The 142010-nt window shown below is 43.3% G+C and overlaps 9 protein-coding genes across 12 annotated transcripts; 3 read left to right on the plus strand and 6 right to left on the minus strand.

The window, feature by feature from the left end:
- Positions 1 to 7448: 7448 nt before the first annotated feature.
- fam49al (family with sequence similarity 49 member A, like) lies at positions 7449 to 38270 on the minus strand. 3 transcript variants are annotated; one of them, XM_070984284.1, is made up of 12 exons: positions 37739 to 38270; positions 25050 to 25140; positions 20848 to 20927; positions 15728 to 15849; positions 14170 to 14275; positions 11513 to 11649; positions 11320 to 11397; positions 10963 to 11079; positions 9712 to 9791; positions 9175 to 9301; positions 7876 to 7946; positions 7449 to 7767 (listed from the first exon to the last, which is right to left on the minus strand). In XM_070984284.1, the coding sequence occupies exons 3-12, from the start codon at positions 20915 to 20917 to the stop codon at positions 7704 to 7706; spliced, it is 972 nt and encodes a 323-aa protein (XP_070840385.1). In that variant the 5' UTR covers positions 20918 to 20927; positions 25050 to 25140; positions 37739 to 38270; the 3' UTR covers positions 7449 to 7703. The 3 variants fall into 3 exon arrangements, with proteins under 3 accessions (XP_070840385.1, XP_070840384.1, XP_070840383.1); XM_070984283.1 differs by lacking the exons at positions 20848 to 20927; positions 25050 to 25140; positions 37739 to 38270 and adding exons at positions 19602 to 19681; positions 23490 to 23717; XM_070984282.1 differs by lacking the exons at positions 20848 to 20927; positions 25050 to 25140; positions 37739 to 38270 and adding an exon at positions 19602 to 19883.
- Positions 38271 to 50411: 12141 nt separating this feature from the next.
- txnl4a (thioredoxin-like 4A) lies at positions 50412 to 53506 on the minus strand. The gene is made up of 4 exons (XM_070984778.1): positions 53367 to 53506; positions 52936 to 53115; positions 51320 to 51423; positions 50412 to 51180 (listed from the first exon to the last, which is right to left on the minus strand). Exons 2-4 carry the CDS (start codon positions 53086 to 53088, stop codon positions 51009 to 51011), a joined length of 429 nt encoding a protein of 142 aa, XP_070840879.1. The 5' UTR covers positions 53089 to 53115; positions 53367 to 53506; the 3' UTR covers positions 50412 to 51008.
- A 375-nt stretch (positions 53507 to 53881) lies between these two features.
- LOC139345867 (E3 ubiquitin-protein ligase ZNRF2-like) lies at positions 53882 to 60250 on the minus strand. Its single transcript, XM_070984733.1, has 4 exons — positions 59440 to 60250; positions 57847 to 57942; positions 55505 to 55610; positions 53882 to 54747 (listed from the first exon to the last, which is right to left on the minus strand). Exons 1-4 carry the CDS (start codon positions 59765 to 59767, stop codon positions 54690 to 54692), a joined length of 588 nt encoding a protein of 195 aa, XP_070840834.1. The 5' UTR covers positions 59768 to 60250; the 3' UTR covers positions 53882 to 54689.
- Positions 60251 to 61303: 1053 nt separating this feature from the next.
- Positions 61304 to 68336, minus strand: mturn (maturin, neural progenitor differentiation regulator homolog (Xenopus)). The gene is made up of 3 exons (XM_070985327.1): positions 67901 to 68336; positions 63980 to 64102; positions 61304 to 62863 (listed from the first exon to the last, which is right to left on the minus strand). Exons 1-3 carry the CDS (start codon positions 68057 to 68059, stop codon positions 62759 to 62761), a joined length of 387 nt encoding a protein of 128 aa, XP_070841428.1. The 5' UTR covers positions 68060 to 68336; the 3' UTR covers positions 61304 to 62758.
- A 1599-nt stretch (positions 68337 to 69935) lies between these two features.
- LOC139346315 (SH3 domain-binding protein 5-like) lies at positions 69936 to 81580 on the plus strand. The gene is made up of 9 exons (XM_070985336.1): positions 69936 to 70314; positions 70915 to 70977; positions 72928 to 73056; positions 77241 to 77405; positions 77601 to 77731; positions 77997 to 78039; positions 78686 to 78902; positions 79091 to 79471; positions 80357 to 81580. The coding sequence occupies exons 1-9, from the start codon at positions 70231 to 70233 to the stop codon at positions 80554 to 80556; spliced, it is 1413 nt and encodes a 470-aa protein (XP_070841437.1). The 5' UTR covers positions 69936 to 70230; the 3' UTR covers positions 80557 to 81580.
- Positions 81581 to 84909: 3329 nt separating this feature from the next.
- On the plus strand, positions 84910 to 92286 carry LOC139345696 (digestive cysteine proteinase 1). The gene is made up of 11 exons (XM_070984474.1): positions 84910 to 85101; positions 85817 to 85876; positions 85968 to 86060; positions 86928 to 87100; positions 88372 to 88633; positions 88725 to 88920; positions 89055 to 89248; positions 89329 to 89420; positions 90678 to 90839; positions 91490 to 91679; positions 91764 to 92286. Exons 1-11 carry the CDS (start codon positions 85035 to 85037, stop codon positions 91949 to 91951), a joined length of 1677 nt encoding a protein of 558 aa, XP_070840575.1. The 5' UTR covers positions 84910 to 85034; the 3' UTR covers positions 91952 to 92286.
- LOC139345697 (solute carrier family 22 member 6-B) lies at positions 92121 to 99089 on the minus strand. Its single transcript, XM_070984475.1, has 10 exons — positions 97923 to 99089; positions 97057 to 97160; positions 96709 to 96863; positions 95262 to 95430; positions 94957 to 95071; positions 94603 to 94703; positions 94267 to 94478; positions 94027 to 94135; positions 93707 to 93919; positions 92121 to 93496 (listed from the first exon to the last, which is right to left on the minus strand). Exons 1-10 carry the CDS (start codon positions 98259 to 98261, stop codon positions 93394 to 93396), a joined length of 1620 nt encoding a protein of 539 aa, XP_070840576.1. The 5' UTR covers positions 98262 to 99089; the 3' UTR covers positions 92121 to 93393.
- Positions 99090 to 100815: 1726 nt separating this feature from the next.
- Positions 100816 to 116255, plus strand: LOC139345418 (trafficking kinesin-binding protein 1-like). 2 transcript variants are annotated; one of them, XM_070983978.1, is made up of 19 exons: positions 100816 to 101124; positions 102768 to 103039; positions 103755 to 103949; positions 107358 to 107434; positions 107743 to 107859; positions 108089 to 108189; positions 108379 to 108484; positions 108585 to 108663; positions 108806 to 108936; positions 109027 to 109101; positions 109212 to 109349; positions 109483 to 109559; positions 110240 to 110488; positions 110637 to 110917; positions 112224 to 112342; positions 112600 to 112807; positions 112885 to 112990; positions 113597 to 113722; positions 113880 to 116255. In XM_070983978.1, exons 4-19 carry the CDS (start codon positions 107384 to 107386, stop codon positions 114472 to 114474), a joined length of 2559 nt encoding a protein of 852 aa, XP_070840079.1. In that variant the 5' UTR covers positions 100816 to 101124; positions 102768 to 103039; positions 103755 to 103949; positions 107358 to 107383; the 3' UTR covers positions 114475 to 116255. The 2 variants fall into 2 exon arrangements, with proteins under 2 accessions (XP_070840079.1, XP_070840078.1); XM_070983977.1 differs by lacking the exons at positions 100816 to 101124; positions 102768 to 103039; positions 103755 to 103949 and adding an exon at positions 106291 to 106463.
- A 3847-nt stretch (positions 116256 to 120102) lies between these two features.
- Positions 120103 to 123795, minus strand: cckb (cholecystokinin b). The gene is made up of 4 exons (XM_070984614.1): positions 123679 to 123795; positions 122932 to 123052; positions 122680 to 122835; positions 120103 to 120542 (listed from the first exon to the last, which is right to left on the minus strand). The coding sequence occupies exons 2-4, from the start codon at positions 123050 to 123052 to the stop codon at positions 120406 to 120408; spliced, it is 414 nt and encodes a 137-aa protein (XP_070840715.1). The 5' UTR covers positions 123679 to 123795; the 3' UTR covers positions 120103 to 120405.
- Between the last annotated feature and the right edge of the window lie 18215 nt (positions 123796 to 142010).

Below are 142010 nucleotides of genomic sequence, written 5' to 3' on the forward strand. Positions count from 1 at the left end.
GGACCAACAATGCAGCCTCCCTGTGTGTGCGTGCGTGTGTGTGTGTGTGTGTGTGTGTTGATTTTATTGCATGTGTGCACAGGGAGCAGTGTACTCTCTGCAGTGTACTGTACTGGAGACAAAGAGTGTGTGTGTGTGTGTGTGTGTGTGTGTGTGTGTGTGTGTGTGTGTGTGTGTGTGTGTGTGTGTGTGTGTGTGTGTGTGTGTGCGTGCGTGTCTGGGTTTCTCCATTGTCAGTGGCTTAAGCGCTGGAGCCGGCTTTTTCCCGCCAGTGCGGTGTTTTGTAGGAGGGGTTTTGGCTCGGCTCAGCAGCAACAAAGAGCCACAGCTTCCCGCCCGATATGCAAATAGGCTGAGAGTGGGCGGGCCAGGGAGCCTCCCCTACGGCAGCGCTTAACGCTTTCACTGCCAAGGTGGAAGTCAGCGGAGTGCAGGCAGACTGTGTTTGCTCCTTCCTGTTCATCTGTCCAAAGAACACTAAGGAAAGTCTGAAGAAAAGGACAGTTGAAGGTTTAGACTTTGGTGTGGGATTGAAGTTTGATTTTGGATGAGGTTAAGATGAAAGAAGTGCTGTACATGTCAGATGCATCACAATCAAATACTACACCATCTTCTACCATAAAGCATACACTATGTACACATTTTGACAGTGTTTGGGCAGTTGTGCACAAATTGCTATGTATATGGCCAAATTTACAAGAGGGCTGTGGAGCAAACATAAGCAGCTCCTCCCTCTGTGTAATGTGTACAGTATTCAAAGGTTAGAATACTGTACACATTACACAGAGGGAGGAACTGCTTGTACAAATGCTGTACAAATTTATACATACACTAATTTAACACGTAAGCACATTATGGAAATAATGGTCTTAAACTACAGGGACCCTCTTCAAGACGAGTCCTAGTGGCTAGGAAATAAAGCGCATTAAAGCTGCCATAATCAATTTTACATTTATGGCTTAAATGACTGCATGTGCGTGTGTGAAAGGGGGTCACTCATAATAATGAATGCACAGAGAATTGTCATCTAACTCAGCATTTCTCCCCTTTTAGTGTATTTCAGCTGCTTGTTTTGGTTTTCTGGCCTTAAACTTTACTGTTCTGATTCACTCTCATCAGCAACATTTTCACAACAGTTCGCTCCTTTCAGCTCGAAAAAAGCTCTAAAAACCCTCTGTACAATACCTGCTCAGCACCAAACAGCAGCCAGACACAGTTAGCCACCAGCTGGTGAAAATAGCGCTGCATTTAGCAGCCAGATATTTCCCTCAGATGTTGGTAGCGACCAAAAACCGAGCTAAAAGTGAGTGAATATTAGATCAGGTGGACACAAACACAACTCAAAATGAATGCTAATGATACTCTGTGGCTCTACTGGAAGTCTAAACAGATAACTCTTTGATAAGAAGTTGGCCATAACCATGTCAGTATTTTATTTACACTTGTTTTGTTGCCCCCATGTGGCCAAAAAAATCAACGACTGCTGGTGAAATCAAATTTCTCCTTGCTTTGTTTCCATAGATTCTGAAGACTGTTTACAACGAACCCTGCCTGTGGTGGCTCACCTGCACTTCTTCTAAATTCAAACTACTTATGTTTCATTGTGTCACTGATACATCATTAAACACCACTGAGATCCACTCGCTTCTTCCAGGTACTGTTGAACAGATAAGTGCGTTATGCAACGCATTTTAACATTAGATGGCATGTAGTCCAATAGCAGCTGTTTTACACACGTGCTCACACATGCATCCTCTTCATCCCATGTCAAACAAAGGTCCCTATTGTATAAAGAAGCCATGTGCTTCAACATACTAAGCAGGAGGCAGGAAGTGGACTCAACATGGTCTCACACTCCTCATACACTGTCAAATACTTCAGATATTCACACTCCATTTGTGCATTTCGCTGTGTGTCTTATCTCCTGCAGTATCATGACAGTTTGGCCAGTTGGTGTGTGAGAAGCATGCAGTATCCAGTCTCAGCCTGACAGCAGACATGCTATTGATCCAAGGCACTGAAGTTATGTAATGTGCTCTGGTGGTTTTTCATTAAGCACACTCATGCAATTAGCTTTTTCTCCTCAAAGAAGTAGTTGTCTGTATGTGACTTGTGTATGAATTCAAAGAGCATGAATTTATGAATTTAGAGTCTAGATTCTGAACTTTATTGACCCTTAAAGTGTTTCATATGTGGTCATGATGCTGAGCTGCATGCATACTGTGAAGGGACTGACAATGTTCTACAAAGTGTTCCTGAGTCCATGTAGTAATATCCTTTATCCAATCATGTGTTCATAAAGTGGTGAACCTCGCTCCATCCTTGTTTGTGAGCGACTGAGTCTTTCCAGGATGCCCCTTTCATACCCAATCATGATACTCTCACCTGTTACCAGCAGTTAACCTGTTTCCCTGTGGAATGATCCAAACAGGTGTTTTTGGAGCATTCCACAGCTTTTCCAGTCTTTTGTTGCTGCATCACATTCAGAATGAGCAGATATTTATAAAAATCAATGAAGCTGATGAGGTCAAACATGAAATATATCGTCTTTGTGCTGTTTCCAGTTGAGAAAAGGATTAGCAAGTTATCACATTCTGTTTTGTTTATGTTTTGCACAGCATCCCAACTGTTGTGGATCACCCTGATACCACCCTGAACCGCAAAGCAGCACTCACTGGTCTCATTATAAAGCTGTTGTTTTACTACGAGTGTTGTTGGAGTTTTGTCCTCCCCTGCATAAATACATTACCAGTCCTGTGATTTTGAACTGAACTGAATGGAGACACTACATTTGCTGTCCTTCTCTAAAGCCACCAAACAGCCAACGTTCATAGAGAAACTGGCAAAATGTATCAAATCCCCACAGAATCCCTCATTTTAAATGATTAGAAAACACTTTCCCTCACATAGCTACACAGATATGCACACGGGCTCATACAGATGTGTGACATGCACACAGAAATGTTGCTCAGGACACTTGATTAGCACATTTGTAGAGCGCAGGTTGTGCGAAGCAGCAGTTGGTAACCGGCTCTAACGACAGCTGGGCTGATTTACATTGCGGCTGGCGAGTACGACGACTGTCTGCTGATATGAAGCACGTATGGGTGGTGTGTTCATCATCCAGGCGAGTCAGAGGGAGACAAAGAGGGGAAAAGACACTGTTTATTGGTGTGTGTGGCGGGAGAGGAAGTCAGCGGAGTGAAACCACTGTTGAATGTGTATCTCACACACACACACACACACACACACACACACACACACTTAGGCTGATAAGGTGTTCCTTCCTCGGGGCAGTTAACGGTTAATAGTTGATCCGTTTGGGCTGAGCCCTGCTGCAGCCGCGCCACTTTAGGAGGGAAAAGAGGGGAATTTGCAAAACGTTTCAGGGGAACTTTTGGATTATCTTCGACTGTTAGAAGAATCTAACTGAAAAGAAAATGTCCCCACTCATAACCCTGTTTGCTCTGCAGGTGTTTAACTCCAACTAAACAAAGAAATTCATACTTTTATAATCATTGTCTCATCATGTGCACACAGCTGCTGTAGTGGAGGTTCCACAAACATTCCAGTCCAAACCTTGCATTTGCATATTTTACTCCCTCATTTCATTATAAAATTCTTCTAAATGACTTCTTTATTGAAAGCCTAAGTGTGTCCCAGACTATTAAAAAGGTGCTAACCTTTAAATAATTCCTGCAGTCTGGGTTTTAATGAGTTTTAATGTCCCATGATGGCAAGTTAACCAACCTGACAAGAATAAAAGGTCCAGAGAAAACACTTGTAACATGTAGTTTTTGGCAGCACAGTGAAAATTTACAGTTAATTTCATTATAAAAAACTGCAACAACTTAAGTCACAACGAATCAACAGCTTATCTGGTTCAATATTGTGTTGTTTTGTGCTTCAGAGTGTCCGTTGAAATACAGAAAGTAACTGATGTTTGTCACATACTTTTGACTTTGAATGCATTCCTCAGGGGAAGTAAGGTTAGACACTGGTTCCTTATTTATTACATGGCAGTTAGGGCACAAAGCCAAAGCCAGACCTGACAATACTGGTCTGTACCAAAACACACACGCTATTCACTCCCCTTTCCAAACTACGAGATATCATATTTGCCTACTATCTTTTTTGTTTGCCATCCAAATCACTGTTGATTCAGGAATATCTGTGACTCTTTCCTTGCTGCTGCTTCTTCCTCTGTGTGTAAGCTGGTTGCATTTTGCCCTCTAAGATGGTACAGTATCTGCCTGCTGCTCTCCTTTCCATATATAACTTCTGACAGGTTCTCCTGCCCTACTTTATACCTTCCAGCACTCACACTGTACACTACAGCCACACAAAGACCTCACAGCTGACTTGACTCCGTGCCTGAAACTAATTCTTCTGTTAGAAACCTGCTTTGCAGCCATGATGACTGTTAGTGATACCCCATAACTGATGGCTGAGTATGAGATGTGAGTTATTGAATATTACTCTTCAACAACAGATCTGTTCCATCATCAACTGTTTGATATTTCATTGAGTGCCAAGAGTCAGAGGGCCGTGTCAGCTCGGGTGAAGTGGACCTGTCCTGTTTTGAGCCCGATAAAACAGGTTACTCATATGTATTTATCTTAATTGGGTGGGCTGTAGTCGTAAGTTGATCTTTTGCTGCCCCCTTGTGGTAATAGGGGGAACATGACTGAAGTACATCAGGATATAGAACAAACCACAGGAGGCATTTAATTTTAAGACTAACTGTTGAATATCATCACAGTCTTTGTGGTCCACTCTGATAAAGACAGGTGACACAACGTGTGACAGTGAAGCCTTGAGCCTAAACTTAAACCACAACAGATTATATGATGACACTTCATGATGTCAGTGTTTCAGGCATGATGGGAACTGCATGTCAATTAAAAAATTAAGTAGCGTTTCAAACAACTCTACAATGTATAATGTGTGATCATATATGATCACACATGCAATCTGTGCTTAATGCTTAATGATCCCACATGTTTCAGATGAGAATTACAGCTGGGAAGACTGGTAACCACATTTTTACACTCTACAACACACTAAGATGGAAAGTGTTGCCCTCATCTCTAAAACCCTCACAACCTAAATGTCATTTTTTTTTAGAATTGTAATAAATATATAAAGGATAGATTGCCAATTTTCTCAGTCTGTCTTCACCTAATAGTCAGGTCCTCATGAATATTGAAACAGGTGTAGCTTGGTGTAATCATTCCTGCTGTTCATACTGAATGAAAAAAGTACCTGGATGTTATCTTATCTCAGATAAGAAGTTAGTTCATGCAGAATTAAAGAAGAACAGTGAACAAGACGCAGGTACCATTGTCCTTTTGTGAGAAAATGTATTCCAAATTTTATTTTATTTTGTTAAATTGTATCTACAAAGACAGAAACTTTGGAAGTTTTAGCTCCATCTCTGACATTGGAAGTAAGAAAGAATCCCTCTATGAAGGAGGAATGATTACAATGAGTAAATGTCCATGTTAATGTGGGCAGCTGATTTTTTTTTTTTTTTTAAGAAATCCTTGATAAATTGTGAACCTCTGTATGCTTTGAAATTTGCATGCATTGTGTGTATATGTTGCAAGTTTAAGTTTTAGTTAACTTAATATTGTTGTATCATATTGCGACGATGCCCATCAGCAAGGCAGCTCAACCAAACTGCACCATTTGAGCGGCAGCACCCAGCAGCGCTGGTCATGTGACTGACCTAATGTCATGGAGCTCTACAGACACAGAACATCAGTGGTTGAATGTAATAAATGACAAGTTTATTGTTGCACAAAATGTACAAAATAACAAGCAAATGGACAGCCCCTATCCCCCCCTTAGCATCCCTCCCCTCCCTCTGGTTCATTCGCCATAATGAAGCTGAATTTCTGAAACCTATGACTACGGCAAGTCCGATGGTCCAAGCCAAACGCATGGTAATTCTGAGAGACAACACATACCCAATTTCAGCGTCACTGAACAATTAAAAATGAATAAAAACACCTTATTTACACATTTCTGTCAGAACTTTTACAACATGCCATCTATATATTTATACAGAATATGCTTGTGCACATACCCCTGTATAGAAAATATATTATAAGATCAAATTAAATTAGACTAAGGGCTATAGACATCCAAAGTACAGCACTTCTTTTTAATCTCCTTTTGAATCTTTTTATTTTCGTTTTTATTTCCCACTTATTCAATGACTTCGTTCTTTGACAACCTGGTACTAAAAGAAAGACCTCTAGCTGTATGCAGATATCAATGTGTTTTTCCTCGAGGAACCGAGCTGAGCATGTACTGTAGATGCCTGCTGAGAAAAAGCCTCACATATTTACACTGGAACACTCGGAGCTCTCCCTTAAAATGCACGAGTGTAAATTTGACCGACTTCTGTTGCGTCTCATCCTCGCATGTACTTGAAATGATGATCAGTGATGTTTTGCAAGACTACAAGAATCCATCCCCTCAAACCTCCCTCTCCTCCTCGAGCCTGCCTTGATGATCTAATAAAAGCAAAAACCAATCAGCTTTGGCACTGGGTGAAGAAGTAAGTGTGCTGTGGTTTCCTAGAATGCCTCTCTTGGATCTTACATGTCATTCATCCCTGTTTGTGCACTAATGTGAAATCACAGAATCACTGAAATCAGGTCTCAGAACTTGAGATTTAACATATTAGTGCAAAAAAAGCAATGAAGAAGCTCTTTTTTTAAATGATTTCTAACAAGCTAAAACTGTGATATCTAAACCACATTAGCACCATGGAGAAAGAGAGAGTGATGGACGTTGTTCAAGTAAAGCCAGACAACTCACAAACTGGTTTGTGCTGGGACATGTACAGCGTAAGGGCACATAACATGGATGGAACGTCTTTGTGCCAAGGAGAAAACACATATCCCATGGATGGATGAATGATGGATGGATGTACTGGTGGGAATAGGGGTGGAGAGCAATGAGGAAGAAATCAGGGCGAAAATGGAGGCGTCCTAAAAAGACTATTCACGTCCTTGCCTCCTTTCCTTCAGCTGCTACATGACAGGCAGAAGCAAATCTCCGGAGAGTATCCATCACATTGCTTCGTGAGTCACCTGCAGGTGGAGATCGGTGCAGCTGAAGGAGACGGCCGTGCCACTACATCTGCAAACCTCAAGAGTGTATAACCCCTCCGGTTTAAACGGAGCGTGTGAAGGGGGCGCGGGGAAAGTCTCTGGGATCAGTTTGGGATCAGATTTCAGGGGATAGGAGATGGTGTTTTCAAAGTGTGTGCAAAAATACTTGTCAGACTACTGCTGGAACATGAACCCTTTTTCGTTTGTACATTTTCAGTTTGCTTCGGTTCTGACCTTAAATTTTGCAATATAGCTTCCTCTTTAATCCTACTTATTTTTCATCTGCTGCTTGTGTTTCACTTGTTTTAATATATATCTATATTTTCTTTTCTGGCTTTTTTTTTTCTCTTTTCTTACTTTACAAAATGAGAGACAGAATGATGGACAGCTGACAATATATATAATTATTTTCCTCTTCTTATTATCAACAGGTTTTTTCTTAACCTGGAGATGATTTTTCTTTGTTCGTTGTAAACAAACAGGTTTATCAGCCACTGGTGCTTGTTTCCTCCTCCTCTTCTTTTTCCTCCTCCTTCAAGTGCACTCCTTCTTTCCTCCCCTCTCTCCTCCTCTTTCTCATTGCAGGAGGGCCCTGATTTGTTTGGAGGTGCTGTCATCATTTAGATGCCGTGTTGTATACCTGAAGAAGAAGACAGGTATGGTGAAATCCTGATGCATCGGGCCTCTGCTTCTCTCTTTCTCTGCTGCTGAAACACACACACACACACACGCACACGTTCATACACACCTCAGTGCGTTCAGAAGTCCCTCCACACTGTTGGACGGCTGCTCTTTCAGCACCTTGATGCAGCCCTTCATCTGCCCGACACAAAGACAACACAGGGCGTTAGAGAAAGGTCAGCAGCCTCAGATTTACCTCAGCTGCTGCTGCTGCTGCTGCTGCTGCTGCAGCCACACACTGACTCAAAAGCACATTATTAATGACAGTGAGTGACCGCATCTACCAGCGTAATGTAAAACATGTATAATACATGTGTCTCTAAGGTTAGACCTGTGGTTCCTAACCTTCCTGGCTTGTTACTGGACATGAATCAAAGAGTGATTTTTGTTGCTTGTAACAGTAAACAGATTCAGTATTTCACAAGAAAAAGCTCAAATTTAATTTTGTGTAACAGTAATGTTTTCTCTTTCTTTCTTAATTCATCTTGTGATGCCTCACATTTACGCCAGGACCCCTTTAACTCGAAGGCCTTTAGTGAGTGTGTTGATCTTAGATTTGTTACCAGTCTTTCATGCTGCTATTAATACTGAATGTTATCTTTGAGTTTATCTGAACAAAATATTGTGTGATAAAGATTTGAAGAATTCACCTTTTTCCCCATCAAATCTTAATCTCACCAAGGGTAGACAAGCGCACAATACTTTTGGTGGGTTAGCAGCCTCTAAAGGCAGAACTGGGCACATTTTACTGCTGGTTAAATTGACTGTAAAGAAGAAACACCGCACACCAGGCTGTGATGATGTATCATCAGTAAAAAATTAAATATTGATGAAAGCACATCATGCATACTTGTGTGCAAGCTAGTCTAAAAGTCAGCTTAGAACTCATTTAAGCTTTATTCTTAAAAAACAATGTATTGGTCTCTGATTTTGACAAGCTTCCTTTGCATTAGAGGTGGATGGCTTGCCAATATAAAACTTTTTAATGATCGAGAAATCTGAAATCTGTGGAAAGTATGACGGAGCAAAGCAGGAGCTCAGGTGATGTAATATAAAGGGCAAGAAAGTCTACACATGAAGGAGGTATGGTGGACGGGTCAAACAAACACTGGGCTTTCACCCAGGAGGCCACTTTTCACATCCTGTGTGAAGCCAAAACTCAACTACTCGGGTAGCATAACATATCTAACAGTATTATTTTTAATTTGGGACATGATCTTTTATTAAACCTGACCAACTAGATGGATGAAGGTCTGCTACGCCTGTCGCTGGTACTCTCCAATGATCATAAACAGGATGTCGTTTTAGGAGTCATTGGCAGTTCACTCGTTTAAGTACGAGGACGTATCGGGCTGTTTGTACTCACATCGATTTTGGAGGTCTTGGCAAAAGCCCCGACAGGGTGAACGTGGTCATAAAGAATGATGACTCCCACCATCACCCTCATGCAGAACAGCATGGTGTCTGTGTTGGTGAACCGACAGCGGTACTCCCTGCGACAGAGGCAGTTACGGAGGAAAGGAGTTAAACAAGGAGAAAAATTGTGAAATAATGACCAGAGGACAGGAAGGGACTCGGAGTCATGGCACATTGCTGCTGTTAGTTGAAGCGCTTTGTGATTGCCTTGACAAGTTACTGATGACTTTTCATTCACATAAAGACATCTAATAAAAATGATTAACCAGTTGAAATTCAGCATGAAGGACTCTATGAATGATTTACTCTTTGAATGAGTGTTATTCAGTCTATTGAATTAGAGGCTCGAACATGAGACGGCCTCTTTTCTATTCATTTTGAAAGGGCTTGTTAATTAAAATCTAAGCTCATGACCTTCGGAGAGAGGGACAAGGAGAGAAGATTGGGGAAGGGATGATAAGACGAAGGGAAAGTGGAAAGCACTCACGGAGTCTCCAGCATGACACGGCACACACAGGCCATGGTGCTCAGGCAGTCCGTGGTGTCCTCGATGGGCAAGGTCTTATTCTGGAGGACGGAAAAAAGAGAAATTAGCACACAGACTGACAACATGTGAGTGTTTGGAAAGTAGATAAACAATAAGAATGTTTGTCCTTTCCCTCACGACCAGATGCACCATTGAACTGATTGAACAAAATGCTCCACCACAGGGTGGAGACAGAGCTCCAACCGCAAAGTTGAAAGCATGAGGTCAGGAAAGCAACTTCACTGAGAGGCAATCATGACCAGCATGTCCTCTAAATTTTGCATGAGTCTCGAAAGTATTGAGGTGTAAAGCCGGGAAAAGACTGCTTCTTCGACACTAAAATACTGTTTTGACAGCAAAGGTAAGGAGAGGTTTTCACGCAATAGGGCCTCTGAGGTGAGGACTAAAGAGTCCAAGGACATCCGCTGACTGAACTCCACAGCTCACAAACAAACCTTATATCAGTACCACTGCTGAGGAAAACTGTTTTTATGTAATGTTATTTATAAAGACATACCTTTTTTATAGGGTAAAAACACTAATCTTGAATAGCCACATGGTGATTTGGTTGTAAATGATTTAGATTGCATTCCTTTTTCTCATGTTACAGTATTTTCACTGACTGGACTCTGGAGTCATAGTGTGTCTTAGCGTTGTTGCACTGATTTCAGAAGTGGTCTAAAGGAGGAACTCGTGTGCTTTTAAATTCTAAATTGACTCATGACTGAACAGATTGAACAGATTCCTTTCAATTACAACACATTGTTATAGATTAAACTACCCAACAGTGTAAAATAGTAGCTCCACCTTACCCAACTACAACAATATAATACATAACACATGAATGCATCAGTAATAATAATCCAAACATATAATTGTGGATATAATTCTGTCTGCACTGAGTACATTTTGCTGATAGTACTTCCATACTTTTACTGATGTAGCACTTTCACTGGAAGACTTTTACTACTAATGGACCATTGTACAGTAAATGATCTCAATACATTTTTGACCCCTGACTCTCCAGGCCACCATCAAAGAGGGACCGTTGACACTCCCTGGATTTATTTTCAGATGCCCTCTAAATCAGTTTCATGTGACCGTTCCTTGATGCTTGCTTTCCAGGACAATAATCAAAACTATGAGAGGTAAATCTGGACTCAGGAAGCAGACAAACATATGGATCTGACTTGGGAAGAATTGGAAATCTACCTCTGAAACAAACTTGGTGGTGGCATTACTCAGAGTCTTCAGCATTGGTGTTGCTTCAGCGTAGAACAGGGACATCCGATTGGCCATCTCATTGTTAACTTCGTTCTCCGCTTCCAGCTGTGGGCCAATGCAGAACGGATATCTTTAAAACGCATTAATCATCAGCTGCACCCAGTCCAACAATCATGTCATCCAGTAAAGATGAGGCCAATCCTGGCTCTAATTTGTGTAACTCTAATCTCCAGCTCAGTCGTTAATGATTAAAGAGAGAAAGTGAAGCCGCGCAGCTTAAGATGAACATTTGCTCATGTATGCAACACTAACAGCCTGAGCCAGATCGAGTCTCCAAGGTCTCACCTGCTGGTTGTTCAGCCTGTTCCTGCTGATGGTCCTTCTATAGTAGCTGAAGTCATTCTGAATGGCTGGATTTGTCATCTGCATGATGAGAGAAAAAAAAGGCAAAAGGCATTTAGAGGAAGATATTGATTTTTCAGGACAGCAAAGGTCAGTTTCTGAGGGCTGTAATTAGACCAAGAATGACTGCCTTCACCTTTAGCTCGTCAAAGCTGAGTGTAAAATGAAGGATCTCAGCAAACTGTTTGGCCAGGGCCTGCTCTCTCTCCAGGTGCTGCATGGGAGCGTACGGCGGGCTGGTCAGCGCCTCCAGCAGGCTGCGCAAGGCGTTCTCTGCAAACACACTTACATGTCAGAAATGTATCTGTACAAGCTGGAATCTGCACGTCATACTGCTGCTGCAGACTTGTATCTCCTCGTGTTCAGACCGCTGTACATCTCTGGAATCTGGCCCGGATCTGAAGTCTCCTTCATGTCACCAGATTTAAACAACAAACTGCAGCAGCGGCAGGATTCAAACTGGCTGAAATCACTTCACTCCAGTTCTTTTACCTCCTTGCTGGATATCAATGGTTACCTGTTGGGCTTTTAGAAATGAACCCAGCACTTTCAAAGTACAGTGGGATCTGGCCTCAGGCAGTCTAACAGACCTTTGGATCCCCTCTGAGAGCAGGGTTCAGGTCCTCAAACAGGGCCTTTCTAGCTAGATGTAACATTTAATGTGAGCAGAAATTTACAATTAAAGATCTCAGGCTTTAAAACAACATCTCTGTTCAAGTCTTTTTCTTCTTCACTCTGTTGAACTCATCATGGACAGTTTTTTAAAAAAGATCAAAATCAATGGGGCAGAGCCAGAGATGTATTTTTTATTCCATGCATTGGGTTTGTTGTACTCATCGCAGCTAACATAGCTCCAACTAATTAACAAGTGTTAATGCACTAAAGTGAGATGGTGAAAAGCATGCTAGACTTGTCCTTATAAGCATGTTAGCATGGTGACACTGGCAATTAAATGAAAGCAATGCTGTGCTCAAGTCATGGAGCTGCTAGCATGGCTGTAGACTTTCAGTCCTAAAATGTTCAACTTGTGAGAACATAAGTGGATGGTGCAGAATTCACTGACTGGCAAAGTGATAAACATGGTTTTATTGACCAGACTGAATGAACATATACAGTGCTGTCAGTGGTAGCCCATAGAGATCAGACTGTGGCCTGAACATCCTTGTGGACACTGTATCAGACATATCCACTGTGTCACATATGCTATTGAACCCAAGCCTTTGCATTACTTTGCTGCCGCGAACAAATCAGACACCAAAGCTGGACCTTAGAGGCTGTATGTGGTGCTAATGCCTCAGAAGCCAAATCTCCAGAGGCCCCATCCCTTCCTCTACATTAAATATGTATGAAGGCCTTCTATAAATACAGCACTGAAGTGTTTCATCTAAAGGGCCTGAGCAGAAACCCCACTCTCCCTCTTGCTGTTAGCACAGAGAGCATGGTGCCCCTCCTGAGCTCTGATTCCTGAGGGTATACTGATAGACTGGATGGAGAAACACTGCTGCACAGCTGTTTACTGTACATGCAACCTCTTGACCTCTTGTTGTCCAAATTGATCAAACACATAAATCAAAAAAGGTGGCGCTCGGTGCACAAACCAGACGGTACTTCTACTTTGTTTTCTCCTAATCATAAAGATTTGATCCCTGTCTCTCCATTAGGAGGATGGGAAGACGTTGTCTACAAGATATCATTTGTACTGTATCTCGTGGATACATTAGCGCTGATACATTATCATGAATTATTAGTTAGCCCTCTTTCTATGGTAAGCTGAGAACACAATGTCCATGAGATCGAAGTATTATTGGAAGGGAGAGCAGAGGCGGCAGCCAAACTCTATTCCTCTGCTCATACTTCTCTCTCTCTACTCTGCCCGTCTCTCCCTCCGTGTTGGACGACCATGTACCACTGTTTCCGTAGCAACGGCTGCCTGGCTGCTAGGTCAGGATGCTGCAGAGATGGCTGAGAGGACATCATAGTGTGTGTGCGAGTGTGGGTGTGTGTGTGCATTGAGGAATGCTGCCGGGCTGAAACTGCATGTGAAATCTCAATGGCTCTACATGGCAACATGGAGTGGAGCAAGCAACACTGACAGCACAAGATGAGCTTCTCCCCATGGCGAGTAAAGATAAGAGTCCCCGTGCTCAGCGCCTTTAAATGAATCTGCCTCTTATTTGAGGTTCACTGCAACATGTACATTGTGTTCACTCCACTGAGGTTAGATACTGTATTTGTCAGGGCTTTGATGTATTAACAGTAGCTGTCTGTCACATATATGTCACATCCTGTGGTTGTAGAATAGCTGTCAGAAAGACAACAAAAACAACAGCTACTGTCGCCGTGCAGTATTCATCTGTGAGGCCAGTGCTGAACATGTCAGAAATCCTCTGCGCCTCTGTGCAATGCAAAGACAAGCTGAAGCTATTACAGCTTTATCAGAATGCAACAAAGGTTCATTTTATCCTGAGCAAAGAGGCATGAACATGGGTGAGGCTTCTGTTTGTGTGCACGCTCTTCACCTCATCTAGCTTCCTTCCTCTGACTCTATACCTATACAACACTTTCATCTACCCGGGTCATGTGAGGTACTTTGCGGTAACCATAGTCAAGGCCTCGCTCCTTTGATAACTGACTGACAGAAAAAACGGTTCCAAAATTCTTATCTGCTTGTATTTAATTATATCTGCGTGAAGCTTTAATTCCAGCTCCTACTGGACCTCCAATATGGCCACCAGAGAGTGTGTTACATCACTTGAAATTGTTCTGTAGACTGTATGTAATAGCCATGCTCACCCAGTCGGAGGGAGAACTCGTAGAACCGCTTCAGTTTGGCCACCAGGGGGCAGACTGCGTTCCAGGCCTTCTCTTGCAGAGCGAGGTCGCCTGGGTTCTGGATGGCCTGTGGGCAAGGAACACAGGCAGAAGCGCAGATGTTACTTTCCAAAAAGGCTTTAAAAACCTTCCTCATCTCCTCTGTCCTCTCTTCCTTAAAGCAATGTTTCACTTTAGTAAGATTTTCACTTTCAACTCTTATACTACGCCACAAAAATGGAGGTATCAAAGACTGTTCGAACATAGTTAACCAAACTATGCAGTAGGAATGCACAACAAAGTAGGAACATAATTCCTTAAATGATAAATCTGCTGTTACTCTATATTTCCTAATGATCAATACTGCATCAGTTCATCTCTCAGTACTTCACAACTTTCTACCACGTCTGCAGCACTCAGCCCCAAACCATCTGTTCCCATTGAAGATGATGAGCTGTGAATGCATCGTTTTTAAAAACTAAGCCCACTAAAACAGCTGGGCACTGCGGTTTTAGCAAATGTTACTCAAACAGAGATGGATTTGTCAGGGACTATTTCCAGTCATGAATTACGACACATTTGCTAATGAGTATTTACAGCAGCTGAAGAGTGTGTGTGTGCAGGATTTACTGAAGATAAACTACAGTACTCAGTGTTAATCATAACGAAGGAGCATGTTACCCAGTGCAATGCTGTGACACATTTGAATGTTTTTACGGGTTTTTCTGAACAACAGAGGCACAAAGGAAAGAGTTACTGCAGATAATACTTGTTAGAGCGATCAATTCATTGTTGATTTTGGTATGTTCATGGGATTACTGACATGAAAAATACAGAATATTGCCAGACATTTCCCTTCATGCTCTGTCAATGACATCCCTTTCAAAAGACGGATGCAAATATGCTACTGCAATATGCAGAATTTTTCTCCCTGGTGAGATTAATTAAACATATTATATGAAATATTCCTAAATGTCAGCAGTGGCCTCACATCCCTACAACTGTGAAGATTCAACGCTGAGGTGCATGTTAAAATGAAAAAAAAAGTGATCGAGCTTGGTGAAATATAGCTTATAAAAATAGTCTGTCTATGTGACTGCTCTTAAGAAATGCTTCCAAGTCCTCGAGGTTAGGAAACAAGGAGAGGAAACGATTCAGCACTATTTGTTAACAAGTAGAGAAATGCCGGCAGCTGAACAATCAGCAGCAGTCGCTCAGGCTGGTTTGCAGTAATGTGTCGCTGAGCGAAAGCTGAACCTGAACACACCAAAGCTGGTGTTCATCAGCAGACCAGCTGATGATATTTATGCCTCCACCGCAGCATTGCCACCAAAAACAACATATTGCATGAAATGTTTGTTTGAAAAAGACTTTCACACATTTCTGTTTTTGCCCATATTTACTGCATGGTACACTACATGTCAGAAATTCACCCTGGCAGGCCATGTGAATCACACATGAGCGTTATTTTTTTTTTTTCCCCCCACACTGCGCTGTGGCTCGGCTGCTCATTAATGCTCAGCTCTTATTGACTGCTCACTTCTCGTATCTCCTGGCCCGCGCCATTATAGGACTGCAGCTCGGCTAGGATCCCATGAGCCTCCTCCAGCACAGCGCTGACCTGGTTCCACACGGCTGTCTCTGCCTCCGTGGGCTGGGCATCTGGGAGGGGAGGAAGGAAGGAATGTAAAGAGGGAAGGAGGGAAAAGAGGAAGAGAGAGCACAGGAAGTGAAAGTGTGATGTAAGGTCCAGATAGGGATGAAAATATTGATGGGAGGTGGCAGAAAAGAGGAAAGGGGAGAGGAAAAAAGAGATTTAAGGAGAGGAGGAGGTTGTTGATGAAGCTGAAAAGGTGATATCCTAAAAGGCCTAATAAAATTTTGAGAAAACTCGCTATGTGGCTACAATAAAAGCAAAATATCCCTACAAGTGAGAATTACTGCATTTCATTGTGTTAGTGAACATTGTAGCCGCACACAGCTAAGGTCAAAATCTGGATGGATGATCCACTTTACCCACCGTGGAAAAGAGATCTGCAAGCCACGCTCTGTCACACAATGAGGTTTGATTACAGTGTGTGGTCAACCAATGAGGACCAGAGGACGACAAGTCAGTTTCACTTCAGGGAACTATTTGGATGAGGAGGACGTTACAGTTAAACATTTGCCTGGATTGCGTCACTTGGACAACATGTCTGACTCCTGAGCTGTAATCGCCTCAACTGTCCATTCGGTGGGGATTTATACAGGCGTGAATTGGTGTAATTGCGCCATCAGTTTGATGGAATAGTCTTATCCATCTTTTTCTCACTTTCTATTTTCTCCTCCACGTCTATGAATGGGTACAGGCATATTTTTTTGCCCTTGAGGTTTAATTGTGAGAAATGAACAAACAAGCGGCGGGGAGGACAACCTCTGGGCACGCTCACTCTTTCTCTTACTGTTTCACACACGCACACTGAGCACCAGACGTACTGTAAACTCTGTGTTTTTGCCGCAGGGCACCTCCCAGTCACAGTTCTGCTTTGTTTGTCCATGTGGCATGCTGCGTGCATACAGGAGGGATTAAGCGTTTGAGCGACACAATTTAGGATGCGTCCTCTTGAGTCACTGTTGTGTTTGGTTTTCTTTTCTTCAAGCTATCCATCTCGAAGTGTGACTCAGGTATAACGTTAGAGTGGGAGTGTGCCCAGGAAGCTCTCTGCACGCAGTAGCACTGCTGATTACTTTTGCACCCTGAGGCATCGCCTCCCTGCAGAGAAATAGTAATCATGGAGTATTTGCGATCCTACTCGCACACTGGCTGCCATAATAAGCACAGCAAGAAAGGTTATTTTAGTGATAGCTTCTCACTAATGTGCTCCTGCAACTCTCTGGTAAACAACACATTTTGTTTACTAGGTACAGTAATAATTAAAGTGAGTATAGCTTGTACTCATCGCTTTAAAGGAACAGTTCACTTCCTTGCCAAGCTAGATGAGACAATCAATACCACGAATATGAACCTGGAGCCAAGACACCGTTAGCTTAGTGTAAAGCCTGGGAGTGGGGGCAGGGAAGCAGCTACAAAGATTTTTTTCTTCACATACAATGCCTGAAAGGTTTTAATGGGGCTTCTTTTCACACGTTGGTTTTGCACAGATTGAACAAAGGAAATAGAAAATGTAGAGTGAGAATTACAGGAGCTGGTCAGTGAATTTTGTTATCTTTGACCAGAGCCAGTTTACCCTTTTCCAGTCTTTATGCTATGCTAAGCTAAGCTAATTTAGTCCTGTCTATAGCCTCAAAAGTGAGATTTAAAAAGGTAAAATAATAGACAGGAAATAAACACACATCCAAAATTGTCAAACTATTCCTTGAAGGAATCTGTGTTACTTTAGTTTAATGTGTGAGGATGAAGATTTCCTTGTAATGTTGGACCTGGCAACCAACAGATAATTTCAAGCATCATGTTTTCATGCGTGAGATGAACGAAAAAAGGTTTTAACACGGTATAATGATTACCAATGGCCATGAATAGGTTCATGAGAGCTCAGTATGGAGTTTTGACCAAACTTCGAGCTGTGTGACAGAGGCGACTGTGTCTCTGGGTTAAGAAGGAGAGCTCACAGATGGTTGTGTGTGTACGTGTGTGTGTGTCTGTGTGGCAGGAGTGGGGTGGGGACGTGTCTTAAGCTACCATGCCTGTGTCTGACTCATTCCTTTTGCATTTGAAGTACAATGAATCACAGGCGTAATAAATGAAGGGTAAATTCAGCCTGTTTGACAGCTGACATCTCCTGCCAGCAGTGAGCTCTCCCACTCCCACTGTAACATACAGTCAGTAAAAGAGGAGGAAGTCAGTTGTTAACGGGGGGGAAAGCGGTTGGGGAGGGGCAGATTATGTTGGGATACACTGCAAAATATGTCCATCTTAGCATGTAGCCTCAAAATCGTCACAATTGTCTTAAAATCTTAATTCTTACTTATTTGCAAGCATAAAATTCTGAACATAATAAGTATTTGCTGCTAAACATCAGAATGTTAGCTTTGTCACTAGCCGTGTTTCCATGTAATTGGTACTGGTGACATTACTTATTGCTGTAATTAACAGGGTTTTTTGTGGAAATAGCCAAAGATGCTCTGGAACAACATTACCAACTTCAAGATATGTCATAAGGCTTGAAAATTTTACACTTCCTGTCTCCGATGTGGGTGCAGTCGCCCTCTCCATCCCTGTGCAATACGAAACGTTACATTAATTTGCTATGCAGTCTGCTAGACCAGACTTAGCCAGTTTCCAGTGTTGGAAAGCAGAAGTAAAAAATTGCATGGCTACTGGCAAACCACCACTACTGTGCAGCATCCCCCCTGATGATTGGAGGGAACCAGACTCACCAGCGTTTTGTTACATTGCTTTGCTGCAAATGTAACAGTGAAGTAAAATGTAATGGAAAACTTTGCGAAGATAAGTACAACATCCAAGTATTTTTTTTACACTGCAGGTTTTGCTTTAGTTTGTATGCTGCATGCTACGTGCTGTACATGACCAATTTTTCCATCAACCTGTTGTAACAGAAACATGGCTATTGTGCACATGTTAGCTTGCTGATGTTAGCATTCTGCTCCACAAGAGCTGCTAACATGTCTGTAGACTCTCATTAACACATCTGGCAAAAATGTCTTATTTGTTGCCAAAACTACAGATTTTAACACTGAGTTTGAGAATGAAATGACTTGTTAAGATGGACATTTTGGCACATTTTAAAAGTTTAGCATTCACTGACGGGGAAATAAGAAAAGAGCGGGATAGAGGTGGTTTATTCACCAGCCTCCTTCTCAGTCTGACTGTCTTTCACCTTTTTGTTTATCAGAGGCATTCTCTTACGCACACATCATTTAGAGTAATGCGCACAAGCACGCACTCACACACACACACAGATAGGTCAGACATACAATAGGTCAGACAATAGGGGGTGAGGAGATGAGGAGGTGACGACGGAGGGATGACGATAGACTTTTTGTTAGCCATCTTCATCCCCAAGCAACAGAAACCCACACAGGACCGGCATTCACTTTATTTCTCCTCTGTTATTGTAGCTCAGGAGCTGAGATCAAAGCAATATTGTTGTCATTTTGCTACAGCGTCACCATGCCATTGTGCATCTGTCTGCATCTAATAAGATGTGGCGCGTGTGAATAAAACCCTTTAGAAAGAAGCCCAATGACTTCGAAATGCCGGTCCCTGGAGCTGAAATCAAAAGATAAAGAAGAGGGTGAGGGGGAGGGGGAGGAGAGCTGAGGAGGGGGAAAGGGGTAAATAAGGATGTAAAGATGACACCATGGTCAGCTAAGATCAGTGGAATGAGGAAAACAAAGCAAAGGCAACAAAGAGAAAGGTATAACTTAAAAAAATAAGAAGCGGATGGTCTCACGTTCAAAGTCAAGGAAAACTATTGGGCCATGCTCAAGTTCGGCGCAAGCCAGCACTTTCAGGAGGTTTCCCATGAGCCCCCTGGAACAGAGAGAGGGGAGAAGTCTGTGGGTGATGAGGGGATGGGTGTCGGGGGTTGTGCGTGTGTTTGTGTGTGAGTTGTATGTGTGTGTGGTGCGTGAGAGGTGATGTGTCAGGGTGGGGGACTGGATGAGAGGGGGCTGTTGGAATGGCGTGATGGAGGTGTGCCCTGGGTGAAGCATGGCAACACAGACACAGAGCTTCTTTAATCCCACTCCTATGGTATTGTTTATTGCTTACTTTGAATAAAAATAAGTCATTTGATGTCACAGAGGATGGCAAATTGTCATGTTACAGAGAATGTGTAAAAAAAACTACTATGATTCCTAATTTCTGCCAAAATTTCAATTTATATGGGATTATATTTGTTCCAGTGGGAACTGGACAAAATGCTCAGAGAATCAAATTCAGAAAAATTCGATTGACAATAAAAAAATCCAAAATCTAAGCAACAAAACAAACACCTAAAATGGAAAACCTATGATAAACTCCACAGAAGTGCCCCTATTCACAGGACAATGTTAACCCTGTGAGGTGTAGCTGAAAACTGGAGCAGCAGAAGCGCAAAGCAGGTGGGTTCTCATGACATGAAAGTGGAGAATGTCGTGATCAAATGGAGCACTCCTGTAAGCTTTATTGTGGGTTTTACTTAAATTTTATTCATGGATTATTTATTTCTGTGTAGTTCATTGAATAACGCTAATGAGAATCTTTCTATAAATGTGCACAGTTGCATGTAGCATAGAGTCAAAGCTGGATATGCTGTATAAAAGCTAGAATATACAGTATGTATGTGAATCAGTCACCTTCCTCTTGGGAATTTGTTTGAGGAAAGTGTTTTTTAAATGAACTCTTCTCTGAAAGCTTGTTTGCTTGACCGTAATTACCTATGCACCGTTTTATATATTCCTACGCAGCATATATTTATACCATCGTTGCACAGAGGAGCATCAGAAAGCCCTGAGAGTGGGACTAGAGAGCATCTGATAATGACAAACCACACCCACAACACCACTCCATCACACCATCAACAGCTCAGCAGCTCGCATCCAAATATACCTCCCCTGACCCCGCCCAGCGACCTCCCACTCAACACCTCTGCTGCACACATGTGCTCTCACACTTCAAGCACACAGACACGTGCACACACCCCGGTGCTCACTTACTTTCAAAGTCCAGGAAAAAATGTGGACAGTTCTCTAAATCCTTGCCAAGGACCTTAATGAGGTTCCCCATGGCTGGCGACCTGGACGGGAGGAAACAACAAAATGCATACAGTACGCAGAACCTGGCAACGCGCATGAAAATACACACCATGCACATGGAGGACACAGCAGGTTGTGAGTGTTTTATTTATTTTTTTTACCCATCTGCACTTTTCTAAGTATCCCTTCTTCCTTTCCTCCTCCATCCTTCTGCCTCAGCAGTACGTCCTGGGCGAAGTCAAACATTCCAGACATGAACGACACACTGTGTTTGCATCCCATACACAGTGTACGCTGTATTCAATTAGAGAAGGGCCTAAATTCAGTCGTGAATCATTTAGCTCACTCATTGGGAGTCACAAGAGCTGAGCAGTGGTTTTAATCCATTTACATTACTACAGTAACCTAATAAAAGCCTGCTATGGACAAGCTGCTTTCTCCTAATGCCCTTCATGTACAGCAGTCTATGGATACTTTATGACAAGCTCTTTATACTTCATACCCAAAGGCCAGGTGCCAGCACTCTATGAAACCAATGATGCAAGTTTTATCAGATTATACTGTGGGTCAGACATGCAGGATCAGCATGCTTGCACGTTTGTATAGAGGACCAGACCAAACAACATATGTCAGGTGTTTTAGAATTTAAGACGACGTTCATCACTGGTTTTGACCTCTTTGATCAGAGACTAAGTGCTGCCAAGGCCAGAACGGCTTACGTTCTATCATGTAGGGGAGAGCCATGTGTCATGGTTTTGAGGTGAGCGCATCATTAAAGGCTCAGTAGGCATTTTTATGAAACTATCTTTTTGCCATTTTTGCTGACACTGTCACTGTATCCTGACAGCAGTGTATGAGACAGATCATTTGTGGAGAGATCAGGTTCCTCTGGCTCCTCCTAGTGCTCCTAATAGCATTTGCAAGAATCTATGGTGCCTGAGTGAAAACAGCCAGTCAGGGCCAGTTGGTTGTTGATGTTTATTCCCAAATCGCCAAATGCCGATGCTTTGTCGACCTGACAAGCGGACTCAAAACATCACTATTTGACGACCTGCAAATGAAACTCAACAAACGACTATCTTTCTGCAGAACTGCCCACTGCACCTTTAAAAGGCTACTAAATACATTTTCATTATCATTAGATAATTTGCCAATTATTAAGCATTTCTTTTTACTGTTCTCTGATTGCTTAGTCACAAGCATATTAAAAAATAGACCTGAATATGATGTAACATGAGACAAAACAAATTGTTGGTATTTGCTCTATTCATGCTAGCATCTATGCTCAAAACAGGACTGGAATTGTGTTTAGGTCACCCATAAGATTTCTATTTGAATGAATGCTGTCCAGAGTTGGAATATTTCACGCATTGTAAACATCCCACAGCTTCAATAGACAGTTGGAGCAAACAGATGCAGAATATAGATGTGACTGTGAAATAACATGATTTTAACAACCTCGAAGCTAATTAAAGGGGAAATTGTACTGAGACGCCACCGGTGGACTTGTGTGCATGTCGCATAAAAAACACCCAATAAACACAAAAGCTGTGCAGAGTCCAACATTCAAAAATGACTCTCAGCTGAAGGAGTATGAAAGTCTCCCCTCGATCATAGAGGATTTCAGCGGCAGAAGGTAAACTGCCAAGTTTCACTTCCTCTGCAGCACACTGTGTGTTGATGTGCTATGTTAGCACAAAGCAGAGGTCTATCAGTTTCCCCCCTGCTAGACTGATTTATGGCCAGCATTAGCATGTTCATGAGATGCCACCATCCCGGAAAAAAAAAAAAAAAAAAGCTTTTTGCTGTTACTCAGCAAGAACGGGTGTTGCAATGCAGCACTGAGGTACAGGTGGACAGGGGATGGAGTTACACTGTCTAGTCGCTGAGACAGCTTGCTGACATTCTCCAAAGTGGCGTCTTCTCTTTCAGATGAGGACTGTATCTACTGTATTACATGTTTACTCTGCCTACAAAATGCATTGGGAAGCAGAGAAAGAGAGCTGAGTCACTGCTGCAACCCCTGAGCATCAGCCCAAACCTGTAAAACACACCCTGTCTCCTCCTGACTTTTAGACCACCTGCTCCAAGATAGCAGGAAGCTATGAATAAATGAATTTCAGATTCACATCCTCGGCCTGACAAGGTGATTGCAAAGGAGAAGTGGAGCTGAGATTCAGATCAGAGCCTCGCATAAAGCAGCGAAAGATTTTCTGACATGAGAATAGGTGTGTGTGTGTTCAAGGTAGCAGCACACCGGCCTCACACACACACACATTAACACACGTATGCCGAGTCTGGAGCAGCATGTGGTCCATCGGAGAGCAGAGCTCGGCTGACGGTTGCCAGGATACTGTTGGCCTGGTGATATCGTCTGCTCGTCACAGCAGAAGATGTGGGGGGAAGAAAGCATCCAGTTTGCTCACGCACTGGGCCAGTTGCTTGCAACAGCGATCGGATGCACCAGTCTTTGCTACCTGAGCAGCGATCAGTCTTTGTATTTATAGCAGAACAGATGTGAACACAAACAGCCCTGCCAGGCCTTAGAGAACAGGACATAAAGAAACTAACCAGCAGCTTCTCACATCGCTCCCTCTCCTTACCGTTTTTCCTACGAATGATCGGCCTCTTCCTTTATCTTTAACCCTCGGTTTCTTCTCCCCCTGTCGCGTCTTTGTCCGCCCTGCTTTGTGTAATCGTTGCTGTGAGTAAATCCCAGGTTAGCGAGGTTGGAGCGCTGACTGCGGTCCCACGGCAGCGCTGGCTGCCACTGTTTTGTCTTAGAGACTGATGTAAACTTCTGCTCCCTCTGTCTCTCTCTGTGTGTCTCTGTCCACTTCACACTTCTCTTTTTCAGCCATCTATTTAAAGGCTTGTGGTTTTTTTCTATTTGGACTGTGTGCTAAATGCTTTTTGAGTTTTTTTTTTCTTCCTTTTCAAGCTGTTTGTAGACCAGGAAACTCATCTGCTGGTGGAGTTTGTTGGAATAAAGAGCAAAGGATATGCTAATGCTATTTACATTTCCGTCTATTTCCCCAGGCTGCATTGTCCAAACTTGTGAGTCCATATCTTTTCTATTCATACACAAACAGAGAAAACTTCTCTCTTTTCGCTTCTGACGTCAGAATGGGTTCCTCAAAAATATCCCCTTCAGCTCTCCTCTCTGCCTCACTTCTCTATTTCACCACTCTGCAGCACTCTCCCAGATCCTCAGGCCTCGTCTTGTCAAAGCACATCTCTGTCATGGTGCCATTCGTTCTCGCTGGTGGCCCGAAGGTGCAAATGAATCTAAGTGGCAGGAAGGGAATGGCGATAGGGCTGCGCAAACACACGTTTTTAAACTGGTGTCCATAATATAAATTATGTAAACGCCACCGGATGTATCACAGGCACGCTGTTCCAACATTAAGACATGGCATTCTGTGAATTAGGAAGTGTGTTTGCTGGCCACTGCTTGCAGTTTCTCTTACACGCAAACACACATATTGTTTACAGTCAGCAGGAGTGAAAGTGGAGCAAAGTGCTTCTCTTATGCAACTGCAAAGCGCACACAGCTCTCATCTGTAGTCCGGCAGGAGAAACCAAACCGTGGGGCTCCTCGAGTCTTAATAAAGACGCGGCTCAGCTCCCACATGGCGTCTGAAAAGCAAACCTGGTCCAGACTGGAAGCCAAGCAGCGGAGCGAGGCCTCCCGGCTTCCTTTCAGCTCTCACTGAAAGATTCCTCCTGTTACAGACCAGGAGCTTCATCAGTGTGGGTTTACTGAGCACAGAATCAGCTCTGCCCGTCTTTGCCAAGTCTAACATCTATTAACTCACCAATAATGCCATCTGAACTCCCGTTCTCCATCTGCGTCTCTTTCCCTCTGCTTCTAACCACAATGATCTCTCTTTCTGTCGCACACTGGCTGACTAGGTATTCAGTGGCCTGTAAATCAAACCATTCAGCAGCTTGCACTGTATACAACGGATGCAGCGACTGCACTCTCCCAGCTCTCATCTTTCCATCTCTGTTTCCTCATTCCTAAATTGTCCATCCGTCTCCTCCCTCTCCGTGTCGCCCATATGGTGTTTGTCTGCTGTGTCCTTATTTTTCAGCCGTTGTTCTTTTTTTTTCTTTATGTTTTCCTCTGTATTTTTCCACTCCTCATTTTTCATTCCTACCTTCGCTTGTGTTTATCCCTCTGGAACACTTCACTGCATCAACCAGGGCTTGTCAGCTGCACACAGTGGTTACAGCATCAGCACCCACCACCTGCCAAAGAGACGGGAAGACAGACAGAGAGAAAGAGAAATTAGCATAAAACTCAGCATCACATGCAGTACAGTGTCTGGAAATGAAGGCATGCAGAAGTTTGCTTTTAAGAGGCACTGAGTCAATGTTACATCTAAAAATGAGTCTATAGTTAAACCTAAGAGAACAGCTTATTTCTACTGGGGAACAACCTGAGATCACAGCACGAACATATTATCACCTAAGCTGATAGAGTGAACATGTTATTCTCGCCACTTCAAGTGTCCCATGATGGTCCTGATGGAGTGATGCCATTTGAGCTATGAAGATTCTACACAGACGTTAGAAATGTTCATGAACAATGGTCAGTAACAATAGATGCATAGCTTATAAAACGATCAGTATTACCCTTCCAAAAGCTCAATTAGTCTAATCTGAGAGCCGAGAAGGTGCGTCTTTCTATCCTGCTTTTCCATTTCAATAACGGACTAAGCTTGTTAAGCTCATCTCGTTGATTGTGCGTCTGTCACAACTCCAGCGCCGTCTTACCCGCCGACTGTTGTAACTATTAACACTACCGCTGCTGCCCTTGCATCATTGAATCTCATCAAAAGGGAGTGCAGACAGGAGAGAGGCGGGGGCCTTTGCAGAATAGTTGCCAGGGAAACACAGCCTCTTATTCTCATGGCAACGCGCAGTTGGGCACTGCTCTGTGTTATCAATCCAGTGGATGGATGGATGGATGGATGGATGGATGGATGGATGGATGGATGGATGGATGGATGGATGGATGGATGGATGGATGGATGGATGGATGGATGGATGGGTGGATGGACCATATTCTCCTTAGTCTCCAGAGTGTGTGAGACACCAAAGCATTGCCTTTCATACACTGGGGGTTGTAAACCACACCGTCCACTACTGCAGTTACATGTCCTCGACCTTACATAGGGGCTTTTATTTTGAAAATGTGTTCCCTTCAAGTAAATTGCCTAATGCTTATTGATCTCTCCTTGCAGTGAAAGGGCAAAGATCAAGTCTTGCACAGGATGCTAAGGTCAAGAGAGGTGACAACTTGAGCTAAGGCACTGAGGTCAGTACTTGGAGACAGAGTTGAGGTAAACTACATCTTTTAAGTGAGATTGTTTTCTTCTACCTGAGTGCTTTTCAGAGTTCTCAACCCCTTGACCTTTAAAACTGACATATATTGCACTTGATTCTCAAATGTCAACACAGGAAGGTCCTCAGAAACTCGTGTACATTTCTCATTTTGAACCATAGAGAGGTAGTTGTTTAAGGTGTACGCGGTATAATTAATGTAAAACCAGCTCTATGCAGATGTTGTCATGACTGTTAATGGATTTATCAGACCAAATTGAGAGCAGACACATAATTTCACTCCAGCTTCAGGGCCCAGACGACACATTTTGATGGATTACTACTTTCAATTCTGCTAATTATGTTGAGTGCTTTAGTTTGCCGTTTAAACTCATGCCACCTGGTTGCGTCCTCAGCACTGCTTAATCTGATCCATACGCAAACTTCTATTTCTGTCTCTGTACTCGCTGTACAGCATGTGGGTTTGAGATGGAACTTCGTACACTTTGATCAGATTCAGTTCATCTCAGTCACACTTTAAACTTTAATTCTACTCAGTTTTGATATTTTAAAGCACAGTCCGGTCAAGACAGGAGGCTGAGCAGATGTAAAATTGTGTTTTCATTGCTGCTGTCCATCTTCATCACGAGGCTTCACAGCAGATTCAGACAGATTCAGTGATGGTTCAGTGATGGAAACAGCAGCTTGATAAAAACAATTCTCACGGCATATTCTAAATTACTTGTTGTTTCCGTTACCACAATTTCCATGACATGTTGGCAACTCAAAATGCTGAAGAAGTCCATTTGTTTCAGTCGGGCATCTTTAGTGCAGCTTTGCAAAGATTTTCCAAGTGTGAATGCAATGTCAATACATATATATAGATATAGATAGATATTTTTGCATGAAGTATTTAAAGTCAAAACTAATTGATCGGATTCCAGGAAGTCTTCACTTTGATATTGGCACTGCCACTTAAGGAGCCCATCGTGAATCAGTGTCACACTAATCAAATATTAGACTACTCTGCGGTCTCCAGAGAGCAGACATTGAAAGAAAGGTCTAGCCCGGCGGAGGGACAGTCTGTAAATGCACTCACTTTTTCAGCGACTTCAGAGCCAATAAGTGTTTCTGACAGAGGTGGTGTGGGAGTTGGAGGCTCTCAGGGGGAAAAAGGGACGGATCGCAAAGTCTTTGTGTGTAGACATCTGTCTGTTCAACTGTCTGTTTTGTTGAGAGTCCATACTACTTAGCCCATGTTAGTCCAGCTCACTGAACAGATCTTCTTTTAAAAAAACCCACTGGTGATTATTTCCATTCTCGCTCCCTCTCTCCATCTCTTTCACTCCTCTCAACCTTTCGCCTGCTCTCTCGACACACCCCTCTCTCCACCCCCTGTTCACTCCAAGCCCCTCTTTTATTTAGTTGCTCATTCACTCATCTTCTCACTGCACACCTTTTGACCTCTTCCTCTATTCATGTGTCTTTTATATCCTCCCTCTGTCCTTTCTGTCTTTATTCTCGGCACATTCTCCCTAAAGGTAGAGACGAGTGCAGGAGGCTGCTGTTAAATCACTGGCTCGTATGTGTGTTTTTCAGAGAAAGGAGGGGAAAAGATGGACGTGGACTGAAATAGACACCCACCTAAACTCAGTTAATCTTCTGTTATGTTTGATTAAAATGTGTTTAACCACTTTTTAAAGCTGACAGAAATTATAGACTGTACATTGCTGTAAGTCATATAATGCTGATGCGGGTGGTGAGCTGGAAAGTGACGGCACATACTGGAGGTCAGTTTTGTAGGAGGAGAGGTAAAAAGATGACAGAAAAGTGGAGGAAAGGAAACAAGTCACCGGCAGAGGAGAAGGAGAGGAAAGGAGAGGAGGAGAGGAGAAAAGAGAAGGAGAGAAGAGGAGCGATGCGTCGACAAAGAGCCAGTTTCAGGAGTATTATCAGGAGTAATGGGAGGTGGCAGTGTCAGACCCAGCTAGACCATCGCATAAGATTGACCAATGATGGAATGTTACAGCCAATTTGCCTCAGGGCCACACACACACACACACACACACACACACACACACACACACGCACACACACACACACACACACACACACTCATACACAATTAGGACCTCGCTGAGGTGAGGAGGGAAGGAGAATGAAAGGGGAGAGCGAGAGCTGAGCGTGAGAGCAAAGGATGGAGCGCCAGGGAGCAAAAGAGAGATGGAAATGGAAGGAGGAGGTTACGATTCTCCAGCATCACCCCTCCCCCTTCTTCCCCTCTCTCTCTCTCTCTCTCTCTCTCCCTTTCACACACACACACACACACACACACACACACACACACACACACACACACACACACACACACACCAAGTCCAGCGCAGAACAGCGCACGGTGCCTCATGAAAGGGCGATTGCAAATGAGCATTGTGATTCTGTGCTGTGAGGCTGACAAAGAAAAAGGGGAGGACAGAGTGAAAGACAGAAAAAATGACAGAGGGAGAGCGGGTACGGCGTGGATAAACTGCACTTGAATCCATTTTCATTGTGTTACATGCTTCACTGTGATCATTTTTTTTGACTGAAACGAAGAACTGGGGCAGCAACTGAGGGATTTCAAGGCTTCTTTGCTCAGAGGTGGATAAAAACCAACCTCATGTCTCTATTGTGTAGATGCTACTTAAGGTTTATATGCATCAAGTGAATTTGCATTTGTTGTACGGTGCCCTGCCTAAAAGTGTGTAAAATGAATGCTCCTTGGTAATACAATGCAGTTTCAATGCACCTTTTTCTTTCTCTTCTCCACCACAGAGACTAATATATTCCTTATATTTAATGTAGCCATTAATATTTGAGCGCTGAAGTTTGGCTCGGGGGCGTTTTGAACCTTGAAAAAGCAGAGTTCAAAAAAAATTACAGTCTTGAATTTCAATTTTAAGAGCTGTTTCCTCACTGAGCTTCGGCTGTCAGAGGATGGATGAGTTTAGAGCGCGATCTTGTTATCTTTATTCGCGATGTGGGACGGCAATTAACTGCTGTCAACGGGAGCGCTGCAGTCTTTTAGGGAGTCTGCGTGCACTGGTATGAGGGCTCTTCGTGTGTGTACACGCATATGCGCGGCACTGTCATTGCTGTGTCTGTTGTTGCAACCCCCACTTTCCCTGTCCTTCCCTGACTCCCTGCTATCTGTAAACAAAGAGAGAAGCGATACACGTCTGTACAGCCAGCCACTCTTTGTCCCTGATGGACAGCTTACACGCTGCTTTGTATCAGTCAGGCCAGCGTTTGTATGAGTGTGAGGTTGATTTCATTGTGATGAAAATATAATTATTTTGAGTTGAATTGGTGGATATGGCTTAGGCAGTGGAGTGGGTTGTGCACTCATCAGAGGGTCAGGGGTTCAGTCCCCGTCTCTTCCAGTCTGCACGTTGAAGTGTCCTCCCAGTGGCTGTCCAAGTGTGTGAATGGGTGAATGTGGCATGTGTTGTAAAGGGCTTCGAGTGGTTCTGCAGGCTAAAAGCACTCTATAAATGCAAACACATCTATACATACAGTATGTTTGTGTGTGCATGTTCACCTGAGATTGAATTTGATTAATTTGGTTTGCATTGAGCTGGTTTAAATTGAACTACGTGTGTGTGTGTGTGTGTGTGTGTGTGTGTGTGTGTGTGTGTGTGTGTGTGTGTGTGTGTGTGTGTGTGTGCGTGTGTGTGACAGAGTGTAAAACAGAGAGTGGGCAGCAAGGACTACTATAAAATAGTCCATAAAGGCAGTTTGAACTCAAATCCCTGGCGTCTGGCTGTCTTGTGATTGTCCTCTCTCCTTCAACTCTCCTTCACTCTCTCAGTCCATTCATTGTCTGCCTGGCTGTCCTTTTGTCTGTCCGCCTATGTTTTTGCCTGCATGCACGTCAGCCACTGTTCTCTTCTTTAACACGATCATATGTTCTCATTCCAGACCTCTGAGCCACATTTCCGATTTTTCAGCAATTCCGGCAGGTTTTCGCATTGTGCTCATTAATAGCTGTTTCCCTGTTTGCGAAAACCCAGCTTTATCAAAGCTTTGGAGTTGGCGCTACAAATGCTGACACAAAACGGCAACGTGCATGGACAAGGTCGACGCAGCTATACAGGCTCTTTAATGGGCACAGTTTTTCAATGTGAAAAACCTAAAGTTAACTGCTGCTGGCAATATCACAGCTTACGTGTTGGCTGCACATCATATTAGCGTGGTGGATACGTCACTCACGACTGCATATTAGCAGTAAAGTAATTAGCTGATTATCTGATTATCAGGCTCACAGAAATGTACAGTAATTTTCTGTACAGCACAGCACTGCAACTTTTATTATTACTGTGATCATTTGCATGTAGTATACTGTATACTACTTCTATGTAGTGTGGAATTAGGACACAGCATGTGTCTCAATCCCTCAGCCAGAGCACATGACCACAGAGAATGAATGAATGGGACGACCTCTGACCTCAGCGTGACCTAGAATCTATATTCAGCTCGGCGTGTCGAAGCCGTCCACTCTACATGCTGGGAAGAGCCAGCGTGTCCTTGACGGAGACGATGCTCCATCACACTGTGCTGCAGTGTGTCTCACATGGCAGAGAATGCAGTGTTACACTACTCCCTGTCCCACTGGGAGGGGCAGGATAGCAGCAGCAGCTCTCAAATACATGAAATTGGCTGTGATGTAAGGTAGGGGCTCAAGCTGACGCAGAGAAAAAAAAAATAGATGGAACAGGATGAGAATGAATAGAAAAAAAGTGCACTCGGGACGTGTCGGTGGTTCCCTGGTGTGAAAGTTGGAGATCTTGGCTGTTTTTGTGGTTTATTTCCGTCCAGTGATTTATTTTTGAGTTAAGTTCACATTTTTTCTTTGTTGTGTGCTGCTGAAAGAACGGCATATACAGGAGAGTCCTCACTGACTCAAGCTGAACTAATTAGCGAGTGTGTGTTTGCGTGTGTGTGTGTTCATGAGCACAGAAAGGGAAAAGGATAGAGAGAACGTATGTGAACAGTCTCACAAGCCTGATCAAACACAGGACACAAGCATGACTGCCAGCATCCCAGTGTGCCCAGGGCAGACCTGACATACACACATGGACACACACACACACACAAACAGGTAGCAACATACAAAGACATACAGTGATCATACTGAAATTAGAAATAGCCATTCACCAAGATCAATTCCTTCTCTCTGTGTGTGTTTGCTTGGCTTACAGATTCTCTGAGCATCATTCAGGTCTACTGTAGGCCAATCCTACACAATCCTACATTCCACCCGCCAGGAGCTGACTGCGGCCATTCTAGACAGCGCCTGCGATCCCACCAGAAGCGCCACAGCGTGCTTCAGAAGCGTCCCTGAAGCGGCTCTCCTCTCCGCACCGTGGAGAATACGCAGCCTTGTGCTCCAGCTGTAACGTGGGTTTGTCCCGTCCTCCACACGGCTTCAAACCCCACCGGGAGCAGTTCAGAAGCACGATGTTTTGCCTGCGTGATTTTGTTGATTTTGTCATCATCAGTGGCTGTGTAATTAAATGGTTTACCTTTTTCCTGTTTCAATTGTGTTTATTGTTGATATATGATCGAGAATCTGCACAGGGTGTTTTATTTTGACTGAACTGGCTCGATATGTTCTGTGCAGCCTGACGCGTCAAAAATGGGCTAGGCCCATATTCTCTGCAGAGCAGAGCAGAGAGCCGCTTCTGGGATGCCTCTGAAACACACTTCACCGCTTCTGTTTGAATCAGAACCACAGTGAGGAACAGCTGAGATCCTGTGTTTTAGGTTTTGGGGAGCCTAAAACAAAGACACCATCCTCCAACTCTTTGAAACCAAGAGTCCTTGATCTTGACAGACCTGCTGTGCCTGGTTATGGTTGACAGACTGTGACTGGAGAATCGCTGCTCGGGCTCAGAGAGACCATGATCAGCAGCATAGTCAAAAACACTCCGCATTACGAGTGTTGCCTAAAAAGCACTCCATCCTTCATTCATCTCAGAAAAGGTGTTCCTCTCTCATGCAAGTGTATTTACCTTGAGCTTCAGTAACCAAACACTTGGTTATATTGCGCAGCAGAACTTATTAAGAGAGCTGGAGCCTCGATTGAGATAACATCGCTGAGTAGATCATTTGTCTCTTCACTTATTACACACTAATTGCGATACTGTCTCACTTCCTCTCCTCCCGCTCTGCTCTCTTTAGCCTTCCATCAGCCTAAATTGGCTTCACCTTCTCACTGAATTGGGGATATTGATCTTAAATATGACCAGAAGGCAGGCATTTGGGCTGTTCATTGACATTAGTGGACGGCAATTGATCTGATCGACAGACAACAGGCCATGGTATTGTAGGAAGTCCTCAGAAAGCAGATCTGATGTAATCTGATTACATCCCGAAACTCCCCATGTCCTCCTTTACTGCCATATAGAGTAGGCAAGCCAAGTCATGTCCGGTTAGAAGTAGACTCACAGTCAGGAGAGGATTCACTGTGGCCCGTCTCTTTGTCTTACTGGATGTAGTTTCACACATTTCAAAGAGTTCCATCAGGACACCCAGAACAAGGATGATACCAGAGTTTAATAAGACTTTTCAGTCTCCATAAGTGCCATCCAGCATTGAGAGTTAAGTAATATGATCTAAGGGTTTACAGATCTTGGCTCCCTTGTCACAGTGAATTAAATCTCATTGTCTCCTAGATCTATTTTCTCCCTGATTCAGTGGGTTGCTTCATAGACATGTCCGAAACTTGTGAGGAAGGCATTTTTTTAATCAGGTGTTGAGGCAGAAGTCTCGTGTCTTTTAAAACAAGCTGAATGGAGAATTAGAGAATTTCGGTTTCTGTTAAATCACCTTTTTGTTTTATCGTCAGCTTGAGAGGGTCCTTGTTCCTCTTTGTTTCAACGTGCTGACACTTGAAGAAACAGGTGACGGTATTGTGAAATTTGAAGCGCACAACAAACAGGTGCCATTACCTTACCTGGTAGAATTTCTCATTTGTCCTACAGGAATAGTTTGACATTTGGGGAATACACTTGCTTGCTCTCTTGCCAAGACTTAGGCGAGGAGGTCGATGACATGCTCATATCAGTACAGTGAGTAAGAATCTACAGCCAGCAGCTGGATAGCTTAGCTCAGCATAAAGACTGGAAGCAGGGGGAAACAGCTAGTCTAGCTCTGTCCAAAAGTAACAAAGTCTGCCTACCAGCATCTTGAAAGCTCACTAAATTAGTTTCTATGTGTGAATTAGTGAGGTTTAGAGGTGCTGGTTGGTGGGATTTTGTTACCTTTGGACAGAACTAGGCTAGCTGTTTCTAGTCTTTATGGAAAGCTAATCTAAGCAGCTGCTGACTGAAGCCTTAAGCCAGATATGAGAGTGGAGTTGATGTTTTCATCTAACAACCAGCAAGAAAGCAAATAAGCACACTTGCCAAAATGTCACATTATTGTCTTATAAAACCTATAAGACTCAATTTATGCAGAGGCAGCATCCCCAATTTCTCTTTTGTCTGTAGCTCTCTCAACCAAAGTTGCATGCACTGAATAACACTTCTTGCATAGATATAATCGCCTGCTATATCCCTCACCACCCTGCACCCTCTCTCACCACCCTGCACCCTCTCTCACCACCCGGCACCCTTCGTCACTTTAACAGGATCATCTCTGGTGTGAGAGAATAATCCCTGATTCCCGACAATACTGGCTTAAAAGATACAAGATTACCAGGTGGAGACGGATCACATCTCAAATTCCAAAATGATCTCAGCCCTGGCTACACGCTGGTCTGATCCGACCTCTGAGCTCCAGTGAAAACAAAAGGAACATCAGCAGCAAGAAAGAAAGCTCAAGTGACTGATGTTTGAATGACAGATGTTACTGCTGCACAGATGGAGCGGCCAGTCAACAAGATTAGGGGTGTTTGGATAAAACATGGATTGTCAGGCATTTTTGAGGAAATCGGCTGGGCCACATGGACGAACATATGGATAATGTCATAGTTTAATCCATCCACTTGTTCCTTGCGTCATAGTATATCACTGGAAGTCTGTCTGATAAGCTTTTCTAGGTAAAAAAAATAATCCACAACTAGATCATTGTTGCTCTTTTGATGAGGGCAAATATTAAAGGATGCTTTGGGATTAAAAAAAATACAAGTCTTTCACAAAATGAAATTACTGCATGGTCAAAATTGCAATTAAAACAGCTCTAAAACTGTACATATCTTCCTGATAATTAGAAAGATGTTGACACACTTGCTCCAGCAAATGATGCAGGTATCAGCAAATGTCTTTAACTTCCATTTTGATGCTAAGCTTCACACTCTTTCACGCTGTCCTATGAGCATTGACTCGCTCAGTGTCAAAATGTTTTGACAAAACACTTTTTTCAGGCGTGAACCATGACACGTTGGAGTAGCGGCACATATTTCCATGTCATTGTATGTGTCACTCATCTGCCCACTTCACAGATTGTCAGCTGGGGTTATCTTGTGACCTCAGCCATGTCTAGTTCAGTGAAGGCTTGAGGAGAACATTGCACACTATTACACGTGATGGGGTGTGTGGATGGTGCTTCAAAAGGGACGAATAATGAGAGGAGCAGAAAACAAAACCAATATCACCCATCCTCTCTTCCCTTTTCCCTTTGCTTTCCTTTTTTCTCTCATTCTAACCTCACATACCCCCATCCTCTATTCCCAGTCCCTCAACCAGCAATACCCGACATGCTGGGGCCATAAGATTACACACAATTGTAGCGTGAAACACATGTCATCAAGGGAAATGTTGTGTAGCTTTGAACCTGGGGTAAATGCAGTGATACATGAGTGCAAATGCATTTATGGAATGCAAATAACTGCACATATTGTTGAGGAGAAAAGGATGAAATAAATAAGGTGAAGAAAAATATAAAGAGAGCTCCACCACGACACCCCCCGCCCCCCCATTCCTGTCTTCAACCTTGTCAAACCCGATAATCCTGACACATGCTAAGGCAGCCTAATAAGATGCCGCACCTCATGTGGACAGAGGAAATAGTACATTGTAAGATACACAGTAGACTAATCCTCTGCAAGACAGCAGGACAGAATGATTGTGCAGCGCTGGAAGACACCGCCACAGGCTGTCAACACCATTTTGCAGTGAGCATTTTGACTAGATGAGGGTGAGGGAAGTGACAGAATGTACCGGGGTGATGAAGACTGGATGGGGGGGGGGGGGCTAGGACGGAAAGAAATGCTGAGAGTAGGGGCGAAATAAGGAGTTAATGACAGAGGGAGAGTTGAATAAAGGGAATGCACAAGGAGAGATAGTAAGAGACAGAAAACGAGAGAGGAGAGAAGGGGGGGTGTGAGACAAAGAGTGACAGGGAAGGAGCGAGGAGAGAGGAGGAAATGCAGACGGGCATGTTTCTATGGGCGCTCAGGAAAGATTTGGGGTGAGGGAATCTTGCATCATCACGGCAGGCCAATGAAAAGGCTCCGTTAAAATGTTCAAAGGGAGTGTCCTAGCAACAGCGGAGTAAATACCATAGCAGCCACCATTCCATCTTAGACCGAAAAAAAGCCCTACACACACATTGATCGCTCAGAGCACACGTTAGCCGTTTCAGTCACCATGCTGTTTATTCATACATGTAAATGGGCTATAATCTGCATATTTTGATTCATGACATTAAACTCATTCCTCTGCTTTTTGTGCAGCCTGCAGCAGAACCTATAAATCAGCCACTGTATGTAAGACTGTTTCAAATGACAGTAATAAATGATGACAAGCCTCAAACATATATTTTCTCTATTTATAGATGCACATAGATCTGTGATATTCTGTAACATACATAGTTTTACATGGTTTTGTACATATGAAGGCGCTGGTATGTATGTGTGTACATACATGAGCATATATGAGGATGTCCTATATGGTATGTAGGCATGTATCAATGCATGTGGTGAAAATTTGCAAATTTCATCATGTGTATTGATAGATAAATGTATGTGTGTATTTGTGTGCATGTAAGTCTGTATATGCACATAGATGAGCATAGATTATAGATTATATTTTGCAAAAAGAGAAGAGAACACCTCCATATGGTATGTGATTTATATTGGAACATAACAAACACTGCAACATGACCTCCTTGTCCATCAAATCATTGTGTGTGTGTGTGTGCGTGTGTGTGTCGTGAAAGTCAACATGGCAGTAAATCATCATTTAATCTACTCATGGATTATAACCAGTCAGTAGATTACAGAGGGATAGAGAAGGCCCAGATCTTTCAATTACACACCTCTCCCGCTCCACCCGCCTATACACACTCAAACGCACACAGCACCTCATCATGCTATCTCTTTCTTCCTTACTATTTGTCCGTCTCTCTGTCCACAGCACTGCTCTCTCATCCCCACACACAAAGAAGACCTGCAGAGTCACACGGTAGGCAGATTCACCCTTTCTGCTCTCTTTCTCCAGCTGACAACCTCATGTACACCCCTTCATCCACCAGAATTTTTCCACAAGCCCTCATTCATTCATCCCTCCATTCAGTTTTTTCCTCCCTCCCTCCTTCCTTCCCTCCTCCCTGTTTTCCTCTCTAGTCGCATGCACCCACCCCTTCTGATCAGCAGTGCAATCTGGGGCTATTGTTTTTAGCAGGTTGTTTGCAGAGACGTCCTGCACAAGCACACACACCTCAAACACCTCCCTCACTGTATCAAACTGACCACCTTTTGGAGTGACGTTAACAACTCCTGACATAACGCATGTGTGATAATGGAGCTGAAAAGGCGAAGAGGCATGCCGATATGCAATTTACCCACATTGTTCACAGAACACTTCAGTGAATCAATGTGGGATATGATGCATGTGCTGTGATGGTTCTAGGTCACATGTGTCCAATGACCAAACATCATCCATCACTGGAAATGAACACGCATTCACAAACACAAGCATATTCGGATTTCACATTTTCCTGGTGAATTCCTGCTAATAGACTGAGGAAGAATTGATCTGTGCTGAAGTGTGTGTGTGTGTGTGTGTGTGTGTGTGTGTGTGTGTGTGTGTGTGTGTGTGTGTGTGTGTGTGTGTGACTGTGGCTTTGGCAGTGAACGCGCCGCTCTGGCTGAGCACTGCAGTGAAAGAGGACAAGCCCCAGTTGACCAGCCCCACGGGATTTGATGTGGTCCGACCAAATGTAACGCTCCGTCCCTACGCCCGGGATCCTGACCCACGTTTGTCCTCCACTTCCAGTCCCTCCACCCACAGGCACTAACACCATCCCTCATTCAAAGCCCCCTCAAAAACCCAAGCACCAGCCAGCCACCAGCCTCAGTCTAGGGTCTAACTCACATCCATCTTCCAGTCTCAGCCTCCTCCACCAGCAAAGCCAGCTCGCAGCCTCTCTTTCAGGTGCAGGGTGGGACTGGCAGACCCCTTCCTACCATCAGAGCTAAACGGATGCAGCGATGAGGTAAAATGAAGAGAAAAAACACAGTGTCGGCTCAGCTTACCGGCTGGGCGTGCAGGAGGGGAGGATGATGCCTCTGACTCTGCTCTTCCTTCCCTCTCTCTGGACCGAGGTGAAACACAGACGGATGCAGGGAACAAAAGAGAAGGACCGAAAGACACTAAATGCAGGGACCAGCAGCTGGTGGCTAGTAAGGGAATGAAGTGAGAATAAAGACGACAGAGGACGCCAAAAAAAGGAGGGAAAAGTCCTTGCTTTTCTCTGTCTTCCTTGGAGAGACTCCTTTATCCTTGTGAGCCAGAGGGCTGTGGATTCACCTAAACACTGAGCACACGCACTGCCTCACGCCACACAGCCCTCCCTCCTCTTCTCTCTCTCTGCACTAAAGACAGCAGCTGTTGGTCTATGAGAAATAGAACGCTCTGTCCCCCTCCCTCTTCCCTTCTCCTCCTACCTCGCACGCTCACAAAGACCCCCACCATACACACACACATACACATTCGGCATGTCCTCACAACACCCCCTCCCCCTTTGACTAACATCTCCCACTAGCCTGCTGGCAATAAGAGGAGGGGGCATTACTCTGTGTGTGTGTGTGTGTGTGTGTGTGTGTGTGTGTGTGTGTGTGTGTGTGTGTGTGTGTGTGTGTGTGTGTGTGTAGTTCTGTGTGTGTGCTGCAGAGTTGTATTGTGTTTGACATTGTTTCAGCAGCAGAGTGACTTTTTCTGTCCACACGGTGCGAAAATGAATCATGGTGAGTAAGGATGTGCAGCAGGGTATTTTTGCAAACTGTGTGGGTGACTGCCGAGCATCATTTGCTACTGCGCTGCAGAGGGGAAGGAAATTCACATTATTTGTGGTTATGGGCAGCGTGAGTGTGAGGCTGTTTATATTTACTGTAAGAGCGAACAGCACAGAGAAGCGATGAGCACAAATGAGCTGACATTTAAGAAACGATAACAGATCAGTGACTGCTGTTTGTGTGTGTTACCGTTTCCCTCTCTGTCCTTGTCAGTCAGTAAGAACATGGCGAAAACTCCCATAGAAGTCTTACTTCAGGGTCGCAGCCTGGACGAAAGGGCACGGTTAAATGAGCCGTGGCTAAATTGTCACTGTGTGTATGTTTGCGTGTGTGTGGGGGACAGAATGTCTATTGTCTGGTGGTCTTGTAACCACACCAGTGCTCATGACAGCCCACCCGGGGCACTGGAACAGACTAGCAGAGCGATACTCAACCACAGTTTGTGTGACGGTCACATTTAGGGCTGAATCAAGTTATTCTAGTGTATTTGGGGACAGAACTCCAGTTAATGAACTCTTCTCACTGTGGCCATTATTAATATTTGAACAGGTTATTGGGTCGAAAAGACACAAACAGTTTATAAAATGTTTTAGAATTAGCTCTGCCTCTCAAGTCCATGTAGTAATATCCTTTATACAATCATGTGTTCACAAAGTGTTGATCCTCAATCCATCCTTGCTTGTGAACGACTGAGCCTTTCCAGGATGCCCCTTTCATACCCAATCATGATACTATCACCTGCTACCAATGAACCTGTTTACCTGTGGAGTGTTCCTAACAGGTGTTTTTGCAAACATTAAATATATGGTCATTGTACTGCTTTCAATTGAATATATGTCGAAAAGGATTAGCAAATTATCACATTTTGTTTTATCTCTTACACAGCATCCAACCTCTTTGGAACTGGAGTTGTACTTGAAAAGACATCTTTGGAAAACAGAAATTCAGTCAAGGTTTACACAGAGTTCATGAGCGCGGCAATCTGATTTGGCCAGTCAAAAGAAATGTCTGTTGGTCTCTGAAAAGAAAAAAATCACCCAACAAAAAAAAGAATAAATAAGCACAGACGAGCTACAATGTGGCCTCAGTTGGTCACGAGGAAGGACTTGGGGGTACAATTATCTGTGCATAATGATTTGCTCTAAAGATAAGTAGGATGCTAGCAGCTAATAATACCACCACTTTATAGCTGAGTGATGGTATTATATGGTCACACCCGTATCATTAATGTTTTATTCCTTTTTGTCAAAAAAAAAACTTAGATGTCGATTAAAAGATGTCAATTAAGATCAGATGTAACAAAGACTTACATATGTTGCTGATCATTGGAAACAACGGCTGCACACAGGCTCTACGCTGTCTGCTCAACCTAAATGAAAAGCAGAGGAAGAGTTTAATGTCTAACAATAAATATGGGTCTTCCTGTTTTTGTGGTTGCATCTGAGAAGTGGATCCTCTGACTGCTACTTTCACATCGCCAAACACTGTCCCACATTGCTAAACAGGCTTCATGCAGACAGCTTGTAATCACATGCAAACTTTAAACAAAGTTTTGTTTTTACGTCAACTTCCCTAATGCAAACTGGAGAAATAAGCAGAATAAATTGAATATGGCCCAAACTATGTTATAGTGAGAAAAAACACAGGTACGATACATTGCAGCCACTGCACGCATATATAACAAATTTTAGCTTTAGAGTCTCCAGGCACGCCGTGAAAGAAAGTCTGCGCAGACTCCATATACCAGAATGCACCTGTGCCATCTGTAGTCCATCACCGAAGAAGAGACGCATAGAAACATGGAAGTGGTGCTGCAGTGGTTGACACCCTCCTGTTTGCAGGCAACTGAGCACCACAAAGATGAAAGGAAGGTAAAAGAAGAGGCAGAATAGAATGAACAGTGAGCCCGACATGTTACAGTGGCCTGAGAGCTCCTCAGATTTTTGTTTAACATGTGCTGGAACAAGAGTTTGTCTCCATAGGGATGTTAGATGAGGGATAGCAGAGAACCAGTGTCAGTTTTTCATAAGCTCATTGAGTGGGAGGTTATTATAAAACTGGTGTGAGATTTCTTATGATTGCCACCTAGATCTGTTGTTATACTGCGTTTAGTTACCGTGTGTGAATGAGCATCCCATTGAAGTCAGGTAAATAAATGTTTTCAGAGCAACATTTGCATATTCCCTCCATACTAATGGGATACAGTGGATTTAATCTATTTATCTTATGGTTAAAATAACTAAAATGTCAAACAAAAAAGACTTAGTAGGTGAAGTGAACAGGTGCTGTTGCAGGTCCTCGGGATATATCCGAGGATGGTGGCATGTGTTGGTTTTGGTGCACAGTAGTTTAAGAGTAATGGTGTGACTTTTCTGCAGGGCGTTTCGCTCATGGTTGTGTGACTACATTGATTCATTGTCTCACCAATACGATCAGTGTTGCCATTGTAATTTCTTCCTCTTGAAAATGACTCCAGCGCAGACTAACATCATTTATTAATTCAGTGCATCACAACCTGGAAGGCTTTCAAACAATGAAATACTCCAGTTTCACAGTTGCAGCAAGCGTCGCCAACCCTAATGACTCAAATATGCACAGGACCAGATGTTCCCTTTGAAACAAGAGAGAGGACGGTGAGCTTTGCCTGTTGTCTGTGAATAAACACCATCTTTGATGTGAGGCCTTGCACTGAACCCCTCTGACCAACTGATCTCTGACCAACATATAAATTGTTCTCACCACACCGTGAAATTCACACCTGTGTCTCTGTGTGTGTGTGTCTCATACATGATCATCACCTGATTTGATTGCTTTGCTCTAAAAGATAGCAGCTTTGCAGTGAAGGAGACTAAAATGAATAAATAACTCGTATCCAAGGATACTGAGGGAGGATGGTGAGTAAGTCAATTTGCATAAGCTTCTAGAAAAGTTTGCCTCCAGTGAAACCAACTATATACAGTCCCTTAGTACATAAATATGAATTAATGATTGCTAAGCCGTTCATTAACTTTAATTACACAGAGGCCTCTGTTTTATGATTTCTCTGATCATAATATAACAAAATTATAACGCTCTCAATTCCTTAATATCAGCTGTGAAACTGAAAGTATTTTCACTTTGAATGTCTGTATTGATTCTGAGGTAAGACCCAGCCTGCAATGTGGGAAGACGCAAGAGAAGTATGGAGGTCTTTCTTAACTGAAATATTAATACCAGAGCATTATTGCCAACCAGCATAAGGTGGAGAACCTTAGATTATTTATATAGTGTCTATTATTTTTTAGGTCAGTTGTCCCATCCTGCTTGCCGTTGCATGAATGGCAGAGACTGGGTGTGGTGTGTGAGCCTGTCCTCAGACTGAGTTTAGTCTTTATGTAGGCATGCTTTATGAATTATGAGGAGAAGTGAAGTGCACTAGTACCATTAAAGTGACATGAAACACAGTGAAAGAGCAACTTTGGGTGCGAAAATCGAAGCTGAGGACACTTATTTCAGGAGGGTTTTATACGGAAATGTCAGATTTTAAACGTCAAAGGAAAAGGGTCGATTCAACAAAAAACACGAGTTGGTCTTGAATTAAGAAGACTTGATTTGAGTTTCAAGAAGTGTTTAGACTGCATCACTAGATGGAGCAGGATTTATTTAAAAAGCCAGTTTACTTTAAACGTTATAATCTTGGTTTCATTCTGTATAAGCAGCCATATACACCTAGTTGGTAATATGGCAAATTTTACCATTGTGGTAATTGTGGTACCTCATTCGGCAAAAGACAGCGACTTATCGGGAATTTATTGAAATGAAAATCTTCAAGATTTCAAGAACAGCATTCACTGCGATCACCATTGACATACGTGAGATAATAAATGCTAGAACACACAGTTTAATAGTAGCACAAGGCAAGAGGAATCATCCAGTCAGTGAACTCACTCAGTAGAGTCAGTTACACAGCAATGCCTAAGATAATGTTACTAACTTTAGCCACCACATGATTCTGGTAATATCAGTCCAAGAGCGGTTGTATTGGTAAAACCCCTCACTGTATCGAATTGAGGAAGGATGTGCTTGTACTTTCCATTTGTAAGAAGAAGAAGAAGAAGAAGAAGAAGAAGAAGAAGAAGAAGAGCTGCTTTTTCTTCTCTGAGAGGTTGCATAGTCTTACTGTAACAAAGTCAGTTCTCATTCTTCATGTCTTAAGGAACAAAGGTAAAAGCCAGCAGTCACAGTCCATCCTGGTGACCTTTGGCATCCTTAGTCAAGCTGTCCAAACCAAAACAGTTCAAGCCACACTGATAACACGCACCAAATAATCAAGACATCCAAAAAAGAAATCTCAGCGGAACTCCAGCAAAGGCTGTTTTCAGGTCTTGGGGAGTACTAATGTATATGTGAAAAAGCTTGTATAAGGCCTTTTGTGGCTCCAGAGGGAGCTGTGTGAAAGTCTGATAAATTGCCTCAGGTGATGTCACTTGAGTCAGCGTTGGTTTGGTTTTCAGACTACAAGTTTGAAGCAAATCTGGGGGTGTAGAGTTTGAAATAAATAACCTTTCCAGACCCCTGTATCCTGCCCCTCGTCTCTGCATGAGGCTCGCGGCTCGCAGCTACATGAGTCACTACCAGCAAAACATCTCAAACCAAACTCTCTGCAGATGAGTTGAGTTACATTGTGAGTAATGTACAGTAGGTGACAGCGCAGAACCAAAAAGTCTAGATTTGATTAATTCTGATTGATCGATTTTTATCTTTTTTTTAACTGTCCATTCTGATTCTAACGATGTTACAGGAGTGCAATGCTAAATCTCTATAATGTGAAATCAAGCATCAGTTTGTAGGACCAGGTTCACCCAGTCAAAGGGCGTCTTATTCCTCTCATCAAAGCATGGAACATCTGAAGCCTGGACCAGTCACGTTGCACTACAGACGTCCGCACTGAAGCCCACACTCTCCCCCCATGACTCCCACCAGCTAAATGTTAGACTTCTATATCGATGACTATGTGGGCAGCCGGTGAGCTGGCATCATGCAGACACTACTCACAGCATCAGAATGGAGAAAATGAGAGCTCTGGAAATGTCTGTTATCGGTGCGGGCCGACTTTGGCTTTTGACATGGAAGGTAAATGTTGCTGCTCTGTCTCTTAGTAACATTCCCTCAGCCTGAAGCATCCCTGCTCACAGACACATTCACCTGCCTCTCCTCAACATCCTCTCTCCAATCTCCTGCCTCTCCTCCCTCGCCCCACCTTCTTCCTCTCTTGTGCCTATTTCTGTCATCTTATTTGGAGTCATTGACAGAAGTGTGGTATCTCGACTCCCCCCCACCTCAGCCCTCCATCCTCTCTCCTCCATCCTCCTCCCATCTCACCCCGCCGTTGCTGTGGTCTCCCTGCCCCTGCAACACCCCCGCCGAGCTCACGCGGTTAGTACAGTCTGCCTGTGCTCTCTCCTTATAAGGGCAAAATACATTGACAGAGGCAGAGAGAGGGGGCTGTACCAGCACAGGCAGGCAGGTAGGGGGACAGCGGCTGTGACAGGAGGAGAGAGGGAGAGATGATGTAGAGGCACAGGAGCAGAGATTAGGAGAGAGTGAAGAGGGAGGAGGAAGGATGAAGATGGCCAGGGAGAGAGGGTGATGGGGATTGTGCGATAAGAAGCGGGGTTCAACTGAAGCTTTCAGGCTTTTGGAAGCAAACAGTCACATTTTTCAACTGAGGGATCCAACGGCACATATTTTGTGTCGATCAATTTTCATTCAAAAGATATTTCAAGATCCAGTTTTTCTTCATGAATGTCATTTCACTGCATGGTAGAAAAAGCTTCAAAGAGACATAGTGCAGACAGTGGGGCATTATCCACTAAAACCAAGGTTACTGGATAAGAAAGTGCTGATATTTAGACTGAATACTGAATATCTGTAAATGAGAGAAACAGTTTTTAGACCATAATACACCAAATCTTTCCTCCAAAACCTATTAACAATAATATTTCCAACTGTATGACACCAGACAGTACCAAATGTACCAGGCACTTTAAGTGGCTTGGCTAATGCAGACTGCATTAACTTAGTACTTGTTCAATTAAACATTCACAAAAAGAACAATTATGTGAATGTCTAGGGCCTAATTGTCATCATTTTTACATTAATACATCCCTGAATGCTTTTACGGAGTGTGATCACATGTTACTTTACAATCAATACAGCTTATGCACTGCCTCAATAATTTATTGATCAGTTGTACAAAAAAAAACACTTTGTATCCATTAAAATCAGAAATTAAAAAAAAAAAAAAAAAAAAAAAAAAAAGTTTGATCAATATCTAATTTCTAAGAAAAGGACAATATTGACCAAAACATTAAAGAGGTACTCCCGCATTTTAGTATTTTACTTTCCATTAAGTTGGGGGACTTAAGACACGTTAATAAAGAATTGTAAAAATCAATGTAATCGATATCTCCAAAAAAGACTTAGTAGCATCTTTTCATTTGCCTGGTAAATGCCTGCATCTCTCAAACTCCCCAGCTTGTAATGCAATCTGCTATTATCTGTTATTTTCTGACACAAAGCTATAGACGACTGTTTACACAGGCTGAGTCGCCATGATGAAAAAACAGATCATTATGTGTACAGACAGCGGACTGACCTTTCAATGTCACCATAAAAAACGTAGAGACACTGGTGAAAGGATTGGTTTGAGCTAAGAAAAGAGAAGTAGAAGATTACAAAAGTGAGGCATAATCATTTAGTAACCAATATTAGCAACTCCTCCCACCTATCTCCACCAATTTACCATTGCACCCAATAACACTATCAAATCCACACGGACAGTATAAAAAATCAGTCGAGCAGAACCAGACCCATCATCTTTTTCATTCCACACATTCTTCTTCCCGGTCAATATCTGGTGCCTACAATACCCACAATGCCTCACGCAGAGATGTGGGCTGGGCCACACAGGTCTGGTAAGCTGCCTTTTTTCTAACTCAGATTTTTTTAGTCTTCAAACCGATCCTGCCTTGAATGACATCACATGAGGCGTTTCTTCAGACTTTGCACAGCTCACTCTGAACCCAAAGGCTTTACACAACTTTTTTCACGTGGTACTCCCCAAGACTTGAAAACAGACTTCAGTGTGTAACATACATGTGTAACATGTGAAAAGATAAACACACTTCATGTAGAAAAGAGTCATTTTTGAATGTGTATGACCTTCAGTCAGTGTCTGTCTGAGTGGTGTGTGTAGGAGAGTATTGCATCTCAAGTTTTCCCCGCCTCTGCAGTGTGTGTGTGTGTGTGTGTGTGTGTGTGTGTGTGTGTGTGTGTGTGTGTGTGTGTGTGTGTGTGTGTGTTCCAGTTCTGTTGGTTCAGCTGGAGCTCTTCTCAGCGCCACACCTCCTGTGTAGCAGGAGGCCTGGTCTGCCTGTGAGGACTGGGCAGGTGCTAATTGGGCCCAAAGCTTCTGAATGGAGGCGCCTGCCATGAATGGAAGTGAATGTGTAGCGTGACAGGACCTCATGTGATCCACGTGTGTTTGTTCAGTGTCTGTGCGGTGCATCAGCGTCAGCAGTGCCGCCACCTCTCTGTACACTGGTGTCTGTCTCAGTGAAGTTAAACAGAGCCCTCATTTTGTTGCAGATGGAGGGATCACACCCCTTTGGGAAACGATGCAGGAAGAGAGATGCAAATCCATTTAGTCACAGGTCCCTAAGTGGGGTAAAAGGCAGACGCAAGGAGGGGAAGAGAAGGGAATTAAACCAACATAACACAAGGCTGCTAAGTGTGTCAGCATCTACGAAAGGAGGCAGGCGGGGGCGTTTGTGTGTGTTTGCTTCAGCATATTATCAGTAAGAAACATCTGCTCTTGTTAATCTTTACCAACCTGTAGGCAATACTTCATTTACTCTGAGTAATTCCCCCACAGGGACAAAACTCAAACCCACCCTATAGCCCAGGCAACTGAGTAGAAAATAGATGAGATGAATACATAGGATCTTGATTCAGAGGGAGTTTGCAGATAAGCCTTTTCTCGCCGTTTCTCCTCTCAGAATACGTAACAGTGAACTATCTCCTCCTATCTCTCCATCGTGTCTTTCGAATGGCATTCCCCTTGAAGGAATTAGGAAAGGAAAACTGTCGAGAGAGAGAGAGAGAGAGAGAGAGAGATGAGTCCTGATCGTTCTCCCTGGTGTGTTGGTTATGTAAAGAAGCCGTGATATAACCCAAGAGGGCCGATGGAGTTTGTGGAATGAGCAAATTGAAGGACGTGCAAGAACGAGGTCACAGATACACACTGAGGCCCATTTGATGACTGTATGTGCACATGGCCACAAAAGGCTCTTTTTATGTGACCGTACAGCACATACACTTACACACATACTCATTTTTCACACTGCAGAAAATGTTTACATTGTGACACTCTTCCTAATCTTTGAACCTCATCTGCCTCAAATCACTCTGAACATACTTTACTTCACTGCAGAGATTTTCTTGCCTAAGCTCGCTAGCATTGCACTCCATTTGCAACAAATTGCTAAAAACATGTTCTCAGTACATCATTTCATTCAGCCACGGGGGGAATAAACTCACCAGCAGCAGCATAACCATCCTCATACCCAGAATGCAACACTCTTCAAGCAACAGGCCACTGAGGCTCTTGACGTTCATCAAGACTAACCTCAATCTGCTCTGTCAAGTAACGGCATTTTGGTTAATATATCATATTGATGATTTCACATCTTCAGGCCCCTAAAAGAACAATCTGTGACAAGGGGTCCCAAGCTTTGCTTTAGGGGTCTCATGTCAAATGACTGCAGTAACGTATGGCAACACTGATTTCTGACTGTGACTTACTCATGATGAGCATCCAGACTTTGAGAAGCCATTGGCTCAGAATCAGATGTGACACACAGTTGGATGAGGCACAGTGACCAGTTGCCGGGCAAAGGGAAGGGGTTAACACGTTATTTGTATACTCTATGTGTGTGCCTTTGCATCGGCGCCAACGGGGGAAGCTGCAGGGGTGGGGGTGGGGTGTCCCAGAAATTGGCAATTGCCCCTCACCCTTCCCCCATGTTGGGAACCCACATGGACAGTGACAGACTAGAAGAGGAGGAGGGAGCAACGCCAGGGAGAGAAGATGGAGAGATGCCAGCGCGTCTTCCCCTTGGCACCCAGATGATCCTCACGGCCTGCCCGCTCCACCCTCTTTGTGCAGACCCGTTTAAACACTATCAGTTGAAAACAGATCGTGGATTACTACAGCTTTAGGGGTGTGCATATTTCCTGTATTGTCCAGTGGAAAACAACTCTTTCTTACTCTCTTCACACACAGACACACACTGCATTGTACATCCCGCCGAGTCTCCATATGCGTCTAGACGGAAAGTTTCCCTGTAACCCTTCGTCGCCCAGACCTCTCTTTCCCCCCTGAGGCTGAGCTGATCAACAGTAATAGGGAACAACAATGCATAATAATGTGAATTATAATGGACCAATGGAGGCGGCCTTTGGCCCCCAAGCTCCATATGAGGGCAATGGTGCAGTAATGGTGTACACGGGCCCTGCAGGGACAGGCCAGACAAAGACAAAAGCATGCCAGACTGTAACTTAATGTAAGTGGAAAGGACATGGGGAGCCTCGGGGTGGGGTGGGGGTTGGCGTATGTAGGACCTCAACATGGTCCACACACATAAAGATGAGGAAATCAGTTTCTTTTGAACACTAAATATAGTCGTGCTGCCAGTGTACACACATTAGTACAATGAGGTCACCCTGTAGCTCCAGCTTTCTTATAGTTCTGCTTGAAAAACGAGCGGCACTCAACCTAAAAACACAACATTTTCTGGTTCCTGAAAAGTTGATGTTTTATAGATTATGTGGTTTTTACTCAAGAGAAGCCAAGCCTGGACGGAGTGTTTTGTTTTTGCAGCAACCACAGCAGTTCAGGCCTCTCACCTCCTCCCGCCTCCTCTCTTCTCCTTTCGATGGCCAGCTGTTGTTCAACCATCCCCATCTTCTCCTCCGTCCTTCTCTTGCCAGAGCTCTGGGCAGTTAGAACAACCAGACGGTGATCAGATGGGAGCTGGGTGGTGGAGGGAGGGGGGTGAGCTTTAGGGGGCATCTCAGCACCAGAGACATGCAGTACAGTGAATCTAAATAGACCAAGAGAACACACACTCTGAGATTGGAGGTCTTACCCCAAGAGACTCCCAACTTGTCTCACTCAGGAGAGGTGAAGAGGTCAGACGATTCACTCCGGAGAGGATCCCTCTCTGTCTTTGCTCCAAACACACACACACGGACACACACATAAAGAGAAACAGAGACAGAATTTGTCCCCTGTCACCTCATCTATCACTCAACAAATTGGGCTCTGTCTCCCATGCAGTGTGTGGTGTCTGGCCATAAGGAGCTGTAAGAGATGGAGCTGACAGCTAATCGATATTAATGAGACTCGTCTACTGATATTTCTCTCGCTCTCCAAATCCTTCACCCCCTATTTTCTTGCTCCTCTTTTCTTTGCCGCGTTCATTTCTTCCAGCGTTTCTATCATTCTCTCGTCACTGATGGATAACTCCTGTCAGGGTTGGAGTAAGGTTGAAAACTTCTTAAAATCTTTGACCCAAAAGACGAACTGAGGCCTGTATTAATTACCCTGCTTTGCTATCTCACATGGGATTCTTACTTTCTGGAGTGTGTAAATACTGTGGATAGAGAAAGCCTCATGACTTGGAACCATTCCTTATGGAAAAGAATAGCCTTTAGTCTTTAATTTGTGGCAATAACAGAGGTTAAATCATCTTGAATTGGAACCCAGTTCCTCTACAGTGAAGATCTAGCATGTATCCCCCAAAAATTATGTTGCTGTGAGATCCACGGACACCTATGTGAGGAAAAGGCCCTCTTAGTGGATGTCCACTGCTCATCACAAGACACTTCACACCTCGGCCAAAACGTATGTGAATGTCTCCCCTCTGGCAGGCGCTACAGGCCACCGTGCGCCAAAGCAAGCAGACACAAGAACTGTTTCTTCCCACAGGAGATCACACTCAAACAGCTAACTCAGCTATGTGAACGTCCCCCCACGGTGTCTCTACAATACCCACCAATTACTACTCCTCTAGCTATACGGTTTGTTTCCATTACTTTAACTATATGCTTTTTTACTATTTTATTTTTAATGTGTTTATTTATTGTAAATGCAGAACATTTTTCTGTTTTAAATCCTTCTGTAGGGGTTATGGCTCACACATGTTGTGTGAACGACCTTAGCGAATACACTTGCTTCACTGAATACTGATTGATTTACTGGATAGTGTTGGGGGGAGGGGGGTGGGAATGAGTATTTATATTAAATATGGTTAAGTAGAATGATTGGAGTGTGTGTGATTGCATTCAGTATTTATTGAATTAGCATTAATTGCAGTAGTTGTATTAGTAATTGTATTACTATCTTCCCACAGACTGCAGGTGGGCATCAGCGAGTGGCTGAATGTGAATGTGGTTTTCTTGTGTGAATCTATCTTTTTTTTTTTAAATGTTCTTGTTTTTGTCCCTGACAACTAACTTCAATAAACTAATGAAATCAGTGGTTAATGAGCAATAAGAATCTTTAGTATTGCATAAACTTAATCAGCAGTCTGTCGCTACCGAACCTGCCAAAGATCTCTGGCTCCACCTAATGGAGATTTTAGGGAAATGCGCTCTCTGGCTTCAGGCGCTGACATCATCAGTTTTAAGTTGATATGCTACCAAATATAATGTAAATAAATTAAATTTCCACAGCTGAATGGACCAGACACTTTATAATCTTTGAGCTATTGGCTTTTTTTCCCAGATGTACACAGAAGACAATCTGTTTCTATAAAATATATTTTTTTAAAGAAATATATGGAATTAATTCACTAAATATACTAAATGTGTGATGTCACTCTCATTTATTTCAGTCAGTATAAGGTTGTGAAGCTGTTCCTTTTCACCCCCTGGCATCAACACAACACAAAGGCTCTCCAACATGATCAAGTTGAATCTACATATTCGACATGTTATTACTACAGAGCCACAGTTTTTTAATGTGTGTTATATTACCTAACCACTGTGGACAGTCTCAAGTAGTTCCCCTCAAAAAAAAACAAAAAAACAACACAAATGGGATGTCTGTAATGCCAAAGCATCTTCTTCCTATGATAAGTAAACACACTGTGAAAACTTTCATATGTAAATATCCATCCATGTTTATTAAAACTTTAAATATGATGACTTTTACTCATTCGCTTTCTTAAGCACCAGTTTCCACAAAAGAAACTTATTGTTGAAGACACTGAACAACATCTCTACCTACACACAAAAAACACAAACGAGAAAAAAAAAAAAAAAATCAGAATCTTGTCCCGTTTCACTGACAAAAACAAGAATGTTTATAAAAAAACGATCTTCCTTGATTCGTGTAACTTGCAGTCTCTGTGTTGCGGCACAAAGTATGAGGAAAAAAACAGGTGTTTGAGGACAAAAACAAAAATCAATATCTGTATTTTGTAGAATAATCCTTCGGAGACACCACCAGACCTCTTCCTTTTCTTGCTCCTCGGTACACTGTTTCAACAATGTCTATCATCTCCTGCTTGTCCTCCATTGTCCAATTGATCTTGTTGTTATTACCGGTGCCCAAATCAATCATGATGTGTTTGTTCCTGAAAAACACCGATAACAAGGTGAAGATCTGACATTGGACTGCAGTTCCTGAATACCGACCGAACAGGAAAGCTTTATATGAAACAGTCGTCATTGAAGTAACACTTACACTGATATTTGAAATGAAGAGTGGCTTACCTAAAGAAGAACATGACAGTGCAGGGGTCGTACAACTCGTACATCTTGTTGAAGTCGGGCACTTCGGTGATGTCCACCAGGTAAATGACAGCAAAATTCTTTACCTGTCAAGACGTACGTAGGTAGAATAATTATCCAATTTTTAACCACCGTGATATCATTAAATACTGACATACTATACATCAACAACAAAGCATTCTTTCTTTTTTCTAACAAATTACAGCTCCTGCTTTGCAGCATGCATGTAATACTTCATGCTTAAATAAGCCTCAAAAAGATGGTTAGATCTTTAAGAAATTATTGCAGTGTCTCAGGTTTTAACAGCCTGAATAGATTTGGGAAGCATGTCGTAAAAATGGTCTAGAAATTGCTGACAGAGTAAGATACCCAAACATCACAAACTGTCATGAGAACCTTCGGTGTTAAATCAGGAATAAACTGCCGAGAGCAGCGAACACAGAGATCAATCTTTGCATCTCTTGAGCAGATAGTATAGATCAGCAAGAGAAAAACAATCTACAGAAAAACCAGAAAAGGACCCATGCATGATTTTTTTGTAAGGTGCAAAATGAGAGGATTTTTATCTGAGGCGAGGAGGAGAAGTCAAGCCATTAAACCGTACTGTACTGTTTTCTTAATCCTGCTCCCACCCACTCCCACTGGATTTCGGACCATTGTGGGCCACTCCTGCAATGTGTGCGTCTACTCCCTCCCGCACCCACAAACATTCTGGCCATTCATGCGCACATCATTGATTTCGTGTCTTATGTGTCTTATTATTTTAGAAAATGTGTTTGTTCTGCTGAGGTTGTTTTGTTGCACTTTCCTGCGTTTTAATGCACTCATCAGGAGTGTCGCTTCTAATCTAGTTATAATCTGCATAATGACAATAAGGTTTTCTGTTCCATCCTCCTCTCCTGCATTTAACACTTTGCTTCAAAGCACAACACAAGTATTTAGAAAATGTTTGTGTCATCTTTCATCATCACAGTCGAGCCTGGTGTGTCCACGCAGGGCAGGAACTATGCTGGCTCTGCGGTCAGCGACACAACACAGCCAACTAGCAGGGACAAGTCGATTGGAAATGCAGTTTCTGGAGCAGCAGGTTCTTACTGTTCTCTCCAGTTTTTGACACACGATCTCCAAAACAAAGAGCAAACAACACCCCCGAAACAAGACCAGAGACATCTTTGGTGTCATGGATGGTGCAGGATATGAATGACATTTTGTGGTAATCCTCAGCCCATGCATCTGTTGTGGTTGCACATCTTTATGCTTCCATGATGGGCTTGTAAAAGTTTATTACTAATTTTATCCTGTGGCAGCTGATGCAGAGTTTATCACAGTTATTTGTAAGTGTAGAAGAAACTGCCACTTGCCAATAAAAACTCATCATTTAATGCATCTTGATGGCACAGTCACAGTGTCAACCTTAACTCAGCTAAAAGCGTGTACTTCAGTCTCATATTTATGAATACCGTGTTTTCTCTATGGAAAGTAATTTTGGTGACAGCAGACCAGCAGGCGATGCTATTGAGCACGTTTAGACAGAAGAGGGTAGCTGATCATGCTAATGCCACAACCCACATTTTATATGGATCCTACACTAATCAAACCTTTTCAGCGATGCTGTAGAGAACTTCGTCCATTTTCATACATGTTGGGTCCCAGTCGTGTCCGAAGCGGATCACTAGGACACGGTCCTCCTCAGACAGGATGGCTTGGTCGACTTGCCAGCCATTGTGGAGATGTGGTAGCATGTACGACATCTTGACCGTAAGCTGTTGATTCCCGAGCTGAAAATCAACACATCTCACTTTAGATTCACAAAACTTGATAGGCAGTGAGAGTAACGTTTAGTTAGCATCAATCGAAATTAGGGTTTTCCTTATAGACTGGGTGGGAGTGTGCAGTTTTTAGTTTGGATTGACGTTAGCTATCGTTAAGTTAACGTTAGCCGAGCGTCTTTAGTCAAGGAAAAGTCCGCGAGGGGAAAGAATAAAACCTAATAAGATAGGAAATAATATATTTTTTCGTAAACACTTACCTGAAAATACAAGGGGAAGCGTATGTATTAAAAAAGAAGAAAAAATCGTAGCGTTTTTACCCTAATAAAAATCTGAACTACGTTGGCTGCGGCTGGTGCTGCTGTGTACCTTTTCGTAAATTTTACGTTTCAGTACGTAAACGTCATCAAAACAGCGACAGCGTAGACGCGACGTGATACGTCAACATTACGTCATGTTTGTTGTGCGTAATTGAAAAAAATGAAAATACAAAATTACATTAATGATGAAACATTGAAGTCAGGGTACACTTAAAGCTCAATCATTGAGAAGTTTGAAGATGAAATAAGTTACTACAACATTATACAAAGAATTTATTTTCGGGTTTTATTACTGACTGGGAAAAATGTTTTGGATACTTTGAACCCTCATCATACATTCTTTAAGGAACTAAGTAGAATCTTGGATTTTTTTTGGTGGGGGAATTTTCAGTAGCTATAGATACATATAAATAAAGTACAACATTCAAATATTAAATAGAATGTACGCAGTAAAGAGACAAGATAAAACATTTATTGTTGAGCAGTTCATTACAGTACAAACAGAGAGTACACTGAACAAAGTTTCAAAGGTTATAAGAAATGTTTCCAGTCTATGACATAGCAGCATATTATGGCACTCCTTAGAGAGAGCATGAATCATCATTAGATATGTTTTCGCCCATCTGTTATTCCAGCACTAAACTACAGTCACATTACTGTGGTTCTGAATGGCCAGGTGATTAACAAAGTCATACTATTTCACGTTAGACTGTTTGGTCTAGGACACATCATATTTTAGCGAACAATGATAGCCAATTTTGCAATACAATTAAGATCTATTTTGTAACTAACATTAACACTGTAATCATCCCTTAAAGCTGATATAATTTTATATGGCTGTTTTTACATTGCACAACATCAGCCTTCAGTTTTCTGAGCCTAAATCTCTGCTGAAAAGAGGCTACTTGAGGCTTATTCTCCCGCCATGATTATACAAGTCCCCTGCCATAACATCACACCTTGTTCAGCAAATCAGTTCAGTTCAGATCCCAGGTTGCATGAACCCACTTTAGGCCAGCAGGTGGTGTAAGGAACATTCACATATTTTTCTGGAGAAAAAATAACTCCACCAGTGGTTCTTTGGACATCCCACGACGTCTCGAGAAACATATCCACAGTCCATCGATACTCCACGAGGCAACATGAAAAATCCTGTTCGCAGTAATGTCTTACAATCCCTGAGGAGCGCTGATGCTCGGCTGGAACATACAGTGTTGGGATGAGGTGCAGATACAGTAGCCCGAAACTGTGCTCTTGCAGTTCCTAGTCTGCAGGATGCTCTGGACACGAGCGATTCACCTCAAACCACTCATCTATGCACCTGGAACAATGAGCTCAGTTACATGTTGCTGTACTAATCACAATAAACACTTTTTTTGTATTATTTTTGGCTAAATTATCTAAAGATGGCCTCTTTTTAAAAACATGACAATCTTCATCTAATTAATAATTACCTGGATAGCAATGTGTGTGTTTTATCAAGGTGTTTCATTCACCAGGTGGCCTTAACTATCATGTTCCTCTGAATGGAAGCATCTATGTGCACATATGATCAAGGTCTTGCTGAGAGTTGGATGAGAAGATTGATACCATTCTCGTATCAGTCTGTTAAATATTAGGCTGCCATGAGTGGCAGGTCAGCTTACTTTAGCATGAAAACTGGAATTGGGGAAACTGCTATCCTGTCTCTGTCCAAAGGTTAACAAAACCCACCTTCAGCTCCTCTAAAGCTCACTAATTAACATGTATCTCATTCAAGCACACAGGCTAGCTGTTCCCCTGTTTTCAGGCTTTGTGCTAAGCTAAGCTAACTGGCAGAGGGCAGTAGTTTCCTATTTACTGTATAAACATAAAAGAGGTATCTTCTTATCTACTCTTGGCAAAAAAAGTGTTTTAGCACATTTCTCAAAATGTCCTCTATTCCTTTTAAACATTTATCTGAATTTGTAAATCTTAAGAATGGGCGTTCAGGTTCCCTCTACAAGTCGTGACCGTTTGACTTTGTGCATTTTATGCATTTGTCAAACTCTTTCCAGTGACAACCGATTTATTTATGATTGTTTGTGTGTGTTCGTTACCCTTTATGGTAGATACAGAGGCAGGGCAGCCTGGCAATGGTGTCTCCCTGCTCCAGCTCTTCTAAACAGATGGCACATTCCCCAGAGTCTCTGGACAGGATGTCCTCTAAGAAAGACAATAAGGACAGAGGCGAGGTGAGAAAAAAGCTGCCTCGCGCACCAAATCACGCATCAAAATCTGCAGTTCAGTCACTAAATTCTGCATAACCATCTGTTTAACCTTTGATACCTGAATACCTGTTGACATCTGTGACAACTGGTATCCTCTACAGTGTGCAAAGTGGGTAAAGATGCAGTCATCAGTGAGACTATGTTGCGTTTTGTGTAATTTCCCTTTTCATTATCCTGTCCTTTGTAACAGTTTGATGATTTATTTTAATAACAGGGAGAAAACCGAGCGTCTGATTATACAAGCCTGAGATCAGATAACAATGATGTTTCCATCCATCCATCCATTATCTATACCGCCTATCCCTTTCGGGGTTGCGGGGGGCTGGAGCCTATCCCAGCTGTCAACCGGCGAGAGGGGGTACACCCTGAACCGGTTGCCAGTCAATTGCAGGGCAATCCAACAACCATTCACACTCACAATCACACTTAAGGACAATTTTTAGAGACACCAATTAACCTAATGAGCATGTTTTTGGTCTGTGGGAGGAAGCCGGAGTACCCAGAGAGAACCCACGCATGCACGGGAAGAACATGCAAACTTCACACAGAAGGGCCCTGCCCGGGGATCGACCGGCGACCTTCTTGCTGTGACGCACGCGCACTACCTGCTGCGCCACCGTGCCGCCCAACGAGGATTCCTCTTACGTCAAATGTTTACTTGCATATTTAGCTTAGACAGGCCCTAGTGTCAATACCTGAAGCGAAGGGCTGTTTATAGCTCTCATGTGCACAAATTAAAATGAATCTTACAGTAGAGGTAAGATAGAATCATTCAAATGCACTTTAAAATGATTTGCATGAGTTAAATGAAAAACAGAGAGATGACTGCATACGTTTTACACATCTGCATGCCTATGATAAGCTAAGATGCACCGTGCAGTGTACGAGCTGCATTTGTGCTGTATATTTATCCATAGCATGCGTGTTGCTGTGGGTGTGGGTATGAGCATGTATCTGCACACGCATCAACTGTTAAAGATATTGAGCAATCTACTATTGTTTGCATGCATGCGGCACTTTAGAGCCTGCAATGTCTCTACTTGCAGGAAGTATGTGTAGTAACAACTGTATGTCTACAGGCAAGCATACGTTTGCCTTTCCTGTGTGTGCATGTATGTGGGTGTGCACTACACAGGTGCTCACACTCAGTTAGCTTGCACTCACTGGAAATGTGCAGCTGTATCACACAGCTGTCTTTGCTTCGATCGTTTCATACTGCGCTGTGTGACGTCTAGTACAGGTGCATCTCTGTGACAATGAGTTCTTAGTCTAAGAATTTTTCCATTCAAGACTTTGTGCATTAATTCAGTATCATCGTCATGATCCAGTTGCAGAAACAAAAGTTCATAAAAGTAGAGGCAGGTGTGGAGTGTCAGTAAGTACATTTTGGACTACATTTAGGAACCATTTTGAAGTACTTGTACTTGATTTCTTTAATTCTATGATACTGTATGCTTAAAACTTAAAACGTAAAACTTTTATAAAAGATTTTATATTAAAAAAACCCTATGCATTTATAATTTATTACCTTACAGTATATTAAGTAGTTAAAAATAACACTTAAAAAGTGACTTATGATATATAATAATAATACATTAGAGGGCGTAATCAAGTATAATAGTAAGATATTTCAGTGGTTCCTAACATGGTGGTTGGGACCCACAGAGGGGTCCTAAGATAAATATGAGGGACCACATGATATTTACATGGATTAAACAATAAATAAATAAAATTAAATGAAATTTCTGTTTTTCAAATATCTGTTACATGTTTCTGCTATTTTTCACATTTTATTCTACTTTGCTGTGAAATACTGGATGCTTTCACCTTGTCGGGGCTCTGAACATCTTTCAAATGAAACAGTATATGAAGGAAACATGACTTGAGGGACGTAGTCCACACTAAGCCATACACTGTGATGAGGGTTACAAGCAGACACTGACTTGATTTAAGAGGTCACAAGACAAAAACGGTGGGAGTCACTGTAATATTTAATGATGTAAGTCTAATGGAATATTTTCACACTGTGGTGCTGCAGCTTGTGTTTTAGAAAAGGACCTGAATACTGGACATTTGTAGACCTGGTTTCAACCAGCCGGAAGCACCAGCACCGATGTGGTTCAGTTTCACCTGCTCTTTTGCATGTTTAAACAAAAATGAACAAATCTTACTGTTGTAGGTGAGGCGTGTTTTGTTGAAACACTTGAGCAGGTGCTTCTCTATTTCATCCGACGCCATGAACTTGGAGCAAACGGGGCAGTGGAAGCCTGGGAGGCAAACACAAAGAACATGAGCCAACACCTCTCTCATAAACTTTTATTGAAATGTACACAGAAGAGGGCTTGGGACAGTTTGCATGAGTTTGATCTTAAATAGCCCCAAATGACCCAAGACCTGCACGCACTCACTAAAGCTCTGTCTGCTGTAAACAATCTGTTACAACCTGCTGACCTAATCATGCAATGTTCAGATATCATTGCTCTTTACAAATTAACTACAAGCTGATATGCCTTCATATTTATTGCACCACGTCTATGAATTAAATAAGTCATTAATTCATCATCTAACTCACATGCACATGGCCTCCCGACCTCATGAATCTTCTCAGCGGCACAAAGATAAATAGGCCAGGTACCGCTTGATCTTAGATAAGATAACCTCCTGTTTAACATCACAACACCTCAAGGAAGAAAAGGACTGCAAATGCATGACACATGCAGGCAGTAATTATCTCTGTGTCTTGTGTGAACCTCATGTTTTTGTCATGTGTTACTAAAGGAGATAGGACAAGCCTGTGGAGACAATGTCAGGACTGCAAAGTCACCATCACATGGATCTGATGAGCAAAGGTTACTGACGAGGGTATTAACTATTAGTCGTCCTCACCAAGGAAGCTACCTATGCTGGTAATTTGAAGGAGGTGAGACCAAACTCCAGTTCTATTTTTAGTGCGCAAGTTATGAAAGGTGACGAAATCGGGGCATGTGTCATTTACAAGAACTCCAACAGCAATAAGAAATCAGGAGACGCTATAAAATGTTAGATCTTTTGCTCTGCAGCTTTTCTTTTCCAGTTTCCTGTTAGTCCTGCTCTGCCCTCTGAAGACAACCCACCAGTTGAAAAGCAGCTCGATTTTGCGGATTCAAGAAGTTTGTGTGCATGTGTGTGCGTGCATGTGTGTCAGGCAATGTGTAACCAGCAGGGAGCTCTTATCTGCTGACCTACTTAATGCACTCTTCCCTCTCTGCCGGAGTGAAAAACAAGCCAGTTTTGCAAGACAGAGGCGAGGCAAAACCAGACAGATGGCAGTACAGTACAGCAGAGCCACCTGTGGCTACAATAAAAGAGCAGAAGTGCTAAACAAAGGGCTCAGTCATCGCACTGCTGTTATCATGCGCCAGGTATCACATGTCAAATGGAAAAATACTAAGAAACTTTGACAGCATCTTCACTGTCTTATCATTTGCGTCGCATCACAAGCAAATAGTATCCTACTGTACATAAACTAACATGCTATAATAAACACAGTATTAAGAGAAGAGATGTTAGTCATAACACGAGATTATAAAATGGCCACTTGGATGAGATAATGGCAACTAAGAACAACGAACACCCTCCACAGTAGGATTAAAATAGCATAATGCACCGCAATGTCTGCACTCACTGCTGAGTAACGCAGAAAAATGTGTCCTAAGTGTCAGAAGTGTCTGCCTTCTTTCCAGATGTTTGGAACTGTAATGAACTGGAGGTAACTCTAATCTTACCTCCCAGCAGGTGGGGGGACAGGTGAGCCGGCAGAGACCCAATAAGCAACCTGTGGCCATCAGGAGGCAGCTGGCCTTCGTCGTCACCATCCGTGAGATCGAGGCTCTGATTGAGTGCGTGTGACCCCGACCTGCCGCCGGCCGGTATACTGAGCCCGGAGCTGGTTGGCCCTCCACCCGTGTACCGTATCCGAGGGCCATCTGGTCCGTTGGTGTACCTAAACCCCGCAATCCTTCCCCCTCCACTGGCGTTTCCAGATGGGAGATCCGAGCTGGAATAAGCCCGAGTTCTGCCATCAAATACTGGGCTGCTCTGTTTGGCACCCATGGTGTCTCACGCTTACCTCCTCAGATTTCTCTTTTGTGCGCTTCAAAGTTTTTAGCCACGACACATGGTTACAGTGAGTTATGAAGAACTGACACAAACAAAGGAAATACGAGCTGACACAAGAGGAAACACAAAGGCGAGGTGATCCAACATCCTAAAGTTTACGATGCGCCCTGTGCGTAAAGTGCGCACTCACTGCCGCATAACTTAATTTCCAAATGGTTGATTTTTTTGTTGTTGTTTTTCTTGGCAGAGCCCTTCCCTTTTTTTCAACAATGGGAGAATAAAAAAGATAAACTCGCGTCGGTTTTAAGTTTTCAGTTCCTCCACTTCAGACGAGGACTTAGGCGCAAGTGTTGACACACTGTCCATCTGGTTCAAGTTTGTTTTTATGCTCTGCTGTGGCCGTCTGGAAAGAAAAATAAAAGCAAAGATAGCCCTCGTCCCCCCCGTGAGGCAGCTCCGTCAAACCTCCCAAAGTTCACCAAGATTAGATAAATTCGCCTTCAAAGTAAAAGCGGTGAACTTACTACTTCAAAAAGGTGAACGGAAACTGCGCAGGTCACTGTAACATAGAATTAAGTTCCGTGCCTACAGTGTAGCTCTGGGGCCTGCAGGCCAGCCTTTCTCTTTGTTTGCCATTGAACTTGTTGTTCTACCATCCGGCCTTTGCAGGATAATTCTGTGGCCACTCCAAAAGTGGAGTACATGATTGTACTCAATTACAGTACTTAAGTACAATTTTGAGGTACTTGTCCCATACTTGAGAATTTCCATTTTATGTTACTTAAAATTAATACTTTATACTCCCCCACTACAATGCAGTGGGTAATGTATTTTTTACCCTGCTCCATTTATTTTTACCTCCATTAGGCTACTTTCTATATTAACTTTTTAGATATGAAATACATACATTCATAAAATATTATGCAGTACTGCTTACATGTCAATGCACCAATAATAACCAACCAATAATCAGTGGTGGAGGCAGAATTCTTCAGATCTTTAAATCCAATAATACCACACTATAAAAATACTCTTTTACAAACAAAAGCAAAAGTGCAGACCAATGTGTCATGTGACCATTACATTAATCCTCACATTTGATGCTGGAACCTTTTTTTCTTTTTCTTTTTTTTTTCTTGAAAAAGTACTTAAACATTTATCAAAACAGATGCCAATTCATTTTCTGCTCCGTTGGGCCATTTAATTTAAAACAAAGCATCAAAGCATATTTTCTAAGCTCTTCAAATGTTTTGTATGTGAAAATCTTCAACTAACCTATAAGTTTCTGTGCTTTTAAGTTGAAGGTCGAAACATAGCTTCCTGTCTGTGGAGCCCTCCCAGTCTCTAGCTTGACGCAGGTCTGAGTGGGCGCATCAGGTGGCGAGTGACGTCAACCCCAGTAAGACCAGCGGGTTGTCTGCAGCGGCTGAGCGGCGGGTCACCAGTCCAAAGCCCTCCATGTTTGGCGCGCCGTGTTCCATTAACTTCAGCCCATTAAGGACAAAAAAAAAAAAAAAAACACTGAGGAACTCTCTGTTCACACGGTTTATTGAACAATTTCACACACATCTGAGGACGAACAGAAGATACACTGCATGATAAACATTCAGAGAGGCAATAAAAAGACAAACATTTACAAGCCAAAGTAACCGGGCTAAAGATGAACCTCTGAAACAGTCTTGCGTGTGGACGGAGTGGATGGAGGCGGCCGAAGCATTGCAGTGCACTGGATGTGACACACGACAACACAATGTGAGAGGAGAGAGAACGGGGATGGCAGAGGGTGGCCCTCAACAAATATTTTCTCTTCCCTGTGATACCACTCAGGGATTTGGGTGTGCGCTTATTAAATGTACGGTTTAGAGAAATGTGACGAGCAAAGAAATCCCAAAACGACACACACACGGGAAGAGGTTTTGGCGAGTTTTAGGAAGGTATCTCATCAGATTGGGGGAAACTGTGAACCACCGACAACCAGGAAGGAAGACTACAGGACAGAACTAAGGTGTCATGTGACAATGAGACACCCAAACCAGGAAGGGCTTAAGCTGCAGCATGGGCCTTTGTTGTGACGGTCATATGATAGTAACTGATTTAAAAACGTCCTCATAAAGTGACTTTAAGCTCTCTGAGGTGTGCTGCCTTGGGGACACTAAGAGACGCACCTCGAGACATGATCCACGCTACTGTGAAGCTGCGCGCTCTGATTTCCACACGAGGAGCTCAGAGCGCTTTTGATTGAAACCCTACACTACTCTAAGTGTGTGTTTAAAACAGGATCGTTTGAGAGCTGCCCCGCCCGAATCTACACCTTCTCTCTCCTTCTTCCCTCCGTGAGGTGGGCAGCCATAACGCTTTTCCCTCCTTCCTCCCCCTCTCTTTATCTGCATCACTCCAGCCACAAACCGTCAGTTTTCACCCATTTATCTTCCACCTAGCTCTCGCGTACCCGTGGTGTCAAGAGACAGCTGAGAAAGTAGGTTATCTGTCACATTCGTCTCCAAACCAAAGGGGGAAACGTGTGTATTGCAGTAACATCTGACTGTATTTCTGCATAACAAAGCCAGCTGAGGCCGATGTTATATTGCTGTGCTGTGGAACTTTAACTAACCACATGGTGAATGATTATGATACTTGCATTGTACATGGCCACTGCTCACGTAGCCCCAATGTGTGTGTGTGTGTGTGTGTGTGTGTGTGTGTGTGCATGTGTGTGTGTGTGTGTGTGTGTTTGGTTGGAGGCCGAGGGGCAGGGGAGGGGTCAACACAGTGCAACGCAGTGCACTCTTTGGGAAGCAAAGCCACTGAGACATTCAAGAACATGATGGTGCATTTTTAGCAAGTTGACTGTAGGTAGCTATGTGTGTATGTGCGTGTGTGTGCGTGTTTGGATAAGAGTGTGTTGTTAAGTGTTTGGGCAGATGAGTTGAGGCCCAGAGCTTCAGGGCAGCTCTGCCCCAGCTGCAGGCTTTGTCCTGGGGCTCATCACTGCTGGCTGACCCCCATCTGCTGGTGGTCGGGCCCGGGTTCCTCCTCCATGTCAGTGTGGAAATGCTCAAAACTGACGTCTAAGTCTGGAAGACCAAGCAGCTGACAGGGGTAGAAGAAGAGGGTCGTGTTAGAGGTTGGAAACTGTGCAGGTGTGTGTGTGTGTGTGTGTGTGTGTGTGTGTGTGTGTGTGTGTGTGTGTGTGTGTGTGTGTGTGTGTGTGTGTGTGTGTGTGTGTGTGTGTAAACATGCTAGATCATTTCTTGGTCAGGTGATGGAACATTGTCATCAACTCTGTGTTGTTGCTCGACAACCAGCTGAGACCCAAAATAATGATTGATTTTAAGTAGTGAGCTTCAGGTAGGCTCATTTTGTATCCTATGGTGAGATGTTTGCCCAGGTAAGATATCAGGTTAGCTCTAGATTTGGGGTAATAGATGTGAAATACATCTCTTGTGCCTTAAAAGGACCTTAGTTTTCATTTAGGGTGCAAACTTGTGGGTTCATCCCAATTTTTACATTATTTATAAGGTAAATGAATGGATTGTAATGCATTAAGGGGTTTTAAGGGACTACAGTTCGGTTTCAGGGGTAAAAACCCAACATTTTATCACCTTCAAGGCCTTCAAGTTTTAATTTAAGTAACAGCTTTCGTGTCATTTCGTTAACTCTAGGGCTCTTGCCTCTTGAAAAGCTAAGAATCGATTTAAAACACTTAATTTTTTCATGAATTATCCCCTTAAAATGCCATTTGAAATACCTTCATTACATCATCATTGATGGCTAAGTTAATGGATTTTTTTAGGGTAAACCAGTTAAAAAACTAAGCTTCATAGTGGCAACCTACTGTGATTTTTTAAAAATATCTTTCAATATCTTATTTCTTGTCTTTCCTCTTCACATTTACCAAAAAAAGCCTGAGGAAGAAAGTGTCAAGCAGTGTAAAAGCACTCTTCAAATTTAGCTTTCCTGAAAATAAAAGTACTCCCACCAGTCAAATAGAAAAGATATTTTCCATGTTTTACATCCTGCTGATCTTTTGTACCATTTGCCGGTAAGCAAGACACATTAAAATGTCAGAATTTTGGGTTGAGTTTGGCATGAGAGAACAGACTGTCTCAGGTTTAGACCTAAACTCAGCAAGCAGAGATCGCTGCGCTGTGGTTGATGCAACGTGTCAAAAAGAAAAGCGTGAGCGTAACTCTTCTGTTTCCTTACAGGCCTGAAGGACGTGAAGACCTTCTCCAGCACCTCCAGCAGAGTCTTCTTCCCGCAGGAGGAGATGTAGTCCTGGGCCAACTGTAGGAAGGGAAGGCATTCCTCACTCTCACTCCACACATGCTGCAGACACAGATAAACAAAGATTAGCACATATTCATGTATGTAGGCAAATGGATTTAACAATCTACACCAGATGATGTAACACTGTAACACTTCCTCCACCAGCGTAGCCTCTGTGGGCTCTACAGTGACATACAACTTGCTGAAACGAAAAAGTAAACAAGTGAAGCTGGGTCAGGGGCAGAACGGCACAGAAAAACTAGAACAAAGCAATTAAACCAGATAGAGACATTTCTTCAAGGGCGTGCAGCAGATAGAAGAGTGAGAATAACAGTGGAGATACACAAAGCCCTGAATATTCACCAAGGATTCACAGATGTTACTGTGCTTTTGACCAATAAAACAGTATTCAGTTGAGGTAAGTTGTAATTCACTGGCATCAGATCAAAGTGTTGTCATCAGATGAAGATCAGCTTCCTCATCAATGCAAGTTGTGAGCTCCTCAAAGCTGCTTGGGGGAGATTACTGGAGCAATTCCACTGCACTTACTGTTAGTGTTGTTTAATTAGAGTCGAAAGGCCGCACTGTTAGGTTATCTATTAGGTAATGCCAGGGGCGCTAACCGAGTGTACAGAATGACCTGGAGGGAAGAGGTGTAAAACAAAGGCAGGCGATCTCAACGTGTCCTGAAGTCTGGAAGCTTTTCAAAATTTAGGAGATCATTATTAGGATTTTAGTTTGCATGAAGCCCTTAAAACTGGCCACAAAATCATGAAACCTTAATTAACTCTTTAAAAGGTATTAAGGTGAAGATTTATGGATTCATTCCAAACGTGAGGATGATTAATAGATAAATGGATGCCATGGTCATTTTAATACAAGCACTATTTAAGGGAATTTTAATAAGTGATCGAATGGCATGAAAACAATGCCTTTGTATTTTACAATCTATCAATTGTCCTCTTAAAAATATCATTACAAACACCTTAATTTCATCACTATTTGTGCGTGAAATACATAGGGACACACCTTCATTAGCCTTTTAGGAGTCACATGAGAGTCATGTGAATCAGCCCGGGGAAACAGTTTCTCCACACTGTTGTAGATAGAGCTAATATTGAGGCCTCCTGCTTGGGCTGCTCACGGATGGTTGTTCCAGTTTTCACACTGATGGATGGATTCTCACAAGGGTGGGTGTGTCTCGGCTGCGCCGCCAAAACCTCACCTTTCAAGCCAATTGCTCTTGTTTATCAGCTGTAACACTGTATCACGTGAGCTGTATGACTAAAAACTGCAAGGACCTACCCTGAGGGACATTACAGAGCTGAGAGAGTGATGCAGCTGCACCGGTGTGGTGGTGGAACTGATCTCACAGCGCCCTCTAGTGAAAGGACGGGGCCATGAAGCGCAGTTTTGAGGGGAAAACAAGATAAACTGAGAGAGAGAGAGAGAGAGAGAGAGAGAGAGACCCTGCTGATAGCTTTATTGATCAAGTGAGAGTAACTGGATCTCAAGAGTCCTGCAGAGAGACAGAGAGTCATTCTAGCTCTTAGAGTGAGAGAGAACTGTGTGTGTGTGTGGGGGGGGATAAAGGGAAACAAAAAGAAAGAATATTGAAGACAGAAGTTGCTGTTAAGAGAGAACTGACTGCATCATCACTGACTGACAGAGCAGGCGAGGCCTGTAAACACAGGCAGGGTCGGTGTGACATCATGTGTTATTGACTGAACGGAGGCTCTCTGGCTCCTGGGTCATCTCCATCTGCTCTCCACCCTGTTAGCCTCTGTCACCGAGCAGGAGGAGGGAGCAGGGTGGGTCTTGCCTCAGGAGCTTTAGAGCTCACACCACCACCACTGTGCCACACCAGCACAGGATCTACAGGGAAGAGCTGCCATTGAGGACACAGAGCTCACATCCTCCACGTTGTGTCTAGAGTTTGGGGGATTTTAAGGACTTAAGGAGTTTATGTTCAACAGTGAGACACAAATGAAACATGATGTGAATCTGATTAGGGCCAATTTTTCAAGGTAGAGCTCTGCCACATCCTATTAATATCCTACCTAGCGCCCTCTACTGGCCAGCCACCTCTGCTTAAGGCCATTAAAATGTAGCTGTTATTAAAATTTTAAAAATTTTGATGAAGGGGTTTGATATTCTTAGAAATTTCATGTCATGTAGGGAGATGAAAGTAACAGAATCTACTGTCCAGTAAAGCAGTGAATTGCCGGCACCCCTCCATCAGACATGCAGACATCATCCCATCACTCTTTCTGCAACATCATCAGACCAACATAAACATTTCTGCTGGTCTAATGTCTGTTCCTTGTGTTTCTTGGCCAGAGCGATTCTCTTCTTGCTCCTAGTCTTGGGTTTTTTGCAGCATTGGTCCACGAAGGCCTGATTCATACAGTCTCCCGCTGACCGGTTGATGGTGAGATGTGTCAGCTGCTTGAGCTCTGTGGAGCATTTATATGTGCTCTAATCTGAGGTGCCGTTAATTGGTGATTTGTGAGGCTGCTCACTGTAATGAACTTCTCCTCTGCAGCTGAGGTTAACTCTTCCTCTCCTGGGGCACTCCTCATGAGAGCCAGTTTCATCATAGTGTTTGATGGTTTTTGCGACTGCACTTGAAGTTCTTGAAATGTTCGTGATCGAGTGACTTTCATGTCTTAAAGCAATGATGGACTGTTGTTTCTCTTAGCTGAAAAATTCTTCCATTGCACAGATTACTGCAGTAGTCAAATAGGACTATTTATCATATACAACACTGCCTCTGCAAAACACAACTGAGGGTCTAACATGCATGAAGCTACATCACGATGCTGCCAATAGTGTGCAAAGTAAAAGGTGGCTGCAATGAAGAATCTAAAATATGAAACATATTTAGCTTTGTTTACATTTTATTGTTTACCACTTAATTCCACATGTTCTTTCATACAAGCCCGATTCCAAAAAAGTTTGGTGGCTGTGTAAAATAGAAACAGAATTGCAAACAAACCTTGTTTACCTACAACAGTTTTATGAACTTTTTCAGAATCAGGATTATGGATAATTTTTATGTCTTCAATATTAATCTATGATGCAGAAAGTTATTTAAAAAGACCCCAAATATGTCTAAGTAAACATTTCTATGAGAGTGGGATTTCATTGAGTTAAGCTGGAGTCAACACAGAATCAGAGCATAAAACTGGCAATAATTCCTTCAAAATAAAGACAGGTTAATTATTTAGTGTATGTCTGCAGAACTTCAACCTCTCTGATCAAGCATGTCAGTGGAGACTATTAGCATGTCTGCACACTGGTCTGTTGTCAGATGTGACTTTTCTCTTTTTGGCTGCAAGTACGGGCCTTAATAGAAATAAAGTAACAACAGTGACATTTGAGGAAAAAATATGTTAATTGGCTGCTTATATCTCCAATGATGCAGCTGTTTATCAATTTCAATAGGCCCTGCTCGTTCTGAATGCAACATAATGGTCTGATAGTCTTTTATTTTGAAAGTCACAGGCCTCGTGTTTTTTTTTCAGCTGTCTAGCTTGATGGTGTTGTGGTTCAGAGGGTTATCGCAGTTGATAATGATGGAGGAAAAACACACAATCGACAGAAGAGGGTGGTGGGGGTGGAGTGTGCACCCAAACTGAAATGACATCATCCGCTCAGATATTCCCTCGAAGCCCCCCCCCCCCCCCTCCCGTGTCCATCAGCTGGAAAAACCGGGAACAACTACCGGGACAACCCCACCTCCAACCCACCCGCGACACACCTACACGAACACGCACGCACACGCGCGCACTTTCCATATCGCGCACGCGCGCGTACGCACGCGCGCGGCTTAAGGCCCTGCAGAGGCTCACTTACGAAATTGTCGGTGCCGCCGGGACACAGCACGTAGAAGGAGACGCCGGGATCTGCGTAGAAGTCCAGCCGCCTCTCCTCGTCCTCCTCGGCGAAGATGAGGTCGAACGGGTTTTCGGAGCACCACTTCTCCGCCGCCTCCACCAGATGCTTAAACTCCATCCTCTGTTATCCGGTCTGCGGTGTCCCTGGCTCCGGAGCTTGATCTCGATCTCTCTGGCCGTCACGGCGATGATGCTCAAGACACAAAAAACAGCTGATCGGACAGCAGCATCAGCAGCCTCCACTACCGCATCTCCTCTAGTGCACCGTCTGCCTGGCCCGGGAACAGAGATAACACTGTTGGTGCATAGAGCCTGCCCGGTCTGGTGCTCATCCGTTCTCAAAGCCCCATTCCTCTCTTCCTCCCCACGTTATGAAATCAGCCCGTCGGTCGCATACATGCATACGCAGGAGGACGCTGGAAAAAACGCGATGACGAACAGTGAAGCCGGGCAGCCGTCCATATCTGAGGCGCTGCATGGGCCGACTCCCAAGGCAGAATTACTGTATCAGTTGAACCTGCTGACTTCATGCTTTCGCTTTTAAATCCTTTTGGAAATTTGACGCGGTGAAATATAGAAGCTGCTGTAGGAGTATCATATGAAAATTATAGAGAGCTGCAGCTTACACTAGTGTATGAGGTATATGGAGGAATGATGAGTCTAGCACTACCCTGAAATAAATTTCTATATGATTAATTTCTGGATAAGTTCACATAAATCACAAAAATAACATCTTATTTATTGTAGCCTTCATAATTATATCCTCATAGGGTAGTGTAGGTTTTACTGGCTAATAAAGAGCAGGCCTAAACTTTAAACCCCCCTCAAAAAATAAATAAATAAACAAAAACTCCTCACATGGTGCACTTACTGGGAAGAGCCCAGGCAGCTCAATCCACTGACAAGACTTTTTTCTTTTTCTTTTTTTTTTTTAAATCAAAAAAGGGTTACTCTTCAACAAGTCAACAACAATAACAAAAATATCGTAAAAAGACTTAGAATACAATATTCATACAATAATCACTTCACCCAGGGCCTCTCCATCTTCTCTCAATGCCATACTGGGATCCACTGGTGAACATAAACACCACCAGTGTTTACAGGAATTCAGCCTGCTGCCATTGTTATGCCTCCAGTCTGACCCTCCCTACTCCCAGGAGTCCCCACCACCAGAGGGCGAGTGACACCACCTCACCATCCTGCACAAGAGCTGCGTCAAGCCTGCGGCAGTTTGCTCCGATGTGAGCGGAACATTTGTGCCTGTGTCCCGTCAAAATAAAAGCGTAATGTAGGGAAACGTGTATTTGGTCACAGAAATGTGTGTGGAAATACATTTTATGTGGGTGTTGAGTTTGAGGCTAAATCTATACATCCCAAATTCACAGTGGGCCCTGTAGCCACGACTGTGTAACTGAAAGCTTTCAGGTGTAAATGTCACTGTGTGAATGTGGTGAGGCATTCCTGCAAAAGATAGCCTGATCGTCAGTGACACTGCCGTGAATAAATAGCCATTAGAAAAGAGAGTTAAGTTAAAACAAGCTTGATGACATATGTATATATGTATATATAATTCCTCTCTCCGTCCCACGCACAGTATCTCAGTTGTTCCTAGGGCTGTGCTCTCCTGGTCAGAGACCTCAGATGTTGCTCCTTGAATTTGTGGGTCACCAGTGCTCTGATTACCACTGGTCCCACTGTTGCCTTTCCTCCCCACATCTTCTCCAGCTCTTCTTTCAGCTCTTGGTATTTTTCGAGCTCCTCATGTTCCTTCTTCTTGATGTTGCTGTCGATCACTACTTCCTTCTTCTGTTGTTTGTCTATCAACACGATATCTGGTTGGTTAGCCGCCACCATCTTGTCAGTCAGGATCTCGGTCATTGTCCACCACCTTAGGAGGTATATGTAATCATGTCATAGCCTGCCTCACGCACACTAATGAAATGGCAAATGCGCTTTTATTTTGAAAGTCCAAACCAGAAGTAGTCATATTGATCATTATAGTTAGTTTAGTAATTTCTTTTCCACAGTTGATCTGCCTTCGATCCCTGAGGTTCAAACCCTCCACAGTGTGTGGGCTGTGTCCTGCGTCCAGACGCGCTGCTCTGCGGACAGCGGCCCGCTCTGCTTCTTTAAACTGAGACCTTCAAGCCTGAAGCATGCAGTGCGCTCTGCGTAAAGGTTAGCGAGGGCGGATCACTGCTGGACACCCCCGCCGTCCAGCACCCCGGGGTCGCGCTTTGTTTGCAGTGAGGACCCTCAGTTTCTTTCGCCATAAAGCTCCAGATAAAAATGGATCCTTTACAAAATGGGAATAACGGCGAGGCGGACTCTCAGTGTGCCGAGGAGGAGGAAGAAGTGGATCCAAGAATCCAGGTGAGATTTTTTTTATTTATTTTATTTTTTTTTAAATAGATCCAGATGTTGCAACCAGTGAAAGTGACATTGAGATGAACACGTGAAGCCCAATGGAAAGAACTGTGAGGGTGTGTGGAATGAAAAATAAGGTTTACCTCACACTTAGTGGACTATATACAGACAGTATACAGACCGATGCCAGTAACATGTGAAATATTAATACTTTATTATATCATGACTATGTTATAGCAAACACAGGTCCATAAAATAAGAAACTGGTAACCGAATGTGTCAGCTGTGCAATTATAGTCATTATGTTCAATGTTCCAAGGTGTTTATAAATAGGATTATGAGAATCTGTCTCTTTCTCAGCACACGCACGCACATGCACACACTCAGACGCACACACACACACACACACACACACACACACACACACACACACACACACACACTAAGGGCTGCACGCTCAGTAATTTGGTAAACAGAGGTCACACACGTGTTAATCATAAGTGTGTGTGTGTGTGTGTGTGTGTGTGTGTGTGTGTGTGTGTGTGTGTGTGTGTGTGCGTGCGTGCGTGCGTGCTGTTCCATGCATGCCATGTTTTCTGTAAACAGGGAGAACTGGAGAAGTTAAACCAGTCCACAGATGACATTAACCGCTGGGAGAGCGAGCTGGAGGTAAGACGCAACACCAACCACCAGCACAGTTATCGTCATTCGTGCCTCTCCCTGCCGGGGTAAGCACTCCCAGCCACGTCTGAGCTGTGCTGCAACCACACACATCTCAAGAAGCCATTAAAAGTCTCACTTTCAGGCTTATGATCCAATGTTTTTTCTCCGAATAAATGAGAAATCCTGTCAGTGCTGTGAGATAACTGATTTCCAGCATGGTTTTGTGTGTGTCAGAAATTTGTCTAGCAGCGAGGCCGCTGCGTGGAAACAGCTTGCATGGAATGTCTTGCAAAAATGGAAATTTTCTAAATGCGGGAGCTGCTTCTGAGGGAAAATTTGGAAAGATTGAAGCAGCAACTGTCACTCCTACATAATAACACTGCACTGTATGAACTCTCCGTGCTGCAAGAGGCATAACTACGAGCTGAATGTTAAGTATAATATTTGAACGGCACATTTGCTCCCAAGCTCTCTGCTTGCTCGCTCCCTCGCAACTCTCAGCCTTCCTTTAAAGCAGAGCGCACTCTTTTAAAAAGGAGAAAGGCTGTAAAATGCAGCGAGGAACAATAGAGAGATCGATGGTAGGTTGTTCTTTTTTTTTGACAGCGCTCGCTCTGAGTCAAATTTGTGCTCGAAGGGTTACTGTTCAGCAAAAGTAAAAGCATTCCACAGGCAGGCTGCAGTTTTTCTTTTCCTCCAAGTAGGCCTCTTCTGTTTCTCATTAGATCTTCACTCATGTGAGGAAAAAAAACAGCGCTGGAATAATCCTAACAGCAGACAGGAAGACAGAGGCAGAGGACTGGATTTGTTATATATTGCTTCTAGCTAAAAATTGGATAATTGTTATAGATCCTGGTTATTTTCACCCGTCTGATGTGAAGGAATCAGCTGCTTTATGCTGTTTCAAGCAACAGTTTTGTCAGTGGAGTCACTGATGTGAATATATACACAGACATAAGCAAACAGAAAAAGAAAGAAGGCCATTCATCACGAGGCAGAATGAAAGCTGGGAACTGAAGAATGTCGAAAGGGCGCAGGCTGCAGGCTGTTTTCCTGCAGTCTGCAGCTGATTATGGATGATGGCACAGTAGATCCAGAGGACTCAGGAAGAGCTGAGGCAACAAGGTTAAATCCATGCTCAGATATGAGGGTCTCTGGCAGAGACATGAGATTGCGTGTGCTACAGATAAAGACGTCAAAGCCAAGACTGTGTGCCATCATTAAGTATATCGTGCATTCAGAGTTAACTTCCCGTCACATGCTTCATTACAGGAACAGGAAGTCAGAAAACATTATGGCGTCTCCGGGATTGTACTTCCTGTAGCGCCCTCTCCCTTTTCCCTCGTTTACCCTCTCTTGTGTTCTCCCATCAGTTTTATGAACAGGATGCAGGTGCCGATGCCTTTCAAACTCTCCTTTCCGTCAAGGGGAGACACAGCTGCACACACACATTCACACACATACAGTACATACAACCCAGATGGCCTCAGTAACCGTACCATATAGACAAGACGATGACAGACCTCATCTATGAATAACACCTCTACTGTCACAGTGCCATCTTGGGTTTTATGCCAAAAAATACACACACACACACACACACACACACACACACACACACACACACACACACACACACACACACGCACACACGTCAATTATTCTATATAATTTATTACCAAAGAATGTATGCAAGGTTTGCCATTTATGTTAATGAATTTGCTTGAATTGGGGTACTGGTTTAGTGATGACTAGTGATGAATTTGAAGAGCAGGACACATCGATCAGGGCTAGCAGGAGAGCACAAGCACTGGCTTACTAAGATGGCTAAAACTTCTTACACCTCCTCATTTCGGGCAGTAATGCCTCCAGCTTCCACCTCCACAACAGCGTTTAAATGCAGCATTCTGACTGTAGAGTGAGAGATGATATCTGTGTGTGTGTTTGTGTGTGTAGGACTGCCGTCAGAGGTTTCGCGCGGTGCTGATGGAAGCGACGGTGAAGCTGGACGAGCAGGTGAAGAGGATCGGACGAGCTGTGGACGACTCCAAACCGTACTGGGAAGCCCGCAAAGTCGCACGACAGGTACGAACACACACACACACACAGAGTCACAGAAGAGGGCTGGAGTGACTCCGAGGTCGGCAGACAGAGAGTGTGAGGGCAGGCTTAGTGAGGATTAGCAATGAGAAGTTTAAAGAGCTCAGCTTATATCTACTCAAAGGGAGCGCGGTCACGTGATGTCTATTTTTAAACCCAGTCTTACCTCTGTATGCTATGATAGTGTGACACACACCTACTCAGCGTGGGGAAGAGGAAAGGAGACGCACTGAAACTGCTAGACTTGCCATGTTTTTCATAATCTGCCTGGCTTCCTGGTGCATCTTAGAGGTCTCTGTGTTTTCATGCTTGCTGCACTGTTGCAGGTAGATGCCAGGTAGTATGACCTCCTCTATGGTTGGTGGGCAAAATGTGCTATTCCCACTCTGCTGGGTCATGTCCTTTACTGTCTAATAGCTCCAACCCATTGAGGCTTTGATCTGATTGGATAGCAGCAGAAATTTAGAGTCCAGCATGCCCCTCTTCTCCACCAATAAGGAAGACACATGTGAGTCATTCATCAGATGGCTGACATTTGTGTGTCAGAGCTGAGCTGTCAAACTGAAATAGACTGCGTGCATGCGCGTGGGTTCGCGCGTGTCCATGTGCTTGTGTTTGTGTGTGTCGCTGTTTATCTCTCGCAATATGACAAAGAACCTAACGGTGGCCTTTGCTTGTGACAGCGACACGTGAGAGTCCGGGATTACTGGGAGGTTTTCAATTTTGAGGGGACCTACGTTCACGTGAAAGGATCAGAAGCCCTTCCTAGCTCTGTGCATGTGTGTGTGTGATCAGGGGGATTCAACAGAGTGAAGCCGATGAAGGCCTCGGGTTTAACTGGTGTGTTGTCTGGTAATGATTTATGGATGAATATTTAATATTTAAAACATGACCTATTTTAGAGGGATTCAAATGCTTACCCTCACTGACCCTATCAGGACAAACACAGACACACACAGACACACACACACACGCACACACACACACACACACACACACACAATTTTCCACCTACCCCCACCCATAAGCCAGTCTCAACCCCCAACCTCCCATGTTTTCCCCCCTATGTACATTCCAGCAGACTGGGGGGAGGTGTTTAGGAATTCGCCTCTACCGTCCTATCTTTTGTCCTTTTTACCCAGCATTCTCTTCTGCGCCACTGCCTGTCTGTCTGCATGTCTGTATCCCTCTGCCAGTCCCTGTTTCAGTCACTTCTCTCCTCACCCTCCATTTCTCACCTCCCAAATACTGTAAATGGGGTGACGTTCCAGAGAGGTGTCAGACAGACTGACAGTGTTTGACACATGAATTCAAAATGAGTCACGTTAGCAGTCGCTCACACACATACACACACGACAAATAAAAAACAATTTTATTCCCATCCAGATGATAAGAACTGGCGTCATGCATATATGAAGGTGTCATGGTATTTCAGACCAAAGCCGTCCTATTGTTTGCCTTAGAGAGTCAGATACTGTGGGCTCCATTGCATCAAGTTAATTAACTGATAACAGTGCTCAGTCATTTGCATGCCGTCTCTTGCTCAGCAGGCGTTTGTGCCTTCAAGATAATAGCAAATTGTTCCCCCGCCATGTTACTCACCAGGGTGCAAACGCTTTGTCATTTTTTCAGAAAGACAGAAACTCACATGGTCACTGTTTGGTCAGCCTCGCTGCTGACGACACTATGAACAGGCACTAACCCTGCATGAGAAAGGAAGTGTGCTGCTCCTCTGTCCAGGAAGCCCTGTGAAGGATGGCCACTTCACTGTGACTTTTTTATCTCCGACTTGACAAAAACCATTGATGGATAGCGTTAAAGTCTCAGTTCCTTCTCTGTTCCTCGCTCCTGGTTTCTCTTCATCAAATATCCATCATCCTCCTTCTGTCTCCCCTGCGCCCCCTCTCCTCTCTGAGCCTGGGAAATGGGTCAAGTCGAGGGACAAAGACAGGGGATTCATCTCGCCTGTCAAACTCACAGATAACACGCAAAGAGCAACTGTTATCTTCCCACTCTCCTCCTCTATCTCGTCACCTTGTTGAAGGGGCCTTGACCGCCGTGGATAGCATATCTAAGCACCGCAACACTCAGATGTCAAAACAATGGCTGCACAGAGGATGCCAGCTTTTGGGTTTCCTACGATTTTTGAGACTGTTGGAGCCATAATCATGGCTGACAGTGGCAGGGGGTCTAGTTACAAAGGTGAATGTAAGAAGAAGGTGGTGATTAAAAAAAAAAAAAAAAAAGTGTAACAGCTGAGAGAGCTACACTGACCTTTCGGGAGTTTGTTATATTAAAGCGAGAGATTTATCATCCAACCCTGCAGCTCCCCTCAACTCTACGTACTTGTAAAGTTACAACCATTACTAAATAGTTGAAAATGTGCAAATTAGTTCTGAACATCGCCACTGTGCTCAGCTTGTTTACAGATGAGATGTAAGTTGAGCAGGTCACATACTGGGTGCTAATTTAGATAACTTACTGTCCTCGTCGACCAGATTGATAGCATCGTCTCCAAGATGGAAAAGGGCATCGCTATTTCAAGGAAATGTTCTGCATATTTTCTGTCTTCTGTTAAATTGATGTTGTTAGGTCTCTTGTTCTGTTAAACCTGCAGCACAGTCCAGTCATCTGGTCAAGTCCACCAACACATTGCATGATGAGAATGATGAGTCTCACCTAGTTGTTTTGTATGGAACCCAGGGAGACTAGCGGCCACCTTGTGGAAGCTAATAGGAATCTGGATAAAGATTGAAGAGCACTCAGTCTGAACTCCGGAGCATGTTTAAGCTCAGTGTTCGGGCTTCAACCCCACAACTTTACTGTTTTAATTCATTCTCTCATTGCTTCTAGACACAACTAGTAGCTATTTCAACTATCAGTTCAGGCAGAGTGATATAGGCTTACAATGACTAATGTCTTATTTTGTTGTGTATTGGTATCTATTTTCTAAAATACAGCAGCCGTTAGCACGTTCAAGTAGAGGAAAGAAAGTAACTGAACCCTACAACTACAACCCCAGTTTCCAAAAAGTTAAAGCGTCAAGACAATGAGATAACTTGCTAATCCTTTTTCACATACACTCAATTGAAAACAGTACAAAGACAATATTTAATGTTTGACCACACTAACTTCATTGAATTTTGTAAATATATGCTTATTCTGAATTTGATGCAGCAACAGGAGCAACTAAAGACTAGGAGAGTTGTGGAATGCTCCAAAAACACCTGTTTGGAACATTCCACAGGTAAACAGATTGATTGGTAGCAGGTGATAGCATCATGATTGGGTATGAAAGGGGCATCCTGGAAAGGCTCAGCCGCATTACACAGTCAGTACAAATGGACAGCACAGTCAAACCAGGACAAGGACACACTGACAGACTCACAGGCCATGTTATAAAATAAGTGTACACACCACTAACAACAACTGATTGCCCTTCAGTGTGAAGACAAATCTGTCCTATTCAACTGTTGCACTGAGCAAAATTTTACTCAAGGAAATCTGATCGGATTTACTCTAACTGCTTAATCTTGGTATTCAGCCAGTACCCTGACCTTTAAATCACGCCTGTTAGAGTGGAGACGGTGGGTCCAAATATGTCCAGCATGATGGGAATAATCCGTCTATTGACTCTGACTGTGGGCAAGGGAAGAGCCCGCTGACAAAGTGTCAGATTTTCTAAGTGACAAAGCTTCTGTTTGTCTATGAGATCAAGGCATGGTTGTCTCTCTGTGTGTGTGTGTGTATGTGGGTGTGCTGCATAATCTCTTCGTCCCTCTATGGCTGTCATAAGGCATCAACTGTGATTCCTCCGAAGGAAATATAGGTCATGAAATACACACAGACACACACTGGATGGAGCACAAGGGCTGCTGCTGCTGCCATGTGAGAACTAAGTCTGTGCCAAATTGAAGTTAATAATGAAAATTTTTAAGTGGTTTAAAGCTGTCGCAATGCTGTGATTTAAACTTTCTGTCAGCGTTTTCGCACTTTGCATGCCATCAGAGTTGAGTGAAATCTCAATCTATCATGAAATCCTGAGCTCCAAAAGCAGACATATATGTCACTTGAAAGCTGCTGTAAATAGTAAATTCATGCAGCACACTCGTGGCCACCTTGCGTTCACATTTGCCGTGATTCTAACCACCCCCCTCTCTAAACTCTAGGCCCAGGTTGAAGCCCAAAAGGCCACTCAGGAGTTCCAGCGGGCTGTGGAAATCCTGCGGGCAGCTAAGGAGACCATCGCCCTGGCCGAGGAGAGGCTGCTGGAGGAGGACAGCCGCCAGTTTGACTCCGCCTGGCAGGAAATGCTCAACCATGCCACACAGAGGGTATGTACAGCACATGATGCAAGGCAGCTGAAAAATCCCGAAAGTTTCCACCCTAACGAGTCATTTGTGGTTGAGGGGGAGGTTTAGGCCGCTACTGAAAGAGTGAAAGTGGAAGTAGTGGATATGATCATTTTAGAACTGAGAATCTTTTGTGTGGTTTCTACTGTGATAATCAACCTCTTTGGATCGTTTCAGGTGATGGAGGCTGAGCAGGCACGAACACGCAGTGAAGCTGAACACAGGAAAACAGCCGCCAATTACAATTCCTGTATCAGCCACATGAGGCAGTTAGAGAAGAAACTCAAACGCTCCATCAACAAATCCAGGTCTGTGCCTTTGTCTCCTTTTCTTTCCCCCTTAACTCGGCCCTCGCTATGTGAGGGCGTGTTCAAGTGTGAGAAAGAGGGGCAATGCTCATGTCATCTGATGCAGTCCAGATGTTTCATGCGTTGCTTGTGTGGTGTTGGGGTGTGCTCCCTCTGTAAGAGCCAAGGAATGTAACTGCTCACAGAGGAGTGTTATTCTTCCAGAGGTTTTCACAATGTTTCTCCTCCCTCTCTCTCAGTTTTTATTCTTCTCCTCCCCCTGTAGGCCATATTTTGAACTGAAAGCCAAGTATTATCTCCAGCTTGAGGTATGTATGCGAGCAGGATTTTAATTAATTTGAAGTTCAGATACTCTGCTAAACTTACCCAGTTCAAAGCAGTGTACTTTATACATTTTTGGCCACGCTGATGTCAGTGAGTTGATCAGTCAGTCCACCACTGTAGTCCAGACTGAAATGTCTCACATTCATTCATGTCACCCTCAGAATTAACTGTAATAACTTTGGTGAACTCTAACTTTCCATCTAGCGTCATCATTAGGCCAAACTTTTAATTTCTCAAGCACTTAAGTTTATGACCAAATACCTGCAAAACTTCTGACATTCTCATCACCCTCAGCTGCATTTTGTTTGCCATTAATGAGCAAATGTTAGCATGCTAACAAGCTAAAGCAAGATGGTGGACATGTAAACATTATGCCTGCTAAATGTTAGCATGTTAGCTGATGCTGACATTAGCATTGAACTCAAAGTATAACTTTGTTTGAGTACAGCCTCACCGTGTTAGCATGGCTGCAGTGTCTTAGCCGTGTTAGCATGGCTGTAGTCTTGTAAATGTCATGCTCACTTAAAACACTTTTCTTGTGTGTTAAAATGTGTATGATTCATGCGCACTGTAGATACAGTTTAACTAAGAATATGTATTTATGAAGAAACTGTGTGTGACTTCTCAAAGCAACTGAAGCGTCTTGTGGATGAGCGTCAGGCCAAACTTGTGGTCGCTAAGGCTGAGTACCGTGCAGCGCTGCGCAACCTGGAGAGCATCTCTGAAGAGATCCACGCCCAGCGACGTTCCCTTGTCATGGGAACCAGGGAGCAGGGTGTTGGTGCGGAGGGAGATGAAGGCAACGAGGACATCGCCAACTTCAAGATGGAGTCAGACGGTCTGTCAAGTGAGTATAAGCGAAGTGTAGAAATGAATAGTTATCTTCTTCATCCATCCACATATTAGTCTTTTTGGTTTTGTTGGCACATCTGTATGTCTGCATGTTTAATGTGCATATCTGTGTGTATGTGTGTGTGTGTGTGTGTGTGTGTGTGTGTGTGTGTGTGTGTGTGTGTGTGTGTGTGTGTGTTTCAGTGGTGTCCGTATCAGTTGACGAAGAGGGCAGTCACAGTAGCAGCTCAGAGGAGGAGACAGACACTCACTCCACCTCCTCACACCAAGCCATGTCCTCCTCACCTTCCTCATCCTCTTCCCATCCTTCCACCTCTGCCTCCAACCCCCTTGACATGTCCTGCCCCTACTCCTCGTCCTCGCTCTGCAGCCCCTGCTCCTACCTCTCCTCCTCTCCCTCCTCCTCTGTCCTCTCCTCCTCCTGTCCCAGTGGCCTGGAGGTAGTGAGCCCCTGTAGCTCTCATGACCCAGAGTCAGTGTACGGTTCTGGGCATGCCTCACCTCTCCTAGGCCCTCGCAGCCAGTGCAGTGGCGCTTCCTCTCCAGACTGTGACCAGGAGAGAGGTGTGTGTTTGTCACATTTGCGTGTATATGTGTGTTGACTCGATTCTTCATCTTTCCTTTGTATTTTTTTTTTATTGCAACATTAAATAAATAGTTCAGTGCATTTTGAAATATGCTCATATTTGTTGAAAAATAGGTTGATTAGCAGATCAATACCAATTAAGAATAGAGCCTGGCTCTGTCAAAAGTTCAAAAATACATGCGCCTGTAAAGATAATTATAGAATTTGTTGTTGGATATGGTCAGGGAGCACAGGCTTTGTTTTGTTTGTGTACATGGACAATTTTATCAAACCTGACAACCAACAAGGCTCCAGGAACTCACTGTGGCTATTATTGAACAAGTTAGGATAGGTTGGCAGGTGTAGTCTTGAACTTTGGACAGAGCCAGGCTAGCTGTTTCAGTCGTCATCAAGTGGATTTGTGAGTCTTAGTTAGAAGTTATATCAGATGTAGGATGTTATACATTATTGGGGGGGGGGGGTAATCATATTGTCAACAAACGATTAAGTGACACCTCCGACAATGTGAGAGACTTCATAAATTTACAGAATTCACACACATTGCTTGAAACAGTGTCAAGTTGAGCTGACAGGTTTATCTAATATGGCATTGTGCATATTTTTAAAGGTGTAATTTAATATTGTGCAACTTTAACTTTGTTCCTTTTCTGGCATAGTATACCATAGTAATACTAATAAAAATGGGGTTTATACTGTAGTCGTTAAAATAATGCATAAAATCCATTATGCAAAAGGTGGGTAACATTAACTGAGAGGTATTAATAAAGTTCTGTTTCCGTCAGCAAAGACAAACTGGTGTATCCTTGGTTTACATGATCTAATTAATTCACCTTTGCATGCCCTTTGTTTCGTGTGTTTTGTAGGTGACAGGGCAGAGGGAGCGGAGGCAACACTAGAAGCCGGTTTGAACAAGCTAACCTTTACTGTTGCACAAAAAGAAGAAGAAGAAGAAGAAGAAGAAGAAGGAGCAGGCTCTGGAGATGAACAAGACCCCCATTACATTAATCCAGAAATTTCCTCTCCCAGCTCAGCCACTGCCATTCTACTACTCAACAGTGTCTAATGAACATATTGAAGAACATGAAGCGCTCCTCGTGCCCAGCTTCAAGCCTCAAACTGGACTGCGTGGCTGAAGGTATGAAGCAGGGCAGGATGAAGTGCGCACTCCCAACTCCAACCAGCCGTTATGTCTCCATATTGTCTAAACGTCAGATGGTGTCACATTAAAGGTGCTATACGTAGTGTATTTGAACATCAGTGCATTGTTGTCAAATAACATGTGAATACGTGGATGTATTTTAAACTAATAAGAGCAGGGGCAGGATGATTCGTAATTTGTATAATTAGTGCTGGTAACATTTATTTCCTGTTTACTTCCTGTTGCAAAGGAAGCGAAGCTCTGTTTCGGCTAAAGGAGCAACTACTTTGTTCCATAAAGAAATCTGTGTTGTACAGACAGACAGTCGCATTCTGTAGAGGCTGTCAGTCCTCTCAACAATGGTCTAACTTGTCTCCAGCTTTATAGTGATGTGTCAAAGTTAAACATTCATTGATGTTTCTATGTCACAGTTTGCACCACTAAGGGACGTTTTGTATTAATGTGAGCAGTGAACCTCTTTTGTGGATCAGAATCTCCGAATGAAGAACAAAATGGGACAAAACAAGCTGTGGGATGTTGGATTATGTCTTGTTCTGCCTTATTTATTGAGCTCCTCCTGTAAGTCCTAAATGTCAAATGTAGAGACTATTTTGAGGAATATTTGTCAAGAAAGTGGAGTGCAAGCAGTACTCTGAGCACTAACCCGAAGAAGAGACTGCCTTCAGACTGGACTGAACCTTTTGAGACTCAAATGGTCTTCCATTTGGATTTGTGAATGAGTGAGTGAATGTATTCTTGAGTACAGCCCACCATCTGAGGTGGTGGTGACTGAGCTAAAGATTTTTTGATTGTGTATCTGTTGTGCTCTATTACTACCCTGTACTACAGATATTCTATATTTATACTCCTGTATTCTTGTATATGGACAATGTTTTGTGATTACTGTTACTGTTTAAAACAAAATAAGCAATAAACATGTGCTACATGTAACTGATTATTTTTTATATCTCTGTTAGCACTTCAGGTTGTACATGTAAATATTAATCTAATAATCTAATATTGAATATTAACACAAAGACTGGAAACAGAGGAAACATCCTGTCTGACACTGTCCAAAGGTACCAGCCTACCAGCACCTCAAAGCTCATTATATTATGTATATGAAATTGAAGTATAAAGACAACAATTGGCCATTTTAAAGGGGGTTATGTGCTTGACTATTTCTTGGCTCTGAGGAGACACCAGGAAGTTGCTGATCACAGCAAAGAAGTAGCCACAAATAAGTGTATTTCCAAAGCTCTCGATATATTCCTTTAGTATTAAACAGACATGGCCAGAATAATCTTGTTTGTGACATCGCACAATAACCAACCAGTTTTGCTGAATCAGAATTACAGCAACAGTAGGAAATGGAAACCTAAATGTGTGAAATACAAAGCGTAAATAAGAGGGCTGCAGCTTTAATGTTTATGGATATGTAAAACAATTTGGTAGTGCAACCTCACCTTCAATTAAGTGCAATATTTTTCTTCACTTTTTCCAGTCTTTACATTAATCTGATCACATTTTCTTAGAAAACCTAACATGACGTGAACTTAAAGCAAGTTCATGCCATGTGAAAAAGTTACAAAAAACTTATTAAAACCTATTATTAAACCTATTTTTCTCTTCTATCTTTCAGCTGTACACTCAGTACAGAGCCTGTTTTCATGTCCTGCTGGCTGTTCAGCTGCTGCGGTGTTATCTCGTGATTTAAGTTAGTGTCCAGAGACTTGGTACAGTGCAGCACAGTGAGCTTTTACTCCATAAATCTCTCAGCATACTATCTTTCAATTATGCTGCATCCTGTGATATCAATGTCTGTGCCAGAATTGCTCTGAACTCAGATCTTAAAGAGCAGACCTGTAATAATAAAGATAATATGATCATGTTCTGCAATATACTGACATCTAGTGCCAAGTTTGGGTTCTGTATGTACTCTGAGGCTTTTAGCAGGAGCTTCAGACTGTTTGTACAAAGCTGACGTCATGTTGAAATTTATAGTTTTAGTTGACTGGCAACCACATTGTGTAGACAAATACTGGCCTGTCATCAAAGCTATTGTTTACCATGTCAAGTCAGAAATCCTGAAATGAAAAATTTGTCTCGGAGTCGTTTAATATCAGTACATCACACCACACGCTCTTTTCTGAGACGCTACATTTGGAGGAAAACTCCTGCAAAACTCCTGTGCTCATGATTGTTTAGAAGTTTAGAATGTTCAGTGTGTATCAAGGAGCCAGACTCCTACTCGACTGTCTAAGATCACAAAAACAACCTCATCATTTCTCTCTCTGTGCTCTGGGCATGCTAATCTGTTCCCTCATCTTCTTTTTAGGTGCCCGCAACTTTGTCAACTGCTTGCACAACATTAAAACAATGCTTTACATAAATCAGTAAAAGCTGGAAAATAAATACATGAATGGGCTGAATGCAAGACAGATGTCATGTTTACATCCCTAACGCAATTCAATGCCAGTAAAGCTTAATATAGAAATGGAATGTTCTGGAATGGAATTTTCCAAATCATCATGGAAGGTTCTTGTAGAATGAGCTTTTGGAGACAGTGTTCTGGAATAGTACTTCCTGCAATAGAATGTTGTGGTAGAGAATGTTCTAATTCAACATGGAATGTTCTAATGTAGAAAGACCTTTTTCTAAAATGTTCTGCAATAGAATGTTCTTGAATGGAATGTTCAAATTCAGCATTGAATGTTCTAATGTGGAATGACATTTCACTCTAATGTTCTGGAAAAGAACTGTATGCAAAATAATGTTCTGAAATGGAATGTTGTGTAATGGAATGCTCGAATTCAGCAGGGAAGGTTCCAATGTGGAGTGCTCTTCTTCTTATTGTTCTGGAATACAATATTCCAATGTAGAAATACAATTTTCTGTCAGGTTCTGCAATAGAATGTTCTGGAATGGACTGTTGTAAATCAGTATTGAAGTTCCTTGTAGAATGACCTTGTTGTCTCCTGTTCTCTAGAACAATGTACTGGAATGGAATGATGTGGAATGGAATGTTCTGGAATGGAATGCTCAAATTAAGCATGGAATGTTCTAATGTAGAACCACCTTTTTCTCTAATATTCTGGAAAATAACTTTCTGCAATATAATGTTCTTCAGTGGAATGTTCTGGAAAAGAATGTTCTAATTCTTCATGGAATGGGCTTTTGCAGAATGACATTTTTCTGTGTTGTTGTGTTAGAATACAGTGTTCTGGAATGGAATGCTTGAATTCAGCATGGAATGGTCTAATGTGGAATTACATTTTTCTCTAATGTTCTGGAATAGATCTGTATGCAATAGAATGTTCTGGAATGCTCGAATTCAGAATGGAATGTTCAATTGTTAATTATAGATCAGATTAGATTATTTTCTCTAATGTTCTGGAATAGACCTGTATGCAAGAGAATATTCTGGAATGCTCAAATTCAGAATGGAATGTTCAATTGTAAATTATTTTCTCTAATGTTCTGCAATAGAACTTTCAGCAACAGAATATTCCACTCGTTGTAGGGTGAGATAAAAGAAGCTGCTTCCTGATTCTGCTTCAGTTGCTCCCTGGCACCAGTTAGGTTTGTATTTGTATTCTTTAAAGCCATAAAACCTATTTTTCATTGAATTATGAAGACTGCTCATTGCATTTATGAATTATGTGGCCCAGAGAGATTGGAGAAAATTTCTAGTCCACACAATAGAAGCAAAATTAAATTTAGTAGCAATTCTAATTTGCAGAGAAGTGCTATTGATATAAATCCAAGCAGTTTAAGTAGCCTGACTACTATTTGTAATAGGTAACAATACGTGGCCTTACATAATGCAGTTCTTCCCTCCATATAGAGACAAAACTAAGGAAATATGTGAAAGGAGTCTTTTGCTGAATAAGGCTGAGTTTAAGTAACTTGTCACATGATCAGGCTCATTTTTTTTTATTTCTGCTGTACTACATTATAACAGACAGGCAAGATATCTAAGGCTGTGGAGTCCCCTGTTACTGCTGAGTGGTGGCAGGGCCTTTCCTGTTCCTGTTCCTGCATGTGGCTGATGCATCATTAAAGATGAAGATGAACTTTGACCCTTTTAAAAGTCCTACAGGCGACATATTTCCTCTGTAATGTTTCAACGATATAAACGACACAGTATTTTCTGGCACTGTACACACATTTTCCAAAAAGCTTTAACCGTGGTTTTATTTAGTCATATGACACAAATCACATGACATTTAGGCAAACAAAATCCACCTCTTGTATGTGATTGGCCTACACTCTTCCATGCCACGTTGTGATTGGTTGAGCGTGGACGTGTCTGCTGTTTGTTACAGACTTGGTGTTTTGTAGAGCTGTTTGTTGCAGAAATATATAATTTGGTTTGAGTTTCGTGTGCCTTTATTTCGTGTATGTTTGATCTCACAGTAGAACCAATGCGTTTGTACATTGCTGCTGTTCTTTTCTGGGCTGTTATAGGTAAGAGGCAACATTTAATTGACTACATCGTGTTTCCAGTTAGCTAACAGTTAGCTATTGGACTGTTACGACAGCAGGTACCGGTGTTATTAAGTATGTTTATCATTTCATGACTGAAATCTTTCAGGTAGCTGAAGAAATACATATTTAAATACAAATTTTAGATGTCTGAGAATATGTAAGTATGTCTGCTTCTGTCTCTGATACGTGCTGATGAATTCAGAGAACATCAGGCCAAACTCCAGACAAAAATCAGTCAATTTACAGTCGACTTGCTCATCAGGATAGCTGCACTCATCGAAAGATATGTATTATGATCCCGAGTGAAACTATAAAGTCTACTCTTTATTTCGGTGTTCATGCATTGACAATATTGACGGTAAATTAAAGCTACTTGTCATTTGTCATTCTGCAGTAACGTTATTCGTTCAGTTGTTCCTTGTCTGAACAGTGAGGGATTATTCAGTATGAACATCTGAAAGCTCGGTGTAACACGATGAGTTAATGTATTAATTTAAATAATAATAAGAAGAATAAACTGTATTTGCATAGCACCTGTCAAGAACTGCAGGTCGAAGTGCTTTACAACAAAGAAATTAAACGCATCAAGTGCTTCACAGAAAAAGACATAGAATGAGCATAAAAACAAGGATGGACAATTGATGTAAGATGGAGAATAATGATGAAAATAATAATACTACCAAATCATTTTCAGCTGCAGAGGGAAAGGCAGTCCCTTCCCTGCCGAACTTTGGGAACAGTTATCATGTCAAAGGTAAGTAGTAATGTAATCAGATCACATGCTCTGCCTTCTTTGTCCTCAAAATTTTGCCTCGCCACAGAACTGTTTCTCCTTTCCACTGCAGGAGTAATCTCTCTGCCCTATGCTGAGATCAAGGAGCCATTTGAGGCCTGGTTAGACGTCGCGGCGAAGTCCAGCCGAATAGACTACTACCATGGTAAGAAACCACTTGACCTGCGGCTGTTTCTTTTCCACCTGAGTCTGTGTTTTTCCCTGCCTGACTGGATTACCAATGTGAAACTGAGAGCCTGTTGTGTCAGACCGAAGTGACCAGAGCAGAACATCAGCACTCAGTGCATACACAAAGAAGTGAAAAAGAATGAATAAGCACTTTTTACTCCGTTGACTCATGTGACTTTGAACCCTTTCTGTCTCATTTCAAAGGAGATTTAAGATACTTTACATCCAAGTACGTAGTGTCAGTTTTGGAATGTGTTTATTGGGGCTGACTTTGTAATTTTGTCAATTTTGTCAAGTTCAGTTTGGCTGTTCAATATGAAGATTCGACTACTCATTCCTTCTTCTTTTTCAGCTCTGTGCCACACTAAACTATGTTATCAGCTGACCTGAGTCTTGTGTTTTAATGCCTTTCTTCATAAGAGAAAGTAAAAGCGTGCGTCCTGCTCATAGTTCAGCTATAAAATCTCAGCAGACTGCAGTTGCGCTGTCCGGCATCATGCTGTCCTCCGTTTTATCACCCTTCTCCACTTGCATTGCTCTGTTTACAATGACGCAGCTAAAAAAACAGAGGTGCAGAGATTCGACTGAGTCAGCTCGAGCTGTTCTCGACTCATGACTTGAATCATTGATTTCTCTGCTGTTGCCTCAGTGTTGTTTCTGTGTAGCTTTATCATAACCAAAACGAACCAAATGCACATATTGACAAAATATGAACAAATTTACCGGAAGATATTGGCTATCTAACAAAATATAGGTGTAAAATGTAAGTAAATATGATTGCCAACTGAGATTAAAGGAGTTCATAACGTCCAACTTGAACATCTCTCACATTGATCCTCAACAGGCCAGGTGTCCACTTACCAGCTGGGGGCGGAGCAGCAGTGGGGCGTCTCCTATAAAATCACCCCTGAGACCACAGAGGTGGAGCAGAATGTGATGAAGTGTTTCCAGGTCAACGGAACGAAGGACGAAGCGGTCACACCGCAGGCCTCGCTGCCTGATGTGCAGGGCTTCCAGGTCTGTGTGTGATTAAAAGAGAGTGCTCTGTGTAGTATTTGAAAACCAAAGACCCCTGAACTATATGACTCAAAGGCCAAGGCACAGAGGGCAAACACAGGAGAGCCGTCTAACAGTTTTATTTAGTAAAATTAAAAGGCAAATAAGGAAAATCTCTCCCATAAGAGGTAAAAACCATTAAACACAAAACTAAGAGAGTCCCAAAAACTAAATACTACAAAACTACGGAGATGGGCAGGCAGGAATCTAAATATACAAAAACAGAAATAAGCAGCAGCTCCATGGCAGCAAAAACTCACCAGGAATGATGACACAGAGTACAGACTTCACATGCTGAATACAAGATACCAAGCCTACGTTTACACTTAGGGAAAACGCATATGTTTTCATGCAGTTTGGCCTCTTGTTTACACGCAAACTGAGTTTTTTTTTCCATGAAAAACGATCATTTTTAAAAACTCCAAAGTGGAGATTTCTGCAAATGGCGGTTATGTGTTGGCGTGTAAACTGGGTTAAACAGTGTTTTAGGTTCTGAAACGTCACAACATGCGACAAAATAATTAACTTCATGTGAGCGACCTATGTTTACACTCACGCCCATAGGTTTGGCATAGTTATGATGCACTCAATGGCATATTTATCCAGGTTCATGTAAATGATGTGAAACGACGTAAACAACATTTTTGAAAATGATGTTGTGTGCATAATGTTATTTTTGAAAATGGAGGGGCCAACATATCTGTTTTCCAAAATACCCTGCTATGTGTAAACGTAGGACAAAAACGATCAGACAAGCAGCTTACGTTTACATATTTTGGCACCTCTGTTTTCAAAAATAACATCGTGCACACAACATCGTTTTCAAAAATGTTGTCGTTCACATGAACCTAGATAAATAAGCCATCGAGCGCCATCATAACTATGCCAAACGTATGGGCGCGAGCATAAACATAAGTCGCTCACATGACGTTAAGTATTCAGTCGCATGTTGTGTCGTTTCAGATCCTAAAAAAAAAAAAAGATCGTTTTCCGTGAAAAAAAACAGCGTTTGCATGTAAACGAGAGGCCAAACCGCATGAAAACATATGCGTTTTCCATAAGTGTAAACATAGCCTGTAACTGGTGGAGATAATTGCTGCATGCCAATCAGCTGCGCTGCCTGCCGCTAAACACACCTGCCAGCCACACCAGTGAGACACCAGAAAGTCAAAAAACATCATAATGACATTGCTGTTGTAAAAAAAAATTCCCAACCTGTTAATCCCCTGTAGTTCCTGAGGATGGAGTACTATGGAGGTTCCTTGTGTGAAGTTTGGCAGAATGTGACCACTGTGGGTTACAAGAAGAACACGTACACACTGTGGGTGACTCATTCAGAGAGAGGCGCAGAAGACAAAGAAGAGCCTGCCACACCCCTCCATTACGAGATGATGGGATACAACACGCTGCTGGGGTCACATTATGACAAATACTTGGTGGACTACAAAGAGTTCAGCGCTCATGTGGACCCGAAAGTCTTCTCGCTGCCTGAAGGTTTGTGCTCTGCTGTGGCTGCATACATCAAGATGTTTTATACAAGTTTAAAGGGGGGAAACAATCTGTTTTGTCACTTTTCCCCCTGCAGGAATGAGTTGTGGGGGATTTCCTGGTCCAGGAGTGGAGCACTACATGTTGGCCAATCCAATGAAAGATCTCATCCACACCTCAGCATCAGGCCACTCACAGCGCATGTTCAACCATTTCAAGGAGAAATTCCAGCGTCAGTACAGCAGTGAAAGAGAACATGAGGAAAGGCAGCACGCTTTTGTTCATAATCTCCGGTGAGAGTTGCGTTTAACACTGATGAGGTTCTTAAAGAACATAAGCATGCTGAACAGCAGTCCAGCACAGAGATAGGTGAAGTTTGAAATGAAGGGTTTGTGATAACCCGGCAACTGTTGTCTTGTTACCGCAGGTATGTCCACTCCAAGAACAGAGCCGGGCTGCCCTTCGCTCTGGCTCTGAACTCCCTGTCAGATCGCACCATGTCAGAGCTGAGCACCATGAGGGGAAGGAAACGGGGAAAGACCCCGAACAGAGGGCTCCCCTTCCCCTCAAAGATTTATGAAGGGGTGAAAGTTCCCGAGTCACTTGACTGGAGGCTTTATGGTATGTGATCACAATTTAAAATGTTGACCAAAGGTGCGTCTCCCTGGCAGGAGATCCTAGTTTTCACTTTGCTCTTGCAGGTGCTGTGACTCCAGTGAAGGACCAGGCCATCTGTGGCTCCTGTTGGAGCTTCGCCACCACTGGATCAGTAGAGGGTGCTCTCTTCCTGAAGGTGAAAAGGATAAAATGCAGCTCGCATGTTCAAGTGTTTCCACTTGCCAGGGCTATTTCCTCATGCTCTTTGAAGACACAGATGTCAACTTGGCCATTCGTGATTTTCATTGCAGTCATGTTAATCTATTATTGCCATCTTTCTTAATGTTTAAGAAAATGATAAGATGGAACTTACATAATCCTTCCGGCTCTAAAGGAGAAAAATACAGCACATTAAATAGACGCAAAGAATATAATGTGTCAAAGGTTTAACACAGATGTAGCAAAGCACCCCTGTGAGCGGAAAGAAGTCCTCCCTTTCATAGCAGGAGGTCCGGATCGTGTCACTTTAACTCATGTCAGACGTGTGAAGAAATCCAACGCAGTGAGTGTCAGCTTTAGCCTGCCTCCATCCCCTGCAAGGCAAAGCTCAAAGGCATTCCTTTTTCCCATGTTGCCAAGCAACTCGATCCAAACACTGCATGGTTTATTATGGGATTTGATGGCACCCCATTGAAGTGACCAAATTCTTTGACTCTCTCAGACACCCTTGATTTTGTCTCTTGCTTTGGCGCATGTAACCGCCTAATTGATAGGCTGATAAGAAGGTAGTTGACACACTGCGGGGAAAAATGGAAAAACCTTCGGGACATGGGTGGTTATTATTTCAATAAAAAATTATTTAGGAACATGGTTTTGAATTTAGAAGGGCTCTACAGAGTCATTAGGAAGTGTGCGTCTGGGACGAGGGTCATGTTTTGGTGGCGCTCGACTCGACTAGAGGCATGCTGAGCCGACGAAAGCAAGTTTCTTATTGCATTTAGAGTTAATAATGAGACCAGACAGGAAGAAGATGTATGAACGAGTACTCCATTGATTTCAGCGTCTGCATGTACAGTTTAATGAGGCCAGGAGAAAGTAGTGTGGTGGAGTCCCAGCGGTTCGTCTTTGTACCCTCACCACCTCCACCTCCACCAGGCAGCTTCATAAACACGGCCACTCCACAGGGGCCGCTTTCAAATTGACTTCTTCGTGATCTCACAGCATCTGCCTAGCAACTTGTAAATAACAGCTGGTGTAAAAATATCCATTAGAAACTTTTTGTACATATTGTATTTGCCACAAAAACCTTTGTCCCATTGTCTTCCTCCTCCCTCTTGTTTTCTTGTCTGATTAGCCGTTTTATTTAGCTGTTTTTTTCTTTTCGATGGTGAAACCATTTGTGTTCCAGAGGTTACTAATCTGTGTGTGACAATGTTTTGCTCTTGTCTCTCAGACGGGCTCCCTGCAGGTTCTGTCTCAGCAGATGCTGGTGGACTGTTCCTGGGGTTTCGGCAATAACGGCTGTGACGGAGGGGAGGAGTGGAGAGCGTACGAGTGGATCATGAAACATGGAGGCATCGCCACAACGGAAACGTATGGCGCCTACATGGGAATGGTGAGATTCCTGCAGCTGTAATGTCCTATAGAGTTTTTTTTTTTTTTTGAAGGCTGGCAGGCAACTGTGAAGGTGCTCCACATGCTGCCCTCCATATTTAAGAGATGGTGCATTTTCTCTAATTCTTAAAATATCTTTCCTCAAATGGCATTTTGGAAGCGATTCTTTCTCCTAGATTAACTTGGGGATAATTGCCAAAACGAATCATGAAAGGGAACCTCTGAGCTCATCTGACCTGACTAAGAAGTGTTTTCCTACCACTGCAATATGCCTCTGTGAATGTTATATTGTGATATAAATACCACAGCTTCACAGTCCAGCTAATGTGTGAAAATAAATGCCTCGGACAGCTTTTTAAAGAAGTCTGAAACGACTGACAACTGGGTCAATAATCATGGTTCAACCAGCTGAAATAACAGCTTGTCATAGTTTGCTTAAAATGAGCTTGATATAAAGCTATTTGTATCTGTGAGGCCCAACTGGAGTCAATTAAAAGCTCTGTCCCATACCACAAACTCTGTGGCCCTGATAGCCAGATCAGCTCTGCAGGTCAGTTAATGCCACCGCATTCATACATGGGGACACATGAAACAGTTTCCAGTTGTGACGCACTGCACAGTTCAGTGTTTAATGTTCTGTCTTCTGAACAGAATGGATTTTGCCACGTGAATACATCCCAGCTCACTGCACAAATCCGGAGCTACACCAACGTCACATCAGGAGATGCAGAGGCCCTTAAGATGGCGCTCTTCAAAAACGGGCCGGCGGCTGTCAGCATCGATGCTTCACATCGATCATTTGTTTTCTACAGCCACGGCGTCTACTACGAACCAGCCTGCGGTCAGTATACCTCTTGTTCGTGCTTGCGCGCATTCTTTTTACAGTGTCTCTCTCTGTAACTCAGCGTGTTTCTTGTGGTTCCAGGTAACACCACTGATGATTTGGACCATGCTGTGCTCGCTGTGGGATACGGCACCCTGAGCGGGGAGCCATACTGGTTGGTAAAGAACTCGTGGTCCACTTACTGGGGCAATGATGGCTACATCCTCATGTCTATGAAGGATAACAACTGTGGCGTCACGACTGATGCTACATATGTTACGCTGGCGTAGGCATTTCCCCTAAATATAAATCTATGTGTTAATGCCACTATGTGAGTGCCTGAGGATGACTGACGCTTATGGGATGGGTTGAGGTGTGGTTATCGCAACAAAGTGAGCTGCTTAATGACAATAACTTGTTAAATGCTGCAGCTGAACGGTGTCAATCCGCACACAAACATGGTGTTGACAGGTTTATTGCTGGTGGCACGTCACTACAGTGCCTTCATTTGAGTTGTACAAAGTACATGTTGTGACACATTTCCACTTGCACTTCCTCTACTTTATAATTTGTTGCATTCAGATGCACTGGGCTGGAATCAATGCAATAAAAAATTGGAAATTTTCCATTATTTGGCTTCCGTGACATCTCTGGTTGATCTAACACACTCATGCTGCAGGCAGCAGTAAGTCATGCTTTCTAAATCCATGCAGCGGAATAACAAGTTATCCCCTCCACAAACACATTTTACACATTCAAAGCACACTGGCCTCACATTTCTTTGCCACAGGAATAGTACTTTTAGAAAAATGTAATTCCTTTTGCCTGAGTAACACAGCATATTCCATGACTTGCGCTGCTATCCATGCTTTTCTATGTGTCACCAAGTCATATAGACAAAAACAGCCCTTCAACACTCAATGTACCTTCGCCATAGCGAGTCATTTCACTTTGGAGTACAATTCAATATAATAAACAGAACAAACCTTTACAAACTGAAATTTCACATGCTGATCACAGTCACATCCCATAGTTCTCATATAAAACTACAAATTAACTACATTAGTCGAACAAAAGGCATAATAAAGTTAATTACTGCATGCAATCTCACTTGACTAGTCTTATTTCTCTCGGCTTGAGAACGGTAACAGAAAACGAAGCAATTGCTTGTTCAGTACGACACCAGGATACAACAAAGATATTCCATATGCAGTCTACAGACATGGTGCACTTTTATACGAAAATATTTGTGTGCTTTTAACAAATGCAGAAACTAATAAATCCATCCTTCCGTCCTGAAAAATATGAAGTCCCAACAATAGCTGCACAGTGGTACTGTGTGTACTGCATCAGAGACGACGTAGCAGACCATTAAAGACTTTTTGTCAAATCCGACTCTTGGGCTCTGAGATGATGCCCGTGGATTTACGAATATATATATACAAATATGCCATCTGTGTATCTGGGAATTATTTATTTTGCTCCCCACATATGTAAAATATATCAAACCACTTCTCAAAATTGGAATAAAGGTGTAAACATCTGTGAAATGCGCAAGATTGCAAAGGATGCTGGTTTGGTGTCTGAAATGTGTTTGGTTTTCTTGCATAGACTTAATCTGATCCTGACATGGGATTGCATAGAGGATGTTATGTCAAGTACTGTATCTGGTCACAAACTTGAGGCTGTGTAATATGTGAATAATGGAATGTGTGCATCCTTTTACACACACTTAGGCCTGGCTTGCTAGATGTTGTAGCTCCTGCTCCTCCGTGCTGCTGTCTGAATGGTTAATATCCTCAGACTTCTCAAGGTCATCCATGTTTGGAGGTGACCTGCAGGAGACAAAACACAAAGTACACACTGAGCTGTTGAGGGCGGGGACATGTGGGAACAAACAGGGCAGTGAGAATTTCCATCCAGTTCAGGGTCATGGAGTCTGGGAAGCAAGGACAGATTAACAGTGAACAAAGAGCTCTTAAGTGACAGAATGTACAGAAACTGAGATACTTTGTAGCACCATGGTGAAAACTGAGTCGTAGTACCTCATGTCCCAGTTCTCTGCATCCTCCACTGTGTCAGGAAGAGGTCTATTGGCAGTTTCAGGCAGTGACAGGGCCAGGGCGGCACCCAGCAGCGGGGAGGTTCCAAAGATGATCAGAGGTATGGTGGGGCTGTGGTCGTGCAGCATGTTTATAATGGGGGCCAACACACCGCCCATCCTTGCAAACATACATGATACACCAATTCCTGTTTGCCTGTAGACGCACAAGGGGAAAAGTTGTACGTATTACCTGCAGACATGTTTAAAAAATCCCTTTGGGATTGTGGTTGGATGAAAAAAGTGATTAAAACTGTGTCTTACCGAAGCACCGTGGGGAATATCTCAGCAGTGTACACATAAATTACAGCAAAGGAAGCTGCTATACCGAACTTCCCTACCATGGCAAGACCAGCCAGGACATTGGAATGATCTGCAAACAGTATCATGAAATGCATTTGTGTCTCAGGTATTTGAGGATCACATGAAAAGTTGATATTTCTCAGGTTTGCAGAAAGTTCACCTTTCTGTCAGAACACAAGAAACACAGAGCATCCATTATACCTGCAGGAACACTGAGCATGAGCAGACAGGCAAGTCCTCCAACAGCCAGGAATCCGCTTTGGGAGAGTCGCCGACTGCAGGGAAGGACAAGCAAGACGAGAGAACGAGCCGGGATCTCAACCAACCCAAACACAAACTGGGTCAGGTAGAGGTCTGTCCCCAACCTGGACACGCCCAGTGAGAGGCCGTAATACACCAGCACATTCACAAACCTGGGGTGGAAAGCAGGGCCGGAGAGAGAGAAAGGAACAGGAAAAGGAATAGGGAATTTCGGTTTACCGATGTCAAACAAGACCCTTAAAAGCAAATGTGCATGCACACATGCACACAATTTACCAGATGTAGAACAAGATGAAAGCCCTCTTTCTCATCTGAGGCGTTCGCACGAGATCCACTGCTGAATGATCTTTCTTCCCTCCACCTAAAATCTTCTCAACCTGGACAGATGCAAAGCAAAACCCATTCAAAGACAAGGCTGAAGCATCACATGTGGAGTCAAACCCTGACATATACACATACCTAGCATTTTCAAAGGTAATAAAACCACAACTTGTCATTTTTCCACTTTGGATTCCGTACAGATAAAACAAATGAGATATAATGTGCTACTTAATGAATTTTAGAGGTGCTGGTAGGCCGATTTTGTTACCTTTAGACAGAGTAAGTGTGAGGAGTGAAATGCAGACACACCTGTACAGTCGCAGGTAATACCCGGCCGTTAACAAGTGCTGCCTTGCGAAGCAGTGCGATGGCTTCATCCCTCCTGTCATTGGCCAGCAACCATCTGGCAGACTGAGGAAGTACCCTGACAGGAGATACAGAGAGCATACGACATACAGGGAGAGGAGAAAGAGTGGACAGAGGCAAGAGAGAGTGCCAGAAATAAGAGGAGAGGAGGAAAAGAGGATCACAAAGAGGGCATACGTGCATACTTCTCATAGAAATGTATGAATACACAGTGAATCTGATGTTCATTTGCCCATTGGATTTCCCACCATATATAGAAGATAAGCAGGAAGCCCGGAGCTGATATAGCCAGTTGCAGCTTTCTCCAGTCTCTTATCAAGTATGCTATGCCTGCCAGCAGCATGTAGCCCAGACCAAATGCGTAGTCGGTGATGATACCGGCTAGCATGCGCTTCTTGGTGCACGTCCACTCGGTGCCTTAGAGGAGACATTGGAGGTTTTGGAAGGAGAGTAGAGGACAGGAAAGGATGAATCATAGGGAGAGGGTTAAACTGAGGTGGTGGTTTGGAGCTTTAAGGGAGCAGAAAAGGCGGTAAGGGATTGTTGGGATTGGGCAAAAATAGCACAAAAAAGCATGAGACATTTAAAGTATGCCTGTATTATCTGCAGGTCTGACAAATATGTGACAAATGACATGGCTATCCAGTGCTTTCCTAGACCGATGCTGAACGATTAATAACATGATAACATTAATTTCCTTCATTCATAAGTGAGGAATCGAGACTTCTTATAATGCTTATCATATGTTTTCGTTGAAACTAGCGTATCCTTGCTGTCCGATAACAAAACTATAAAAGTCCAGCCATGCAAGTGGCTCAGTGAGGCAGGACGAAGGAATAGCTGTGCTTTGTCAGGATGCTAACGTGCTCATGTCTTGGTTTAGTGTTTTAGCATGCTGAGATATGCTGATTCGCGCTCCACACAACGTAGCTGAGACTGATGAGAATGTCGTTAGTTTTGCAGGTGTTGACCAGATGGTGGCGCTAAATGAAACGTTAGGATATCAAAAAAGTGTACCAAATTTCATCGGCATTCAGTGGCTGTGGAGACAATTCACTGAAAACCACAAACGTGAACCTCACTGTGGCACTAGAGGAAACGTCAGGGGATCACCAGGGATGTTAGGATTCACCCTCTGGTGACCATGAATGTCTGTGCAAAATATTCAACCAATTCATCAGATGGTTGAAAAGAAAAGACATACAGCCATCTCTAGCTGGCTCAACACTCGTGTGTCCATCTCTAAAACATCAGTGTTTTAGGTAGTGAGAAAAACAGGCTTGTTAGGATTGGCGACAATCTTAAAAATATGTTTCAATGGGTTTTTAAAGGGTTTTGTGAGCCTATGAGGTACGATCATTTTAAAAGAACATATAAAATATCATGTAATAATTGAAAATGATCGCAGTGCATTAATGTAGTTGCAACTCACATCCACAAGCTCCCTGGAAACACACAGCTCATATCTAACAATTAAAACCTGAGTGCAGAACTGGAAGAGCATCCAAGTGATCCAGTCAAATTGGATATTTCATTCACAAGAACCCTTGAAAATGCTGAGTAGAGCAGCGAAACTTGGCGGGGAATCTCCCTTCTCAAATCTGCTGCAAAACTCCTCCCACCACCATAACGTAATCGCTGATCTCATGTGTCGTCATGCTCGTGTTTGAGTGCATATCTGTGTTTTGTTAGTACCGAGCACAAAAGCATTGATGATGACTCCGGATATTGTGGTGCCAACGACAAAGCGAAGAATCACATAGACAACGAAGTTGGGTGCAAAGGCCACAGCGACTCCAAACACAGTCTGAAGAGCGATGGACAGCAGCAGGACGAAACGTCGGCCGTACCTTTCACAGAGAGAGAAGGGGTGGACATGAGTTTGCTCGTTAAGCACATGCAGAAATGAGTCCAGAGGTGGAACAGTGTGGCTGTGAGAGGATGAGACCAGGCTATGCAGGCCGACATTGAGCATTCCTGTGTGAAAACTGCCACGCCTTGCCAGCACACCTTCAGGAATTTCACGCAGGCTGCAAAGTCTACCTGTCAGCCATGGCTCCAAACACCACGGATCCCACCAACAGGCCAAACATGTAAATAGACGAGCCCAGACTGTTCAGTCCGGCTCTGTTGCACACCAGGTCCCACTGGCAGAAGGAGAGCAAACAGAAGGGAGGGGGTGTCAGTGGAGCATACACAGGATGGCAATATTGATTTAATGTTGACTAACATTGGGAAAATTACATATGCAGCACTAGAACGTGATATTAAAAGACATGAGGAGGGCCTTAAGGTGGGTGCTGCTGTTTTCAGGTCAAAATGTAGCTTTAAAGAAGTAGTCTAGTTCGACATTCTGAGGAATACTCATTTGCTGTCAGCGCCACATTCACATCTGTACAGTAAATTCAAAGGCTACTTTTCTTAACTTAGCCTAAAGACTGGAAGAAGCAGATATGAAATCCTCATCACTTCTCTCAGCAAGAACGCAAAAAAGCATTTAAGAGAATGTAGAACATTTGACTATAAATCCTTACTCTGTGCATTATCCTAATTTATCTGACTTAAATTACTTAATAATGAATTTAACATTCCTGTAGACAAATGCACTAAAGGAGGGAGTTTAAGGAGCCATGCAGCTCATTTTTGCCTAACTTGCAGGTCAATCCAGCCTTGTATAGTACTTGGTTTTCTGCCACCACATCGCCATAATACGTATATGTACAATGTGTACTCATAGACAAATTCTCCATTCTTGCTCAAGCCTGCTCCATACTTGCTCAGTATTTACAGTGGAACAGCTGATTCCACCTGCACGCAGGGGCACCTTTAATCATACGCATATTGATGGCGCACACTTGTCATCTCTGATTAAGCAGATCATATTCAACGTGCACATCATCGCACCGTACCTCGGTGACTGTTGTGCTCTGGAAAGTCTCCTTGCTGTACACCCATCCGTGGCCACACGGGACGCGCTCGGTCCGGTTGCCCTGCAGCAGGACATCGGAGGAGAAGCAGGAGGAATCCGAGAGGCTGAAGTTCAGGCTGAGTGTAGCGGGGAAGGAGGACTGATTCCCGGCTACTGAGCTCGAGCTGTCCCGGCAGTGATAAGGCGGCGTGGCTCCGGTGAAGATGCTCAACATCATGTGGAAGGCGAGGAAGATTTGGGGTAAACATATCCATATGTACAAAATTTTCTGATATTTGCCGAAGCCCCCGATGACAGAGAGGACCTGGTCGAAATTCATTTTGGGGAATATAGGTCAATTTAGAGATTGGCTCTATTCCAGCGCACCAGCCAGTGAGAAGAAGGCGGAAGGCGGATCCACCAAACAATGTGAGAGACGGTGGTGAACTGTGCGGTTGATCAGGAGGTATTTGTTAAGTAAATCAAACGCAAGTCAGTCCAGCTGCAGCCTACTATCATGTCCTATCTACAGCAGTCCCGAGATGACCTGAAGGAACCATGAACTGATATCATCTTCTCACCATCTCGCAGACACAGGCATCGATTATTGCCCAGTGAGGGCTCCCACAGGTCGGTGAAATGATGCAGCCCAGTCTTCTGGGATGAATGATGAAACGCTCCAGGATCAGATATGTGGGAACCAAACGAGTACCTGCATCAGCTTGATGCATTAAAAACTACATGGCAAACTGTCCGCGCTGCTGAATCCATTGTTTACAACAGTAGAAAGTGGAAAAAAAGAAAAAGAAAGAAAAAGTCATGCATCCAACAAATGGGCAGTGCAGCTTTGACGCTGTCTGCAACGGTGCAAAATCTGGAGAAACCCAACAGCTTTACTGACAGCTGGTTACGCGTATGCTTTGATGTCGTTACTTACAGGGAAGGGCCACAGCCTCATTACAGAATCCCATAAAAGACGCGCCAATGCAAGACTCACAACACACCACTGACGCTCAGTGATCCTGCAGGCGAATGCTCTGAGTGGAGCGCTTCTTTTTCGTCCTGGAAAACATAAGCATCAATCGCACATGCTGTCATTCACCATGTTGAATTGCACTACGCCGTTGTTTATCTGTGGTAAACCATATGCATCACAGACACCTCTGCTATACATGTAACAACAAACACCCTGATGCCCTCAGAGGCCCTCTGCTGCTGGAAGATGGAATTACAGGTTCCTCTCCTCCGCCGTCCCTGACGGTCTTTGAGTGGAACATCGTGTATTTGTGGTCGTTAGTTGATATTACAGACGGAAATGTGATGTGTTGACAGTCAGTCAGGTGCTGCTGCCTTCAGGTGTGCCCCACTAAATGTCTTCTGCCACACTGTGCAGGTTGATACCACTTAATACAGGTTTAGGCCCATATTCACACTTATATTATTGTAAAAGTACACATTTTATTTTATATTAGAGTTAGGCCTGGCTTTCCTTGGGCTTATACTTTCCGTTGCACTTTGCAAAAAAATAATCTAGCCAATGTTATCAGGTCCAGAATAGAGAGGTCAAGTATTGGCTGACTCGGCTGTGTGTAGTCTGTGGAGAACAATGGCTCCGCTCTGTCCAGTCCAGCTGGCAAAGTGGGCAGCAATCAGTGCAGACTCATGGGAGCTTGTTTCATTTCTGTTTAGTCAGAGTCCAACAAAACAAAACTACCTGTTTTCATACAATTTGTGGCTGGAATGATGTTTTACCGTACAATATGATGTAGTGCAAATGTAATTGGATTAAATGAGTCAAAGTTGTGATTTAACACATACAAACACATTGTATCGACACACATAGAGGAGAGAGAGAGAGACATGTTTCCATCACTTCAGAGGACATTACATAAACGTACGTGTATTTCCTGGAAACCTAACCCGAATGCTAACCACTGTCCCCACAGCATGAGTAGTACACACTGATACACAGACACAAATACATATACTGTATATAATTCATATGTATCAGTGTTACTGTTGCATTATTGTTCATATCTGTACTTATGTACTTATGTGCAGTGTCCAAATGTTTGGACAACTTGTATTTTCATGCTTTGGCAACATTTTTCTTGAATCATTCAAGCCACTGAAGCCCTTTGAATTGTACTGAATTTAATGTAAATAGATGGTACTTTTTAAAGGATGACCTGGAAGTGCAGTTGATATGCATTCTTTACATCAGCTCTTGATTTCCGTCTTGTTAATGGCAGTCTCACAGCCTGTCCTCTTCCTGTTGTGGGTGCTCGTGACGTCACGGATGCTTGGTCTAGAACGGGTTGGGTCCTGGTTTGGTTGTCTGGATGGCAGCGGGGAGGAAAAAAAAAAACAAAAAACGTCAAGTTGGATAGAGTTCGAGAGAAAGCGGTAAGAAACGCTTTCAAATTAAAAGCACAAAAAGTTTCTACTAATATGCAAATACAAACCAAAAAGGCCAATGAAATATTGAGGTGTGCATAACTTATAACCATATCAGTACACATAATATAAATTAAAATCATCTGGTCAAAAAGTAATTTAAATCAGATTATTACACGTTAACATATTATATCCAGTATAGATGCTATAGTTCATTTTCCATAGTTTTTGGTTGGCTAATATGACACTGAGAATCCTCCATAAAAATACTTTCACATCGGCTATGGCTAAGAATACATGCTAAAACAAGGAAACTGAACAATGAAAGCGTGACGTATTCATTTTTATTTTAATTTTTTCTACGGATCTCAAGATAAATTGTCAACCTCGTTTTTGGGTTAAAAGCTGTTACTAATAGTGATTTTATTTTGAAGGCGGTGACCAGAAGTCTCGCTTTTCTCCTCCTGGCTGACTTCACAGTGGTGAGCGAGGCACTAGAGAGAGTGAGAGACAGAGAAGAGAGACAGAGGGAGATGGCTGAAGGGAAGGAGAAGTGGACCGGGTCAAGAGCGACTTTGGAAACCAAACTAAGGTGACCTTGATCATCCGGAGCAGTCAGCGCTGTGCAGAGAGTCCAGACCACAGGACCAGCCCGGCCTCCGCACACACTGTATGACAGAGACCGCTTCTACCTGCTCATCCGAGGGACATTCATCGATATCCACCGATATCCATCCTTAGATCACCGCACCAGTCCCCTTTTGGATTTCTGTCAAAGTAAAATACCTCGGATCAGTCACTACTGGGTGAGTATGGCTCAGCACCGGCGCTGCTTTCACACATAAATGATTTTCATGGCCATGTCATGCAACATACGGTCAGCTGATCGTGTGCTGGCGTTTACCGTGTTATTGTAAGGACACGATTTATGAAAACCCAGATCTGCATCCGTGACGCGACCCGCTGATGTAGATGAAGCCCCACCCTCAGTCAGCATTCAAATAGCATTATTTCTGCCACATGCATGAATGAACCCCGGCCTGTTTACTCAGCATACTGCCAGCAGCAGCCAGTGCAGGACAGGATGAGCTGTTATAGTGGTACTGTTTTCTTTAGATCATCTAAGATAATAACCAGCCGGATTATTGCTCTCTCTCTCTCTCTCTCTCTCTCTCTCTCTCTCTCTCTCTCTCTCTCTCTCTCTCTCTCTGATTCCAAACTATTATCAGGTAATTCTTTTCTAAATCCTCAATAAACACGAGCTGGCTCTCAAAATCCTTGGGGTGTGGCCTAATCCATGTCTTTATGGAGGCGTTCAGCAGAAATATTGCTTTTTATTGAACTGTTTTAATAACTAGAGCTCATCCTTTTGCTCCCTTTTTGAAGGCCTGTGGGCGAGGAGGTTTGTGCAAGTTGTCTTATATGGTGGTATGCTTCGGGAGTGTTGGGATGTTGGACTTCTAATCCCAAATCTGCACGTGCATGTTGGCAGTTTAAACCGGAAATATGTCTTTCATCCACAGATTATGTAATTCTGCAACTGCACGTTGAAAAGGGTTTTTAAGTCTCGTCCAAAAGGGAGTGAGTACAACGTTCATACTGCGGCAATGGGAAAGACGCCCCAAGGTTGTGGTGCTGCCGTACAGAGAGCAGAGCATCTTTCTGTATCGGTGTGGTCATACATGTGCTAGGGACGTTTTCTGCCAGACGCACTCATCCATCACCAGGTGTTCACTCTCTTATGCAAGTACAGAGACGACCGCCTATTCATGCAATTGGCTTCAAAGGACACGCACACAAACGCCTCATCTCTGTTTCTATTAATATTCTGCTCATCGCTAGCTTGTTCGATCTGACACACAGGTGAATGTCATGAGCCGGATATCATTTACGGACTGTAGGCTGCTGCACATCTGCAGTGACAGACCGAGCCCTGCGGAGTAAAGAGCTGCAAGGTCGCCGTGCATGAGTGCTGCTGTGTCTCCTTCAGACAGAGACTCACCATCAGACTCTTACTAGGTCACATCAGTAGACTTTGCAGTGACGAAGGTCTCCCTGGGTGACTGGGAGGTCAGGAGTTTGCCCTTAAACTTCAGCTCTCATGTTGGCATGCTTTCTCGCTGCTGAAGTGGCCGTGAAACACAGAAGCCTTCACAGCCAGTAGTTTTACCTGCTGTCTGAATTAAGCAGCATGCTGTCATTGTATGGTACCATTAACAAGAGTTGCTCTCAAGCCCGTTTGCCATCTTATTAATTTCCCGGCAGATGAAAAGTGGTGTCTGCAGTGGAGAGGCTGTGATTTATTCAGCTTGCTGGCAGACAGCGCAGACTCAGCAGCAGCACTTGAAGTTAAAGACTCTGTAGGGAAAGAGAGCGGCACATTGATGAGTGAGTGGCTCTGTAAAGCTCTCTGCTCCTCTCCATCCCCCTCTTCCTTCCTCCTCTCCAGGTTGCCGTACCTGCTGTCTCCTATCCGTCAGGTGGATCTTCTAATCTAGTGGAGCTCCAGCTCCAGAAGCCCATGGCCCCTTTTTCTCTCCACCAGTGAGAGGAGAGCCAAGCTGGCCTCCCCGGCCCCAGACCTGGACCCGGACCCGGACCCGGACCCCGAGCCCGACCAGCGGCACACCTACGAGGAGCAGTATGTGAGCGAGGGCGAGTCCGGCCAGCTTGACACACACACGGCGCCACCGGACTGCAGGGACGCCGAGACCATCACAGGTACGTGCGATTGCATGCAGGGGTGAACTGTTTAGGAATTAAGAAAACACAGTGTTGATTTCAGTTCATCACAGAGTATCCAGTGGGACAGTAATGTCCTAAATGGCCTCATTGTATAAACCCCAATCAAAATTCTATACAGTTTTAATGGTTATAGTTTAAGCAAAGTTAGTTTTCACATGTAGCCATGTATCCAGAGGTGGAAGAGGTATTTAAAGTATATAAAGCAGCAATACCACAGTCTGAAGTATCAGCAACAGAATGTACTACGAGTATCACAATGACTTATGCAGAAAAATGACCCATGTGTTAGTTTTGTGGATTTTTAATACTGAATCATAAGTGAGAAGCATTTTGATGTTGAGTACTTGCCATTCAAATTATAAGGTGATCATGGCTCTTGCATCTACAGCACAAACACAATCTGACAAGTAACAAGTAACTAATACTGTTGAGTAAATGTAAATCCAAGTGCAAATTCCTCCTAACTGCACAGCACAGTACAGCCCTTGAGTAAATGTCCTTAGTTACATTCAGCCCTGCTTAATCTATCACATTTACATATAGGTGTAACTAATAGTAGTATAACAGTGTTCTCGAATCTTTAAACTGATACTGAATGGCTAAGAGTATATATTAGACCCATGTGACCCCCAACACCCTGACATGACATGTATTCACTCTCCTCCCTCCCCGTCCTCTCTGTGATGTTCAGATGTGTGCAACAGCACCGACCTGCCAGAGTTTGAGATCATCAGTCTTCTAGAGGAGCAGTTGCCAGTGTACCGGCTGCGGGCTGACACCGTCTACGGCTACGACCACGATGACTGGCTGCACACTCCCCTCGTCGCGCCGGAAGCCGGGCTCGACCTGACCACCGAGCAGATCGAAGAGACTCTCAAATACTTCTGTAAGTCTGGCAAGAATCAACAGTGCTGTATCAAATCATGTAACTATCTGTCTCCTGCGCTGCTGATGCTCTGCTCTGGGCGAAGGAACCTTGGTGAGCTATTTGGTTTCAAATTCAGATGGTAGAAATGTCGTAAAGAAATCGATGAGGAGGGATACTGGAGATTGAACTGTGAAGGATTTATCCACCTGGGTACATGCTTCATTTAATCCTTCAAATGGTTCTCATCAGGATAATCTGCCACAGTTTCTGTGAATGTGTGTGTGAATCTCTTGCAGTGTCACCTGTCGTTAAAGCTGCAGTAGGTAACTTGTATAAAAGTAATTTTTTGTCATATTTGTTAAAACTGTCTCTCTGCCCAGACAGCAGCACATGAAACATGTAATCTGTGAAAAAAAAAACATGACTCCATTGGTCCCACCTACTGCTCCTACTGCGATTTGCAAGAATCCACCGCGCCCGACACAAAACAACCAATCAGAGCCAGAGGAGCATCTGAGGGAGTGTCTGACTTCTGTCAATCACTACTCACACACGCTGCGAACCGCCCCCTCCCTCCGCTCATGCTGCTGGCTGCTGCTCAGTCAAAAAGCTCTGTGAGCGGCGTCAGGAGGCTCGTAGCTAGCTAACATAGCTTTCACTATGGCGGAGCAACAGCCACTCGCAAAGGAAACTGCCCATACCGCCGCTAACAACAACAGCATATACGGCTAAGACAACAAATAACCATTAAGCTAATATGGTGATTGTTATAGTAACACTCCGCAGCGCGTATGGTATGTTAGCGCCTGTGATGTAGCGGCTGGGCAGTGTTAGCTTGTTTCCAATGCTAATGCTAATGTTACTGGTTGTCATGGCAGCAGCGCAGATGCTGCAGGGAGGAGGGGCTTTGAGGTAGGGCAGTGTCTCTTCTCAATCTTACCTACTGCAGCTTTAAAACATCCAGATAGTTTGGCCCAAGACGATTAACGCATCATATCACCCTCCCTGCCTGATACACCCAGAAGCTTCCTCCTGTAATCAGGAGATCACATTTTTGTACAATATGATAATGAAAGTCCATCTGAGTGGTGCCTTCCTGACATCAGGGACCGTTTGTTTAGATAATATGTACTTCTGTGATAGTATGTGCCACATAATACAGTGTGCTGTCTACTCTTTCACTTGGTTTTGACAGATAAATCCAGATGAAGATTTTTTCTACTCTCCTTAACCAGCTCAGTGTCATATCAGTATCCAGTATCACTCTGATTTCACCAGTATTGACAGCACTGGTTCCCAGCCCCCACTAGGGGATGCCAAAGCTTCATGTTGGGTCACAAGGCCTTCTTGATTTAAAACAACCAAAGAGCCAGTGGAACAATAGCAAAGCTTCAGGGAGAAGAAAACACTGAATTTGTCAAAAAAAAAAAAAAGAAAAAAAAAGGGAGCCTCTGAAGTATGTGTGATTGTTTAAAATACATAATACAGACAGGTATGGTGTAAAAAAGTTCCTAAAAATCTGGAAAACTCAGATCTGATATAATATTCACAGGAAATAATCAGCTCAAAATTCATCCACATTGGTCGTTTTACACAACCTTCCTGCAGTTATTGCATTCAGTTCACCAGCTGTTCTGTCCTGTTACTGTTATGCATCGAATATAATATGAAATATCCACAAGAAATGTTGCTTAGTCAGAGATCATGTTTACTGAATGATAGAAAAGGGGTGCCTTCATGAAAAATGTTGAGACACACTGATCTACAGTCTGATTTGTCCTGTTTCAGTATGACTGAGATCGTAGCCTCCCCCCACAGCATGATGCCCATGTTTCTGAGCATATTGTCTCCGTAGTCCTCTTTAATGTCCACTCTGATATTAATGTCTGATTTGTTATTATGAGCCAGAAAATTAAGCTTTGTTTGTCTGATGAACTTTTTTTTAGTAGTAGTTTTTGGTGGATGGGGGGGTTGGAGCTCTCAGGGGTTTGTTTGTGAATGAGGGTCACCATGGTAACAGCTGCTGGAGGCGGATACATGTTGAGCGGCCTCGCACAGAACAGAGGAAGCGAGGAGATAAAAGAAAGGTGAAAAGGGGAGAAATGTGGGAGTCAGCACTCCCAAACTGAGACAAGAGTCCACGCTGCAGCCCGCCGGCTCTGATTGGCTCTTTCCTCCATCCCGCACCCTCTCAATCGTGATACAACTTCCACTTCCGTTTCACCTCCAGCTCAGCCGCTGCAGATCCTCTTGAAACGCGCTCTCTCTCATCTCTGCGCCGCGCTCGCACTCACTCGCAGGGGCGTCCACGTGGGCGGAGGGTAATTCAGTCTCTGGGCCTGTTACACAGCGGCTGAGCAGTGGGAGTGAGAGAGGGCCAGTGAATGGATCAGTGTTTGGACCGGGCTGTCGTCGCTGCTCGTCTCGGTCATTGTGGCGCTCAGGAAGTGATGGACAGCAAGCGCGTGATGGAGGCGTTAGCAAGGGATGAATGTGAGCTGGACGACTGGTACTATGAGGAGGACAAGAGAGGTAGAGTGCATGTCTAAAATACAGCCACGGAGGATGCTTGATGTGTAACTGTAGTTTAATTGTGGCATTTTCTTCTTCGCAGGCTATTTTTTTTGTAGACTGAGGTGCAAGCTGACTTTTATAGCTAGCAATTTCCTTGTTACAGTTTGTTTAATGGCTGCAACGGATTGCAGAGTTCTATTTTCATCATTTCAACAACAACAAAACCAACCTTTTGAAGGAGTTTTGTGTATTTCTTGGTTAACGATCATGCACTGGAGGCTCTGGCTTTGCTCTTCTCATTATGAGGGATTTCCTGAGGCTCACCCACTTTGAATTTGCTCTGTTCTGACAGATCAGCCCGTGAGCGTACATGGATGCACGCGCAGATCCCCGCAGTGCACTAATGTGCCTGCCTGAGCCAGAGTTTGCTGTCTTTATTTGCAGGAAAAGCTCAGAGTTGCTTTACTGAAACAACTATTCAATTATTGTGTGCTGGTTGTGACAGTAACAGGATTACAGCGGTCTCACGTAGTGTATTCAATAACTTTCTACAGCATTTTATTGATTGGAGCTCAGAAGTCAATATGAGCTTTCACCTCAGGCCAACGCGGCCATCCTCTGTGCGCCATGGAAAACAGCTCCCGTGTCCTGTTCTCTCACACATGAACATGATATCAATAAAGTGTTACATCCCAAACATGACCCGTCCATCACCTCTGAGCGGAGGACTTTTCAAACTTTGTGTTACATAACGCGGGTGCTGTGTGTGCATGCCATTGCACGTGTTCATGTATCACACCAGAAGTGATGAGAGGTCATCGCAGCAGAAAAGTCCCACTGCTTTTGAACGCAGCTCTGCACATCCCCGCTTCCTTCTCCTCACTCTGTTTGTTTTTCATTTGTTTTCCACAGTGCTATGTGCAGACAGAGTGGGCCAGATGACGAAGACCTACAATGACATCGATGCTGTCACACGTCTGTTGGAGGAGGTGAGATGTTTGTCTGTTCTATCATTCAAAGCTGCTCTAGGAAGGATTGAAAGCGCAGAGTGAGGTGAGGACTGAGAGGATGCTGTTCTGGAGGCTTCCTCTGTTTTGCCCAAATGAAACACGTCTGATTAGATAAGCAAAATACAGAAAGCAGCGAGTGAATCCGGCTTCTAAATTTACCAACAGTGGCTGAACCTCCACCCTCACAGGACACCTGCAAGAGCAACTGTAGTCCACCGGTGTTGTATCGTAGGATATGAGAGTATTGACACTACACTCTATCCTGCTCCCTCTGCTCCAACCAATAGAAAGAGAGAGATTTGGAGTTGGCTGCGAGAATCGGCCAATCGCTTCTTAAGAAGAACAGAACCCTGACTGAGCAGAATGACTATCTGGAGGAGCGAGTGGGACAAATCACAGAAGAGGTCTGCTCACACACACATTCAAATCAGTGATTTTATTTACTAGCTTTTTTTGCAGCTTTCAGTTCTGTCTCTTCTTCAGTGGATGGAGTTTGCACAGAAATGTAATGTCAACGGTTCCAAACTCCATCCGCTGATGAAGACCATGTGATATGGTTGAAGACTAAGGGATAGGAAGTAAGTAAAATATAAGCAAAAGATAAACCCGATAACATCATCTGTCCTCTTCCAGGTGGCTCAGCTGCACCATGAGCTGAACCTGAAAGATGAGCTGCTGCAGTTTTATACCAATGCAGCTGAGGAGAGCGAGGATGAGTCCAGCAGCTCCCCAACGTGAGCGCCTCTCCTGTGTTCAATCAATATCTCTCTTTCTATCTATGAAAAGATAATGCCATCATTTTGAATTTATGTGTTTTTGGGGGATGCTGAACGGCAAAAGCAAGCAAAAATGCTAAACACGTAGCAGACACACCGACACACTGACCTATGAGTTTCATTCACTCTGTGTTTATCTGTCCAAAGGGGCAAGAAGAGCAAAGTGGAAGCAGCTTCAGGAGGATTTGTGAGCGAGACACTCCAGAGGAAACTCAAGGATCTGGAAGAGGAGAACCTTTCCCTCCGCTCAGAGGTGTCTCCACACACAACTCCAACACACACATACATACACACGATGTAAGGGACTGGATTTGCTGGGAGAATATTGTGTAATCATGAATGTTTACATGCAGGCTAATCATCTGAAGTCAGAGACTGAAACATACGAGGAAAAGGAGCAGCAGCTTGTCAATGACTGTGTGAAAGAACTCAGTAAGTCTCTCGATTCTTATCTAACCTGTTTGGATTGAAATTGATTTTTAACACTCAGGCTTCGTCTGTGTCTCCTTTTCCCATTTCTACCTCTGTTGCACGGTGGCTCTCTCAGATCGAACTAAATTCTCTGTCCCATCAGGGTTGTCCAGCCTCCAAATATCTGCCATAGCGGAGGAATTGGCTCGTAAGACTGAGGATGCTTCCCGACAGCAGGAAGAGATCACACACCTCCTCTCTCAGATCGTAGATCTGCAAAAGAAAGCCAAATCTGTGAGTACACATGGTCCCATTTTAACTTAGTGGTGACCATTATTATGCTCTGTTTGTTTCACTAATGCAAACCTGCATGTGTGTTTGTAGTATGCGGTGGAGAACGAGGAGCTTTCCCAACATCTGGTGGCAGCTAAAGATGCCCAAAGGCAGCTTACAGCAGAGGTAACATCCACATCACTGGCCTGTCTTGAGCACAATTCCTTGCTTGCCAAGCTAATATCAGACTGTTTGACTTTTATTCTGAAAGTTAAAATGATGTCTGCACTGAACAGCTCCAGGAGCTGGAGGAGAAATATTCAGAGTGTATAGAGATGCTGCACGAAGCCCAGGAGGAGCTGAAGAACCTGAGGAACAGAAACTACCCCGCAGGAACCCCTCGACGCTACCATCCCCTGGGACTGTACCCAATGGTGAGGGACTGTGTGTGTGTGTGTGTGTGTGTGTGTGTGTGTGTGTGTGTGTGTGCGTGTGTGTGTGTGGTCTGTCTGTGGGTGTATACATATATGATTATCTTTCATTCCTTTACAAGTTTTTGTGTTGCAGGATTCTCTGGCAGCTGAGATTGAGGGGACAATGAGGAAGGAGCTGAGTCTGGATGACCCCGAGTGTGTGGAACAAAAGTATGTAAACTCCTGCACGTGACATACAGACTGTGCACAAGACCAGACCTTCTCAAATCCTCAGACTTTATCTCTAGTGCCACCACATTTTTTTTTGTTTGTTTTTTGTGACTGTTGGATGGATTTCCAAGCGATTTTGTGTATATTCAAGGATACATTTTCAGAACTTTGGTCATAGTTTTAATTATAGAGTGAAATAAAAATGCATCATTTTCATGACCCCCTTACTTTTCAGCAAGTGCTGTTGTGAGTGAAATGCCTCGCCTACTATTGGATGGATTGCGATGAAATGTGGTACTGGTGTGTTCCCCTCAGGATAAATTACAGTAACTCATCTTGTGCCATTTTGTCCAGTTTTGTTAAAATATCTGCAAAGCTAATGACAATGCCATACCTCAGATATGCTTTATTAAGATGGCTCACATTATACCTGCTGAACATCAGCATTTTAACATTGTGAGCATGTTAGCATTAAGCTCCAGTCACCACTTTGACTTTGACTTTGAACTCCAGCCTCAAATATTTAACTAAGTGGCAGAACAGGAATAGAAAAATGTAACATTTGGTCATGCTACACATGATCATAATGTAGTGTGCACGCGGAAAGTCAGCCAAGCTAACTAGCCAACCCAGAACGTGTTACATAGTCACTAAATTTGTGGGTCTTTGCTTTTGTTCAGAAGCCATCGAAAGCGTGTGTTTGAGACGGTGAAGAACGTCAACCAGACAGTCCGTCAGCGTTCCCTGACTCCAACCAACTCCAACATCCCGGGCTCCAACCAGTCTCTGTCAGCTCGTACGTCGCCCCAGTCCAGCGGCCTCTCCACACCGCACTCCAGCATGTATGGAGGTGACATCAGTGGAGACAGCATCGCCCTTGATAACCGAACGCAGAGCATCCTGATGGAGACAGCGTCCAATCAGGATAGGTGAGGAGGAGTGGAAGCTTTGACTGTCTCTTGAGTGGAGCCTTGAGGATGAGTCTTATGTTAACAGTAAAGTTTGTACGTTGTACGTGATTTTCTCAGGATTCCTTGAAAAACATTCTCATGCTTGGTTTCATCTCTGCTCTGGCAGCGGCACAGAGGGCATTGAGAAGAAGGCCAGTGGGGCTGAGGACCTCCGGCTTGCCCTGCGCCGCCTCTCCCTGCGCCGACAGAACAACCTGAGCGAGAGGCGTTTCTTTGAAGAGGAGAGGGGTCGCAGACAGGGAGGACATGGAGGTCTACATGATGCCCTGAGCCAGGAGAGTGTGATGACTCCCTCTGAAAGCATTATGTCTCTTGGAAACCTCCACATTTGGGCCTCACGAGGGCCCTACCTCCCTGACAAACTCCAGATCGTCAAACCGCTTGAAGGTGAGGGAGAGAGGGAGAGCGGGGTGAGCTGCAAGGCCGGGAGGAGGCGGGAAGGCGATCGACACCGAGGGGTTGGGACAAAGAAAGGGAACAAGCGGGGCAGGGGGACGGAGGGGGAGAGGAGGTGGGAGAGTCGGCATGGGCGAACGCTAGAGGGGGAAAGGGAAAAAGTTTGGGGATGGGCGAGGAAGACCACAGCTGGGATAGAGAGGGAGAGGGGAAGGAGGTGGGCCAGAGACCGAGGCGGGAGCAGGAAGATGAAGGGAACAAGAGAGAGGAAAGAGAGGCCCCTCTCACTGATGCTCTTCAACTCTTTCTGGTCTCTGATGCACCATCACAAGTCAGGCAGTTTTGCATCTCCACACACCTATTACAAAGACACGCAGCCGAGGGGGTGGCTGTAGACAGATACTCAGTTTTAACTGATCCCAGTGGGAGAAGGGAGAACAGACTTAAAACTAGAGTGTACATATGAGTGCTATCCAGTAGGTCTGAGGTGTAGGTGTAGGTGAAGTGTAAAGTGGCTGCTGTTGGCCTGTGCTGCCCTCTCCTGGTAATAATTCATACTTCACTTAAAAGCTCACTGTGCTGTTAACTGAGCATCTCCATGACATATAAAAAACCCTGTCATTGCTTCTGTTTACGCACATTTGTTTATTTGTATTTACACCTTTTATTTTGTGCATTATTTTGCCTTTATGTATATCTTTACTGTTTATGATTTCCTCATGCTGTTACTGCTTGCCACCTCCATTTCAAATTCATGTCGCTGACTAATAAAACCCTTTTCTCATTCTAATTTCTCCTCCATTTCATTTTTATATCATTCTTCTGCACGTCACCGCCTTTTAGTGTCTCTGTACACTTTCCATCTTTTTTGTCATCCTGATCAGCGAGGCTTATTCTGACATGTTTCTCCTCACCTGTCTTTTCATGGGTACGCTTATTAGATAGACTTATTAAAATTAGTCTAGTCTAGTTAGCAAGTAGTTCTTAGGATTAAATGCAAACTTTTATCAGTTACTGGCCATGCTTTTGTTGAGTAATCTGCAGTCTTGTAGCTTAGCTCATGCATAGTTCATATTTGATATATATGTGAGGTCTACTTAATAACCGTAGAATGGCTGCACCAGTATCAGAAAAGCAACCGCTACATGTTTATTATAGTTGAGGAATAACCTGGTTTTTCAGCTATGAGTATTGAAAAGCCTATTAAGCCTTTAATTGACTGAAGCCATAGGACACAGCTGTCCTTTACTGATGCGTGCTTTAGTACATGCCAGCTTTATTTCTCCCTCTCCACCAGGCTCTGCCACCCTGCATCACTGGCAGCAGTTAGCCCAGCCTCACCTCGGTGTGATTCTGGACGCCAGGCCAGGAGTCGTGCCAAAGGGCTACAGACCCCTCGAACTAGAGCTGGAGCAGGTGTGTGTGTGTGTGTGTGTGTGTGTGTGTGTGTGTGTGTGTGTGTGTGTGTATGAGATTTCTCAGTGCATTTTTACGGTATGGCCATGCTCATGCAAACGCATCTCTGTATGTTTACCTTCTGTAAACATATTAACAAATACCTGCAAACAAAGTCTTAGTTTTTAGTACTTCATACACATACAGTTACACAAGTAATAATACAGTTTTTGTATTGCACAAATAACATTGAGATTAATTATTCTCTTTTACTGAAGGTTTATCCATGGGGTGGCTTTGAGGAGGATGAACCGGGGGAGCAGTACTTTCAGAATCTGCCCACTTCCTCAGCCTCTGCCACACCAGCCGTGCCCTCCACCTCCAGCACTGGTGACACCAACCTCGGGCAGCTCCCACCCACCCTTGCTCCACCTTCTCCACCCTCTCCATCCCCATCGCCGCATCTCAGCAACACTGACGTCCTGGGTGAGGACATACTGTGTAAACTTTGACCTTGGTGAACCTGTGCAGAGTGTGACCGTCTGTGTTTTTGTGGCTTGCAGCTGCATACTACCCAGGTAAATGCATGGCCCACACAAGCTCTACCTACACCTTCACAACTTGTCGCATCCTCCACCCAACTGATGAGCAGACACGGGTCACGCCAAGGTAAGCAACATAAGTAGTCTGGTGCTGCTTAAAAATGTGTCGTTTAAGTCAGCTTTATGTGGTCCTTCCTCTTGAACTTTATCTCTGAAATCATTCATGATCAACCACTGCAAACTTGTGCTTTTCTGCTAAAAGCAGCTGTATTCAGACATATACCTTATTACAAAATGCCTAATGAAATAATGCATGTTTGTAAGAAGAATGGCAGACATTATATAACAAAAAAGTTAAGAGCCAAACACAAAGGCAGTTGAAACATTTGATGCAGTTTAATGCGAAGCTGTTAAATACGTGGTACTTTGAGAATCCGACAGTCTGCTAAATGTGCACTCAGTCTGAATTCGACTCGATCCCACAGGACAAATAAGACGCAGACGGCTGTTGTTAAGGTGGGATCGTGTCCAAGCAGCAGTATTCAGTCAATTGTCTGCTAGACAGTAGGAAGGTTTTAAATAATACATGCAGGTGCTTATGGTTCGAAGAAGCAGCATCCCCTGTGCACAACAAATGTCAGTGCTGCATTATGACAATGATGAGACATAGGTGCAATTTAAGTTGTTGAAATCAGCAAGAAGTATCATCGTCTAATTCTCTGTGTCTCTCCAGCCTAAATCCAGTCCCAGCGTCGTCCTCCTGTGTGATGACCAGCACTCTGTTGGGAACCCCTGCTGCTACACCCTGCACCCCCCGCAGGCTGGGTCTCAGGCCATCCGAATCCTCGACTAACCTCAGGCACGGTTCTCCGGAAAACGACTTCATTTTCAGCTGCTCTCTGAGAATATATCTTCTTCTTCTCTTTTGACTCAAGGAAATTTGTGGAGAAATATTGTTTTGCAGGATTCCCAGTCAATATGATGTTAACTCTCATTTGTTTCCCATGTTTGTGCAGAGATGCAACACGCACCACCAGCACCTCTCTGGGCTTAGTGCGCCTTCTCCAGGAGAGAGGGATCTCAGCAGCGATGTATCACCAGAGCCAGGGCCTGGAGTATGGGCAGGGCAACGGAGGAGTCTTACTCAGCACCTCCATTGCCCCAAACCGAGCACCCAACCCAGACCCTCTGCGCCCCTCTACGCCTCCCAACTCACCCACAGGACAGGGAGCTTCAGCTGTGCCAACCCCCGCGGGCTTCGACTTCAAGAGCCCTTCCTACGACAACTTCTTGGCCTCCAAACCGGCCCGCTCCATTCTGAAGGAGGTGACAGGGAGGATGAGGGGCAGGCAGAGAGGGAGGGATTGCGAAAGCCAGACGGACGTTAGCGTGACCATCCACAACCTCAACCTGCTGGATAAGGTGAAGCGGCTCGGTGTGGCTGGAGCTCCGGGGAGCAGAGCAGTGAGTCCCAGCCCCATCCTGGGGCCTCTGGGTGGGCTGCGCAGATCCGGCTCCCCTTTTGGGCCCGATGGGATGAGGAGGAACCGGAGTTATCCAGCCATGGTTGGCGCTAGCATGGCCATGAAAGCCCCGGGGCCCCAGGAGTAGTCTGTACTGCTGTTGGCTGTCATGGTAGCCAAGTAAGAGCCAGGCAGGGCCGAGGACTGACTGTTGAGCAGTCACCCGGAGCCCAAACACTAACTGTCACTGTTCATACTGCACAGCAACGACGTGGCACTACTGACCAGTTTCTAATCACTACTGTAGTTCCGCACCGACACTGTCCACTCTTTCATGCTTTTAGGTGGTGACTCATGCAAAGCAAACACCCAAAATACAACAACCTGCTGGGGCGTAGTCACGCAGATTGTTTTGGTTTTATGTGCCCATATTACAAGATATCTTCCAAACATCTCAGAGTTTCCTCCATACAGTGAAGGTGAAAGGAAAGTCACGTTGCAGAGCGAGTTACATGGAGTAGATTCTTGATGAGCAGCAGTTTATCCTCTGGGTATGCACCGTGCGCAGAAATGGTTACAGCAGCTCCCATCTGAACAGCTATTATCTTTGCTATGCAGTTTGGTACAGACATTCATGTCCCCTTTTATGATGAATTTCAGTAACATTGGTGATTCTCTGACTTCCTAAAAAGCTTAAAACACGGCCTCTGCTGTTCTTTGGCTTTAGTGCTAATTAGCAAATCATAGCACGCTAACACTTTAAACTAAGATGGTGAACATGGTTAACATTGACAGCTAAACAAGCAGCATTCATTGTCATTATGAGCACGTTAGCACACTGATGTTAGCATTTAGCTCAAAGCATCACTCGCTCTGTGGACTATTGGCTAGTTTTGTCACAGATATTTAAAAATCTGGGCACATAAAAACAATTTTACATAATTTCATTTTATGTAATCCAGCAAACTGACCCATTAAATCAGAATCCATTGAAAGAGAGCTACTGAGATATATCTCAAAAAACTATCTCCCACTGCTGTCCACTCAAATCTCTGCTTTGGAGACTGACTCTGCTGGCTAGATATAGTACTCCCACTCTTGCCTTTTCTGAAACACATCCACAAAATCCCACACACATCCAGACATACACCGGTGAACTCTGTTAAATCTGCCATCGCACTTGAAGGCTATTTGTAGTCGCTGTAGCACTAAGCCCCACCTTTCTTCTTCTCTATTATTGGATTAAGATCCACCTTTTATAAATTATTTAAAAAAATACATGAGAATATGTCTTACCCTCACTCTCTCCTTCTCAGTCTTGTCCCTGCCTAAATCCCTCCCTGAAGTGATCCCTTTCAACAAACCATTGAATAGATTTTATGTTGGTATTAAAGACATTTTATGTTTAGCTCCCTAATTGGCCATTAGATGTTGATGGTGCTTCCACTGAACTGGACGATCAATACGCTGAAGCCAGAGATCACGAGGAGAACGGAGAGAGGGATGAGGGAAGTGATTGTGGCTAATCAGCCATTGTGTTTGTGAGCTTTAAGAGCAACGTATTCTCTATTAACAGATGTCTGAAAACTGTCCTGAGACTGGGAGAAATGAAGCAATACAGTGCCTCGACCATCTGTTTTCGATGAATTCATGTTCTTCATGTGTTGGCTTCAGGCTGTCACAGCCATTGTTGCACTTGTGTTTATTTATTTAAGAAATTCTATGAATTTAAGCTCATGAAAATGATGTTGCCTCACGTGTGCTCACTGTATATACTGTTCACTGTCACTAAACTGTCAGTAATGACATGCTTAGAAAGGAATTGTTACGTGCAGTACATAACCAGGAACCACGCATTACTCTAAGTACTGGGGTGAGCATGTAATGACAGGTTTTTTTCCAAATAAAAATTCAGTAATCAAACAATAATTTTATGATTTTCCCCTCTGTGTTTTCCCCCATACATGAAAGAGACTGGGAATACCTTCCTCCAGCAGATGGTGCTGATGGACAGCTCGGCCCAGGAAATAGTCAGTATGTGAAGTACAGTGCGTTTATTTGTCTGTCCATGCTGGCACAGTTGCAATCCATTACCCCTTCACCCTCTGTTCCTCCTGTGCTATGAGGGATATGACGTGGGCTCCTTATTAAACCTCTGTTAGCCACAGGGTGAACGAGAGGTGAGCAGAAGTCCAAAAATGCCACTCTGGCAGCTGAGGAGCCCATTTAGAAGAAATGAAATCCATCTCTTTTTCTAATGTCATGGACATCTCTCAGTGTGGATATTTGTCCTCTCACACTAACATTTCAGCGATCGTATTTATCAAAACATCAAATCAACGGCCCCCTGAGCTGAAAGAGGAGATCCACCCTCAGGTGAGTCCTGATAGCTGTTCAAAGCCTTTTTTTTTCTGATGTACATACAGATCCTTTTCAGATTAGGTACCCCGCATCAACACCACCCATAATGCTCCAGATGTGTTCATTAAAAATTGATATTAAACTGTTAGTACCTTTTAGCCACACTCGTGGTGTGCTTAGGGACGGTAATGTGTGTACGCCACTTTGGTCCAGACTGAAATAACTATGCAACTATTAGATGGACATTCATGGTTCTCAGACGCTGACTTTGGATATTCGTGTCCAACTCAGGATGAATTCTAATAACTTCAGTGTTTCTCTGACCTTTCCTCTAGCACCAGCATCAGGTTGAATTTTCAGCTTGTCCAAGACCTTACAGGCAGGCATGTCTTGTGTTTCAGTAGCTTTGGTGAGATTTGTCTTTGTACCATCACTTGGAGCGATCTGTCCCCTCTTTTTGTGTGTCTGTGATTTTGCTTTGTGAGCTAATTTCTAAAAAATTCCCACAGCACGTTTTTGTTGGAGGGCGTAAAATGTGTTTTGGGCTTTACTTTTACTTTAGTTGGGGGGGGGGGGGGCTTCTCACCAATTGTCGCTAGGAGGTTGCTAGGCAACCAGTGCAGACCCCAGGACGTTTCTGTGCAGATCCAAGAAATAGTCCTGCGCATAACTCACTCATAACATTTTTGATTATGAATTGAACTGATAGAACTGGATAATGCGTGTTAGCTAACGGGCTGTAGAGGTGGGAGCAGCTTCCAGTCTTTGTGCTGAGACGCTCAGGTATTGCAGGGGTCCTCCCGTCACAGAACATAGAGCATATCAATGTTCTCATCTCTCTCTCTCTCTGCCAAACAGCGAATGAGCATCTTTCTCAAAATGTTAAACTATTTCTAGAAGTTTAAAATGTGTAGTGATGTTTCATATATTGCTGTTCTTGTTATGTAATCTAAATCACAAGATGTTGAGATTACAGGGTTTTGGAGTGCAGAATCAAATATAGGAACTCTCCTCCCCTGCTTTTACCATAAGTTCCTCCTGTTTCTAAAGCCAATAAAAAGCCTTTGAATTCAACCAAAGCTGATCTGAAGTTAAAGAATGGAGGTTTTGGAGACAGACAGGACAGAGAATGAAAGGCAGGGTGTCGAGCCAGATTCATAGATGGTCCAGGAAGAGCTCGGACCATCTGCTCGCCGCCATTGCTGGATCTGCATTACAGCCAAACTCTTGGAGCTCATGTTCTTTTTCATGAGTGTGTGGCTTTGCTCATTAGCACACAGAATCAGAGCACTTGTCCATATACGAGTCCATGCAAGATGTCGCAGGCACATGCATTCTTGCATCATTGGCACATTCACGCACATGCATCTGCTGGTGCGCACACGCACACAAACACAGACACACATGCACAGTGGAGACATTTACAAGCAGTCACATTGCAGCCTTTGAACCTTTCCAGAGCCTTTAACTCCAAAGTTTTCTTTAAACAGAGAAAGTTTGAATCAATTCCCATGGCCATCGCAGAATCTCAAGTCTGATTCAAGTGTGACTTCAGTCCAAGGAAGTGGCTTTAATGCCCAACACACACACACACACACACACACACACACACACACACACACACACACACACACACACACACACACACACACACACACACACACGCACACATATAAACACACAGCAAACCCTCTCTTTCTCCCAAGGCATCTAAAAATTCTCTGAATAATTCACCAAGCGTGCTTTGTTCATCGATCCTTCTCTCCACCTCTCACTCACACAGACACATCTTTCACTTAACAGGCCCAGGAGCAGCATACTGGACAGCTTCATCACAATTCACCACCATCATGGATTCTTCCTCTTCCCTTTACTAATGCTACCTACGGGTCGCACCTTGCAGCCTGTGCTGTGGTTTTTGTCACATTTGCTGTTTTTCATGACAATGGTAACAAAGAGAAATAAAATGCCAAATGAGCTCCAACAACAAGTGTCATGGCCATATTATCGAATTTCTTCTGCTACCTAGCAGAGCCAGGAGCAGTTATTAATGTTTATTTTGAGCCTGCTTTAATAATTCAGTTTATATCAGTTTCTCCAAACGCTTCAAACCATTTCAATATTTAGCACAGACGTGAAAGCTCATAATGATCTTGCCGTTCTTTTGAAGATATTCTCAAACACTCCCCGGCCCACTTCCTGAATGATGCAGTCACCGACTTTCATCTGCTTTGAGCCGACCCCTTTTCTCAGCATCAGACATCTCTCCCCACACAGTCATCATAACTGCTTTTATCGTTTTGCATCAACTAAACCGACACTGGTTTTTGACACTGGAAAAGTGGTTTGACATCACTTTTGTTAGTTTGTGTGATTGAGACTTTAGCTAGAATGCACAGTTGCCTTGAATCATTTATTACATGTAATGTTTAATATAAAAGAAAATCCACCTGGCAGAGGATAAGAAGTGGATGGCAGGTGCCGTGAGAGACTCTTTACTCATGCACTCTGCAGGCAGATTGAGGTCTTATCTTTCAACACGACCTGCACAAAGCACATATTTGGCATCAAGTTAATTTTTTTCAAACAATTCTTTAAGTTTAAACATAGTGGCTTCCACATCTTGTCTTTAAGCATATACTGCTAATCTTACATGTGGTAAGGCATGAAGCATTTCTTTATGCCGTGAAGTGACAGTGGTAGGAGTTTCTCAAAAGTGGCACATCTTCACGCAGCAAAATACTTCTGATTTATGCCACAAAGCCACAAATCTCCATGTTTATAAAGGTCCGAAACTGAAATGTGTCCAGACTGTCAAAAGAGATGAAATACCTTTCTCAATTTTCTAAGATATTTTACACACAGGGATGATAAACTGTGATCCATCTCTTTGTAGACTGAAGGAGCTCTCTGTGATAGAGTGTCCCTACTGCATGTAAAAGCAATCAGGGATTTCTTAGCAGTCATCCTCAGTGTATTCATTGTAGGAGCACATGGAAGGAAGAAATGAAAAGGGCCAGGCTGTGACAACGATTTTGGAATGTAATGTATGAAATCAAATGTTTTATTTAGTGTTGTTTAGTGTTTAAGGATGATTTTATGTCCCCTTTTATTCTCTTATGAGATATCACCAAAAGGACTCTTATGGCACCTGTGTGTGCTCCTATCCACGTGTTATGAGTTCCACTACCTGCTCACGCTGTCATCCCTCATCCTGCTTATTATGTATTACTGATAACATTCTAACACTACAGCAGACATATATAATAATCTGAGATTATGTTATGCGTGCAGCACTACTGAGGTGCCACAGATAGTCCTGCTATGTGACGCACTGTGTGAATCCACCAAATGAATGTAAATGGATCCAGGTTAAGCGGCATGCATTGTGCAGGAAGAATTCATATGCAAAGAGTGATACTTTCAGTCTTTATTCAGTCCATTTAGTCTCAACAGACCCTGACACCACTCCAATCCTTTCCACCCAAAATGAGAAAGAAACCAGAGAAAACCAGAAACAAACCTTTGACAGTGAGAGCTTTCCTGCAAAATTTGGCATATGTATATTGCATTATTGCAGTTTTACAAACAAATGTACAACAAATACATCATAAACAGACTCTTATTGTGAGACAGTGAGGAGCCAGCTTGCATGGGGATTTTTTTTTCTTCTATGTGTCGTGTGCCCGTATGGAGGGGTATGAGCCATGACTTCTCTTTACGAGGAGTACTCGTACTCCTCTGCGCTGCGGCGGCCAAAATCCATCCACCCCATGTAGTCCCTGTCTGCTATCCGGTGGTTGGCGCTCAGTCCGTTGCCTCTGCTGTTCACTGTGGAGTTTCTGCGCACAGAACCTGGGAGGAGAAGCAGGGAAAGGATGAGATGGGGTGAAGTGGAGGTGATGGAAAGAGTGAGTGGAGGAGGAACAGAGCAGGAGGGAAATGAGTTTTCCTCAGAGTGAGGAGAGCTAAAAGCTCCACTGGATTGTGGTCCCGCTTTTGGTTTGTTTCTGCATAGAGAAAACGTCATGCATGCAAATGAGATGCAATAACACAGTGAATGTGGCTTTAATCAGATTATGTTACTCTGGGAAAAAAAGGATTCCTTTAGTGTTTTTAATAACTAAAGCTTCATGTTTCCATTGGTTATATCTGGTGAAATGTGCCGTTTTATTAGGGTGAGACTGGATGCTCTCGTTAAACCAAGCAGTTAACAGTCTCTATACTGTCTATCTAAAATGTATTTTCATTGATTGATGCTCTTAATATCAAAAAATTAGATCACTTTCACAACTTTTTTGGTCAGATTTTACGACCTAGCTAGTTGAGTTCATTACCAAAATTGCACGATTTGTTGATAAAAGTTGCAATATTAGAAACTTGATGTCTGATTGGTTACTGCGGCCATTTGGGTTTTTAAAATTCCTCTTCTTTATGTTTGACTGTGTTTTTTTGTGAAGCTGGTTTGCTCCTGCACATTTTAATTGCCTCTCATTATTTCTCTCTCTCACACTGACACATCCACAGACACACAGCAAAATAAAGAGGATGTTCCAGCAACAGCTGGACTTTAGGGTGACACCATATCATTAACCTCTCCTCCTTTGTGTGTCCATGCATGTATATTCATCAGTATGTATGTGGGCACAAATGTGTGTCCATTCCTTTGAAACAAATGATCATCATGATCACCCACACTGGTTCTTCTTCCCCACACTGCGACCTCCCGTCTTGAGAAATATTCTGATGTCTGAATCTCAGATTTCTTTATTCCATGTGAGGTGAAGCAGGAATGCTATCCGTTTGGTAATCAATCCATCGCTCACAGAGATGCTGTTTTCACTCCACCCACATCCTCCTACGCAACACACACACACACACACACACACACACACACACACACACACGCGCACACGCACACATGCACACATAAACACAGCATTTCAGCTCCCCGGTGTTCTGAGAAGATTGGCCGCAGAAGGCTCGACAACGACACCTCCTACACCGAAACATGCAAGTGAACAGCAAGCGCACAAACACAGACACCCACAGACACACACACACACGCACGACTCAGTGGAAGACACACATGCACACATTCTCTTTCATATTAATTTTAATGTGCCCTTCGACACTTCGAGACTTCATTGTCTGACTGAACAGTTTCTGAGTGTGCTCTTTGTTTTTCTGCAGCTTGTACTAAACAAAATGCAACAGTAAAATATAAGCTTTAGAGCTTAAATATGGCAATTCTGTTGCTTGTGTGTGTGGATGTGAGATGATTATGTGTCTAATATAACACACCAAAAGGCATTATCCACTTTTCCAGAAATAAAACCCACAATCTCACCTATTTTCTCAGTCTGTTAGCAGTGAAAACTACTCACTTTGATTTGTGAAGCACTTACTGAAGATGTAGATTTGCTGACTGCTGACTGTCTGTAACTCTGTGAAAGCTCTGTGCAGACACCGAGACAGGACTTGACCATGTGTGCAAGTGTGCATGTTGTGCACTGTGAGAGCTCAGGTATTCCCCTGTCCTGTCACACGGCCAGAGAGATCGCAGCGCTGAGCATGAGGAACTCTGACAGGCTTTAGGGATTGTTTTCTTGGCATCAAGGAGAAAAAAACCAAGCCGCTGGGTGTTGGATGGGGAGGAAAAAGGGAAATAAGATGGCATGACCAGAAAGGCCGGAAGGCTGCGCACACTAATACACACTCTTTGAAACCACAAAAGCTTTTCAGAGCCACTAATTCATTTTACAAAGCAGACTGTGCACTGATTCCAGTAATTAGCAATACTGAGGGGAAGAGAATGGCAGGGCAAAGCACTTGTATTTGAAAATGAAAAAACAATGCAAATATTGTTTTTCTTTATGTACTCAACATACTCATTCAACCCTTATATCGATCAAGCTGTTGCATGCGCAGCAAGAAAGACCCCCAAAGAAAGAGTACAGACACACGGAAACACACACATCCTCACACACACCTTTCCTGGAGGAGATGAGTCTTGCCAGCAGCTCGCTGAGGTTGGCTCGGGAGTCTGCATCCTCCTCAGCCAGAGGAAGAGCTTTCAGCTGGGGGACAGAGCGGCTGTGTTGGAGATGGGGCTCTCCCAAGGTGTGGGTGTCAACCTCAAGGAGAGCTACTCAACACAGACAAACAAGCATGAGAGCAGACGATATCAGTGAAAGCGCTGGTTGCTAGAGGCTCGTCTTTGCCCGAGGAGAGAGGTTTGTACCTTCAGAGGGAACGGAGAGTGAGCGCTGGCCCTCGTCAAGGAGCTGGGAGGAGAAAGGGAGCCCCAAACAGCTCGTACACAGGACTGCCAGCACGACACACACACACAGCCCTGCAGTCATCTAAACCACAGAGAGAGAGGCACACAGATAAAGTTGAAGAAAATTTGAGTTGCGGTCCATTCTGGGTTTACTGCAGCCGTTATTGTCTATCTATCGTGCTCAACAGTCGTCTTCCTCACTAGGAAACTACATCTGAGACCATTCGCCATCTGCCAGACAACTGTTCGTCCTCAGTTAATGATCCTCAGACTGCACAGAAGAGGCAAGTAAATCAGAGCAGCATATTCACGGCATCATCCAGAGGGAAAGCATGCAACACGCTGAAGGTAGTTGGATCTCGATATCCTGAGAGCAATTTCAGCTGATCAGAGTGACCTGATTGCAGCTGCAGAGAAATTTTTCTACTTTGTCATAGAAATCTATAACTTCTAATTTATCAATAATGTTAGAAAAAACAACTGTAATCCAAAATGCCAAATCAATTCAAATTTGAAACTAAACGTATCTATTTTGTCATCTTTTCTCTGCATCAGTGTGTTTTTGTGAAAATTGCCTCCACGTTTTCAATTCCAGCCTGCTCATGAAGAAGAAAAATAATTTTCACAGTATAAAAATGCAATGTCATGAAATGCTAAAATCTCTGCACTGTTGTGGGATAAAAAAAGAAGAAAAAGTGGTTTTCTTACCTTGAGGAAAGAGGTTCAGCGTGTTGGAGGAGTGTGTGAGAGTGAGGAGAGCACTTCTCTGTTGAGTGGGAAGGATGCCCCTTTTATAGTCCCCGCTCAGCGCCCTGTGAGTGCGCGTCTGCGTGTGTGTTTGTGTGTGTGTGTGTGTGTGTGTGTGTGTGTGTGTGTGTGTGTGTGTGTGTGTGTGTGTGTGTGTGTGTGTGTGTGTTGCCTCTGTGTACATCCTGTGTATTCCTTGGTGTGATTGCGAGCCTAATGTGAGTGAATTTGCTACAACCTCAATAATACAACAGCATGCTTCCGTTTTATTGTCTGTTTGCTCTTCATAAAATTCAACATCAGGAGCTGCCTTGTTGACGTGCATTAACAATGTATGTGTGTTTCTGTGTAAAAGAGGGTCTCATCTGAATCAAAGGTACAGCTTTAAACTACTGTTGAAATACTGGTTTAATAAACCAATAAAAATAAAAATAGCTTCTTTACTTTGCTGTAAATAAGTGGATTTTTATTCAGTGTGCTGACAGAATGATCCACACTTTAACTACTGTCATGAGGACGATGTCTGTGTGTGTGTGTGTGTGTGTGTGTGTGTGTGTGGGTGGGTGGGTGATGGGGTGGGTGGCTGTGTGGTCAGGCATGTGTGGGTGTGTATTTGCGCACACCCACACATGTATTGGATATCAGTGGATGGTCACACTTAAAAAAAGGGCGGAAGCAGAACGGAGAATCTTCAGTTTTGTTCATTTAACAGGTGACTGAGCTTGAACTGAGACATCTCCTCCATCCTCTGACCGCCTCTCTCTCTCTCTCTCTCTCTTTAACCACCCAGGATTAACCCGGCTCATCGATCTTGCAGGTGTAGCAAATCAGTCAGCGTGAGTCAATAGCTATTGATTAGCTGTTGTGAGTTAATGTTTTTATTAATGAGGCCGACAGCCTGTGGATGCATGACAGGATTAGGATCGCTGCCACGGCACCGGAGCTGTTTGTACCTGCTGAGATAATGTGGATGAGAAAATGTAGCTTCAGTGAGGCTGTTAACAAAGGTTAACATCCACTGGGGAATCATGGAGGAGGAACACAGACATCCTTTTAGTGCTGTAGGCTAATTGGAAAAGATCAGTGAGTGACAGATTTGAAATGTAGATCTTACTGAGTAAACACACACACACACACACACACACACACACACACACACACACACACACACAGTGAAACACAAGAGTACTCAAAAATCTCTCCTTGAGTGCTGACATTCAATTAAATATGGATCAAGTGCTCATTTCCTTCCAAATAATAATAATAATAAAAAAATTACATCTGTGAGGAGTTTCAGTTAAAATGAGGAACTCTGCCCTGACGCTGGACTTGAGATTGCAGATTAATGACCTGTTTAAAGGCACAATTCATAATCCAAATAAAAGAAAAGGGTTGCCAGGCTATGACTGAAACTTGCTACTCAAAGGGAATTAAAGGTATTTTAATACAGGAACAAAGACAGCAACTTAAAAACCAAATTAATGTTTTAAAAATTTGTATTTGTTTAATCACGATCAGTCAAGAAACACACAAAATGTTGATTTTATATTTATGCCTTAAACTCTCCAATCAAAAAGATGAATGTACGTGCAATTTATATGGTCAGACAAATACAGACTGGGCTTTAAAGCTGCACCAGGTGACCATAATCAAAATACACCGTTCACGTAATTAATTTGCATCAGTTAAATAAGTTTTGATGGAAAAGCAATGATGTCAAAAGTTTACATTTTACAAACAGTAAAACACTTAAAGCTGCACTCTTCAATATTTTTACATTAGCAATGCATCAGATGATGTGTAATGTGAAAGGACTCTCTCCTAGACAATTATTACCAGTTCCCTTCAGCTCTATGAAACATTTTAGCATCTTTCAGCTCATTGTTTTGGTTTTACAGCCACGACTACGCTGTTTTGGTTCACTCTCGCCCCTCTCATCGACCTCCAGCTAGCAGCTGTTTTCAGCCAAAGAGTTGTGATGAACCTAATGTACAGACTTGCATCCAGCTAGTGAGGACAGTGAAGCATTTAGCTGCTAATAAGCCACACATTTCCTTCAGCAGCAAAGAGGAAAGTGAATTTTGGACATTTATCAGGTGGCAGAAGAAGACTCCAGATGAATGCTAATGTTGCCCTGTTTGCTGCATGTGTAAATAGACAGCTGCTGACATGCTCACCATTCCAACTTTATTAGGTGATAATATGTCAGTGTTAGGTGACCCAAAACTCTATCAAGCTTTAAATATGTAAATATATGCAATTGTTACAGCTATTTTTCATTATCTAAGTAAGTATTGGGGTAAAGTTTTGTATGTTTCTTAATGTTTAATGAGTGTTTGGCTGCTGGAATTAATGACAAACCCTGGATCTCTATAGCGTTTCTCTTCACCGCAGGGTGAACATCCTGCATTTGCATTAAATAACTGACATTCACTGCAAATCACAAATGATGCACAATTGCATAAATGATGATAGAGATCTTGTTGCCAAGATGTCAGCCTAATGTCCCGTATGTACTCTTTTCCGGTAACAGGAAGTGACCTATCCAAACTTAAATCTTCTCCCTAAACCGCAGTGAGACGGTGCTCAGTCCAGACATGGTTGGATTCATCTCTGCAGTGGTATCAGATGTCATCACCTAGCCAGGTTGTGAGCCTGTTGTATCCTTTTTACTGACATCACATTACAGAATTTCCTGGTATTAAAATCCTCAAAATTCAATTCAGCCACCTCTGGCTGCCGGCAGCAGCTGCTTGCCTAACTTCGGGCCGCAGCTCCCGGCTGTCACTCAGGAGCAATGAATCTCTCTTGATCACATCACCTCACTCTGTCATTTTTCACTTTCACATTCAGTGCTTTGCTTCAGTCTGCCTGTCTTTCTCGCTCACCGAAGATGCTGTAACGTTTTCTCCAGGCGCCATCGGAAGGCACGAGTGTAGGAGGTGAGGCCACGGCCGTTCAAATTAGAATTAATTAACCATGTGGTGTGGGAGGAGCGCATGTGTGTGAAATGTGTGTGTGAGTTTTTGTCTTGAGTTTCTAATTGAGATATATACTTGCAGCCGTTTCTCCTTAGTGTGCATGTGTGTGTATTTGAGTGTGAGATATGGAGTCAGTGCAGCCACAAGGCAACCTGTTGATCGGGATTATTCTCTCACCTCCCAGTGTGGGTGAGCAAAACTCAGTCTGAGAGCTGGCTGTCCGTCTGAATGCTTACGACTCACATCTGGACTGATAGTTGGAGTTTAAATTCTTCTTAAAGTGTCTAATTTGTGACAGAGGAAAGGCTCTGGGAAAAATAAAAAGGTCCACAATTATAAAGAGAGGCAGTGAGAGGCCCCTTGCTGAGGGCATTCACTACAGCTTTTGTATGCACTTCGTAAACATGCTAAATAATGCATAGATCTATTAATGTGCCTGTCTTCGTGGCACTGTCTCACACTCAGACAGACAAACATGCACTTAGACCAGCCTCAGAGGACCATTTCACCCACAAGGTAGATCCTGGAGCTCCGTCACATATTTTCGTTACCTGACGGCTTTACTTGCTGAACTGTAGGTCATATCATCCTTCTGTGTAAGTCGCTATGCTTCAATTTCAAACTCAGCAGGAGTCTCGTGTCATCAGGAACGTTACATACTGTGCACCCATCTGTTAGCTTCTACAGGGATATCAGTGTGTGTGTGTCCATATAGTAAAGATGGTTCTGTCACGGTTTGTGCATATCCACACTGTCACTGAAACTTAAATAAAAGTGACGAGAGCATGGGCGGCAGCGCTCTTTCCAAACTCTCTAACGAACTAAAAAACACAAAGAAACAAAGTTTATAAATCTATTGGCAGAGTATTGGGCACTTTTTTTTTAATTATTGACCCTTCCTTTGGTTTCGTTGCCTTCATTACCTGTTTCCCTGTTTCCGGTCTTTATGCTAAGCTAGCTGGCTGCTGGCTGTAGCTTCATATTTAACTAACTGTCATTTAACTCACAGCAAGAAAGCAAACAAGCATCTTTCCCAAAATGCTGAACTATTAAGTGAAAAGGAAGTTACTATGCAAATAAAAACCTCAAACTTTGGCAACGTTGCAATAAGTACTTGTCTGCAGAGCGGTCACGGTGGATGACGCTGTAGATGACAAAATGCATATGGTGTCACACATATCCTCCCATCAGGGCCTGCTGTTGTCGGTAACCCTCTCCATTTGAAGCCTTGAAGCGTCCTCACCTCAAGTGGCGAGCTGCTTCAGCACAACACCGCAGCCGCAATCCCATACTTTTATATGACTGTGGCAGCACGTTCGCTCTTGAACAATTCAAGCACGCATGCCAACATGCGGAAGGTGCTGCTGGTGTGTGAATACAGAGGTGGCCATGAGGCACTTGAGTCCCAATGAATTCAGCTTCAAGTGCGATGTGAAAAAGACATCTGGACCCTCTGCTGCAATCAGAGGAGGATGGAGCTCCAGGTAGCGAAACGCATGCAGACACACAGCTGGGAGAAAGGATGGATCAGAAAACATGCCGCATGGCTGGGAATAACACAAAGTGATTACACAGTACGCTCATGCAGATTTCAGTGGTTCCTAATCTTTCCTTTCCTCTCATCTTTGAAGCACCACGCCTGTACACAAGCTCGCTTTTCAATTCCTTTATGAGAAAGTTAATTTAATTTAAAGAAAACTTAAAATGAGAGAGGAAAAAGTTATTAAAGCAGAGATTTTATTAGTTCCTCTGCTGGATGTCTAGGATTGATTTCCACACATGAAGCTTTTCCATTTTCTTTGCCGGACTGCAGGCGACTCCTCTGTGTCATGCGAATGAATCTCCCAGGAGATCAAGCACCAGCACGGACAGGACAGGAAGACCTATTACACCGTGTGCTTCCCATCAATTGTTCTGACACGTGGGTTGATGAGACCGAACTCGCCTCGCCGCAGCAATGGGCCCTATTATGATGGAGATAGTCACACATATTATCATGTGAAAATTGCCCAAATCTCCTTGTTCTGGCCGTTACTCCTCCCATCTCTTGTGACAGACACACAAGTGCACAAAAGATAGAAGTGTTGCAGCAATTTAAATCATATTTGACTCCCTGCTCCCTCGTTTGTCAATTTGCTAAGAGAAAATAAACTCCAAACAGGATTGAGGACCTTTTTAAGCTTCTGCGAGAATAAGATGTGGAAGAGTGGAAAAAAGAAAAGAGGAAAAATAGGATTTTAAGGGCAAATGAAGGCGTTGGGAGACAAGTGATGCGAATGAAAGAAGGAATAGAAAGAGGAGAAGATGACTGGAGGGAAAAGGCTGGTCTGGACTTTGTAATACCTTCATAATTAGAAGCAAGCCAGAAACTTAAGCTCTGTTAGACTCAGGACAATCAATACTATTGATTAGCATTAATGAAAACATTGTTTCGCCTGCTTTTGGTGATTCTCTCTGGAGCCTGAGATCCAGAGGGTTCATGGTATCCAGAACTGTTTTTTTTAAATTCCTTTTGTTTTTTTCAATCTTTTCCTCTTTCTTCATCTCTTCGCCCTTCACTCCTGTGATAATTTCAGCCTAAATCTGCGTTTTTGTCTTCGATGTTCTGTTTTAACCAAGGTGTTGACACAAATTTCTTGCTTAGACATCCCTTAGTGAACATGTAATCCTGTAAAAGCCACCAGGGTTTCATGATCTACAAGATTTACAAATGAGTATGACCATTTGTGAGCAATTTATGTATATTTCTAACCTCAATATCATTTGTTTTTGACCTCAATAATCTCAGGTTGGTTGGTGTGTTCAAATAACTGGTTAAGCCTCAGTATAAAATGAATAAATTGATTAATAAAGTGTTATGCATCCATATGACGTGTATGATCTAATCAGTGGTTGGATTTTGGTTGGTGTTTGCTGACTGTGTCCATTTTACGACAAGGACAGGAGAGAGGAGAAGAGAGCAGGAGGAGCAAACAGAGATGAGATGAGGAGTGTGACCGACTGATGAGACACAGAGGGAGCTACTGGAGAGGTGAAGAAGAGGAGTATCAGATAAAGGATAAGACACAGGGTAAACAAAGTTTGACACAGTTCAAAAGAAATCCCTGTCACAGGAACAGAAGCAGGAACTCTGAGACCAGAGTTGGTCAGTTTTAACAAAAAAAATAAAGTATTGGCAACATAAAATCCAGTATCTGTCTATTTCATCAACGCATGCATTTGTGAACGCTATAAATTACTCACAGATCATGATACAACGTGCATTTGTTGGCAATATTGAGACTAATTTCTCTAGTCTCACAGGTTCACATCAGATGTCAGCTTTTTGTGATCCACACGTAATATACAGATGACAAATTCAACATAAATGTCTTAGTAAGGTGTTTTGCTGCCAGAGCAGCTTCAGTACTCCTTGGCATGGGTCTGTTTTTTTTTGTTTTTTTTGGCACTTTTCATGTGCAACACTATGAATGCTTTCCAGAAGAGTCTGTCTGAAAACGTGTGCCTTTATCCCCTTATTAAAACATATATTGTGCCTCCCTCCCTGACGGCCTGCCTTCACCCTGCTGTGTGTGGCTGTTCAGAACAACTATAAATACATTTGCCCTACAACATGGCTGAAGAACTAATTATTTTCAAGTATACCCTTTTCCTGTTGCCTTCGTTCCTGTTGAACATCTGGTCAGATGAGCCATTTTTGTGACTCATGGACTCTTAAATAAATCTTTTCCTTGAGCCACCTTGGTCAGATTTTTTTTTATGTGGCACACACATGTGTTTCCATTTATTCCCTTTTTAATGGATTTATCACCTGTCTCTGTGTTAAAGCATATGTAGCTGAATTTAGCACTTGAACCTATAACCTGTTAGCTCAGATCTGCAGCAGGGTGTCAGCTTTAATGCTCATAGGACAGCGGTAGGAAACAGAGAGAGTGGTTCTGAGAAAAGGAGGAAAATTACAGTCTAAGGCGGCTTTTAAAAATCCATTAACATCAATCACACACACGCACACAAGCGCGCGCACACATACATAGATAGATAGATATGTATATATACACAACTTGTAGCATAAATTGCAAAGTAAGCTAGACAAACTCCAGCGGACAAGCCAAGAAGAGCAGGAAAGATTTATTTAAAAGTTTAAAAGCATCACCCACAAGGTTAACGTCCAATCACGCGATGGCAAAAAGGGATAAACTGAAGAAACATGATTTTGTTTCCACCTTGATCAATGGCAACAAAACTCTTCTCAGATGGGCGTAATATAATGTGCGACTGAGGCAGAGAAATCTACATAAAGATCTATTTTCCTTCTGTTTAATTTGCTCAGGAAAGAATTAAGGCACAGCAACATGGGTTTTATATTTGGTTTTGCACTGAGCAGCCAGGTTTTTGCCCTCGGCTACATTCTCGCAAACTGCTCCTGCATGGCGTGAGCTTCAGCGTACCCTCTTCATGACTCGTTGTGTAACAGCAACACTTCTTATTTAGAAAAGCGCTTCTATCTGGAGACACAACCCTGATGAAAACAGCATTGTCTGTTGTTTCTGTGGACTGTCCGAGTAAATATGAGCATTGGAGTCAGCGTTGATGTGTGTGCTTTTTATAAATGAGTATCCATTGTTTCACCTGGAACTCAACAATACAAGTGCGCATCCTTCTCTGCGGTTTAACCAGAGAAAAGCATTCCAGATGAAGAATAGCTCTCAGTGAAGATAGCTGATCAATACTTCTTCATCAGCAGTTAGACAAGATGTCCAACCAAGGGGAGCTGGACTTATGGCTGCTGTTTCTAACACACTATGTCCCAATTACTGGGAAAGAAGCACGTTGCTACAGGAAGTTATTCCCTGCACATCCAAAGGGTCATCACTTTACCTTTTCTTCTTAGCGGCTGTGTTTTAGCCTAATTCAGCATGCAGGTATGTTATTGTGTACATTTGGTTTACTTGATATATACGCATGCATGTGTGTCCCTGAGTGCATGTGTGCCGTCAGCAGGCTTTGTGAAATGTGTGTGAATATTTTGCGTTCCAATTAAGTTTATGAGGGTTCGTTAAATCGTGGCACGTTTCTTAACTTTGTGCAATTAAAAAGCCTTTGATGATTGGCCGCTGCGAGAGACAAAGAAGTGAAAGGCTCGCAGAAGAAGACACTCAGGATGGTTTGTGATTACAATGATGACATGGGCTGAAACCTTATCGGTGAGGAGACACCTGACGATGTGGGCAAAAATGTGTGTGCATGTTTGTGCATTTATGCAGAACGCCAGTCAGCATCTGATTTCCACAAAGGTCTAATGACATCAACCGTCACTCCTCTGCACCGGCACTTGTCTGAAAGCCAAATGTCATCACCTGTATGTGCGCCTGTGTGTTCATGCACAGGCACACATGGATGGAGAGAGGCATGAGAGGCTGGTAATTGTTCCTCCACTCTGGCGTTGTCTGTAGGAAAGCCTCCTTGGTCTCAGTGCTGAATTATAAATGATGTGTGTGGTGTGTCACTGCTGATAGACGAGAGTGGATATAGGTTACTCCCACCGAGCAAACACAGGCATCACACAGGGAAAAGATAACCGTGACGACTTTATCGACTCGCTTTTGCTTAGACTCCGGCTCCATTGCAATCGCTGTGAAACAGTGTTTTCTTTTTTATTCAACAAAGGGATAAATGAAACGAATGTTTTCATCAAACGCCGGCAGTGAAATCTGAGTCGCCAAGGCTGCAATCAGACCCCCATGACTAGAAAGTGAGTGAACATGCATCTATATAGTGCCCTCATAAAAATGTATTTTCTGATAGTCCCTCAGTGCTGTATAGATGCAAAATTTGCTCTACAGTGATGGTGCAAAATGACGATCATGATAACACCAGAAATCTCAATTTACTGCTGACTGTTGAGTGAGTGTCCATTATACAGGGGGTAATAAATGAGTGAAGACGGAAGTGATGTTGGACACAGACTGGGGCTAATTTGCATGCCACATGCAAAAACCATCCTCACCAGCTTTGATCCATGTAGAAGACGTGGAAATAAAGAAGCAGTGTTGCTCTTGTAGAGCTTATTAGTCCTTGTGTTCCAGCAGCGGTGGAGGAAGTATTCAGATCCTTTACTTAAGTAAAAGCACTAATAGCATGAAAATATGACTGTTATACTATTATACATCAGCACACAGATGTAAAAGTAGCAAATATGGCAATTTCACTTAATTGATCATATTAGGCGTCTGTGGAGCATTGTGGGAGTTTTTTCATTGTTATCCACTTCATCTGATCCTCTGAGAAGAGATTAGGACGTTAATGCAACTCCATAACTCACATCATAGCAGTTAAGTACAAAGCATTAGACAAATCATTAAATATTAAACACAAGCCATAATATTCATTCAGATTGATGAGCACAAACTGTGTATCTGAATATATGAGGTGCATGATCATGCACTGTGTGTGGATATCTGTAATATAAGAAGGAACTGGCCCCCAAAAAAGGAGATAAACAACAATAATTATCTCTCATCCAGGGGAAACACTACCCAATAAAACCACCTCTCAGAATTTCTATTGATATCTGCAGTTGGAAATATCACAGTCTTCACAAAACAGCCAAATATTGATCTGGAGAAGAACTGAATCCTTTCATTTTTTTGCATGTGACTCTGCCTTTTCATTCGCCGAAGGAAATGCATGAGAGTTCATCCGTGGAGGTAATGAACACAGCCTGTTCTCAACATGCACGTTTAGATTCATTTCGTTGGAGTGTTTACTCTGGTTGTGTTTGTCCAGGTGAAAACAACATTATTTAAACTCAGGTGGCTGCCAAATAACAGCATCACTCAGGATGCTCTAAATGAGAGTCAGTGGTATTTTTCCAACAGAAATGCACTGCACTTGGCTACAGGTGAAAATGAAATCTGAACCGTCGACAGCAAACAACGGCAATATTAGCATCGGATGCAGCTCTGCTTGGAAAGCTTTACATAACAGAATGAACCTAATGATCCTCAAATGATCATGTTCTCTTACTATATTATTGGCATTATTATTATACATGTGTTTGGTGCGAACATAATCAAAAACCAAATTGTTATAGAAACCCCACCAGGAAGGATTTTTGTGTTCTGGTTTATGACAACTCGGGTTTTAAACTCTTTTGGTATGATGGAACTGATGATCCGGGAATGCAGCTTTGTCACAATCAGTCAGGTGATCATAGAGGTTGTAAACAATCCAACAGTTTAGGCTGATTATCAAAACTATCTCAACATATACCAACAGCAATTACAGTGAGTTTAAAGAAGAGGTGAGGCTGGAAACTGTGGCAGGTACTTAGAACAAACAGTTTTAACATTTATGTTCAACTTAATGTAGTTTTCTCTTCCCAAAATGTTTGGCTGACCTTGGCATTTGTTCACGACCTGTCTGGTCAGCTTTGTATTCCAGATCATGATAGCGGCCTACATGCGCAAAGAGAGAAATGAAACTAAGCCAGAGTCCATATGTAAAAGCTACAATTTGCCACTCTCTGCCAAAACGTACAGCACAACAAGTCAACATTCAGACAAATCAACAAAATATCTGTCAGTGTTGTCCTAAAACTTTGTACGGCTGACTGGCATGAATGTAAAACAGTTTGGGCCGGAGAAAACAAACTGGTGCGTTTGCAGCAGATCGCAGCCTGTGACTGCTCTGTTATGTCACTGCTGGTCTGCATCACAGTGTTTTCCTGCCAGATTTGCTCAATTTGAATGAGCGACAGACAGTCAATGGGCGAAGGATCCTGACGTGTTTTTTTTTTTTTATTGTGTGTCTTACACCCATGTTAGCGAAGGAATTAGTGCCAGTCATCTGAAGTCAACATACAATATCACTTTTCCCTCTCCTCTCATGACTTGTCATCCATTTTTAAACACTTGTTGAACGCTGAAGGCAGAGGGGGATTTAATGATTTTCAGACACACACACACACACACACACACACACACACACACACACACACACACACACACACACACACACACACACACACACACACACTCCTCTTCGTCTTTGCCTCCCACAGGATGTATAATTCATTAGGCGTTAGTGGGGTTTGGCAGCCACCGGCTCTGTGAGAGTTCAGAGCTGTAATGTGACACGAATTTGGCAATTACCAGAAGAAACGTGCCCAAGTGGACTCCACAGGAAGACGTGCATTGTCCAGAGAGAGAGAGAGAGAGAGCAAGAGCAGGACAGGGAGGTTTGATGTGCAGTGGTGAGGTCAATTACAGGTGTCAGTGGTGCCCTTGACTCCAGCTGAGGGATTCAAAGCGACTGGAAACCAAGCATTAGCATAACTAACTAGCACAAGTTCAGCCTATCAAATCCAAAAGATTTTGGTGGATGGTGGAGAGAGCCTGGATGACAACCAGGGCGTATGTATCATGTCTCCCTCGCTCTATTTGAGGTCGGAAACATGTTTACTGCTGATAACGCGACACTTTATGGCTCTCTTTTGGCCTCAGGGCCAGTTTAACAGCAAGACACCTGAAGATGGTAGATTATTCAGTCCTATGCTCAGAGACAAGGTCAAGAGCATGTTGACACACTGCTACTTCTATGTGATGAAGAATGCATGCTGCACAGTAAATAGCAAGAAGGCAAGGATGCATGGTCTTTGAAAAAGTGCCCCAGTTGATGAGATACACTTTCTTTCAGCCCAAACCAAGATAATCCTGGTGAGACCATGTGGGTCAGTGTTCTGGTGTTTTCAGTCATTTCATATCATCATCCTCAACAGATGAAGTGTTATGGAAATGCACATGTTGTCCAACAATCTAGTGGAAGACGAGCGAAGACATCAAGGTATTTATCCTGTGGCTGCTGATGAGTGGGTTGGCTGCAGCTGCGGTGGCTGATTGGCATGAGGCTCAGGTGTAGGTGAGACCTAATTGAGGAGGACCCGCCTATTCCAGACACACACACGGCACACACACACACGCGCACACACACACACGCACACACACACACACACACACACACACACACACACACACACACACACACACACACACACACACACACACACACACACACACACATAAACAGGGATAGACACAAGGAGAGGACACAATGGGACTGGGGGAAAACACAGGGAAACACAAGGGCAGGAGGAAGCAGAGGCATCCTAGCATGTGTTGGCTTGAAGGTTTAGATCAATTAATTCTTGACCCTGGAAACAGTAGCTGACAAAACAATCTCACCACAACGCCATCCACAAAAATGAATCTACAATTACGTGTCAACTGGGGACACTTATTTTGATGAGGATCGGCTGATAAGGCTAAGTGCTCATGAACAGCCACTAAATGGATTTTGTGTTGTTTTGCTCTTTCCAATCTCAAATTTTAACACTAACTCGACCAGTGACTGCTTCAAGAACAATTTAAACTGATAATCCCTGACATTTTTTGAATCAATACATGTGTATTGTGCTACTTTTTAGCAATGATTAATGTAACGCAGCAGTGAGTCAATCCGTGACCTTGATAAAAGCCTCCTGTAGTATTTGCTGTTTTAAATATCTGTTGTCCAACAGGTCTTTGTCAAATAATATCAACTTTTATTTCTGCTTTGGAGAGAATGAGCAGAAGAAGTGGGTAGTTAGTCTGAGTGGCGACATCCGTCCTGGCAGAACTGAATGCCACCTACAGAAAGAGCATGAGCAGAAAATCGAGCATCATAATGCTGCAATCAGTGCAAGAGATGGAAATAAAAATGAGAGTCATTGATAAAGAATGTAGGGAACTACTGCATTTTTCCTTTTGTTCAGATTTACTATCTTGTACTTAATGTCCAGTGATGATCCACTCAGAGCAGATAGATCTCTGTCAGACTGGCCCTCCACTCCATCTCAATGACCAGATGTGGACCTCTAGTCTGCTTTCTGTTGCTCTTTTCAAGGCCCCCAGAGCTTAGAGAGGAAGGAAATGTTCAAAAAGCAACATTCTTGCATTTCCGCCAACCTATTATGATGAGCGTACAATTTTCCGTAAGCGTACAATTTTCTGTGCATAAAATGTTCCTCAATAACAACTCAACAACAATAACAACTGTTTTCTAGATCGGTGATTTTCAGCTAATATCCTATTAATTTTCTTGGATGTTTCCTGGAAAGAACAGTTTAATTTGGTGCTAAATAAAGGAAAAACAGAGAGTTCTTCGATAGTTAGGATTTAGTCAGGTGAGCTGTTATTGAGGAATGCCCTTAGAGCTCCTACACTCAGCTTCAAGTAATATTTATCATTCATTCATTGCTGGAAACTTTACTCTCCATATGTATCAAATTGTGCACAAATGTTTGATTTCACGTGGATCGATGGACTTACTCTCTCGCAATTGGATTGGAAATGTACCACTTGAACACACACATTTCTCCTTTGCCGTTGCGATAGTGAAGGTCTGGCAATGAGATGCTAAGCGATCGTAATCAGAGCTGACATGAAGGAATTAGTCACACAGCCATGACAACAGCCACACTGAAATCCAGACAGGCATTTGTGGGGGCACACATACTCCGGCACCACTCACTCTGTCTCTCACACACACACACACACACACACACACACACACACACACACACACACACACACACACACACACACACACACACACACGCTGACAGGTACAGCCAGCTCCCACCTTATTGCATATGGATGTACATAGCCTCGAGTCCTATTGAAATGGAGTATGCATGGTATGCTTGTGTGCTTCTATGAATCATAATGAATATTTCATATTTGGCATGCTTTGTCAGGATAAGCAGATGGGACCTCTTTTGCCTGTCTCCTGTACACCTGGACCCTGCTTGTGTATTAGCATTTAAGAATGTCTCGTCCCTCCCTCACTTTTCTCTTGTTCTTTGTCTTTTCTCTGTCTCCGTCTTTGTCTCTGTGCCCACTTTCCAGCAAACGTCTGATTAGCTCAGTCTGACAACATGAGATCAGCTGCTCAACCGCTTGCCAAATTCCACCACATTTTGTTTATTGTCAATATCAAATGTGTTCTGCACTCTAAAGATGAACTTCATGCAGAACTTTGTCTCTTTGTAAATACCAGTTGAAGCCATTAATTTACCCAGACAGCAACAAATGTGTTGTGTTTGCATTCTTGTCGTTTTGGCACACGAGTCCTCGTTTGTGGCTCGCACATTTGTCAGACAAAATGTTACAAAGCATTAGAAAACATTTGAGTAAGGTGAGTCCATAGGGCTGTTTTTCACTTCAGGATATATTGTGTTCTTCTTGGCTGTAAAGCAAACCTGAAAATAATACTAAAGATTTATTTGAAAGCTCCGAGGCAGGAAGTTTGTTTGCTAGCAGAGGTCTGTGCAGCACACAATCAGCAGCACCAGCTAAATGAAAGCTAGCTGGCTAAATCAGAAGACAAAATATTAACAGGCAGCTTTTTCTGCTGTTTGCTGTTTGCAACTTGTTGCAGTCACACTGAGACGAAAGACAGTGACCATCGGGAACAGTTGCCTGGGCCATTATTGTCCCTCCTCTCTGTGCACTGCAGAGTCAAAAGATGACTCTAGAAGGAGTCATGTCAGAAATGGGCTCATATCAATAAGCCCGATTTAAACTGCAGCTGAGTCAAAGGGCTTTAGAAACAAAGGAAGGCTTCAGTCCAAACTTATGAAATATAACCTTTAATCTTTAACCAAGGTCATAAATAAGACATTGTCAAGCCTCTGTTAATGTTTTCATGCACAGTGGAGACATGATGGCTCTCAAAATGAGTCACCATCGTCCACTCTATGGACATCCCATTGGTCAACAGGATGCCGAAATGAAAGAAGAAACACCAACCTGAATCCATAGAGGATCCCACAGAGAAGACGCCAAATGAGAGAGGCTGTGCTAAAGCTTGACAGACGATCTCAGAGGAGCCAAGCCGCCCATCTCCCAGATGGCTCCATCTACAACAGTTAGGGGGGTGTACGTTGCAAAATTCCTTGACGAACTAATGAAGCTCCTGTTGCTGTGAGAAAACCTCTAACTGTGAAAGACAGTAAAATTTGGTTAAATGCTGTCAAATTGAGAAGGAAAACGCTGCCTTCAGCCTCACTCTTATGGCCTAAATGTTGAAAAATCAGTGTAAATTTAGTCTACAGCCATGCTAAAGGCTCTGTGAGGACATAAAAATTTCACTCAAATGCTACATCAGCATGCTAACACACTCACAATGACGTTCACTATCGTAGTTTAGCATGTTAGCATCTTAACATTAGCTAATTAGTACTCGAGACAAAGCACAGCTAAGGCTGATTAGAATGGCATTTGTTATGGACACATTTGCTTGAAGTCAGGGTGTAACCAAAGTCATTAGGAATCCATGAAAATCTTTACAAAATTCTACAGCAATCTGTCCAATCGCTGTTGAGATATTTCAGTCTGGACTAAATTGGTGGACCAACCAGCCACCAGACTGACACTGACATCCCTAGAGCCAAGCCGTCGCCATGGCTAGAGATAATCCATCCATTATCTATACCGCCTATCCCTTTCGGGGTTGCGTGGGGCTGGAGCCTATCCCAGCTACAATGGGCGAGAGGCAGGGTACACCCTGAGCCGGTCGCCAGCCAATTGCAGGGCCACATGTAAGGACAAACAAACATTCACACTCACACTCACACCTACGGATAATTTAGAGTCATCAATTAACCTAATGAGCATGTTTTTGGTCTGTGGGAGGAAGCCGGAGTACCCAGAGAGAACCCACGCATGCACGGGAAGAACATGCAAACTTCACACAGATCGAACCGGCAACCTTCTTGCTGTGAGGCACGCGCACTACCTGCTGCGCCACCGTGCAGCCCCGGCCAGAGATAATCGACACACAAATTTATAATGATAATGATAATGAAGCTATTTGTTAATTACAAGTCTAATGAAGGACTTTGTAGGTTTGTAACGGACACATTTCGCAATTAAAATTGTTAAATAAATGAATTATTTTCATATCATCCAACGTCTACTTGTAATTCATTACAACATAACATTCTTGATTCAACTTCCTGGTATAAAAAGCTCTGCTGATGCTGAAGGTTACTGAATTCCTCAATGTATTGCGTTCAAAAGCAACCGCTTTCACAGCACACTCTGTACTTTGACCAGTCAGCTGACTCATATTACAGTAATGGACCACAAACAGCATGGGTGAAATGACTCAACTACATGTTATTAGATATGATTTATTAAATTTAATTTTGAACTAATCCTAATGGTTTTAGTGAACAGCTGGATGTTTCAGTGATCAGGATCATTTCAGTGTAAATTGGATCATTTATTCTTTTCTTTATCCAGCTTTAATAAGCTGGATAAATAAATGCCTTAAAGTCACAATCAAGCCATCCTTGGTTGACGCATGGAATCAGTTGTGTGGCCACAGACTGATCACTTAACATAGAGGGCAGATGTCAGTATAAATCAGACATGCTCACAATACTGTAATAAACTCAGTTCACTCATGGAGCACCTTTGGGAGGCTCCTGAAATACCTTAATAATGAGAAATTGTCTCAAATGTTTTGTGTTATTTGGGGGAAAATGCCACTCGAGACAGATTACTTGTTATTGGAGAGGAAGCCTTGAGCTGCAATGTTCAGCAGTCCAGAGCACTAAATTGAGCACTTAAGACCAAACTCAATCTGTGCCGATGTCTGTCAAAGAGGCTGTTAATTAGAAAGAGGGGATGATAACATATCTCTGTCTGCCACAGCACCCGTCCATCCATCCTTTCCTGTTGTTTTGCTCTTTTCTTCACCTTTACTGTTCGTCAGAGGGAGCGACCATGACAACAAATCAGCGATCGAAGAACCGCTGTGACTTTTTGTAAGTTTATCACTTCCTAAGAGGTGCTGCTAAATCCAAATCCAAGTGTTTTCAAGATGGCAAACACTGCAGTTAATAATGCATGACACATGTTTCGATGAGCACTGCAAGGACGTTTGTTTCTCTATACAGGCGATATTCTGAGCCAGAACACCCAACATGTGCTTTGCTGTAATTTTCTGCATTTGTCAGTGTAAACTTTACAATGTTGCACTGCGTGGGAAGCATTGGGGAGTGCGTTGAAGTTTTAATTACATCTGCCAGTAAGTTTCTGCCAGTGATATGCACAATGCACATATCGCTTTATATTTTATATACACTGTATACCTCATCTGTTCACTTATACTTTTTACTTTTACTGCACTACCTGTTGCACATGTCACTTGTTTACATACCATGCTGCAGTTGTTTTTATGGTTTCATAGAAATTACTTGCACCACCTGCAAATACCTCATATTGTTTATACCTCCTGCCACTTGCACTACTTACATGTATTTATATATGTTTTTGGAAATTAGGACTATTTCCACTTCTGGTTAGATGCTAAACTGCATTTCATTGTCTCTGTGTTGCACGCTGACGATGACAATAAAGTTGAATCTAATCTAATCTAAACTAATCTTTCCATGAGGTTGGTATTTTCAATGTCTATTTTTTGTCTCTATGTCTCTATTTTTTCCACTTGGAAGCCCGTAGTGCAATCAAATGCTGCATCATCATATTCCACAAGGACAAAACCTCAAAAATTATGACTCCACAGCCGATACAATAAAATTCCATACAGAGTTTTATACTTGATGGTTGACTGCAATTACATACTTTATTCTATAGTTAGCCAAACCTCCAAAAAGTTGGCTTTTGCTTTACAAATCCAGTAAGAGCCAAAAGTACTTCACTTAGGTAACAAACAAATTCTTCGACTTGGCCATGGGTAAATAAGGTTGTCAAAAATATCCACACTTTGATAGATTTTCAATATCTCATTTATAAAAAAATCTGTTAATTATTGATTCACTGCTCACACTGAAAGACGTATCTACATCTGTTTTTTTCTGCTAGTCCTACAGCGAAATTTTAAATTCTGTTATCGTGACAAGATCATTGATAAATAATTGCTTTCCATTAAACATGAGTGTTCAGTTCCCAACATTTACCCTGGAGCATTTCCATGCTGGTGATGTTACTGTTGTGCCGCTGATCATTAGTGTTTTCACTGCTGAAGCAAGCCCCCTGAGAGGGAGCTACAGAAAGATTTAACACTGCGCGTTTCTGTATGTAAATAACAAACATCCCCTTCTATCATAGGATATTTAAAGATGTACCACAGTTCCCCCGACAGTGTCACATCGCTTCTCGTTGCTGACAGCGAGGGCAGCAGTAAAGCGTCTTATCTCTCAATGCCTGTCCTGTTCAGCTTGATGGATGCATCCACCATCGC

This window comes from Chaetodon trifascialis, chromosome 17, assembly GCF_039877785.1.
Source record: "Chaetodon trifascialis isolate fChaTrf1 chromosome 17, fChaTrf1.hap1, whole genome shotgun sequence".
Lineage (NCBI taxonomy): Eukaryota > Metazoa > Chordata > Actinopteri > Chaetodontiformes > Chaetodontidae > Chaetodon > Chaetodon trifascialis.

Coding starts and splice junctions, on each gene's coding strand:
- mturn (XM_070985327.1), bottom strand. CDS start 68,059: ATGGAGTTTAAGCATCTGGTGGAGGCGGCGGAGAAGTGGTGCTCCGAA. Junction 64,103..67,900: donor CCGGCGGCACCGACAATTTC/GTAAGTGAGCCT, acceptor CTGTGTCTGCAG/CATGTGTGGAGTGAGAGTGA. Junction 62,864..63,979: donor TCTTCACGTCCTTCAGGCCT/GTAAGGAAACAG, acceptor TACCCCTGTCAG/CTGCTTGGTCTTCCAGACTT.
- cckb (XM_070984614.1), bottom strand. CDS start 123,052: ATGACTGCAGGGCTGTGTGTGTGTGTCGTGCTGGCAGTCCTGTGTACG. Junction 122,836..122,931: donor ACTCTCCGTTCCCTCTGAAG/GTACAAACCTCT, acceptor TGTGTTGAGTAG/CTCTCCTTGAGGTTGACACC. Junction 120,543..122,679: donor ACTCATCTCCTCCAGGAAAG/GTGTGTGTGAGG, acceptor TTCTCCTCCCAG/GTTCTGTGCGCAGAAACTCC.
- LOC139345697 (XM_070984475.1), bottom strand. CDS start 98,261: ATGAATTTCGACCAGGTCCTCTCTGTCATCGGGGGCTTCGGCAAATAT. Junction 94,704..94,956: donor TATTACCTGCGACTGTACAG/GTGTGTCTGCAT, acceptor GCATCTGTCCAG/GTTGAGAAGATTTTAGGTGG. Junction 94,479..94,602: donor TTCATCTTGTTCTACATCTG/GTAAATTGTGTG, acceptor TTTCCACCCCAG/GTTTGTGAATGTGCTGGTGT.
- LOC139345696 (XM_070984474.1), top strand. CDS start 85,035: ATGTTTGATCTCACAGTAGAACCAATGCGTTTGTACATTGCTGCTGTT. Junction 89,421..90,677: donor AGGGTGCTCTCTTCCTGAAG/GTGAAAAGGATA, acceptor CTTGTCTCTCAG/ACGGGCTCCCTGCAGGTTCT. Junction 91,680..91,763: donor CTACTACGAACCAGCCTGCG/GTCAGTATACCT, acceptor TTGTGGTTCCAG/GTAACACCACTGATGATTTG.
- LOC139345867 (XM_070984733.1), bottom strand. CDS start 59,767: ATGGGTGCCAAACAGAGCAGCCCAGTATTTGATGGCAGAACTCGGGCT. Junction 55,611..57,846: donor AACACGCCTCACCTACAACA/GTAAGATTTGTT, acceptor TGTCTTTCTTAG/AGGACATCCTGTCCAGAGAC. Junction 54,748..55,504: donor CTCTGTATCTACCATAAAGG/GTAACGAACACA, acceptor TCATTGTTCCAG/GTGCATAGATGAGTGGTTTG.
- LOC139346315 (XM_070985336.1), top strand. CDS start 70,231: ATGGATCCTTTACAAAATGGGAATAACGGCGAGGCGGACTCTCAGTGT. Junction 70,315..70,914: donor AAGTGGATCCAAGAATCCAG/GTGAGATTTTTT, acceptor TTCTGTAAACAG/GGAGAACTGGAGAAGTTAAA. Junction 78,040..78,685: donor AGTATTATCTCCAGCTTGAG/GTATGTATGCGA, acceptor GACTTCTCAAAG/CAACTGAAGCGTCTTGTGGA.
- LOC139345418 (XM_070983977.1), top strand. CDS start 106,316: ATGGATCAGTGTTTGGACCGGGCTGTCGTCGCTGCTCGTCTCGGTCAT. Junction 110,489..110,636: donor ACAGCGTCCAATCAGGATAG/GTGAGGAGGAGT, acceptor CTGCTCTGGCAG/CGGCACAGAGGGCATTGAGA. Junction 113,723..113,879: donor GAATCCTCGACTAACCTCAG/GCACGGTTCTCC, acceptor ATGTTTGTGCAG/AGATGCAACACGCACCACCA.
- fam49al (XM_070984282.1), bottom strand. CDS start 19,863: ATGCTTCACCCAGGGCACACCTCCATCACGCCATTCCAACAGCCCCCT. Junction 11,650..14,169: donor CGAGTTCTCCCTCCGACTGG/GTGAGCATGGCT, acceptor GTGTGTTTGCAG/AGAACGCCTTGCGCAGCCTG. Junction 9,792..10,962: donor CCACCAAGTTTGTTTCAGAG/GTAGATTTCCAA, acceptor TCCGTCCTCCAG/AATAAGACCTTGCCCATCGA.
- txnl4a (XM_070984778.1), bottom strand. CDS start 53,088: ATGTCGTACATGCTACCACATCTCCACAATGGCTGGCAAGTCGACCAA. Junction 51,424..52,935: donor TCTACAGCATCGCTGAAAAG/GTTTGATTAGTG, acceptor ACGTCTTGACAG/GTAAAGAATTTTGCTGTCAT. Junction 51,181..51,319: donor ACTGTCATGTTCTTCTTTAG/GTAAGCCACTCT, acceptor GGTGTTTTTCAG/GAACAAACACATCATGATTG.